Source organism: Tasmannia lanceolata, unplaced genomic scaffold (genome assembly GCF_043159265.1).
Source record: "Tasmannia lanceolata isolate RefF3 unplaced genomic scaffold, GAP_Taslan_0.1 ptg000016l, whole genome shotgun sequence".
Taxonomy (NCBI): Eukaryota; Viridiplantae; Streptophyta; class Magnoliopsida; order Canellales; family Winteraceae; genus Tasmannia; species Tasmannia lanceolata.
The window spans coordinates 17,675,263-17,800,829 of NW_027518693.1; the positions used below are offsets into that span (position 1 = coordinate 17,675,263).

Here is a 125,567-nt window from a genome sequence, read left to right on the forward strand (position 1 = left end):
TCACAACAAGGATCCGTGTCCTGATGGAATGATCAATTGGGGCATCCGTCATTAGGTATCTTGTGATATACTGATATTGGTGTGACTTAAGATCTGTCTAAACATTACGACAACTTTTCCTACTAGTCTACATGAGAAGTGTGGCAATCCATTTGCTACCGTGCATTCTCACTCATGCAAGATCTGGCTCCTATGACTTTGTTCTCTCTTTCAAGAAAAAATAAACAAAAAGCGGTGGAAATGCAGTCATTTTTAGGAAAGGACAAATAAAAGGGGGTGGAAATGAAAAAGGGGTGAAAGTATCATTTCCCTATTATATATATGTATGTATATCATTCTTTTCTGAACAAGTAAATTAAATTTGTTAAAGAAACAGGAAATATGCTCTGCTATATATATATATATGCGTATATAATTCTTTTCGTAAAAAGTAAATTAAATTTATTGAAGAAAAAGGGAACATACTCTGCTAGGTCAGCTAGCAAACAACAAAACACAGAAAAAAACACCAGCCATAATGAAGATTGGTATTCAAGTACTTTAAGGGTTATAAATGTTATGATACTAAAAAACCATCGTGAAGAACAGAGGCAACGAAAAACCATCTTACTGGTATAAGTTGATGGACATCGAGTGACATTTGGGCAACACTTTGAGATAAAGACTTGGGCATCCCAACATACATTCTAGGGATTGAGGTAACAATATCCTAGAAGAGTAGTAAACATTAGGCCTTACACATGAGAATAGTTTCTTAGGGCTAAGCCAACAAATCTTTCAATTTAACTCGGGACTCGCTTAAGTTCTAATGAGGGTGAGTTGTTGGAGGATGAGAAGGTCTAAAAAGGACCCATAGCAAGTTGATCTATCTAACAGTTACTAGATTTGATCATTTTTTTAGCAATAAGAGAAATATATTAATAATAAAAAGCATAGATAACAGAAAGTAAAGATGGGACACCTGTTCCTGCTAAACACCAGAATACATCATGATAGTAGCAGGAGGGATATTATTGCCAAAAATGAGGCTCGCTTTCTCTAGTTGTCTGCCAAGTCATTTGCTGACCTCTAAATATGTTTAAAAGATGGGCCTTTTTCTCTATACAAATACAGGGACTACTAGGATAAAACCAGCTAATATCCAAGGGACCTGTCGATCTTCTTAGAGCCCAAGATGTCACATTCCTAAATCTCCTTCCACAAAAAGGGAGCTGGTTAGCACTGACTTGAAAATGCACAATGCGGTGAGAAGACCTTACACTTTCGTTTCATTTGAATCAACAACTCCAATTTACCAACAAAATGCTTTGATCACCTATCCCAAGGAATTCCTAAACACTCGACTGATGAGGACCAAGACAATCCTTCATGAGAATCAAGGAGTTAAATAGGAAGATGGGGCCCATCATTAGTGTTAAAGGAACCTTCTATTTAGTGTTAGAGTGTTATTTGAATCCTTTTAAATCATAAAAGGGTACATCAGTCTCTTTGTTATAAAATCACTTGAAGCCACTTAAGTCTATTTATCAGAAATGTAGGGCCAGCAAATATTATGAATTTAAGTGGTAAGAGTCTTTAAGTCATTAGAGGGTCAATAGGTTTTTTCTTCGAAATTCATTTAACTCAAGTGAATTTGAATAAAAGATAGGGCCCACTTATTTTCATGATGGGTTTAGGGTTGTATTACTTTCTAATCTACTGTTCTTTTTGTGTATATACATAGCCTCGGGGCACTTTTCTCTAATGATGATGATAATAATATGATGTGAATGAAAAAAGTTTTGCTTATTGAGATATTCTCCTCTTCTCGATCTCAATGAGATGTCTTGATCGCTAGTTGGTGGGAGTCCTTCGATTATCCTTCTTCTACAGCTTCTCAAGGCAATCTTTACCATTCTCTCCTCTTTTGATCGAACTTCTAGAGCTTCCATTTGTGTTATTTTTCCAAGTTGGATTGTTAGTTTGATTTAAGGGATTTACTAGGAGCATTAATTGGAGTAATCTGATTGTGTATAATCCTGGATCGAATGGCAGGATCGCTTGATCTCAATCATCGGATATTGTGAACCCCTTCTATTTTGTTGATTTCCTATTTTAAGGATCAATCTGAGAGTTTTACTGTTGTCATTGGAAGCATCAATCTGAACCGATTTGATCTTAAATAATATGGCTAGTTGGAGTCAATCTCAGTTCTCAACCATCAGATTTATTAGTTGGGTTCATCTCAAGACCCAATAGTTGGATTGGATAAATTTCATCTTGGAATTATAATATTAATTTTGGTTAAAGATTTTGAGGCATCAGATCTTGGGTATTTTTAGAAAGTGTGCCAAAAACTAACTTAACCTCACGCTTGGATAATTTTTACAAGAATTTTAAGATCAACTTGGAGTCTTGGACTTCCTCTATGAATCCTACACCATCCTTTTGACCTTCCATCAAAGTTCACTTGATTGTATTTGGAGGTGGAGGGGTCAATTTTCGCAAAACCCTAGACCATAGATTCTTGCTAAAGTCTAATTTCCAATTTCTAAAATATCCACAATGGTCACTCCCCAACAATATATCCTTGACCGTTCCCATTTGATGATAAGTATCTTGATTTCGGTGATTACCTTCCCAGATGAGTTGGTTTCCTCCTTGAAAATCCTTCATTTTCTCGTTACCCATGCATGCCAAAGAATTGCATATGGTATGACCTTCCATAAGCACCCAACGAACCGGTGCAGCAACTTAATAAGGTGAGCTTGACCAACTTCATAAAGAACCAAGATCCAGAATTTGGATCATGCATGTGCAATGCACGTGACTAGTCAGTTAATTCAATGCCCCTTGTATTCCTTACATGGAGGTTGTGAGGATGATTTCAGTATATCTAAAGACCTCACCCAAGACAAGAAAAGCTATTTTTTTCCCTCATGGTCCATTTTCGGCTCCATCTCTTAAATCTTGGTTCTCCATTTGACAAAAGATCCACCATGGGGCATTGCACATTTTTTGGAGGTAAAGTCGCTACATGGAAAAGAAAAGAGAAAAGAAAAAGAAAAAGAACAGAAAGATCAAGAATAGAAACTGAGATTAGAGCCATGGCTCATGCTACATCGGGGCCAATATAGTTCAACACATATTGGACGTCAACTTGACATGTTATCTTTCTGTCCATAACACACTGATTGATAAAACTATCGATGATTAAAAAACTAATCATCCTTTCACCCATATTTTTTTTTTTTGAAAATTGACAAATATATTCATACCAGCAAATTTTACAATGGGGACCAGTAGTCCCACCAGATTTACATAGTATGAATTGCCCAGGAGCATTCTCCTTGGCCCAAAAGAAAACCCATTACCCCATACAATACCCAATAGCCTTAATTGTATCGAATTCAACAAAAATGCCATACTGTGGGGCCCCCCCAAGTCAAGATCGTGACCTGCCACGTCACACCGACTTCTCCACCACATCCCGAATTCGATTTTAAAAAATCTCGCTCAAAAGCGTAGAGCTATTGTGAGCCCTCATCATGCACGATAACCAACCACCGAACAAAATCGGATCTCCGACGGCCTCCACCTCGAACCACCACCAATCACCGCGGTCACCACCTCTAGTGGCACCTCCATTTCCTCCACAGAAAACATCTCCGCCAGGAGAGCCTCAGCCACCATCACCGTCATCAAGATCCAGCAACCACCATTGCCACTGGCCACCACGCCCGTCCTCAGGCCACCACCCATGATCTTGATTCCGGAGACCACAACCTCCTACAGCCAAACCCATCAACCCCATTGCTAATCTGGCAATCCACAGCCTTTGGTAATCCTCAGCCTGAAAAATAAGATAGCTCCGCCAATAGCTGGCCTTCCACGACTCCGGATCCAACAACCCACAGCCTTTCACGGCCCCCGGCAACCTCCACGGATTTCCTCAGTTCCAGATCCAGCATCACGGCCTCCACAACTCCAAATTCGGCCTCCACAACTTCAGATCAGGCCTCCACGGCACTAGATCTAGCCACCACGGGAGAGCCATACTCCATATCTGGCCTCCACAGTTCCAGATCCGACCTCCACGGCTCAACTTTTGCCAGCAATGGGGAGAAACGAGAAAGAGAGGGCGAGACTCAAAAAATACAGAGGAAGAGAGGGAGACGAGAAAGGGCCAGCCATGGGGAGAGACAAGAAAGAGAGGGCGAGGCTCAAAATTCAAGAGAGAGAGAGAGAGAGAGAGAGAGAGAGAGAGAGAGAGAGAGAGAGAGAGAGAGAGAGAGAGAGAGAGAGAGAGAGGGATCCTCCCTAGGTTTCCATCGACCTAGGGAGGGAGCGCCTCTAGAATTGCCTTTTTTTTCGCCTCGCTCTCTCTCTTTTACCACTTTGCAAAAATAGGGAAAAAAAATGGCTCGCATATGCTTTGAGAATCTACCAAAGTTGATTAGCAAACTTGTTGGGACAAATTCACGAAAGTCAAGATCCATTTGGGAACCCATTTGTTGAGATTGATTCCCAAATCTGTCAAGATCCAGTTTCTTAGAAAGGACCATGAATCATAGGAAATATGGTACATTTGGTGTTTGAGTAAGGCATCTACAATGTAAATAAATGAAAACTTTGCGCAATTAAGGATAACAAATCTCAAAAGACAATGCCAACTCATCAAGTGTAAAAAAGAATTTGTGAGCAACACCACCATTACCTTTAAAATTCTAAGCTTTTTTGCATCTCCAAACCAAATTGAGATTGGGCTTTGATTGTCATCAATGTATTGATCAAAGAGCAATGTGGCAACAAGACTTTTCAGGAGTTAACAGCTAAAGTACCCCTACCATACAACATGAGAATATCATTCCTTCACATATGAGAAACATATTGAAACGTGTAATTGATCATGTTGATAAGGAATATTCAACAGAATGGAAGGTCATTGCAAAGCTGTTCTTAATGACCTCAAGATTGATTAGATGTAACAGGCGAAGGATAGTAAGACTTGGCACATGAGAAATGGTCAAACTAGTAGGATGGATACAACTATCAAGGTTCTAGAAGCTATTTCTCATAAATGATGAGACATATGAGTGCATTCCTAATACTATTAAGAGTGAAACCTGTAGCTGCTAAGAGAGAACCAGTGTACAAGCACTCTTGAGTGATCTACTAATATAATTCTACTTTGTTTAGGTATAATGCAAGGAAGCAGGATTCGTTCTCATAGGTGGGGAATCGCGATTCCCCGATTTGCGAATCGAATTCGGGATTCGGTTCGATTCCCCAAAATAGGGGAATCCCGAATCCTTTTCATCGGAAACGCGAATCCCTATTTGGGAATCACGATTTCTTTTCCACCGGAATCGCGATTCTTCATTTAGGGATTCACGTTTCATTGATAATAAAATTCGCAGATTCACATTACCTAAAACCACGAATCCCATTTCGTGAAATCCATTTCCCCGGCGATTCCCCGGATATAAACCCCCCCCCCTCTCGAATGGTTTTTGTGTGAATGGTTAACTGCTTGAGAGGTTTCCGGGATTGAGAATGGTTTAGGGGAGTGATATTTACGCCTATTTTGATCACCCCACACCCATCGTCAGTGGCAATGGGTGAGAAAAATTCAGTGGCTTTGATTGCAAAGAGGGCTAATGTACATGATGTGAGAAAAATCAAGTGGCTTTGATTGCAAAGTACACTGGCAATGGGTGTCCCCGGCGAAACCCCGACGATTGCCCGGCGAAATTTCAAATCCCTCTCCCAACCATCCTTGGAGCCTTCGAATCCCGAATCGAATCCCGTTTTCGATTCCCGCCCTGGCAACCTTGGTATAATGTTACCAAGTAGCTACATTAGTGAGAAGCAAGTAGGAGAAGGTGCCAAATATATCCCTATGTATCCCCACCATCTCTGTCGTCAACAACTTGCATCCCCTCCAGGACGTGTTTACATGTTATGGGCCATTGTATCTAGGCCTACTCAAAGGGGTTAGCTCGATTGTTTGTAACTTTCCTAATTAGTGATTGAGGAATCACTCATTAGTAACTTTGATAGCATAGAGCTCAATACAGTAATTTCTTTGTGACTTTCTATCTATTTCCTTTTTGGTTCTTCCTTTTTCGAGCTACTGATTGTATTTTAATCATTCTCCTTGCACAACGAGAAGAGAAAGCTACTTTCAAGGAGCCACAGCAAACGATAATCAAATCCTTCGAAACACTATTCAGGTTTGGGTATGGATAATTCCATTGGATTCTTCAAAACAATGTATGGAGGATCCCATACTGATCCTTACCATATCAGATTCTCATATTTGTATCGAGGTACATAAACCACAACAACTACATTTGCAATTTAGGCTAGATGTGGGAAGCAGCTTCATAGATTTCTTCACAACTCAAGAAAAATTATTCATCTCTGATACTACAAATTGGGCCCTAGGTTGGCTTCTACGATGCAAAGAAATCAAATATATTCACCTCTAAAAACTAAATAATCTCAACAGCATTGACTTACCAACGCAAATTTATCCTATAAATGTCTTCCCCTTCCTGATATTCATTACCTCTCAACTGCTTGTCATCTGGTTTCTCCATGTAAAAAATAAGGATGATAAGCTTCATCATCCAAAGATATAGAAATATGAGTGGGGTTTTAAGAAGAGATGTATACATAATCCCCCTAATAATGAAAGCATACTATCTGTTAGGTTGAGAAATGCATAATCATATCTTGCAACAATAACATATAATCTCAGGTTGAGATATGCATAATCATATTGTGCAACAATACGATATAATTGTTAGTATTTTACCCTTCACCTGCAAAAGATGTCAGACAACATGTCCAAGAACCCCTTGCCACTTCTTCTTCATCATAGTAATAGTCAAGTGATATGTTACTTCAAACAAATGCAATTTACATAATGTGCAAGAAAATGTCTCCTGTGAATCTATGATAACTGTTTGCATATTCTTGTTTTGTAGTGTTTAAGATGCCAAATTTGACGCTATGAAAATTGCAATTCTACAAACTATAACAACCTTAGTTTGATAAAATGCTTCATTAGGTTGTTTATGCACCGTGGGGAAATATCATCTTTCTCAATAGGTTATTGCAGTTCCATAAGTAACAAACATGAAGGCTAATGAAAAAACGATTCATGCATCTCATGTACAATTTGACCCCAAAAAAATTTATAATAAATCAAGAATGTTTAACTAAGGATGACACAAAGAAATCGTACAAAAGGGTATTGGCTTAAGGTTCATAACTCATAATGTTGTAAGCGCGTAATTTTCAAAGACGAATGAAGAGGGAATTGGCTTAAGGTACTTAACTCATAATGTTTTAAGAATATAAATTTCGAATGAATCTTCTGCAGTTAGGCAATTCTACATTTGTTGTCCAACTAATGTCTTTCATTCTAACCCTATAAGGACCATTGCATGTTTTTGACTGTGATAGCTTTGTTATCTCTGAAAGTTCCAGACCATTATTTGTTAAGATAATTTGAGATCCTTTTGCATGGTTCAACCAGTTTTATTCATTCTATGCAGTTAAGCACTCTCAAGTTTTGAGTTGTGACTGGCGCTACTGAGGCGGAAGTCCAATCGGCTTTCAATGGCATAAAAAAGGTGTGTAGGGACCGTTTGAAGAATGCAATTGTTGAAGGGGATTCGTTAAATGTTATCCGGTGGCTGAGGGGTGGGGTGGATCCGCCTTGGAGGTTTTTGGATCTTTTCGACGAAATGGAAGATATATTGGCGGAACCGGATATTGAGTTGATTCATGTTAGGAGGTCTGCTAACGAGAAGGCAGATGAGTTGGCTAGAAGAGGGGTGGTATGCAACTCGATGAATTGGTCTGATCAATTCCCTCTTTGATGTCCTATCTATTTTGTAATTAGTTTTTTATTTGTTTTGTAACTTCGGGTATTCCCTTTCGGGTGTCCCTTCTGCTCCTTTTATAATATTTGCCATTTCAAAAAAAAGAGGCACTCTCAAGTTTTAGATACTAATCATACCATATGATCTTTATCTTAATATTGTTCTCTCCTCAATTGTTCCGAGAAATCATCATTCAACCACACAAAACATTCCTATTACTTTTTATATCCATCTCCCTTGATGTTAATAGGAATTTGAGGCCGTGCAGCAATTGGAACAGATTTAGGGCCATACTTCTGCTTCCTTTATCTATAAATGGGTAAAAATTAATTTGAAAAATGAGATCTCCATTTCCCCATCCAAAGTTTTTCTTTGAAATTGTTTATAAATTGTGCAACTGAATTCCATTGATTTTGGTAAGATTAAAAATAACTTATTGAAAAAATCAGATAAAAAGAAACTAAATATAGAAGGCCAATGGTTTCCCAACAAAACAATAGAAACCTAGAAACTAAAATATGTGAAGAGATAATCAAGAAATGTTTGTTGCCATATAGAAGGCCAATGGTTTCCCAATAAAACATTAGAAACCTACAAACTAAAATATGTGAAGAGATCATCAAGAAATGTTTGCTGCCTACATACAATATCTCTAACATCATCGGCAAGCTCATGGGCTTCCTTATGTGACACAAAGCAACATTGAAGCCCCTCACAATATCTCAATCTCATAAATGATGCATGCTTAACTAGAACTTATTTTCGAGAGTTATTATAACCGTTCAACAAGAAATGCCCCTTCTAATATTAAAATAAAGAGTTTTAACCAGTTTAAAAGACCATTAATCTTTTATTTGTGGTAGGCAGCTAAGCTGGCTTTTGGGAGGATCCCTACCAGATTTATTCAAAAAGAGATAAATTTACAATATGATGTATTCCACCCCATTACAATCATCAAATACTCAACTCAACTCAACTCAACTCAACTCAACTAAGCCTTTGTCCCAAACCAGTTGGGGTCGGCTAATGAATCCTTTAGAAAATTTTCATAATGAAGGTGAAAGAATCTACCCGGCTCAAAATGACTTAAGTCTAATCCTGACACTAGTTGGGTTCATCTACATGGATCATTTTCTTCCATTCTCTCCATTACAATCATCAAATATAATAAGAAAATGGCCATTGGGAATGGAGGAAAGAGGAATAAAAAGGCTGTGAATAGGAAAGAAACTTTTTGAGAGTATATCTGCATCAGGTTTGCTTCTCTCCAAGTATAAGAAAATTTCCAATATATGAATCTATCAAGGCATTTGTTCATATTAGCCACAACACCACTGGATTTCCAAGGGCAATAGAATTTCCCATTAATAACTCTCACTGCAAAAGGGAATCTGATAAACCCAAACATGATTTATGTTGAGGTTAGTGGCACATTGCATTTCCCATGAATAACTTTCACTGCAAAAGGGAATCTGATAAACCCAAACATGATTTATGTTGAGGTTAGTGGCACATAGCAGCCCAGAGTTAATCGCATTAAGCCTCTATTAAGCTTGAGGCTTTGAGCAACCCAATCTGACCATAATTATTATTTATCGAAATCCAGAAATATAATCTCCATGTTCATTTCTGATAATACCTCCAATATGCCCCTTTCCTTTTTCAAGAGATGCATCTGTGCTTATCTTGAGCATTGATGAAAGTGGCTTCAACCAAGACCATTTATTTTCGTCATGAGTGATAGGGTTGATGGTGCAGCACTTGCACTTCATTTGACTACTTAATACCTAAAAGCTCGAAAAGGAAAGAGAATCTTGCCTCGATCATCCCCAAGAACACCTAAAATCCCTAGAGAACCCAATTAACTAAAGAGCTGTTGTCAAAGTCGAGCTTGATAGAGCTGGACCAGAGATTACGTTGATATTTTTCTTCCCATATTTGTGCTACAATAGTAAGTTCAACTTTAATCTATGCCATACTATTGAAGGCCTCATCATAACCGAAGCTATTTCATTGACTTTACCAAATGAAAATAGAATGAACTGTAGATTTTAGCATTTCAATCATTTCGATCAGTGATGAATTTTTTTTCATATACGTACACACATAGAATCAACGTCTTCATCATAAGGTGGGGTGATTAAGTCCTTTTTTGTCACCACAATATTAGTTATATATATCAACATGGCCGGTCAAATTAAACTCCTAGGAATTGACGGAATATAGTCATTCACATAAGAAAATAAATGGAAAGCTAGAAGGCATAGGAACAATTTCTGGTCTATAAAAAAAATTTCATCATCACTATTAAGTGAATCTATAATATAAGCCTCATAGATTGGTTTGGATTGGATATTAAAGAGTCTAAAACTATCGGATAGCACCATATGAAACCTTTCATGAGTTGAAGTACAACCTTTTTTATTTTCATCTCACATCCATATTGCTGATAGAAACCAAAACAGTATATCCCTTTGGCCATGTAACTTGAAACCCAAGTTGTAGAAGAAGAATTCTTACCACCACATAGAGAGTAGTAAACGTCCTACTCATTGGCCAATGTTACAAAGCATATTCAGCTCAGTACCATTCACGATGGCATATCTTTATCTATTCCAAACCATGTTTCCATTGTGTTAGGAACTCATCTACATTCGAGCGCATAAGAGGAATATTGCTAGGTTTGTCCCTTTGCATTGATCTATACAAATTTATGATAGTCTGGCAACAGAAACAGTTGGAAATCTACAAGCCTTTATGTTATCTAAGTTGAACAAATTTAATTGACCACCAAAGATAACAAAAGATGTTTCTTGTTAGAGTGGTGAAGATAGTATCAGGCTACATGGCTCTGCTGGACTAAGCTGGTGAACTCATTTTATGAAAAGGTTAATGAAACTAAGGAGTGACTTAAACTAATCTGGTAACCTATATTGTGATAATTTAAGTATCATCTACATTTCAGCAAATCCTTCCATTTCTAGAAATGGTTTGGAGTTTAAAGTTTAACGACTTGCTGTAGGTATTGGGTTCAAGGATTGGTAAAACATAGTATGTTTCAAAATTCAACATTCCATAAAAGAACCAAACATGTGAAGACAATTGTTATTTTGCAAGTAAATGAAGAAACAAAACTGTATGGAGCCTACTAGTCAACATTCGAGACGGCATTTTTTTCCTGGATTGGAATGCATGTTCTGGTGTTTTGCTCATTTCAGTGTTCTGTTTTGGAAAAGACGCTCCCCTGTGTAGAATAATATGGTAGAAGAAAATTTTGAGAGGAAGCACAAGAAATGACAGAAAAGGGTGTCCTCAATGTCAGTTTAGGATTTTGAGCAAAAGAAACACTAAACATGACCAAAAGAGGGGTTTTTAATGGATTTTAGCCCTCCCATTCAGTTGGGAGTGTGAATTACCTTAAAAGCCCCTCATATTCCTTGAAAAATCTAACAAAAGTTGGAAAATCTGAAAAATGCCATTGTGAAACCCCTTTGGGAATGGAATGGAATTGACAACTAAGATAAGGAGCTTTCTAAAAATCAAAATCACCCAGAAGAAGTACTTACAGGTTACAAAATCTCTTGAGGATGAATAATTTCAAATTTTTATGCAACCTTGGAGCGGTGGATTTACATTCTACAGCATTAAGGTGGGTATCAGTTTTTGTTTTTATGTGGTAACTTAGTGATAGGATGTACATTAGTTTCTGTTGGAAATATGTATCAAATTTTGTTGTGGTGGTGGTTTCTTTTCCTTCTTTAATTTTTTTTTGTGTCTGTGTATGTGTGTGTGATATGAACAACTCTTTATTGAGAAAACGGGATAAGTATCAAAGAAAACAAATACAATTGAGTTAGACTAAGAGATTTCCCCACCCACATAATTTTCCTAAATGTACCCTCTTAAGCTAATACAGACACAATCCAATGGACTTTGTGGAAAGTGTGATCAAGAGAAAGTTCCACTTTCAACTCTAAGTCCCTGATCATATTAATGATTCAAGCAAATCCCCATGGGCTGTGCTATTGTATGCCCAATGGATAGCAATGGAGTCCCCATCCATGACAAACGTCCTACTTAATCTTGAGATAAAGAGCCATTACCCTTCACAAAAAACTCCGTTATGGAGTGTTATGTAAGTCGTATGGGTAAACCTTCTCATTTTTTTTAATTAAATGCTGTTTCATTTGACCTAGGTTTAGTTTCAAAAGTCCACTCTTTTTCTATTTACAATTTCACAGGGATTTGTTATTAGTCCTCTCTGTTTTTTTTTTTTTGAATGGCAACAAGATTTTATTAAGAAAAAGAAGGGTGACAGAGGGAGTCAACCCAAAGGATACAAAGAGAGGAAAAAACAAAACCAACAAGGAAAAGAAGAAAATACAGATATCAGTCCTCTATGTAATCCCTATAAAAGATATTACATAGGAATGAAATGGAGACCATATGGAAGTGGAAGCACTTGAAGCTAAAGATAGGATTAAAGAAAAAAGTTCCTTCTTCTATTGAATGGCCACAAAAGATAGGGCAAGCAAGCTAGACTTCCAAATAAATCTACCAAAGAGGCATCCTCTACATGGGCAACTGCTATACTATGTGTCGCAACAAAGGCCAGATTGGAAAGGGCTGGAGATTTTTTAGTTCTTTAGATAGCTACTCTATTGAAACACCATCCAAGATGCATTCATCATATGCAACCCAATAGCACTGTCTCAATATTAGTCATGCTCAGGATGCATTCATCATATTCCCTAGTTTGGTGTTCAGAAAGTGAGATTATTTCTGGATAATTTAATGTGTATAAGCCATTTAAGTGCATTGTGTAGTCCAAAAGTCAAATACAACGAAATAATAAAGCAACCATAGGTTTACCCTCCATCTACGATACCGTTAGATGGTCCATTGACAAGAATGTGGTAACTCACGATCAGCGATTGTTTTTGATATGCACAAAAGGAATCATATAAGAACATATGTATTGCTAGAGGCAATCAAGTTCAACCCTAACATTTCATATACTAGTAAATGTGGAAGCAATCAGTTACAATCAGAGTCAACTTTAAACTTATGCAGATAAATCATAAACTGTATTGTGTGGAAAGGTCTAGTTCTAGACAGCATATAAACGCTTAAGACCTCTATGGGCAATCTCATCCAACAATGATTTGATCTCAGATTTCATGATGTGCCTACCACAGCTGATAGGCAAAAGGCACAACATCCATCTTAAAATACTCAGATGAATGTCCAGAATATAATGCAAAATGAGCTCAGGCAGATGTTTAACTCACTAGATAAACCAATCATTAAGATTCCTGCAATGCTCCAACCCAATATTCAATACCATAGCTAAAATCAGTTTAATTCTTAGGTTTTTCAACAAACTCCATTTATCTCCATGTCTGGTTCAAAAATGTGTTATCTTACCAAGATTACAAAAATAACTCAAAAATAACAGAGGGCACAGGATCTCAGACGCCCTATATTTGTATACCAAGATTGCAAAAATAACTCAAAAATAACAGAGGGCACAGGATCTAAGACGCCCTATATTTGTACCCAAATACATTAACTAAACATTCTTGATGAACCCACATGAAAAAAGAGCAAGTCAACTCAATCAACTTGAACTACATTAAACCCATAAGCTAAAATTTCAGAATGAAGCAAAAAACCTAATAACCCATATATTCTATAAAGAAAAGCAAACAGAAGAAAACAACAAAAGCAAGTAAAGTGGAGTAAAAGATGAAAGATATGCCTGTAATCCTTCTAGAGAAATCATCCCACCAATCAGAAGGGTCTTGATCAGATGAAGCCGACCCACTTTCTCTCTCCACCTTGTTCTTATTCTTCTCTATCTTTCTCCTCCTCTTGAACCCTCTTATTGGACCCATTAAAACTCCAAAGCTAATAGAGTGAAAAGCTCAGAAAAACCACCAACGTTTACCCAAGAAAAAATCAAAGAGAATGCAAATTCAAAGAACAGGGAGACAAGACAAAGGCCATTCACCCATGAACTAAATTCTATGAAGAGGGGGAGAGAGAAAAATGATGTGGGTAGTTACGAGGGGAGTCGAAAGACAGCATGCAAAGGTATTTAAGGAGATTAGAGATAGAAATAGAGAGTAGAGATGGTTGGTACTTACAGCGTGTCAAACAGAACCTTTCATGAAGACGAGATTTGAAAATGTATGGGAAGTGAAAAAAGAAGAAAATCTAAAGAAAGGCATGCTTGTTAAGGACAATGTAGCACGGGAAGAGCAGAGACATAGCTAGGAATACTCTCTCTCTCTCAAGAAAAAAACTTTAGTAATTTAAGAGTTTGGTGTGTCTTTCAACACCTTCTTGTTGCTTGAAATAACCATCATTTACATAGGGCTGTTTGGATGCATGGAATTTTTTCTCCAAGAAATTTTTTCCATGGAAATTAAAACTCTCTCTCTATATCTATCCAAGGGTTTGTTTGGATACATGGATTTTAGAATCCAGGTTTCAGTTTGAAATTGGTGTAAAATTTTGGATTTTACAATCCATTATCCAAAATTTTAAGTAAGAAGATAATTTCTAAAACCTAGAAACACCGGACGATATCCTACTCTCTCGCTCGACGAAAAGAGGAAGGAGAAATTAGAAAACAATGGAGGGTCTCCTTATTCTCTCGTCTCCCATTCAGAATTTTGAGGAAATTCAGGATTTAAAAATATTGATATCCAACGGCCCCTAAGGGATGTTTGGATGCATGAATTTTTTTTCCAAGAAAAAATTTCAATGAAAATATTTTCCCAAAATCGAAAATGTTCCCTATTTTCAAAGAAAATTGAAAACCTCTCGGAACCTAAAGCTTTTTTCCAGTAGAATCCCCTCCTAGTCCTAATATGCATATTGGAGTCGTCCCCCCCCCCCCCCGCGGCCCTCGTTCAATTTCCTAGTCGACCCGGCATGATGTGGTCGAGTACTGGTCATAATTCAGGAGAGTCAAACGAGTTTTTATTGACTCTATTGGGCCAAATGCGGAATGCAGCCAAGGTAAAAAGGAGTCGACTCAGGAAGTCCACAATGACGCGAGGGGTTTCTTAAAACTATGATTATAATGCTTTTAAAAAATCCATTTACAAGGGTAATGATGGAAAAATCCTGAGACCATCTCTCTCTCTCTAGAGTATATTTGTTAAAAAGACAAAAATGGCCTCATCATCGATATTAAGCCTCAATATATGAGAAATTATATGATGAAAGGCTGTTTGAACATGTAAAGGTGGTACGATAAAGGTACCACCCTTGAGATTTGATCCAACTGTTGGATCAAATATAAAGGATGGGATGCAAAGTACGTGAACACATAACGTGTTCATAAAGTCCTTTCATCATATAAATTCTCCCAATATATTGTCTCGAAGAAGGTTTGAAATGTAGCATGTCATGTTAGTCGAACCAGGGTCAAATAGTTAATGGTTAGCTTTTCAACTATTGAGGGCAAAATGGTCTTTTAGGCACTGCAAGGTTACATTTCCTATGAGTGTAAAGAAGGCAATATAGTAATTAACTATTTATGGTCACTGAAGAAAAGGATTTTGGAGTGCGAGAACTAATAGCATGGATAAAGCAATAAATAGGTGGGGCTTCTTCCATCGTTTTCAACTGTTTGGAACTTTCTCTATTTGTTTTGGATTCTGAGAATCGTTTTTGAGTCCAAAACTGGTTCTCAGCAAAATTTGGCTTTTGGTTCACAGCTGTTGAATTGTTTTCTGACTCAATTTGATTCTACGACCCACCAAAAGATACAAATACACATTTTTTGTAGAATCAATTTAAGTCCAAAATCAATTCTACACACAAATGCAAAGGCCACTCAAAATAGATTCTCAAAGAGGGGAAATAATGGTGTTAGTTGAGTATAAGAAATGGGGGGCTATTATTATTACTGCTCCCTTCAACTATGGAAACACTTTGAATATTGATAGAATGACTAAATATCATCCTTTATTTGTTTATGAACATGCCACTCCTTTGAACTTGGGTTAGGTCGAGTTTCAGGTTGAAAAACCCAACTCAATCTCGGATCAGGTCGGGTTTAAAGGGAAAAAAAACAAGAAACCCGATCCGACTCTTATAGGCATGTTATAAAATTCTTAAATCTTTCTTGCATAACATAACACAATGTTTTCTAAAATATTGATGTAATTGTTTTCATTAAAGTGATTGAGTACGTGGAAAAGTAGTTTACTTCTTAAGTTTATGCACTTCATGACTTAAAATTAAGTCATTTAGCGATTTTGTATGTAAAGATATGTTGTGTTCTACAATCTAGAAAATTATCGTAAGTAAACATTAAAAACCCGACCCAACCTGAGAAACTATATCAACTATATCAGGTGGATCTTAGGTTTTCCCATAAAAGAACACGACCCAACCCAACCTGTGATAATTTCTCAGATAGGGCACGGTTTTGGAAAACCCGACCTGCCTGGCCCGAGTTGCAACGTACCAAAAAGAGTCTGTTTCGACAGGCTGTCATGGTCTGTGTTAGAGAGTAGATTCCTTAATTTTGCACTTTTTGGACCACATGAGTTAGTGTGGATGTGATCGGATCCGTTGAGCTGACTGATGATCACAAGTTCAACCAAATATTGTTGAGAAAAAATTATGTTGTTTTTTCTAGTCTTTTCTCTTAGATTCCCTTCTCCCCGCCCCCGCCCCCACCAACTATTACCTCTGAGCCTGTATGGGCAATGTGATCGGGTCCATTGATCTGGCTGATGAACGCAAGTTTAGCCCATTGTAGTTGGGCTCATCTTGGTTAGATGATCCTAACTCCTTGATCTATAAGGACTCGCGTTGAGGGTTCTGAGAAGAAATGGGTAGTTCCTGCTCAAACAAAACATGTAAGCTGTGGATTGAGGAAGATTCTTATCTCATTAGCAATAAGATCGAATGAGAATCAAACCATAATTAGACACTTTGATCAATCTTTTGCGCCTTTTTCTAAACAACTTAAATCACCCAAATGGCAAATGAGGTTACCAATCATCCTACTAATGTTGGCACTAAGTGTGAGATTGCTTCGATCATCTTGTGTTTATTCATCGATCTTGGACTTCATCTCTTTCCTTCGTAGCTTGAATCTCTTGCACGTGGCAGAGTCATATTGATGAGTTACACAGGAGCGCAGTAGATCGACCCAATTCAGGAGCGTTGGTGCATGTACTTGGGATGGAGTGGAGTTGGGACAGGGCTTAAGGCTGGTGTGGATTAGAGAATCCTATATGGGTGGACATGGTTTGGGCTACAATTGGTCGGTGAGGCCCACTATGAGCCTGCTTAGAGGTAGGTGAGAGTGTCCATGAGCTTCATGAAGCCCAAACTATAAGTTCTCTAGGGGCCATTCGGGCTTCTAATTTTTTCCCGATGGAAAGCCTCCTTCCTAACTTAGAGTTGCCATTGTTCTTTAATTAACTAAGTAAAAGAGTGTAAATGAACATAAAATGTAGTTGAGAATTCATAGTGACTACTCAGATAATCAGAAGAATGATTCTTGTACACAAGTTAATGATCCAATTCCAGTCAAAACTGGTCCCTAATAGATCACCACCAGGATCTAATGGTTGCTTGATGCATACACACCATTTAATTCGTGTATACACTCATTTTGAATCGTTCATTCATAAAGAAGCAATCACCACGAGGGTCTAATCGATTGTGTGCTGCCTACACACCATTTAATCAGTATATGCACTATAAGTTGAATCAATCTTCACAGACAAGGTCCACTATCCTTTTCATAAGAGTAAGTAGAGCTTTATAGTGGGGGGCAACCAATGCCTTTGAGAGAGGGTATATAGTGCAAAAGTTTGTGGGAAAGATTAGGGCATCCAACAAGGAGGTGTCACACCAATGAACAATGTTTTTAAGAAGATTAAATAAAAAATGGAGGGCTTGGGTTCGAACCTGGTTGGACCGGCCCGGTTCGATCCTGCTTCAAAACATTGTGGATTGGTGCATCCCATTCTCTTTTGATCTCGATGCAAGATGGGCCCTTCCTAAAAAATGATTCCATAGGATTATCCTAACCTTTCAATTTGTAGAGTTTTTATACTATGCCGTCAAAAAATTGGGGCCAGAAATTGAAGGGTTAGGATCATCCTATGCCCTTTTTGTCCATATCTGTTTTAACGCCCACGTATAACGTGGTTGGTGAGTGGACTGGAGCTTAGGCATTTGCCATTAAAGTATCATGAGTGGGCCCCATGAATGTTAGTTTTGCTTATATGGAAGAGAAATGATACATTAGCGCCCTTTTCTTCCCTGAGACACCCCTTCTAGTGTATAAAGAGGGGTCATGAATACACTGAAGAAGGGTGGCCTCGGGAAGAATGTATCACTTTCTGGAAATGATATTTTCACCCGTTCTTCATCTTTTCCACCTCGTTTTGGGGTTTTCCTGAAAATGATTGACATGTGGAGCTTTGGTATGATGTCCAAACGTACATGCACTTAGCAATAAGGGCCACATAATTGGATGATCCAAACCAACCATTCATTTGTTTGACCCCAACGTACAAAGGATGTGCCCAAAAAATCATCTCCACAGGATGATTACCTTCAATAAATCCTTCTCTCCAACCTTCTATGTAGCCACAAAATTACCTCAAAGTCTCTACACCGAGCACATAGAAAAATCCTCATTCGAGAAGTGGTTGAAAATCCTCTAACACAATGCTTGTGCTACAATAGACAAAATCCAATGGAAAAGTAGAATAGAAGAAGAAGAATACACCTTGATAAACAAGAGAAGGAGAACCCCCTTTTACTTCACCGGCCTTCCAAGAGCCGAAGAGAAAACCCTCTTCTTGCCAACTTTGTCTTCAACCTTGAGTAGAAGAACTTTGCTTTTGCTGCACCACAAATGCCCTCCTAGAACTTCCAAGAGAAAACCCCTCTTGTTTTGCCCTAGCTTTCTCCTCAAGAAGAACCTTGCTTTTGCTCCACTATAAAAAGCCCTCCTATAGCCAGAGAGAAAACCCCTCTCTTCTTGCCCTAGATTTCTTTCAAGAAGAATTTCGCTTTTGCCCCACCACAAAAGCCCTCCTAGGGCCCCAAGAGAGATCCCTCTTGCCTTCCCCTAGCCTTATCTCCTCTACTCCCTACATTTTTCCTCCTTCTTCAAACCATCTCTTACATATGCAAACCATATAAATATAGAGAAAACACATCCCCACTTAGAAGGGCCAAGTGGGACCACTCCAAGAATGAAATAGAATAGGTGATCTTGTATCACCAACTCAACAGATCTCGAACTGTAGAGGTTAGTATATGCATATGGTGTTGTCCTACTGATCAGAGGGTTGTGATCATCCTGTGGAGATGATTTTTGGGCCATGGCCTATTTACGTTGGGGCCCAACAGGTGAATGATTTGTATCGTCCGATAATATGTGTCCACTATTTATTTTTAAGCCGTATAAAAACTCTGGAAATGATAAGAAGAGAAGAAGATGCAAATGCAGTCATTTTAAGAAAACACAAACAAAAGGGACGGAAATAGAAATAGTGGGAAAAGTGGGTGGAAATATAATTTCCCTTGACTTTTTATGGGCAAATAAAATACTTGTCTCTTTGAAAATGTAACCTCAGTTTTAGGAAAACACATATAAAAGGGGGTGAAAATGCTACGGGGATAGAAGCTAGACAACTAATACAAAATGGAAGGTAGAGGCCATGAAATGTGAAATTAAAGGAGGCAAAGCAAGGGTCAAGGAAGCCATGAAAGAGAATGAGATGAAAAGGGAGAAGGTGTTTGTGAGAATCAAGAAAACTGCTTGTCCTCTAAGACTATGCGAGAAAGCAGTCTAAGAAAGTTTTTAGAAACTCTTTTGGTGGGAATGATGCTTCCCATTCTAGCTTACAAGGTTTCCATTAGATGAGTTTTTATACCATGTGTGGCTATAAAGCCCAGTATTTTTCAAAAGTACACCGGGCCACTTCATATGATGATCCAAACCGTTCATTTGTTCGGCCAAAATGTAAATGAGCTGTACCCCGTAAATCAAATCTATGTAATGATCCTAGCCCTCTGATCTATAGATGTTTTCATAATGTTTTGTAGTACATTTTGAGATCGGAGGGTTAGGATCATCCTATGGGAATGATGTTTCCATAATGAGTATCAGTTAAAACTCTTTGTGGGAATGCTGCTCCCCATTCTTGATGGGAATGAAAACAGGCAACCACCACTATAGGAATGAGCAGCTCGGTAGGATCGGCGTTGGTCAGGTTGGGTGGGTCAAGAAGCACGGTCAGAACGGCTTGAGGGCTCGGACCAATTGCCCATTGCGCACGCCGGCAATGGCCAATCTTTTGAGTCGTGTAAGTTTCTTTTATTTTATGAAGCTCCAAAAAAATGATATAAGCCTTGAAGAAAAAAAAATGATATAAGTCTTGTAAGTTTCTTTTCCTTTTTCTAGCTAACAAGAAAGAACAAAAAAATTTGCATATTATCACCTTTAAGTAAAGAAAGAATAAAGTAAAACGAGAGAGAAGAAATCAAAGTTCTTAGCGATTCTACTAGCGAGAAAAGATAGTTGGAAAAAAAATCTAGAAAGAAGCAGGAGACCTCATTATTTCTAGCTAATTCCACAGCACCATAAAATGAAGTCCACAACTATTGTCCCTAGTATCAACTTATTCTTCAAGATCAACATCAAAGCTAATTTTAACTCTAACCTTCTCACAATCAATGATATCAAATACAAGAAATCGAGCTCATCTGGTTTTTTGCATTGTGTTTTTGAATGAAAGCCATTCTGAATTTCTTCCCCGAATAGGAAATGCCGTAATTCAAGTTAGAATGACTCAAATCCACCTCAGACTTCCAACTTTAAAGTACTCTTATTACACGAGGATTCATGGCACTGATCGTCATCATCATGCAGGTGAGGAAGGTCCTCCGGCAGTGACAATAATGGTGGAGAATAGAGATGCCGCAGGCAATGAAGATCCGACAACCAATGAAGATCTGGCAGCCAATGGAGATCCGAATGTTAACAAAAAAAAGAAAAGAAAAATAAGAAATAAAGAGAAGAGAAAGAGAAGATGGACTATGTGAAGAGATAGAAAAGAAAAGAGACGATTTCTTTTCTTCCTTGTTTTCTTTGAATCCCAAATCCTAAGTCAACGATTAGAACATATGAGGAAAAAAAATGGAAAAACCTAAGCACTTTAATGATATTACAAAAATACGGCTCATAATAATTAAAGACAAAATAGCCGCTAGATTTAGATTTATAAATCATATTTTCAAATAAATTTCTTTAATTTAGAAATATTATTGATTTGGATTGATCTAAATCCGGTCGTCGAAAACGGGTCAAACCCACCTTCTATTGAGCCTCTATTCTCTAAGCACATCAATATCTCAAACTCATAGATTAAACTTACAGCTTGAATGCTAGTTTTTCAGTTTCCTCCAATATCTCAAGTGCATGTACAAGTCTTTAACATGTAGTACACCTTCAAACACAAACAAAATTGAATTAGAAAGTTGTATGATAAAAGATATTAATTATTTAAGAGAATTAAATTTTTATAGATATTCAAGCCACACCTCATTTCCTCTGATTATATGAGAGTAGAAGAAAATTTTAGAGTCTTACTCTGTTAAGATGGGGAATGCATATAGCATGAAAGTGAGCATAGAGAGGAAATATTCTCATGTTTGATCACACTAATAGAGTTGATTCTATCATGCTAAGCTAGAGCACAGTTATTGATGCATGCTTGAATTGTTGAGGCATATGTTATAATGGGGCCATAATGTATATAGCCAATTGAGCGTTAGTCTTCCTTAGTTCAGCTTATCATTTTCCCTGTGTCACCTTAACCTGAATCTCATTATCAGGTGCATTATACCCCGGCCATAGGGTTAAGGGTGTAACATGTGTGTTACAATTAGATGTTAGGGTCACCCAACTGACATCGGAGATTATAGCCTTAAAGATCTCACATGATGACATGTGGTTAATTGAAACCGTTGATCTTGCAGAACATCATTAGGCCGGTGACCCACACAGTTTCGGCTTCTTGCTGAAGTATATCCCATGCATAAGATGAAGGACTGCAAAAATCAATGATTAAGCTTTTTTGGGTAGAACACTAAGGCCTTATTTGTTAGGATTTTGAGAACTGACTGTGAGTCCAAAACTGATTATTTGACTCAAATTTTGTTTTGCATTTTGTGAACAGATTGTGAGTTCCAAACTGATTATTGGACTCTAATTTGCATTTTGAGTCCAATAATCAGTTTTGGAGTCACATTTGGTTCTCAAAATCCAAAACAAATATGGCCTGAATGCAAATTTGAGTACATAGTATATGGGCCCCTTTGTTTCAAAAATTTTAAATGCTAGTCAAGGAAAAAAGAGTTGAAAAAATTATTTTTGTAAATAGCTTCTTATTTTAAACAAAAAATATTTTCGTGTTACTTGTTGAATGAAATAGTGAGAAAACTATGGACCGCCCAAAGATAAATGTATTCATATGAAAGCGAACACGATAATTTAGTCATTCTATGTTTTTTAATAGGGCAGTGATAAATGAACTCCCAGATATCTTAAATCGACTCCCATGTGTCTATCTCTCTCCTCTCTCTCTCTCTCTCTCTAACTGAGAGGAGACATAAAGACACATGGTGAGTCGATTTAAGATAATTGGGAGTCGATTTATCACTTCCCTTTTATATTTAATAAAAATTGACTTCAAATGTACATCTCTGTTTTCTTATTTGTGAAAAAAATCACTACAAATTCCACTAAAATTACCACAATGTGCCATATCTTTTAGGGGTTGGCTCAAAAAAAAAAAAAAAAAAAAACCAAATCAGAGCATGTCAGGAAAGAAACTTACACTTGAGAAATAAAATTACCAGAAAAAAATCACTACAAATTCCAATAAAATTCCCATGAATGGCCTGTCCAGGGATTTCTGAACTCGAGGCAAAGAGCAACTTCAGGACTTGCAAGATTTTGAATGGATGTGGATTTTGGACTATGGATAATCATGGTGGGGCCACGGCTCTCAGCCAACCTCCCCCAAGGGTCTGTTTGATTGCACAATATCCCAAAGTTTTACGTGGTTTTTGGTTGCCAAGTCATAAAATATTCTCTGTTTGGTTGCATATAACAACAAGAGTTTCAAAGTACCGGGAGACTAATTGGGTTGTCTCCTTGTCTTCTCTTTCTTGGTTATGTGGCATACCAGCAAACTTCTAGCAGAAAAAGCAAAATACAAACATGTGGTTTTTTGCTAGTAGAATCTTGGGATCGATAAATCTTCTCCTTTTCTCTTGCTCTCACTATTCTCTATTCTCTCTACCTATATTAGTAATTGGGAATGACACCTCCTATCATTGCTCTACCGGGCAACTACAAGGTACTTGGCTTGTCTGACAATGAGGGCACAGATGGCTTTGTTCGAGCCATTGGATTGTACAATCTCCATAAAGAGATGTGAACACAACATACGTAAAATGCCAGCTCTTATGAACAACCTTTGTGATCGAAAGTCTCGATGCAGGCACCATCTAAACAAAATTCATCTTGGCAAATCACACACATGTTCCCATTAGCACCTTCTTTTCCCAATTGTATGGTGAACAACCCTTGGATCGAAAGTCTCGATGAGGGCCCCATCTCAAAACCTGATTTTCATCACTAGAGGATCTCGATGTGGGCCCATCTCAAACCATCCCCAACTCATCCCTTCTCTTTGCTCCATCTCCAACTCATCGCTTCTTTTTGCTCGTAATCCACCATAAACAAAATATCAATTTCCACAGCAATAAGCAAAATCATTGTTTGAGAAACCAGGTCTCAATGGTAGAACACCAAGGTGGCTTCTCCCATTACCCGAATTTGATATAACATATGTCACCCAGAAATCGATCAGAGGAAAGATAGTGCATACACACTCATCTCAGTCAAGTTACATGTCAGAATACGAGGCTTGCGTAGCAGGACTTGAAGCTGCTTTGGTTCTTAATATGTTGAACATTTGATTGACACACCCTCCGGTGCTGAAGTCTGGCCAATCACCACCAAACAACAGTGGTTCCCAGCATAAGTTGAACATTGATTGCAATTAGTGCAGATTGCACATGCATGAGTCACACATTGCTCAATCTTCTCCTCAATCTTCCTACTACCGTCATATTTCAAATTAAAAGCCTTCTTTGAAACACTAAACCCACCAACACTTCCATAAGCAACTGAGTCTCCATTTTTCCATACCCACCACCACTTTAGCCAGCGCAATCTCCATTTACTTCTATTTGTTGGGATTTTTTGCCCTTTTTTTTCAACTACGGAGAGTAGACCTACTCTGAAGCTCCATCATGTGCAAGCTTGTGTTTGAAGCAAACTGCCAACTTGCCCCATTTTCTCTATATTTTAAAGGTTTCTTTTAATTGTTCTTATCTTGTGTTCTTGTTCTTCTTTCATATATTGAAGTACATCTTGTGTGTGATTGTTCTTCTATTTCACTTGTGGATCTTGGGCTAGTATAAACTTTGGTCTCACTATTTGAGAAGCAAGTATTCTGGTGTTGTGAAATTCGTCTTTCTCTACACTATCCACACACTGTAGTTTCTATCTCAAAGATATATATCAAATGATCATGCAATAACCTGAGTTTAGTGTAAAATAGGCCTGGACAATTTAGCATTAAAAATGGTGTTGCGAAATTCGTCTTTCTCTACATAATCCACACACTATACTTTCTAGCACATATTTCTTAAAGATATATCAAATGATCATGCAATAACCAGAGTATAGTTAAAAATAGGCCAGGTAATAAATTTTGGACAATTCAGCATTAATAATGGTAGAGATTCAGTGATCAAGGTAGTGATCTTTTCAAATAAGAAGCATTACACTCTCCTAGTGTTACCTTTAAACAATCAAAACTTACATTCTGTTATTTAAGGGATTGTCTAGGGAATTTCGCAAAAAGTCATTTTGCAGTTGCAGCCCACTTTTGCAGGAGAGAACAGCCACCTCAGATGAATCACACGAATAAGACAGAATCTGCTAAAGGATGGATGTTGTCATGAAAAAAATGAGGGACTAAATGCCTTTTTTTGCAAAATTGCCTAGGCAATCCCACTATTTAAATGTCACTTATCTGTGAAGTGATGCAGTCGTGTGTTTTTACTTTTTATAAAAGGAGGCACTTAGTTGTCTCATTTGAAAATATTAAAAAGTTCAGAATTATGCAAAATCTCTCTTTCTCTCTCTCTCTCTCTCTCTGGGCAGGTAATGTTGACAAAATGCCTGCTGAAAGAACACTTAATTGAACTGATTCTATAGAAGAACCTTAAAAGTTAAAGAAAATATTGAACTCAGGATCCTAGCCAAATAATGTAACTGAATGAGATATAGACTTCTTACTTAGGTGCCTCCTATTGATTTTGTTATTGAGTGGAACAATCAATCAAGGATGAAATGAGACTAGTTCAATTTTCCGTTTGCAGACTCATAGATTTGTATTTACTGGATGCAAGTTGTTTCTAGAGAAGTTTAAATTAGATGGATCAGCAGAAAACTAGAGAGCTAGAGTTGCAAGGAAGATGGTTGAGAGTATGAGAACAACAATAGTTAATTTAGTATGCAAGTTGTTTCTAGAGAAGAAGTTTAATTAGATGGATTAACAGAAAACTAGAAAGCTAGACTTGCCAAGGATATGCGAGAAATCCCTTAAAACCTCATTTAAATGTGGAAGGGCAAGAAACATTGAAAGCATTCAAATGAGATTTGATACATCATATGTACTCATTCTAGCTTTACTAGCAATAGAAAAGTGCAATTGATGTGAAAATACAAAAGCATCAAAGCCTGACATGATTCATGATCATTCTATAAGGGCTAGAGAAGCTTCAACATGTGATACCCTCAGATGAGTTTTATTTTTATTTTGGGTTTGTGGAAAGGCGGTGTGTCCCAGTTGTGTATTTTCTTTTTATTAATAAAATTTAAGGTGTCAGGGCCTGGGTCCTTCTAGATAAATTTTTTTGGTCCAAAAAATATCACATTATCTAATATGAGAACCCATAATTTCGTTGTATGTTACAACGAGAATAAGAACCATAAGGGTGCCATCATAACAACACAAATGCATTGGATCCCATCAAAACTCCAAAGTTAAGCATGCTTGGGCAAGAGTAATACTAGGATGGGTGACACCTCCTGGAAAATCCCCGTGTTCACCCCTGATCTCTTTTGGGTACAATCCAGCTTACCTACCAAAGAAAGAGAATAGGAACCATAATCTCTATATTCTGTTCCAATGGTCTAAAAAGACCAAAAAAAAGTGGGTCTTGATGAGCAAGTTGCATCATCTTTGTTTTTATGGTCTTTGGTTGAAATGGCTCTAGCTGAGGAGTGTCAACAGTCTAGGGATAAGCTAGACAGGATACAGAATCACTACTGCTGGTTTGCCATGTATCCTTTGGGACCTATATCTAATTTTGATCAATTGACAGCCATGTTTGCCTTTCCTTCTAGGTGATTGTGACCTAGGTTTGAAATTTCGGGTTCGGGTTCGGTTTTAGCCTCAGAATAAAATGAAGTTTCAGTGGAAATTGTAAATCTTACAATTCTGCCAAAATTTATAAATTTCAGTTTCGGTTTTAAATTTTGGTCCCTGCTGAAATTTAAAACCATGATTGTGACACTACAGCCCATTACATGTGGCACATATGTGTGTAGTGATCAGGCGGGTCATTACCATACAGAACTCATGGGGTCCCTGGCAAATGAGCTATCCTAAACAAAATAATAAACGCTAGAGAAAAAGCCACATTAAAATGATAAATGGTTTAAATTACAAGGAACCCCCATGATATACCCAAGCACTTGACTTATAAATATACCCGCTGTTGTTGTTGAGCTGAGAAAGCCAGTAACTGCTTCGGTTTGTTTCTGAAGAACCTGTTCAGCTTCTGAAACTGCAGTGACCAAACACTACAAATAACAAAGAATTATTGACCAGTAAACCTCATATGTCTAATAGTGAAAACTGCCAATTTACAAAGTATCATAGATTGTTCAATTCATACATTGTCAACAGCCATTGTTTGAGTGGATATAAGCCCCAAGTTTTGGGTTACCTGGCAACAATGATAAGCATGAACAAAATGAATATCAAAGAATCTTAGTGAAGGTTTAATTTTGTTTAAAAACTATGATTTCTCCCATTACCACACATTTACTTGCAATGAATGAGAAGACATGCTCTTCCAGGCATCTTAGATGTTGGCGCTGTTGAGAAACCAATCCCACAACTTACTTGTGTAAGCTTTTTAAGCTCTGTTGAAGTTGGACCCAACCTTTAATTCTCTATTCCCATCTTGTTTTTATAATCTGTAGAAAGTACCACATTCTTTATCCACATTCAAATTCAAGTATAGAATTTGTATTAGTTACTCCTGAAGTTAATAAGAGAGCTCTATAAAATACCTATTTTGAAAAGAAGTGCAGTCGAATCCTCCAATGCAGTTTGTAAATTATTATGCAGCTCCTTTGCCTGTTCAAGTATAGAATCCTCTGTTTGCATGATGAAAAAATATCATACATATTGCTGGCTTCCATGCTCCAAGGGTTGATACGGTGAACCTTCCACCAAAGTATAGTGAAGAAGAAATATGAAAGCTCAAACTTGCCTATTAGAAGGCTGATTACAAAGATAAAGCACTTACCTAAGACTCAAAAGATTGCAACTGTCAAACCTAGTCCAATTCTCTCTAAGTAGTAGCAAGTTCAGGGATTAAGAGGAAATGTGAGATTTTTTAAACTAAAAATGATTTTCCAATGAGGAATATAGCTTAGACGTATTTAATGGTTATTAAAAGTGTTAGAAATGTGTGTTGAGAAAAACCGCGGGCAAATCCAATCCAATCGTGCACAAATTAACAGAAAAGTAAAATAAACACAAGCCACAAGATGAACACCAAGATTTACATGATTCGGCCAACCCAACATCCACGAGTGAGAAACACGATCTGCCACTGTGAGAAAAAACAATATACAAGAATTACAATGGATTAACCCAAAGCCCACAAACTTGCAACCCTTTCCTTGCTTCTCTCACCCAAGACTGTACAAGAGAGTAACCAGAGAAAACCCCGAAAGAAAACCTAAGAAAAACACAACAGCAAGAAAAACTGAGAAGAAAACCCACAGGAAGAAACCCTCTCTCTCTCTCCCCCCTTGAGGCAGCCGACAGACCCCAAGCCTCCCACGTCCAAAACCCTCTTGCCGTAACACTCTAATAATGTGATAGAAAGGGGTTTTTAAACTTAGGTTTTCATAAACCCAAATAAGCATAGTTTCCTATTTTGCTTACTTGGCTTCCCACCCAAGCAACCCATGTGGGTGGGAAATAAGGCAACTTTACCTACAATGTGAAAGGAACCTTTTATCTATAGTGGAGATGTGAAACAGGTGAAACTAGCCGTTATAGATGTAAAATTCTGATATTTTTTATTAATCTGATGTAATTACAATTAACAATAACTAGTGCTTAAATAAGCACTTGGAGATAACATGAGAGATAAAGATAAGGAGATCATCCTAATCTAACCAACTTCCCTAATCTACCACATCATAATATAAACCAACTTCCACCAAGATCATAAACGGTAAGATCTTATCATGATCTGATATTATTTGACAAAACTCAACACGCCCCCTCAAACGTATATTGATTGAAAATCTATATATGTTTGCATACAATGAAAATTCCCAACTTGATTACAATAAAAATCCCCAAATAATTACAATAAAAAACACCACCAACACACTCAAGCATCTTCTAGTGTAATGCTCACCAAGTTGATGAGAAGGTCCATTAATGCTGACTGATGCTTCCTGCCGATGTCCATAGATTCCAGTTGTCGAAATGAAGTCGCTTGCAAGACAAGCAACGATGATAGACTCAAGGCCTTGATGGGCGAGCCTACATGAAATTGGTCACCATGGACCAATGCGAAAATTGGCGAGAATGAGCCTAATGGGTAAGAAAACTCTCTCAGGCACGCACTCCAAGGTTCCGAGGCATACACCTCAATGGACTGAAGCACCTCAATTGAGTAGAGTAGCTACTATTCAGGCACGCACCCCAAAGGTCCGAGGCATATACTTCAACGGACTGAAGCACCTCAACTGAAATAGTTTGGAAAAAGATATATGGAAGAAAAAGATATATGGAAGAAAAAGAAGATAAAGAAGAACGACAACTAGCGGCTTAAGGACAACAATTAGTGGCAAATATCAAGGAACTTACGAAACCTTGAGAAATTAGATAGTGTGCAAAATATAGGGTGTAAGTATCAATAATCAATGGCAACTAGAAAGGACAAAGAAGGGTTTAAGAATATCTCCTTGGTTTGCACCGGCAAAAGTAAAGAAAAGTGTTAGGCATAAAATAACGAGGAATGTATTATGGGGATACAGAGGAAGGGGAAATGCTAATGTCTACTCCACTTTTAGTCTTTCAACAGTCTCCACACATTCCCATGCCATGCCTAGTTGAGGTGGCACCCTTCCATCATTGCATCAGTCTTTCCATCACGCCTAATAGCTTTGCAAGAGAAAGAACTCATCCAGAGAAAGAACTCATCCATGAATGAAGAGATAAAGGATGATATGCATGTCAATCAAGATCGTGGAAGGAGGTGCCGCTCCGCTCCACAAGGCAGAAGCAAAGCTGTTGATATTGGTTGATCTCACATGAAAAGGCAAATTGAGCTACACTATGAATGATCCTTTACAATGGAATAGTAAAAATCTTGGATGATGATCAGATTGTAGGATGGAAGCAAAGGGTAATGAAGAGAAGAACACAGAAAATGAAAGAAATTGGTATGCTAAAAAATGCTATAGGGTTACCATCATTGGTTGGGCGGACAACTGATTATATCGGCCATCCTCTGGAGAACAACAACATGCGTGCGTTGTGATAAGCACTGCGAGGTCCGATCGACCCGCTCTGATATCATGTAAAATTCTGACAGTTTCTATTAATCTGATGTAATTGCAATTAACAATAACTATCGCTTAAATAAGCACTTGGAGATAAACATGAGAGATAAAGATAAGAAGATCATCCAAATCTAACCAACTTCTCTAATCTACCACATCCTAATCTAAACCAACTTTCACAAAGATCATAAACGGTCAGATCTTATCATGATCTGATATTATTTGACAAATCTCAACAGGTCTCATCGACCATCTCGGTTGATCTTCAGTCGACCAAGAGGATAGCTGTCGGGCTATTATAAAAATCTGGAAGTTGAAGTCCGATCGACCGAACCACCTTCGTCCACCAAAGCAATATTTCTGGATTTTAGTTTTTGTTTTTAACCCTCCAAACTTGGTTATTTCAATATAAAACATTGCTTGGTCTCCCACTTTGGGTCCACTTGATTTTTGAAGAATATTTAGATAAGGGATTTTTGCCACCGCAAAAGACATTTCCCAGATGGTCTGCAGATGGTCTGTTGCATGAAAGAACCAAAATTAATTTCAAGAAAGATTGAAAGCAAGGATCAATGAGGCGTTAAATTCCTTTCTAGCTCTTTCAACGGCTATGAAATTTGAAATCTTGTAGTCGTTGGGCCCGTTAGATTCCCTACGTTTCAGAAAAAGGGAAAGAATTCGTCTGCTGATGTACCAACGAGCTACGTTGTAGGAGCGCCTGAAGATGTACAGCTCCAATCAAATGGCGGAATGATAATTACACTTCCTTTTTTTTTATAATGACACTCCTCTCTTTACTTTACACTTGTTAGCACTTTATTATAGGTTGGCACTTGGCAGAAGTGCACTTATTTAATGATCCAAAGTTCCAAACCATTTAAATTCTAGACTTTGCAATGGGCAGCCATTTCTCAAAAATCTCTCTCCTCAAATTATCTTGACCCATTGAGAGAAAGAAGATGAAGAAGACTAAGAACATAAATTAACAAACAAAAAAGCTAAAAACAAGTAGACAAAGGTGAAGAAAATAGAAAAAAAAATGAAGAAAATGCTAAACAAAAGAAAATGAAGCAGAAGAAGGAGTCGGATAACTAAGATTATTTGACCAGTGCGATTTTGTTACATCACCCACTACAATAAATCCATCATACTAAGTAATGGTCTATATCATTCGGTCGTTCAACTATAGTTCTTGAATCTAGATTCTTCCGGTCGTCACCTCCTCCACATGTTGCAACTCGGTTCTCACACATCCCATCATGTGGGTTAAGTCATGAGGTGACTCATTGTGACTACAATCATTAGATTACCATGCTCTGGTAGTGACAACCACTTAATTAGTGTCCTTGGAGCAGGCTTTTGTAAAAAAAAAGAAAAAAAAAAGAAAGAAATAAAAAGAGACAATATGTCTGTTACAAATAAGGTTTGAAATTTCGTTCGAAATCTAATGGAATCTATTTAACTGTAAATTTTTCTCCTTATTTATTTCGGTTTTCGGCTGAAATTTCCGAAATTTTGGCCAAAAAATCGGCTGAAATTTCAGTAATTTCGGCTGAAATTTCGGGATAATATTAGATAATTATCAAAAGTCCAGATTTTTTAGTGAACTCCCTAAAATTTCGGGATAAGCAAAATTTCGACTGAAAAAAAACTACCATTTCGTGTATGGTTGATTTCGATTTTGCTATGGACCGAAACCTGAAATTTAAAACCTTGGTACTTACAACGGGGTGAAAGCCTTTTTTTTTTGGGGTAAGTAACCTGGGATCAGACCTGCAACCTCATGGTTGAGACACAAAGCATCAACCATTGAGCTACATGCCAAACCCCGTGAAAGCCTTGGTGAATAGGTGGAAATTAAACTCATCAGTACTCTAGGGGTGCAACTTGGGTCGATTTTTGGCAATTCAGATTGATCTTTTACCATAAAATCGGTCTGTTTCAGTTGATTCCAATTTACTATTTAGCAAAAGCTCAACTAATATGCCTGTCGGCTTTAGTCTCCCTAAAGCATTAGGTACATCATCTCGTTGGTGTTTATCCAGATACTTTTTTGAAAAACACTTTTAAAACGGGATTCCCTTTGGAAAAAAAAAAACAAGACTGAAATGACCGTTAATTTGACCCTTTTAAATGTGTATTTATTGCTTTTTTAAATGTGTATTTATTGTTTTTATGGGAATTTGAGCTCCCTCCATTTGTCTTTTAGTGGATGTGGCTCAAATGGTTGAAGCCTGTTATTTTTGCCAAAACAGAATCCCGTTTTCCTAGCAGTGCGGAAAACACTTTGAAAACAGGATTCTGTGTGGAAAATAAAAATGAGAGTGATGTCACCGTTGATTTGATCCTTTTACAAGGGTATTTATTGCTTTTATGGGGATTTGAGCTCCTTAACTTTGTCTTTTAGTGGATGTGGCTCATTAGTATCCCATTTTCTTAGCAGTGCTCTTCAAGATTATTATTATTATGACAGCGTGCACAATACATGGTTCCATGCTTTGATCAAACAAATCAAGGTGATCAACTATTTATTCGCGACCTTGTTACCAAAAGGCCTTCTTGTCTTAAGATTTTATTTATTTGTGAAATGGCCTTCTATGTCTATAGTTTGTCCCGTATCAACTTGATTACATATTCACCAAGGGCCTACCATAGGTCATGCCTTCCGTTTTTTTTTTTTTTTTTGAAGCAACTCAATTTGATGGACAGTATATTAGAGCCTATGCTTCTGAAATTTTTTCCCTTGAATTTAATGGTAAATATTTATTAACACGGGCGACTATGACCAAAACAGTCATGGAGTCAAAGATGACAGAACAAAGAAGATGGAAAATGCAAGCACCAAATCCCTCTTCAGGGGGGGATGAAATCGAAGATCTCTAACTCGATCTGCACTAAATATGCTTCTCAATCAAGCGAGATGCGTCCGCCTCTCCACTAGTTGACCTACTAACGTGATGAAAGCAAGTCAAATGTCCCTCCACACGGTCTATGCCCTCATTAATGAACTCTGAAAATCTCCTTGGTTGAGGAGATTGACCATTCAGCCATCTTATACATTAAGGGAATCTCCCTACACTATGAGATTATCCAACTCTATATCATCACCAGTCTTATGTCCTAGAGGATCGCCCGTTCTTCCACCTGAATTGACTCTTTGAACTGTAAAAGTTCGGGGGCCCGGGGTTCCCCAAACTAGAACTGTAAAAGTTTAACTTCAACCATTCCGGGTGAGGAGGCTCCATCTAGGGGCAACGATCTCCTCACGGTCCCTTAATGTTCGTGTTTGAATAAAAGGTGAACGGAAGGACTTTAACCCATGATATGACTAAAGTTATGATTCTAGAGAAAGAAGAGAAGACACTTTTAACTACATTCTTAGAGGTGTGAGCATTGCTTTCTTTTCATGGAACCCAATAGGGCAGGAAACACCCAAGAAATCCTGAACAAGTCCAATATTTTACTCCAAGCCTCTTGAGCATACATGCAATGAATAAGCATGTGGTTCACTGACTCACCTGCTCCCACACAAAGAGCACAATGGTCAACAGGAAGCATGTCACATTGACGGAAATGATACATGCACAATGAGTGTTCTTAGTTTTTATGCCATTAACCCTCTTCATATATTCATTTCCAGAGTTTTTATATGGTGGCAGACCGACAAACAACAAAGGCAGAGAGTGAAAAAACCATCCCCTTGATTTTTGATCCATGTCAAACTCCATTTTTTTTACTGTTACCTTTATAAAAAATCAACGCGGTTGATTTTCTCTCTCTCCGCCCTTTATATGTAAAGGGTGGCCACCATATAATTTCTCTAATTTCCCATAGCTGTACAAAATCTCTTCGATATTAATGTGCAACCCTTCTCGGTATCTTGCTGTTAATAAAATAATATTCTTCAACTTTGTATTTACCTTTATATATATATTTTTTAGAAATGATCAAGGTTTTAAATTTAGACCAAAATCCAAAATTTTGGATTTCGGTCAACACCAAAACCGAAACGTTCCGAAACCAAAATTCCTGAAACGTACCAAATTTTGATCAATTTCAATCGAAATTTTGGTGAAATTTAAGATGAAATATTAATATTTTATTCCTTTATAGAATTTCAGCTGAAATTACAGAAATTTTGGCCCAAAAAACGATATTTCAAGCACCAGTTACCCAATTTCGGCCAAAATTTTGGAATTTCGGCTAAAATTTTAGTGACGGATAAGACCGAAATTACCTCTGAAACCGAAATTTAAAACCTTGGAAATGATATAGGCACAACCATATTGTGATAAGAGGTGTGAACTCACCCTGTCCTATATGCTTAACGCTGCAATTCCCAAAAAAGCTGTCAGCGACCTTTGACAGCTGGTTAAAGCATATGAGACAAGTGGAGTTCTGTGTCTATATCATTTGCCTTTTTTTCCTTTAATTTCTTTTTTTCTTTCTTAGAAGGCAAGGAGGTTGCAACACAAAGCACCATCCTATTGGACCAGACACTCGACGCAGCCGACACATGTTCTCCCTATCAGATTGCGTCATTTCCTAGTTCAACCACATCAAATTTCAACCATTCAATCCATTTTGCCTATGATTCTTCTTGTCTATCTCCATCCTATTCAATTTCTCTACATCTCCATCCCATTCAATTTCTCTACTACATAAACATGGGTGTCTAAGCAAATACAGGGAGGAGTTGACAAAAACAAGCAAACAACAAAATTTTCATGTTGCAGGGAGGCTTTGGGATGATTTCCCTCTCCACCCACAGATGGAATCTCATGTTATCTGCCAAAAAGCCTTCTTTTAGCCCTCCACCCAAGCTCATGGGCAGACACTCTTCAAACAACCATCTATCACACCATTTTATTCTCCCAATGCATTCATTATAAAAAAACAAAAACTATACTATTCAAGGAAGATAATTGATATCCACACTCCCTCTTTTGATACTAGCACTCCACATTTTATTACTTGATTGACTACTCACATCCATCTTACTAGTTCGCTCAACGCCACCTCATATTGCAAACTAGTTCACGAACCGGTTTGTAATCCGGTTCACTGTATTACACCAAAATTACCAAATTATGAACGGGCATGAAAGAAACATTTCATGCTTAATTTTAGGCTACTGATATTGGCAACACCTTGTTTTAGTAATTGCACAAACTCAGCTTGTCTTCTCTTGGCATATGAGTACTTTTTGGGGAGAAATTATATGGTGGCTGACTGTCAAGTCCCGCGAAGGTGGTACGATGGAAGTACCATCCTTGATGTTCAGCAGCCTCTTAAAAAGTACACTGCTAAATATAAGGGTGGTACGGCTATGACGGTACTTGACGGTTAGGCACCATATAAGAACTCCTTTTTGGGAACTGTAATAACCTTTGACAGCTGTTTAAATAATAAAAGACACGGAAATATAGCACAAATATCAAAACATGGTAACCTTTGACAGCTGTTTAAATATTAAAAGACAAGCTGTGTTCGCCTTACTAATTCGGCCCTTGACAAGATAAACCAGGAATCACTTTCCTTGTTGATCCGAAGAGGGATACGAACCCAGTTCATTTTAGTTCCATTTTGTGCTCTATTTTACTTTTTAAAAATGAGTCTTACCAAATCGCAACAGCATGTTTAACATTGCAATTAAATCTAATTGATCAATTTTGTTATGCATCAAAAACCTTAGGTCCGCTAATGTTTATACGAACCGAACGAAGCAAACCGACGAACAAGGTAACACATATCAAGAGTATCATGGGGAATTATAGATTTATAGTAGTCTTTAAAAGAAATTTAGAAAAAAGTATAAACTAGAGATTAGAGTATCATTATTGGAACAAATGGAGTGAGAATATCAATTTGCTTAGAAGAAATATAGTAGTAGAAAGAAGAAAAGAATAAACAAAGAAGAAGATAAAAAGTAGTGGAAAGTGGGGTGACCACAAATTGGTGGCTTCCAGGTCACCATGTCACACGATCTTCTCCTTTCCTTTTCATGTTTTGTTTTATTCTTCTTCTTCTTCTTCTTCATTTGGGCTGTAGTACAATGCCGAGAGGCAGGCTAACATCACCACATAATTATTGTTTTTTGTGGAGGTTTGCATGACTTCATTTCCCACTTTTCCATCATTTTTCATTCTTTTTAATGTTACTGTTCTTATACGCCCCTCTTGTTATCAACATTAAAATCTGATACGCGAACCGATCAATAATAATTATTAATGCAAGTTTGTATATGAAGATCACATTTTAATATATTGCTTCCTAAGGGCATGTTTGGCAAGCACAAAAAATAAAAATAAAAAAAAATCACAGAATATTTGTTTACCTAGGCCGTGTTTGGCAACCATGAAATATTTTTCAAAGAATATCTAGATTGTCTGATATGGCGGGCCGTCTATAGGGCGGCCCTCCGATGCAGAAATTTTATCCCTCAAATGATCCAAGAATATTGAACCATAAAATCGTGTATATAGCTTTGATGTGGAATGGACCCATGTCATTTCATTGTAAACCAGCTCCAATTTAAATTGTTGTATAATGCTATAGAGAAATGTCTTCCATACATATACAACAAAAGTTGGTGTATGTACATGTTCACATCCATTAATCCAATTTACCTAACAGAATAGTGATCATGCTTGTTTGATTAATTGAACGGCCTGGATTGGCCGGTATCAATCCGATAAGAGATGCTTTGCACACTAAATTAGTTTATATCATTGTAACAATGTCTTTATTGTGATATTACTCAGGGAAATTTCTCCAAATAAATATTTAATCTGATCTTCTTCTTTTTTAAATTTAATGCATTTTACTTACCATTCCCTTTAGATTTCTGCCCTTCTTCCTCTTTAGTTTTTAAAAGCTAAATGTTATTCTTCTTTTAAGCAAAATATTTTTTTCTTCAGTTTCTTTTTAAGTTTCTTAATCTCTTTAGAAACATATTTTCTTAAAGTTTTCTTAATGATTAATTACATATTTTTAGTTTTTAATTAGTTTAAGTGTCATGTGAAATGAATTTTTTGTTTTACATTTAAAATTGATTAGATATCTTCCAAATTTATTTATAGTTTTTAAATTCCAATTAAATCATAGAACTTTCTTAATTTTAATTAACTTAGAATTATACTTTTTTGAAGATTAGAATTGTATTTTTTTGGTAGTTAATTAATTTGAAATCTGATCTTAATGTCATTTTAGGGGCAAACTTTCAAGACTACTTTGTTTAAGTGTCTTTATTGCTTAATGGTAAGCATATAAAAATTGATTCTTATTTGCATATATAATTATTTTAATTTAATATTATTTATATGGGACATTAAAAACTCTTCGGAATCCATTAACTATATTATTTCTAAAATTATTTATAATCATTTTTTGGTAGGTAAGTTAGGATTAACGTACAACCACAAAGTTGAGGTACGGCGCCGGCCAATTGTTATATAATCATTAGGGGTGCAACTTTGGTCAGGTTGGGTTGAGCTTTTGCTTAAAAATGAATTGGAATCAACCTGAATCAGACATGATTTTAGAGTAAAAACTCAACAAGAATTCCCAAAAGTCGACCCGAGTTGCACTCAACTCATGATAATTCGAGTTGAGCTTTTGCTAAAAAAATGAATTGTAGTCAACCAGTACCCTGCCGATTTTATAGTACAAGCTCAACCCAAATCCCCAAAATTTGACCCGAACCCTACTCTACGGAAAAGTGTTGCTACTCGGTCTTGTAGCTAAGCTTATCTACTCGGTCGGGTTAAATCTTAAATACAGTGGAGGCCCACATTGTTTGGGTGATCAAAACCATTCATTTGAAAGTCCCTTACCTAGATAGGGTGTCCACAAAAAATCAGACTCATAGGATGATCCTAACCCATCCAACAGTGGAGGGGAAAATGGGCAGATTTGTGGACAAACTGTGTCTGTCCATTTTTCCCATTTCCCTCTACTGTTGGATGGGTTAGGATCATCCTATGGGTCTGATTTTTTGTGGACACCCTATCTAGGTAAGAGACTTTCAAATGAATGGTTTGGATCACCAAACAATGTGGGCCCCAACTGTATTTAACCCGACCGAGTAGATAAGCTTAGCTACAAGACCGAGTAACAACACTTTTCCGACTAACAGAAAATTGATATTTACAAATAATCATATTTAACTTCAAAACTATTTGCATATAAGGCTATATGCAAATTAATAATTTCTAGTGGGATCCAAAGAGGTCCTTAAGATAATGGATTAAAGGGTATCTCCAATTTTCATGATATTTAGAATTTATCACAAAAAAAAGAAAACTGATCTAATTATTTAGTTTATTGTAATAAATTCAATAAAGTGACAATAATAGGGAAATGATAAGTTCATCCCCGTTTCAAGCATTTCTACTCCCTTCGGTTGTAAATGAATTTATTTTCAGGAAAAGTTCACAAAATGGGGTGGAAATACAATCATTTTCATGGAAAGGCAAAAAAAAAAGAAAAAATTGTGCCAGAAGGGCTAGGAAACGGGGTGTAAATATCAATTTAACCCACCGAGGCATTGGCTCTTTGGCATAAAGTCATGGGTTTGCTCCTTGTTGACGAGTGTTCGAATCCCGCCCGTGTAGTGGGTCGTTAAGTGTATCCGTAGGGACTAGTCCTACTCCCGAAAGGGGGTGGGGACATCCTACGTCATAAAAAATAATAATATAGAATTTAATTCACGGTGCTCAATGGTTTGAACACTTTTCCTTAGAATGACATTTTAAATGTATTTTGATTATTCTATTACCATCACTATGCCATCACAAAAGGATAATTATTAATAATTTAACAAGATAATGACATTTCAAGTTGTTCATAAATAGGAAAAAATATTACAATTTTATCGTGTTTTGACACCTGTCCAAAAAAATAACATTTTTAAAATTTAACAGCATCAAAGGGTCATTTTCAAAATTTATCAAAGACAAGCTTAACCGACACCATTTACTATTTTGGACCATAGCTAGCAAAACTTCGTTTTAAACGGCACCCTTTTCTTCCCTGGGACACCCCTCTAATATATTTATGACCATAGTTAGCAAAACTTCATTTTAAACGGAGTCTCGTACGTTCTTTTTTAATACTTCGTTTAAAAACTTTTAAGCTAATAAAAACTCCGCTTTTTTAGGAAAATATTTAAAACGCATTTTAAACATATTAAACACATTTTATGACTAATTTTCCACTTTACCCCTGCTATGTTTTGTAAATGACAAAATTTTAAATGTATTAAACGTGTGTTTTTGTGTTTTCAATTATTTGAGAGGAATGCTAAACTCATAGGAGCCGTTGGAGAAACCGGACACAAGGGCTTCTCCATTGGATCCACTCGTTTTTCTAACTATGTTACTACTCTTTTTATAATTTATACTACAAGGGTTAGACAGAGAAGAAGATGTGCGAATCGGGTAGGATAATTCGATTGAGTAACTCAGTTCGGAATGATGGAATAATTCAAAGGCACTCGAATGAGTGTCCCGTGCTCCAAACTTGAAGATGTTGTGGCCATGTCCTTTGAGAGGGAGGATCAAACTTAGCTTAGAAACAATCAAGGGATCAGATCATTCGATCATGATGAAATTGAAAGCCGAAGGTGGGGCCCCATAATTGGAAATGCTTTTGACATAGCATTTATCCATATTAGTTAGGATAGGGATAGCTAGATATGATACGTGATCCACCATTGATTAGTCCAACCATGATTTGATGATCATGGTTACCATGGCAAAACACCGTTTTAAACTACATTTTTTTCAAAAAAAAAGAAAAAAAGAACATGATTTATTGGCTCCGTTTAAAACTTTTCCGGTGAATAAAACTCAATTTTTTTTTATTTTTATTTTTGCAAAAAATGTTTAAAACGCCCGCGTTTTAGACATTTTTTGGCCAACTTTCTGGCTTTACCCCCACCCCCCCACATATTTTATAACTGACAAATTCTCAAATGCATTTTTTTGTGTTTCTGTTTTTTTTACTACGTTTTTTAAACCAATACCATATTAAACTTGAATTTTTCCCATCCCATTTTTTTTTGCCGAATCACATTTTGCTAACTATGATCGTTACCTTATCCTGGCCATTTTTTAGGTTTTTATTGAGAAGATTTTGGCCATTGAGGTCACATTTGGCAATCATTCTTTGTTAGATTGGTGATATAAAATCACCACATTTCCTAAGTTTGGGATTAACTTCTCTTGGAATGTGTTTTATAAGTTTACTAGAGAGGGCTTTAGATCCAAGGTTATTATTGTGTTTCTTTTACACTGTTCCATGTTGTGAAGACATTGTAAATAGGGAGTTGGATTTTTGCTTGGGTTGCAAGAAGAAGGTATTGGTGGTTTTTTTTTATTTTTTTTCCATTGTTGGAAATGTAAGCGTTTTCACCCTGTTGTAATTTTCCAACATTGTTAGTGAATTTCTCTTGTTGTATTGCCATTAATGTAGGCCAAATGCCGAACTACGCAAATCTCTTGTCTCTTGATTTCTTAGCCTTTCTTTATTTGACTACACACGTAAATCTTGATTTTTTAGCCTTTCTTTATTTGACTACACACGTTAAGTCTTTCCATGGGTTTCCGACGGCTATTTTTTGTTATTTGCTTTGAGTAGTTTTTGATAACCGGATTTCTAGGAGCAGGTTCTCCCTGCTACGCGGTTCGCTTTGCTTGCTTTTCTGAATCTGCAATTGCGAAGCGTGATTTTTGGCAAATTTTGTGAAGCGGCAAGGAGTTGATTCTCCTTGCTTGCTCATCTACAACCATTTCCATGATGATTGCAAAACACTTTTTTTTTTTTTTTTTTGTAAATAATATAATAAATTATGAGAAAAGAGTGTTTTCTTGGTCCCATAGTACCATACTAATGACTGTATGAGAGGGTCTTATAGTTTTGACAGGAATAGTAGGACCCCATTTTCCAAAAAGGGAAATGATATATTCCCCCTATTTTCTTCTTGGTCCAGCCCCTTTTAGCGTACAAAGAGCATAGTTAGCAAAATGTGATTCGGCAAAAAAACAGGAAAGGAAAAATTCTGATTCAAAAAAAAAAAAAAAAACATAGTAATAAAAATAGAAACAAAAAAATTAGGGGTGGCCAGAACCGAAGAACCGAACCGGAACCGAACTGTAAGAAAATATTTTTGGTCCGGTTCGGTTCCACTGATGAAGAACCGAACTTATTCGGTTCGGTTCCGAGTCTAATGTTCTCGGTTCGGTTCCGGAACCGAAGAACCGAACTTTGAATATATATATATATATATATATATATATATATATATATATATATATATATATATATATATATATATATTTTTATATTTCTATTATACATATACTTAATAATATAAATTACTTATAATATTAATAAGTAATAGTTAATACTATTCTTATAATAAGAAAATAACTTATACTATAATTTTAATTAAAAGTTTTTATAAATTATAATTAATAATTAATAATTAGCCATTAGAACCGAAGAACCGGACCGGACCGAACCGATTATGTTCGGTCCGGTTTGGTTCGGTCCTACTGTGTACTACGGTTCGGTTCGGTTCTTACGGTTCATGGAACCGAGAACCGAACCGGTTGGCCACTTACGTTTAAAATTTTGTCATTTACTTGAAAAGTTGGGCAAAAAATGCATTTACTATGTTTAAAATGAATTTTAAACTTGTTTAAAACTTTGTCCTAAAATATGGAGTTTTCTTTTCACTGTAACAATTTTAAACAGTGTATTGGCAGACCGATAAAACACGCTCTTTTGCTAGCTGTGAGCAATAGTAGTTATAATTTATAAACACACCCAAGGGGGTGGCACAGGGAAGAAAAGAGGGTGAAGTAGACCTTACAAGGTGAAGTACATATAGTACATCCATGTAATCTTCTAGTTTGGGAATTTTTGTTTTGTTTATGAAAATTCAAGGGCATAGTGAAAGTCATAAAATGCCCAAATCGTCGTTGACTTATTAAAAGAATGAAAACTCCCCTTAATAGTATGGTTTTTGTCTCTTCTCCCTTTTTTTACTTTCTCCATTTCTATTTTCACCCTCAACATCACCTCCAACCTTTTAGAAAAGTTTAAGACACTGTCACACCAGTACACGACTCTCCTCCTTGGCTATCATACATAACCCAGCTGATATCCTTTGCTAATAGCACTACTCACTTTCTCTACACTTTTATGAATGGACAGTATCTTCAGTATTGTAAGAGCCGTTAAAAGCTAATTAAAATAGTGTAAAACAGAGTGAGTTGTGCCATTATCAGAATATGGTAGTATAGACTATAGAGATCAGATGCCTTGTATAAATATAATATGTTAAAATAATAATCTCTCCTCCCATTTTAGTCCACCCCATTTGTTTGTCTAAAGTAACAAAAAGAGGTGAACATGTGATAAAAGGGGTGGAGATATTATATATAATTACATGGATACTTGATGCATTGTATTATCATGCTTCCTCGTCTATATCTAGATATGAGGCTGTCTGTGACTGATATAAGCTATTCATGTACTTAGTAGACCTTAACTTGGGGGGTTTAATGGCCAAAAACAATTATGATTGGATGATTATAAGTGTTGATCCGATCAAGATCCATAGAAATATAATAGAAAATATGAATATATGACAGTTCGGATTTAGGGATCAATAAAAACATTTAAGCCATTGCTAAAATAGTTGATTTGTGGGCTATAACCAGTAAGAAAAGTTCATCTCAATCAAGTTGTGCCCCATGTGCATTATAGGCCTATTTGGCTAAATCTTGTGTGTACATCTTGTGGTTTATGTATTTTTACTATTTCGTTTCTTTACGTGTGATTCGATTGGGTTTTGCCTGGTGGTTTTCTCAACAATTTATCCCAAAACCAAATTGAGTAATTTTCAGTTCTTAATGTTCTGTTCACCATGTGGATGGAAATCATTAAATAAGCTGTTCTTGGGATTGGCTTTTCTACTTTGGATGAGTTTATCTGGAAATTATCTTGCTCCGTGTTCACTTATTTTGTTTAATTTGGCAATATTTTATTCAAGAACAAAGGCCAATATAAACAAAAGATAGCAGATCCATCCAAGTATAAAATAAACCCTGGCTTTATATCCCATTGGGAACAGCTTTTGTTCAATGAAATAGCAAGCCGGGTTTTATTTTATCCTTGAATAGGCTTGCTATCATCTGTTCACGTCGAGAGTAGCTAATCCCATGGGTTTATTCAATATAAAGTTATCCAAGCAGAGTACCCAAGATCTCGAACAGACTATCCAAGGATTTCTATCCCTGTGGAGAACAGCCCCAAAAATAGCAAATGTCCTTTAATCAAATTCATTAAAAAAGATAGTCCCAACAGGATATGTAGTTACAAATGGGGATAGCAGTCCCGGGTTTATGTTTATCATTATCATTGGATAGGCTTGCTATCCTCCACAATGTTGCCACAAACAAGTGCATTTCTGAAGTATGATGCAACTCTTTCAAATGTCTTTACTATTTTAATATCCATTTACTTAAGATTTACATGTAAATAGAGGAATGCCCCTATTTAGATTTATTAAAAATAGTTTCATGATCCAATTTTAAAGGATAAAAAGTCAACTTTTCAGTTCTATTTCAAAATCTGACCTTTTCGATCATTTCAGGTCGTGTCAAAATCTTAACTTCCAATCAATTGGGTATTTTGCCAATTTTAAAAATTCATAAATTCTATCATGTCCAAACATTATTAAATCACAAAAGTCTAGTAAAAAAATCTCATAAATTGGTCTCTAAAACTTTTCACCTAGTCAAGCACTCAAGCATCAGTCCACACAGGCATTTGAGCTGACATTGATTTTCCTGTAAGTAAATGTTGGATCTTTACAACCTTGATGTTATGATGGATTGGGTTGCAGACGATGACCTTGTTGTTTTCACAACAAATGATACAGGTCAGCAAAATGTTGAAGACCCTTCGTGATTCCCTGTCGCTTCCCTTCGTGCTTACCGGACCCTTCACGCTTCACACTTCCCGCTTCCCACCTTTCCTGAGAGCCTTAGCTTCTCGCACTGCACCTATGATCATCGGTTCACGTCAAGAATAGCCCCGATGGATAGGGTATACTATACAAGCAGGTAGCAATCCCAGTAGTATATTCATGATAAAATTATCCAAGCAAGTTAGCAATCCTGGTTGTTTATTCATGATAAAATTATCCAAGTAGCGTAGCCAATCCCAGGAACAGCTTATCCAACGATTTCTATCCCCGTGCTAAACAGACCCAGTAGTTCAAATGCCCATACCCAAGTTCACTTAAAAGGACATTCCCAATTGAGCAAATGTCCCCTAACCCAATTCATAAAAAAAGATGAAATTCTCAAACATGACATCATCTAAAAATGGAATTCGTGTATATATATAGTACAAGAGCAGTTGAGCCATAAGCCTCACAGTAATAGCTTAAGTTTGAGCTTGGCAAAACCCAACAAAGAGAGAAAGAAAGAGATGGTGCAAGAAGAGACTCGTAAGGGTCCATGGACAGAGCAAGAAGACCTCCAACTGGTTTGTTTTGTTGGATTGTTAGGAGAACGAAGATGGGATTTCATAGCCAAAGTTTCAGGTTCGAGGGGGGTGAAGGAAGAACACACACAAAAAAAAAAAAAAAATGTACTAGGTGGGGGTAGTTACCCTTTAATCCACTGGTTTTGTTGTAGGTTTGAACAGAACAGGTAAGAGTTGCAGGTTACGTTGGGTGAATTACTTGCACCCTGGTCTTAAACGAGGTAGGATGACTCCCCAAGAAGAACGCCTTGTGCTCGAATTGCACGCCCGATGGGGAAATAGGTTTGATTTTCTTAATTCTGCGCTGAGTAATCGATCAAGCAACATAATTACTCTGATAAACACAATACAAACAGTCATGGGTCATATACACCATGAAGTACAACAAGTGTCTAAGCTATTAGACACTTAAAATGAATGTTCTTAATGCAAATGGGACATTAAAGCCTCTTTGGAAGCTTATAGTCATTATTTGCAAATAATTTTGGAGAATTTTTAGAGATACCCAAAGAGGTACTTTATCATCTTCTAGTGTTGTTCTCTTATATTTTTAAGGCCTCTTTGGAAGCCATCGACTATTATATTCATTATTTGCAAATAATTTTGGAGAATTTTTAGAGATACCCAAAGAGGTTCTTTACCATCTTCCAGTGTTCTCCTTTTTTTTTTTTTTTTTTCTATTCTCTTGTAATTTTGGATGCTTGTTAATTTTTTTCCTATTCTCTTTTAATTTTGGATGCTTTTCTCTCTCTTTTTCTACTTATGACTTACAAGGATTGGTTATAGATGGTCTAGGATCGCGCGAAAATTGCCAGGCAGGACGGACAATGAGATCAAGAACTACTGGAGAACCCACATGAGGAAAAAAGCCCAAGAAAGGAAGAGAACTATTTCATCTTCATCCTCGTCATCGTCTCATCGTTACTCTCCATCGCCAAATAATCCTCAGGTGGATTCAATACCGCAAGTAAATGTCGAAAAGCTAAAGCCAAGTGATGTAGGAGATTCTAGTACTTTGGTCATGGAAGAAGAGGAGAATGAGGAACTAGGTGGAAAAGGGTACTCTATGGAGCAAATTTGGAAGGAAATTGATCCTTCGGAGATTATAAAGGGAGTGGCGGGCGAAGGTTATGAGGAAGACGGATACAATTTCTCTTCAATTGCTTCCCCCGTTTGGGATTTTGGTTATGACTCTCTCTGGAAAATTGATGATGAAGAGCTCAAGATTTTGTTTCCTGTGGATGATGATCCGCATGGAAAGTTGTCTTGATGGCCAAACCAGTTTCCTTTTCTATTTTTGCACATAGCCATGTGACCTTTTAGTTATGTAAGATCTCTATAGCATGAGGTTCTTCTTATGTCTTTGTAACTCACAAAGTCTTATATGTTTCCATGCATAAATGCTAGGGTTAGTTTGTTTATGTGCATAAGATGGTGTACTGAAACTCCGCTGGATGAAAAAACCATGTTAGAGGATGTATGTACATAGGTGTATGCTCTTCAAGGTTGTGTTATTGATCCTAAATATATGCTTCAAGAGGTTCAAAAGATCATCATTTGTCATTTGATTGCTATACTTGGATCAATGTACTGTTTGATGTCACATATTGCCCTTTGTTTCACCTATGTTTATCTTTGCAATTGCAATGGAGAACATGCAACACGAGCCTTGAGAGAGAGAGAGAGAGAGAGAGAGAGAGATGATGGGGCAGCCCTTCTCTACAGAATATTTATGGGGAATGATAGTCCCACCCCATTTTGTTTGTCTTTTCCTGAAAATGAGATAGAAATGGGGTGGAAATATCATTTCCAAATGCTTACATGTTGAGAGAAAAGACAAACAAAAGGGGGTGGAAAAACCATTTTCCAATATTTTTATATTGAGAGGAGTTATTTAAAGCAAGGCTAGCCATTTTAACGGAATGAAAATAGGTTTCTAGACAGGACCAAATGATTTGCCTTAAAACACTGAAGACCCAATATGTCTTGAAAAAGGAAACATGTATTTGCATGTATTAAGGAAATGTATAACATAATTTAAGTGCCATGAATGACACAAATCCATGGTTTCAAATGAAAAAGGTTCTCATTTTTAGATTACTGCAAAGAACATTGTATATAATCTTTGTATCTCTTACATCAAACATAAATGAAGGCTCACATACATCAACTTACTGTGTATATTCCCTCCTTTTACTGAATGCATTTCCTTGTAAAAGAAAAAGTAGTCTTGAAGATTCAGTTGTGGCTGTGTGAGCCCTCCCAATTTTTCCTTTTTGAGAAGGCTCAAGTGTAGGGGGTGTGGTGTGATTAGAAAGTAGTGATAAGCATATGTTCTGCTCATATTAAGTAGTCAGCTTTTCTTATAGAGTAGTGGTCCCTATCATTCTCACATTACCTTCCTAATTAAAAATATGTGGTTGGTGTTTAGCCTCCTAAATCCATAAACCAATATTCTTCGACCCTTTTTGGTATTTACACCTGTAATCAAACTTGTTTCTTAATCAATTTTCATTAAATTATATTATCATCAGCTTATTATTATAGCTAGTGGCAGGCACGTGAAATGCACCAAGGGAAAGATAGGGTAAGAATTTTTCGCTTTAATAAAATAACAAGTGAAGGTGGGATCGACGGCATTTTTGTAATTACACTCCTAATTCAATTTTATTTTATTTTTTGGGACTGTTGCTACTTCTGGATTTGGTCCCTTCCACCATTGTTTTAAGCGATTTGCAAGGGTAGGCATTTCCCAGGCTCAGATTTTGTCATATTCATTTAATTCATCTGAGGTGGCTGCTCTCACATGCAACAGCCCAGCCGCGAAATGCCTTCTTTTAAATATCATATTAGGAAATTAAAACACTTTCAAAACTGAAACCCGTCCTGAAAATAAAGACAAAAGTGAAAATGACCGACTCTTCAGTCATGTTCAGTGTATTTTTTGTAATATATATCATTATCACCCCATGTATCTGTAAATATTGGCATTAGAGGCATGGTGTAATTCTGGGCCAGGTTGGATTAGGGTTGTCCCTCGTGAACCGAGGCTCGGGTTAGGGTTAAGGGAATGCTATCTTGGGGTGGGCAGTAGGCCCAAGGAAAAACCAAATAAATTACAAAAAAACCATATCCCTATGATTTTTAAAATGACGTTGAAAGTAGAGGACCAGATTCGGTTTAGGTAGAGTCATGTTGCCAAAAGCCTAAACCCTAACCCAATTCAAAATTAAATCGGGTTGGTTTTTCCCAACCCTAATCCAACTTCAACCCAGGGAATGCCAACCCAAGCCGAGCCGAAGTTGCATTGAACCCGTCAGGTTTGGGTTGAGCCCGGCCTAAGATGCACACCTAAATGGAGGGTGTAATATTTTGGGATAAAAAAAGTGAGTAAAAGTAACTTCCTTTTCAACATTCATCATTCATCAACAATAGTTGTAAATTCGATCAGAACCAATATTATAGGTAGATGCAATGTTCCTTGTGAATTAAATTTAATGGTTCTCACTTCAAAAAGGAGGTAGTAAGGGGGCTCGGGGTTCGAATGGTTTAGGCTTGACGTCCGTGCTTACGAGTTTGGTAAAGATCCTAATTCTTTACTAATCTAGAGAAAGATAAGATAAAAAAAATGGAAAAGTGAGACTTTCCGTCATTTGTCTTTGGAGGCCACCAAAGAAGTTACTTCTAGGAACTTTCTCGGAACGTTCTCAAACACATATTTTCGTAATGAGATCATTCAAATATCTAGGTCCGATGTATTTTATGATATTGGGAACTTTCTCGGAACGTTCTCGGAACACATCTTTTCGTAATGAGATCATTCAAATATCTAGGTCCGATGTATTCTATAATATGGGTACGATGTTTTCTATTTGTCTCTTTCTTCGATGGAAGGGAAAAAGAAATTCCATTACGGAGCCGTATGCAATGCATAAAAAATGCCTATAGAAATGGATAAAAATAAATATTGTGATTTTGGAATGATCAGAATGGAAGCTATAAAAGAAGTTGGAGGCTATCTAAGAAGTTAGTTCACGGCACGAAAAGTATTTATTCTATTTGTCTGATGTATTCCATTTGTCTCTATCTTCCATGGAAGGGAAATGAAAATTTACATAAAAATGCCAGTAGAAATGAATAAAAATAAATATAGTGACCTTGGACTGATCAGAATGGTTTATCAATATGTATCTTCTTCGAGCTTGGGTACCCTTTCATCTATATGATTTTTACTATAATTTTCTATACAATGGGCTTTTTCCTCGCATCATCGTCCGGATCGGATGCTTCACGACCGTTGGATTCTTCATTTCATTGACTTGACAAGTGTTGCATTACAATAATTTTTTCCTGCGTTTGATCTTGATAGACTGTTTGGATACGGGGAATTTTTTTAATTGAAAAAAAAATCCATGAAAAATAAATTTGTAGGGTCTCGTTAGTTTACTTTCCATTAAAACAGGGCATACCAGTCCCACATAGTGGAGGACAAAGTTGTTAACAGGACTCCCAAATCTTTAAATTGCACCCCCATAACCAAAAACTTAACACAAGTTGATTACAGTGACAGAAAGATGGATTCTGAAATTCAAGTATTTCTTTTTCTTGTTTTTTTGTAGTGAGAGATGATATTCACACCCCGTTGTTTTGACAACAGCAGTCTCCTCTAGCTTTTCCCAGATATCTATACCCGTCCAATTTAACCTCCACAAAACGAAGGGTTAGGATGATTATGGAGATAATTTTTTGGGCACACGCTATCAATGTTAGGGCCCATCAGATGAATGCTTTTAATCATCCAAACAATGTGGGCCCACTGTGTTTTTGGCCGACGGACTAGATATTGTTATCTAGTCGGCCGACTAGAAACACTTTTCCCTTTTACAATAGCACGCCTCTATCTTAATTTTGTGAGTCAAGGGGATTGGATACTGGATAGGTCTGGTTTTAGAAAGCCCAATTTTTTTTCCGCTGTACAAAAGGCCAACAGCATAGTGGGAGGGTTTTTGATGTGGGTCCCATTCATTGTTCAAAATCGAAACGTAACGAGAGAACTCGCTGCGCTTAAACGAGAAGTTTCCGGAATAAAATACAGGAATGATATACTCATATACTCGACCCTTTTATTAATTGGGACAGCCCACTTTATTGTAAAAGAGGAGTCATAATTGCACCAGAGGGGGCTGTCCCAAATAAATCAGTACTTTCCATTTTTTATTCAAGGAAAATTATATTTCTAGTTTGGAAAATGTTATCAACACAACCACATTTTGATATTTGCACAAACCCAGCTCTATTTTCTTCTTTAATAGGCTTTTGAGAGCTTTTTGGGGAATGTAATGACCTTCTGACGAGAAATTATATGATGGGTGGCCATAGAAACTCATATTTTTTCAAACGTACAGTACGGCGCACTCCATAGGATGATCCAAACCGTCCATGTGTTGGGTCAAAACGTAAATTGGTTGTGCCCAAAAAAATTATTTCCATAGGATGATCCTAACCCTTCAATCTATAAGGAGACTGCACATTATGGAAACTTCGATTGGCGGGTTAGGATCATCCTATGGAAATGGTTTTTTGAGGCACAACATATTTATGTTGTGGCCCAACAATTGGACGGTTTGGATCATCCTATGGAGTGGGCCGTACTGTACATTTTGAAAAATAAGAGTTTGTACGGCCACCCAGCATATAATTTTTTAATTGAAATGTTTGTACAGCCACCCATCATATAATTTTAAAATTGAAACTAATTTGAATAGAAATTTGTGCAAATTTAATTTTTTTAATTTATAATAATTTATTAATTGATGTATAACAACTATTTTTTGCCCCCTCTGGTGCACATTCCCGGCTCCGCCTCACACAACATTGTAGAAGAAAATCAAATATCTCCTATTTATTGTTAAAGCAGTCTTGGCTAATAGAACTATTTACAGCTAATTAGGAAAGTATAATTTAAAGAAAGGAGTGTCATTATCAAATACGGAATTGCGGATGTCATTTGTTTATATATATATATATATATAGAGGAAAGTGAAGCTACACCACCGGTGTAGCTAACTTAGCTACACCGCCGGCTTAAAATACAATGAGCACACATTGTTTTGGTGATCCAAAACATTCATTTGATTGGCCCTCACATAGATTGGGTGTCCACCAAAAATCAGCTCCATTGGATCATCCCAACCCTTCAAACTGTGGAGGCAAAAATGGACAAATTTGTGAAGGTTTTTACACGTTCATTTTTGCCTCCACAAATCGTAGGGTTGGGATGATCCTATGGAGCTGATTTTTGGTGGACACCGTATCTATGTGAGGGCCAATCAAATGAATTCTTTGGATCACCAAAATAATGTGTGCTCATTGTATTTTAAGCCGGCGGTGTAGCTAAGTTAGCTACACCGGTGGTGTAGCTTCACTTTCCTCATATATATATATATATATATATATATATATATATAGAGGAAAAGTATTGTACACTCGAGTACCCCAATCACATGGGTCCCACATTTTTTGTGGTGATCCAAAGCATTCATTTGCAAGGCCCTATCATAGATAGGGTGTGTACCAAAAATCAACTCCATTGAATCATCCTAACCCCTCCAAAAGTGGAGGGAAAAAATGGGCAGATTTGTGGTCTATCCATTTTGCCCTCCACAAATGGATGGGTTAGGATGATTCTATGAAGCTGATTTTTGGTACATACCCTATCTAAGATAGAGCCTTTCAAATGAATGTTTTGGATCATCCTAACAAAGTGGGCCCATATGCGATTGGGCACTCGAGCGTACCATAAGCTTGGTACGCTCGAGCATACAATCCTTTTCCTCACACATATATATATATATATATATATATATATATATATATATATATATATATGAGGAATAAGATTGTACGCTCGACCGTACCTAAAGTTAGGTACGGTAGAGTGCCAAATCACATGGGTCCCACATTTTTGGTGAGCATCTAAACCATTCATTTGCAAGGCCCTATCATAGATAGGGTGCATACCAAAAATCAGCTCTATAGGATCATCCTAACCCATCCATTTGTGGAGGCCAAAATGGACAGACAGTGTTTGTCCACAAATCTGCCCATTTTGGCCTCCAGTTTTGGAGGGGTTAGGATGATTCAATGGTGCTGATTTTTAGTATGCACCCTATCTATGATGGGGCCTTGCAAATGAATGGTTTAGATGCCCACCAAAAATGGGGGACCCATGTGATTTGGCACTCTACCGTACCTAACTTTAGGTACGGTCGAGCGTACAATCATTTTCCTCTCTATATATATATATATATATATATATATATATTGAGATAATTGTATAAAAGAGGGTGGCGGGGCGGCGGGATGTACATCAGGATGAGGATAATGCATTTAAAAGCAAGTTGTAGAAAATACTAATGTTTGACAGGGATATTGTATTTGTCGTTTGCTTGAAGAATCTGGTAATACACAGTTGGAAAGGAACATGTTCAATTTACATATAAGTGGAATAACATTAGTTTCCATAAATACCAGAATTTCTACATTTCAGAGACACTAATCCGGAAAAGAGCTACATATAACACTGCAAAATTCTATTGAAATGGGAGTCTTAATCTTATGTTAAATAAAAATGGGAGTTTTGAAAGGGGAAAGTGATTGTGAGCGGCTCCTCACATAAGCTTATATGAGGTGACCGCTAAAAATATGGTTGGCCCACATTTTTGGAGTGATCCGAACCGGTCATTTGATAGGCCTTGACATAGATAGGGGTTGCCCAAAAAATCAGCTCCATAAGATCATCCCAACCCTTAGAAGTTAGAACTATGGAGGTGAAAGAGGGGAAAATGGGCAGGTATCAATTTGTCCACTTACCCGTCCAATTTCCCCTCTTTCACCTCTGCAACACGAAGGGTTTATTACAGTGAACAGAAAGATGGATTCTGAAATTCAAGTATTTCTTTTTCTTGTTTTTTTTGTCGTGAGGATTATATTCACACTCCATTGTTTTGATAACAGCAGTCTCCTCTAGCGTCCAATTTAACCTCCAAAAAACGAAGGGTTAGGATGATTATGGAGATAATTTTTTGGGGACACGCTATCAATGTCAGTGCCCATCATATGAATGGGATCATCCAAACAACGTGGGCCCACTGTGTTTCTGGCTGATGGACTAGATATTGTTAACTAGTAGGCCAACTAGAAACACTTTTCCCTTTTACAATAGCACGCCTCAATCTTAATAATGATGCCTACATTTGGCACGGGGCTTAGACCCACTAGATTGCCCTATGAAGGCTAATCAAATCAACGGTCCAGATCACCAAGCACATGCCACATGTGCACTGAGTCATGCTTATTTTTGCTCATCAATATAAGAACCATCTCGACCGTACATGTGTCAAACATATGGTGATGTAGCCATTCATTTTGTAGGCCACCATGTTGATATAATAATTCCTTGATATTGTAATTTTATATGGTAAGATGTAGGGCTGCAACTCGGGTCGGGCGGGTCGGGTTTTGGAGAACCCAACCCTACCCGAGAAATATCTCGGGTTGGGTCGGGTCGGGTTTTTTTTCGAAAAACCCACGATTACCAAACCCGGCCCTACCCATGATAAATCTCGGGTCGGTTCGGGTCGGGTCGGGTTTTTTCACGTTGACGCAAATTTTTAAGGAAAATTCTTGTTTGGCAAGGCAACTCAACTCATAGAAGCAGAAATTACACTCACATTACACTTGAATCAAACAATGATGTAATTACACTCACATCACACTTGAATCAAACAATGCTATAATCAAACAATATTGTAATTACAATCAAACAATGCTAAATCAAACACTTGAATCAACTCAACTCATAGAAGCAGAAATTACACTCACATACAGTAACAATGGGTGCGTGGATTTTCACTTTTAACTTTGGGATAATTACATTTACACCCCCTCTAGTTTCTGACACATCCACTTCCACCCCTATAGTTTAAAACGTGACAAATACACCCCTGTAGTTTCAATTTGTTTAATGTTTGCCCCCTCAGCTGAAGGTTCGTCGATAGATTGAAGGGTTAGGATGATCCGATGGAGCTGATTTTTTGGGCACACCATATCTATGTCAGGACCCATCAAATGAACGCTTTGGATCATCCAAATAATGTGGGCCCCTACCCGAATCCAAATACTACCAAAAAATCATCCAAATAATGTGGGTCCACATTGTTTGGATGATCCAAAGCGTTCATTTGATGGTCCTGACATAGTTAGGGTGTGCCAAAAAAATCAGCTCCATCGGATCATCCTAACCCTTCAATCTATGGACGAACCTTCAGCTGAGGGGGCCTACCTTAAACAAATTGAAACTACAAGGGTGTATTTGTCACGTTTTAAACTATAGGGGTGGAAGTGGATGTGTCAGAAACTAGAGGGGGTGTAAATGTAATTATCCCTTTAACTTTTAACTATCAATAGAAAAAAATGTACATACTATAACTTATGTAACTCGGGTCGGGTCGGGCCCCTTCAAACCCGGCTCGACCCGAGATTCATGCGGGCTTTTGAATGTTGAACCCGGCTCGACCCGAAACCCATGAAACCTGAACCCGACCCAGGCTATTTTCGGGTCGGGTCGATGCGGGTCGGGTTTTACCCGGCTCAAGTTGCAGCCCTAGTAAGATGCAGCCCATTCTTGTCGTCCGTGGTCCTCCAGTACTCGATATAAAACAGGGAATTGATATTGCAACCCCGTACTTGATAATGACACTCCGCACTTTATTACACTTTTATGGATGGCATGTTAGTAGCTCTTTGGGAACTATAGCAATCTTTAACAGCTAAATACAGGAGCATGAATTGAATTAAAAAGTTGGGGGAATGATAACAGTCTATAACAGCTATTTTTTTTTCGAAATGGTAAAATCAAGAGGACCAGATGCACAAAGAAAGAGCGATAGAAATAGACACAACACTGTAGAATAAAATCAAATGTCTCATATTTATTGTTAAAGCAGTCTTGGCGAATATAACTATTCACAGCTAATTAGGAAAGTATAATTTGAAGAATGGAGTGTCATTATCAAATATGGGATTGCGGTGCGTGCGAGAGATAATTGTATAAAAAACGGCGGGATGTACATCAGGATGAGGATAATGCAGATAAAAGGAAGTAGCAGAATATTCTAAGGTTTGAAAGGGGTATTGTATTTGTTGTTTGCTTGAGAAGCTTGAAGAATGTGGTAATACACAGTTGGAAAGGAACAGTTCAAATAACATAGAAGTGGAATAACATTTAGTGTACATAAAATACCAGAATTTCTACATTCAACCAACTAATCCACAAAAGAGCTTACATATAACACTGCAAAATTCTGTTTAAATGGGAGTCTTAATTGTTACATAAAAATGTAATATATACACATCATATACACACAAGAGATATGTACAATCCGAGGACGAGAAGACAGATTATAGTTTCAACAATGGCAAGGGAAATACCACCAACCAAATCAAGAGAATCTAGATAGGATGAATTAGACCAGGAATACCCACTGAAAATGGGTCCTAATGTAGACAATCAACTCAACAACTATTCGTGGTTTGGTAGATTAGAGGGGGACAGATCCATAGAACACTACCTCGGCAGGTCCTGTCATGTAGACATGATTGTCTTCTTCTCTCCACTCTATCTCCAATGGCCCCCCAGGCAAATCAACCTTGCATTTCTATTTCACAGGCAAATATGCAGTAGTATTAATACCAATAGATAGGGGAGATAATGCAGAAACATATACGCCATGTTTGGCAACCATGAAATTTTTTCATGGAATATTAGTTTACCAAGTGATGAGAGAGCGGTAAGGACAGTCGGGGAGGGAGAGATTAGAGAGGACAGATGTGACGAGAGGGGGAGAAGTGGCTGAAAATAGGAAAAAATAAAGTCTATTTTGAATAGATTTTCTTTTCCCTGTTTTTCAGCCACTTCTCACTCACCAGTCACTACCTCTCAATTCTCTCCGTCTCACCACCGGATAAACTAGTATTCCATGAAAAAAATTTCCTTGTTGCCAAACATGGTCATAGAGAAGGAAATTTTCCTTGAATCACTCTAACCAATTTCATCTCAAGCTTACCCTTTCGGAACGACCCTCGAGAACTGCAGCAACCACCACTGCACAAGCCCCGGTCCCACAAGCTAGTGTCCCTCCTACATTTCAAAATCACATTTTCATGTCACTTTTTTATTCTGTACTTTCTGGGGATCATAATGAGAACCGAAAAATAGAAATGGTGACAGTAGCTAAAGTATTCTTCTGAACAATAGAGGTGCATATGCAGTGCAATAAAATGATCACGGATGGACTGTGAAGTGCAAACTAAGTTACAAGGATAGTAGTCCATCAAACTACCAATACAAGTGATACACCTATCTCCTATAGGTGGAAATGCTGTGAGGCTACATGTGAAAAATGGCATTTATCCTGTAGGACATCAGTAAGTTTGGCGCAACGGTAAGGCTGCTCCATTGTGACCTGGTGGTCACGGGTTGCGAATACGTTTATTTTTCAAGTGATTCATATCGTCAAGGGTGCCCATTCCAAATTTCATTCCGATCAAATGATCCACAGCAGCCAATACATCTCGTGGTAGCTGCCCTTAAAGAAAATATATTCATCTATGTAGAATCTTGGCATACTCCAGCTACTGAAAGGCTATGTTATCGCTCGGGAAGTCCCTCAGTCACTTCGTGCTTAGCCCCCCTACTGTGAAAAAACAACTCTGCACCCACATCAGTAAATGCTATCGCTGAAACAACCCTTTATGAAGCATATCACCATGCCCTGGTACAGACCCAATCTTCACTTTTCGACATCCGTAACGGATTAAGAATCGATACGATCTCTATAAGGTTCCTCCTCCGAGTGAAATTCAATGGGGTGGATAGAGACCATGTCTTCATCCATAGGATCCCAAGTACCCGGATCAATCGAAAGTTCAGAAGATCGGACAGGTGAATGAATAGGGAAGAAAGGAATAGCTTCGAAAAAAGATAAGACTCAAACTCAAACTCTCCTTTTTTTCTTTTTCTTTTTTTGAGAAAATCGTTTCTTTGCTTGAAAGACTCGAGGAAGAAGTTGAAAAAAAAAAATGGAGCTATGGATTCTTCCGCAACTTAACTCAATTATACCTCTATTGAATAAACTCGAGATTTTTTTCCTACTTTTTTTTCTTATTTATTCCCCCATCCACACTTCATTTCTGATCTGTGTAGTGTCAATCCAACACCTATCCATCCATATCTATATCAAAATATATATAATATAGATATCAAAATATCTATCAAAATCAAAAAATATATATAAATAGATATTTATATATATAATTTATATATATATAAAAGTATGGAATGTGTATTCTCCATATAGGAGATCTTCCAATTGAGAAGATCCATCGACCTAAGACGAAGAGAAAGGTCTATCTATTTTATTTAGTGATTCAGTTAAACCAATGATTCGTTATTGGAGCAGACAGCAAGAACCATTTCATCGGACATGCGTCTTTTTTATTTTCCAATGAATTTACAACTCGATGAATTTAGTAGATCCTTTTAGGAGGCCTCAATGACCATAGATCGAACCTATCCAATTTTTTCAATGCGCTGGTTGGCCGTTCACGGACTGGTTGTACCTCTGTTATAGCCATTTCTGTGCATTCAATGTACTCTACGGATAGAGGTACATAGAGTTGAACATAGTAAAATAAGAAAATGAAAGATTTTGTTGAAATTGTTCGTTTGGAATTTCTATATCTCCCGAGAACCTCCTCTCCATTCCCTCCTTCACTTCAGCTTCAGGTCGACAAAGGAGGATTTCATTGCTTGATCATTCAAATCATGCGCTACCTGCTCTTTTCTCTGGTTCAACCAAATAGAGTAGGTTTCCTTTTTTTCGAAGACGGCATATTAAATTGATGGGAATGTACGAAATCTAATGCAATCACAGAAACAGCCTCTCTGCAAAGCAGGGGTAAGGCTCCATACATCTAGCCCTCCCCAGACCATTGCGGGAGCCTCGTGCACTAGGCCGCCCTTCTTTTATCATGTAGGACATCAGTCCAACTGAACAAGGTGGGCCCCATCTTCACAAAACCAGATCCCCATCCAGATTCGACCTTTTTTGTTTGTTTTAACTAGTAGCACAAACTTCCAATCTACTACCTCAGAGCAACAAAATCTAATTGAACCAAGCTTCAACACAAAATCATTTCACATGTGGCATAAAGAGCACGAAATACCTGCACCACGCTCCCAGACACGCATTTTCAGGTGCGAAGGAGAGAAGACTTCCACAAATTCTGCCATAAACAACATAATAAACTCATTTTACTTCCCCAAATGAGGTATATATGATGAAGGTACGGATGTGGGCTTTCCACAGCATAAGCAAACAAACCTTTAATACTTTGAATGAAAAGAACAATAAAAGCAAAAGGTATAGAAACAGTGAAACATTCAATGGAACATACATCCACATCAAAGCTTTGACACATCACAGATTAAAGTCAATATGGAAATAGAATCACATGTATGACATAATGTGGAGCAGCTGGGGAGATATATACAAATGCTAAATTTAATCTAGAAAGTCGAGAAGCATGCCAAGATTACCCCCACATTCATGTGTCCCGCATCACATATGCTCTTAGCCAAGCCAACCCCGCTTTGGCATAATCTAGTCAATCAAAAACTCAAAAAACATCAGGAAAAAAAATCTGCCAAACAAATGACAAGCTCGGACTGGTCCATGAAAAACTTGTTCAACTCGGGCAAGTCACTTAGAAGTTAGAAGGACCATTGGCACGTCCAAGTTACAAATATTGGTCCAAGATGTCCTTACAATTGAAGATATGAATCACCCATTTTCAGTAATTATTGGAACCATTCACAAGTGCAGTATTGTGCTCATGCATTACAAAGCCCACTTAATAGAATTTCAACCATCTGACAGGCAAGATGCAAAACTCTGCCCATTATAAAATAGCATTACATTTATTATATTTGACAGACATGGTCTTCTAACAGCAAGAGCCATAGTGAGAACCTTAGTCGGGTTACACACCGTAAAAAATGTCTGATGCATAGAAATTTTCCAGGATCCTAAAAGCAGTTCATGGCCACTGAAAGATTACTGGTTCAAACCCGTATGGGTGTGACTCTTTGGCTTAAAGTCATGGGTAGGGTGCCCAGTGACACGAGTTCGAATCCCCCTGGGCTTGCCCGATGGGTGTAGGTTACTGGTGATTGCACACATCCATAGGGAATAGTCCTGCCCTAAAAATTGAGATGGGGATTCCCTATGTCATAAAAAAAAGATTACCGGTTATCTTTACCAAGGATTAAGGTTTCAGTTTCTTTATGCATTTCAATGGTGATGGAAATGGACACATGCAGGTTTCATGTAAAAATTTCCATGAAAATTCTGTAAAATTATGGAAACGAAAGGAAACATAAGGAAACGATTAAGGTTTCGGTTCCTTCATGCATTTCAATGGTGATGAAAACGGACACATGCCGGTTTCATGTAGAAATTTCGATGAAAATTCTGTAAAATTATGGAAAAGTAAGGAGACGATGGAAATTTCAAATGGAACTTTAGGAAGTACAATACACACAGTAAAAACCATCAAATAATATAGCAAAAAAAAACATCCATAATGGTTTAACAACTAACAAACTAGTAACAAGGTTGTTGCGCACGTCGGGTAATTTAGTACATATCACATTTCACATGTAATTCATACAAATATTTATACATAATACATACAACACATTTCACATGCAATTCATATAAATATCAGGGAAAACTGTCTTTGAGACGTGGTTTTAAATTTCCACCGAAACGAAACGACCAAAATTTATCGTTTCCATCCACACCGAAACCGAAACCGAAATGTATAAATCAAAATCGTAAATGTAATAGATGTATCTTGTATCAGTATGTATCACATAATTATATTTATATAAATTGCATACGAAATGTAGTGCATGTATTATATATAAATATTGATATCAATTACATATGAAAATTGGTATTTACTAAATTATTAGACACGTGCGACAATGCATATCAGTAGGTGTTAGATGTTCTTAAACCATTATGGATGGTTGTCTTGCTTATGTGATTGTTTCTAAGTGTGTGTTTGAGTTTATTCTAGCATTTCCTAAAATGTCATCATTTGCATATGTTTCCATGATTTTACAGGATTTCCATCGAAATTTCCACCGAAACCGAAACATTTCCATTTCCATGGAGGCCGAAACCGAAATTTAAAACCTTGCTTTGAGCTCGAGCTCAGATAAGTTTATCTGAGCTCAAGCTCCAAAACAGTGTGGGCCCACATTTTTGGGGTGATCCAAAGCATTCATTTGAAAGGCCCTTACATAGAGAGGGTGTCCACAAAAAAATTCAAGTGGTTAGGATCATCCTACCCCTTCCATTTGTCGAGGGGGAATGGGCAGATTTGTGAAGAAATAGTATATGTCCATTTTGCCCTCCACTTTTGGATGGGTTAGGATGATCTTATGGACCTGATATTTGGTACACACCCTATCTATGTAAGGGCCTTTCAAATGAATGCTTTGGATCACCCCAAAAATGTGGCCCACATGAGTTTTTGACGCTCGAGCTCAGATAAGCTACCTGAGCTCAAGCTCAGAAACAGTTTTCCCTAAATATTAGTATGTAATATATAATCATATAGTATACTACTAATGCAGTTACTGCTTTGGGTTTACTATGCGAATCAGTTTTGGCATGTCTTTCGGCATGAATTAAAACAGAAATATTTCGGTCATTTTGTGTGTTTCGGTTTTGGCATGTCTTTTGGTATGGATTAAAACAGAAATATTTCGGTCATTTTGTGTTGTTTCGACAGAAATTTAAAACTATGCCCTTCACAATCATTCATGGACCTAACTCTTGATAAAAGAAGTACAACTCATACTGTGCACCTCATCATCACCCGCAAGCATACACACACGCGCGCGGAAAAAAAAAACATAATTCTAATGATAAAACCTCTCCAACTATCCCTGTCAAGCATACACTATTGAATTTGCTTGCTTATGGATATAACAAGCATGAATAAATATCTATGATGTCAAATATCTCTGAAAGTCTCATCAATCTCATGAATTCAAAGAAGTGTCTCAAATACTTCATTTTGTTGTTAAACAATAACCAAATGAAAATACAAAGCAGTGAAAAAAAATGGTGGTGCGCTTGGGGATTACAAAGGCCCACGCTAAAAAGCTAATAATAAACCCATCTCCAGATACCAATCCTCTCCGTTGCCGCGGTGGTTTTGAATGTTTATTAACCTCAAAGGTTGAGTTTTCGACGACTGGTGCAGCAAACCCAAAAACTCCATCTCCAGATTGTCGCAGAGATCTGAAATGGAATTTAAATCCCATTGATAGTCAGGGACCTTGAATACTTGCATGAAGATGATTTTGAATTTCATTGGGAACTAACTAATTTCACCATGAAGTTGCTGCTTAATCTAATGGACAAGATGAGAAAATTCCTAGGCAGTGTTTGGTTGCACAAACGCTCGGCATCCATTGGAATTTTGAAAGAACAGTAAAGGCAATTCCTCATTTAGTTGCCAATATTGCATCAAACTTCCAAGAGACTCCCTAACATGTTTCTGACATAAGTAATGCTTGTCTGCCCATGTGGCATTCATGTCTCCTCTTCACTTTCAAACCATATTCTACAAAAAAGGGAGAATTTCAGTTGAAAATCTTGGAAATGGTCTCTCTCTCTCTCTCTCTCTCTATATATATATATATATATATATATATAGAGAGAGAGAGAGAGAGAGAGAGAGAGGAAAGTGTTGGTGAGCTTAAGCGCCCAATCACATTGGGGCCTACTTTGTTAGGATGATCCAAAGCATTCATTTGAAAGGCCCTTACATAGATGGGGTGTGTACCAAAAAGCAGCTCCATAGGATCATCCTAACCCATCCATTTGTGGAGGTCAAAATGGACAGACATTATTTGTCCACAAATCTGCCCATTTTTGTCCTCCACAAATGGAGGGGTTAGGATGATCTTATGGAGCTGATTTTTGGTACACACCCTATCTATGATAGGGCCTTGCAAATGAATGGTTTGGATCACCACAGAAAATGTGGGACCCATGTGATTGGGGCGCTTAAGCTCACCATAAGTTTGGTGAGCTTAAGCTCACCAACACTTTCCTCATATATATATATATATATATATATATATATATATATATATATATATATATCGGTAATGACACCCCTACTTTTTCCCCTACTCTCCGAGTCTATGCCGCGCAACCAAACACTACTGTAATCTATTCCACTCTTCTCCGAGAGGTAATTCTAGACAAATCCACTGCTTGTCTCCTTCCTTTTGACTTCTCATTCCACTACTCTCCGAGCCTATGCCGCGCATCCAAACATACCCTAAATGCATAGCTGGTATACTTGTATATTGTCAAGTATCTGAAGCCTTGCCCCAGAGTTGCTTTTATTAAGTTACCATCATGCAACCCAAGCAGCCCAATACTGAAATTGTCACATACCACTCCCCAGACAGATTGTCATATACCACTCGCATCAATTGAGCTCCATCTTAGGACCTTTGAGGAGCCTCATAGACATGCAACCATTTTGAGAATAAACTTCACATTCATAAACAACTCCATATATGACTCTCCACATAGTTCAAGATGATTGACGCCTGGCGGAGACTTCCTCAGAAACAAAATAAATTATATCTTTCATATTTTCAATCTCATTGGCAGCACCGCAGCACAAACAATTCACAACACAATGCTTGTCAAGGCATGGTACACTAGAATTGGCTGGCAAAAGCCATAGACCCATTATATATAGGGGACTGATATCCACACTACCAAGTTTTTATAATGGCACTTATCACTTTGATTTACATTTTTCTGATTAGCTGCTGAGAGCTTTTTGGGAATTGTAATAGCTTTCAAAAGCTGGTTAAAACGTGTAAAACATGATGATTAGTGCCGTTACTGAAACAGGGTAGTGCGAATATCATTCCCCTATATATTAACATATTAAGATCCACCAACATTCTGTTACAACGTTCTGAAGTTTCTTATAGATACAGGAAATCCAATTAAAGACCATCAAAAGTGTTAAGAAGGTTCAAGTGAAAACTAGAATTTCAAACTGAATTGTTTCAAATATTCTTTATTTTCCATGGAGTTAAATAAGAAAAAGGCAGCTAACATCTAAGTGTTTATAGGTTGTACTGGGAACATCAACAGAGATTTGTATCTGATGATACAAGTTGACTTGAAAAAACAATCCAAGACTCAGATTTATGAATTCACTGTAAGGTACAACCAACCGCACTTTCAAAAGAGCCTATGAGGAAAGACATAAGCTGACCTGTGTTGGTTCGAGAAGGGAACATTTCATGGTGCTCAAATTTTGGACCTATTTCTGCCAACTTTAAGTCATCGACCTGCAAACCCTGCACAATGCCAGCATGAGAAAATGAAAATCATACAAGGTAAACAATGGGAAAATATCATCCCAACAAATGGCTAATGTGCATATGTAGTTGAAGACATGTCATTTCTAACACACAAAAAATCACATTAAAAAAATGTTATTTTTTGACATTGTCATCTTTCAACAATAAATCTAACTACTATATATAAAGGCAAAATGATGGGTTAATGTGGTCCACCCTTTGCTGTTATTTCTGCTTGTGTCCCACTGCCAAAATTCCAATTGTATCCCACATGTAAGGGCATTTGTGTCATTTGCCGTTATTTCCCTTGTGTCCCACCTTTTTTATCCACACGTCAGCATTACTCTTTTACCATTAACCCCTTTGCTGATATCTAACATCTGTCTCTGTGAGAAATTATTTGAGGGTAAAATCGTAATCTACATACGAAAGTACCGACACGGGTACCTATCTATGACAATTACGGCAAAAAACTACCAAGAAGAGGTAAAGACATATGACAATGACGAAAGAACTACTTTATATTACTCATGCAGGACACCTACAAAATATTGATGGATTCCGGGCACCTGAAGAGGAACAACAATTATGGAAACCCCTATCGATTGGAGGGCTAGGATTAGCCTATATCGATTGGAGGGCTAGGATCAACCTATGGAAATGGTTTTACGGGCAGAACCGATTAATGTTGTGTTCCATCACATGAACGGTTTAGATCAACCGATAACTCTCTATAGATCGGAGGGTTCGGATCAACCTATGAAAATTATTTTTGGGGCACAACCTATGTAGGAAGTGGCCCATCCAAAAGAAATTTCTTTTCTTTTGATCTGGGATTTACACGTCAGCATTACTCTTTTACCATTAACCCCTTTGCTGATATCTAACATCTATCTCTATGAGAAATTATTTTAGGGTAAAATATACGAAAAGTACCGATACAGGGTACGGAGCATACCGTACATTTTAATAGAGTGAGGAGTGCGATCATCAAAATACGGTGAGTAGTGCCATTATAAAATATGGTAGTGAGGACATTAGCACTATATATAATTTCAAACCGTCGTTGTTACTTGGATGTTCCCACACAGGTCGGGTTCAACTCGAATTTGGGTTGGGTCGGGTTAAGCTTTTTCGCAAATTGGGTTGGGTTGGGAAAAATCAACCCCAATTGGAAATCAGGTTGGGTCGGGTTGGGCTGTCGGCCAACCCGACCCGACCCGAAACCCGAATTTCGATTCCATCTGAAGTTCTATATATTTGTGTCTTTCTTTTTCAACATTGAAATAGTCTCCACAATCCACAATGGACGGTTTGGATCATCAATTGGTGACTCACTATTGGTTCTCAAAATCCAAAACAACCCGACTTCAGTTGAGGTGGTCAACAATTGGTACCATATCAAATCGGGTCAGCCCAACCCAACCCAACCCGAATTGGGTCGGGTTGCCACCCAAGTTGCACTCCTAACGATGACGAAAAAACTACTTTTCCTTATTCACTATGTTCTGGTCAAATTACAGAAATGTTGATATTACGAATGCAAGACACAAGTAAAAATATTGACGAATTCTGGGCACCTTAAGAGGAACAACAATCATGGAAACCTCTATAGATCGGAGGGCTAGGATCAGCCTATGGAAATGATTTTACGGGCACAACCTATTGATGTTGTGTTCCATCCATGGTTTAAAATACCGGTTTCGGTCCCTGGGAAAACCGAAATTTCGAAGTTCGCTCGAAATTTGGTAAGAAATTAAAAAGAGTATTTAATAAATTCCGAAATTTCAGACCGAAATTCCGAAATTTCGGCCAAAATTTTGTAACAATTTTTTTTTTTGGGAAAATTATGAAAAAAATGCAAAGTTTACGTTATATTGTGAATCAAGGGTGGGGTTTTCAAATTCATGAGAAAAGGGCTGGCAGGTACGGTAGGGAATGGAAAATGACTAAAATACCCTCCCATCACTTTAACCACTCGTTTTACCCTTTCTCCCCCCCTTTTACCTTTTTTCACTCGTTTTCTCTCTTTTTTCACTTGTTTTTTCACTCGTTTTCCCCCTTTTACCTCGCCGGCGGTGACTATTCTTGCCGGAAAGCTTCGGTCCTCGCCGGAAAGTGTAGCTCCTCTTGCGACAACCACTACTTCAACTCTCCCAAGGTATTTTTTAAACCATTTAATCTAGGGTTCATTTTTTGGGTTTTCTTGTTGGGGGGTTGGAAATGAAATAGTTAGAACCATTATTGAAATTGTATAAAGCTATAATTAGTTCCTGTGTTAGGGTTTCAAAAGGTTTCAGTTGATTTCTAGGTTATCAATGATTTCAAATGGTTTGGAACGGGTTTCATTTTGTTGATTTTCGTTTTTTTAGGGTTTGGATGGAATGAAAGAAATATATTTTAGAAACCAAATATTTTCTTAGTTTCCATGTATTTGACTATGGTTTCGAAGGATTTAATTTAGGGTTTCTATGTTTTCAAGGGTTTCATTTAGGGTTCCAAAGGGTTCCATTTGTTATGAAAGGTCTAATTGTGGTTTGTTAGGATTTCATTCGGAATTTTTAGGTTTTTAAGGTTTTATTTTGGTGGCCAAGGGTTTTATTTTTGTTTTCAAATTGTGTCATTTGATTTTGTTGGCAGAAGGGCCGTTATCGATTTTGTTTTGCACTCTTTTGACAGAAGGGAAAGAGGCAGAACCATTATTTTTCGGATTTTTGAGACTTTAGAACCCTTGAAATGGTTCCAAGGATCCTTGTAACCACTGATTATGATTCCAACTGTCTAATACTGTGTTTCAAGTGGTTCGAAATCTGAAAATAGTGGTTCCTATTGTTCATTCTGTGGAAATAATTATCCTAATTGTCAATTTTGGTTCAATTGTGGTTCCAACTCTCTACCTTGTGGTTCCAACCCTTATATTTGTGGTTCCAAGGATCCTCTATTTCGGCATTTTTCAATGGGTTCATCTTTGGTTTCTTTTTTGTATATAGTTGGAACCATTTTTGTTTCTGAAGGGTTTCAATAGTTTAATTTTTGGGTTCAAAAGGTTTCAATGTTTTAGGATCAGTAGAGAATGAAAGATTACTAAAATACCCTTCCTTCCTCTTTAACCACTCGTTTTACCCTTCTCCCCCATTTACCTTTTTACACTCGATTTCTCTCTTCCATTCCTCGCCGACGGAGATTGTTCTTGCCGGAAAGTTTCGCTCGTCGTCGAACATCTATTCCAATGTTGCCGGGATTCATAATCCTCTTTACAAAACCACTACTTGAACTCTCCGAAGGTATTTTTTAAATCAGGGTTTCTTTTTTTGGGTTTTGTTCTTCAAGGGTTGGATCTTAAATACTTGGAACCATTATTGAAATTGTATGAAGCTATAATTAGTTCATGTGTTATGGTTTGAAAAGGTTTCACTTGATTTCTAGTTTATCAATGGTATCAAATGGTTTGCAAAGGGTTTCGTTTTGTTGCTTTTCGTTTCTTTTGGGTTTCGATGGGTTGAAACAAATATATTTTTGAAACCAAATATTTTCTTAGTTTCCAAGTATTTCGCTATGGTTTCCAAGGATTTAATTTAGGGTTTCTATGTTTTGAAGGGTTTCATTTAGGGTTCGAAAGGGTTCCATTTGTTTTCAAAGGTCTAACTGTGGTTTCGAAGGATTTCATTCAGGATTTGTAGGTTTAAAGGGTTTAATTGTGGTGGCCAAGGGTTTTATTTTTGTTTTGAAAGGGTTTCATTTGATTTTGTTGGCAGAAGGACCGTTATCGATTTTGTTTTTCACTCTTTTGACAGAAGGGAAAGAGGTAGAACGATTATTTATGGGATTTTTGAGACTTTAGATAGAATACTTTATTAACTGGTATATCTAGGACAGTGTGTAATGTATTGATAGATTACTGTATGAAAGAGGTAGTGAGATGGTTTGGGGAATTGTTGTTGTAATAACTTTGAGGGATGACTTGTACCCATTGTTTGTATGTATTATGGGTGCTGTTTTGTAAATAAAATATACTTGTACCCATTGTCTCTATTGAAAGCTTAAACAGTTACCTGTAAACCCCCTTGTGGTTTGAATTTGTATAAGGTTGCCCCCTCTTTGAAACACAGGCAATGCTAATGAAGACCCCATACGCCCATCCAAACCCCATTCCCGAATCCATTCTACTGGTTTCCATTTGGAAGTCCGAATGGTTGTTCGGAAATCCGACCAAAGTTCGGACTTCCGAATGGAGTCCAGTGATATGGCCATTCTACTGGACTTCATTTGGAAGTCCGAAAATAGTTTCAGAATTCCGACTCGGACTTCCGAACGAAATTTCGATATAAGAGCCATGTCACTGGACTCCGGTCGGAAGTCCGATACTTGTGTCGGACTTCCGAGGCGGACTTCCGAATGAAGTCCAGTGCAATGCCCATATCAGTGGATTTTTGTCGGAAGTCCGAATCTTGGTTCGGACTTCCGAGTAGGGCTAAGTAGTCATTGTTGGTTCACAGATGGAAGGGTTATGATGATATGATGATCCAAACAATGTGTGCCCAGTGAGTTTTCGGTCGTGTTTAGATTCGGGTATGGGGTTCGAAGGGGTGTATGGGGTCTTCATTAGCATTGATTGTGTTTCAAAGAGGGGGCCTACCTTATACAAATTCAACCTACAATAATTTAGACTCTTCGAACCCCAATGATATTTCCAACAGCAATGATACATTACCCATCACTTTTACAACCAATAATATACTATTAAAATGTATGAAACAGTAGTTGGACTCTTGGAACCATAATTTACAGTCTTGGAACAGGTATTTTTAGTGGTTCCGAGGCCTACGTAATGGTTCCAACATGTTTAAAACACCTTTACAATAGTCATGATCAGTTGTACAACCAATGTAATACTATTAGAATGTCCCGAACACAACTTGCACTCTTCGAACCAATTTAATACTATTAGAGAGAGAGATATATATATAGAGAGAGAGAGAGGTAAACATAAAATCAATGTACAGTTCCAGCCAAATAGTGGCTACAATAACGTTTAATTTCTACCAATTCCGTGTGAGTAAGTATCATGTACAAAAAAACCAACAACTTCATCCCTAAGCAAAGAAAGGAGGTGCGAATGACACATCGGACCTACAAGAGAAACTTGCAACAATCAATAAAATGATGGGTATAATATAGAAATCATATCGAGTGAGTAATAATGGAACATACCTATTTTCTGTAGGTGCGGATGGACCGATGGGAGTCATATTTAACTGACGATTTACGAGGGGGAGATTTTTGCACGTTCTTTTGTTGTGTCCAGGTTCCCCACATGATTTGCAGTTGTGATGTTGTCCAAATTGCAGCCCTCTTTCCATTCGTACTTTTTTGGGTCGTCCAGGCTGTCTTCTTTCTCGTGGTGGCAACACTACTTCTATAACATGGGATGGCTCCGGCCATTGTGTTCGATCTAAAGTAGGGTGAATCACCTCCTCATATGTAGTCCGATAAGTTGAAGCCAAAAACCAATCATGGCAGTACCTATATTTGTCCAGCTTGTTTACTCCCATGGCTGTTATGGCATGCCCACACGACAATCCCATCATTTGGAAAAGACCACACGTACACGTTCTCTTCTCTAAGTCCACACGGTCCATATTAGTTGATGATATCACTTCATATTCATTCCAACTACACGACCGGGGTGTAAACTTACTGCCATACAGACATAATCTGTCTAACTATTTTTCTGCATTATGGGTCAAATGCGTTTTCCATTCAGAAGCAGCCTTGCGGTGAAGGTGGAAGTAGTCTTGTACTTTCCATCTAGTGTGATCGACTAGAGCCGCGATCGGTAACTCCCGTGCGCCATTTAATACGTTGTTGAAGGACTCCGCTGCATTAGTTGTCAACATATTCCACCTAGACCCTTTAAAGTATACATTAGCCCAGTTTTCTTTAGGAATCTCAGATAACCATTTCTCTGCTTTTGCATTCTTCGCTTTAATACATTCCATCGTCTCCTTATAGTCTCTCTCCCTTAAAGCATATGCAGCTCTCGAAAATAGTTTGCAAAGTATTTGACTCTTAAAGGTCTTCAGGAAATTGGCATTGAGGTGACGAGTACAGTAGCTATGGTATGATCCCGGCAATGCTTCGTCAATAGCTCTAGGCAAACCCTTCATCCGATCAGAGGAAATCGTGAATTTGTTGTTGTTTTTTTCTGCTGGTATCACCAGCTGGCGGAGTAAACGAAGAAACCATAGCCAGCTCTCATACATCTCATTCTCAATCACTGCATATGCTAACGGAAATAATCCACCGTCACCATCTACTGCAGTCGCAGCCAATAAAATTCCTTTATATTTGACTCGCAAATGTGTCCCATCAATTAGTATCAGTGGTCTAATTGTTCGACTGAAGGCGCGTATGCTAGGGCCGAATGACCAAAATAAACGACCAAATGTATGATCTCCACCCCTCCATAGCTCCCGACTTCGATATACACGCATAATGGTGCCAGGATTGCATCTCCCCATCTCTTGAGCATATGCAGGAAGGATGCGGTAAGACGCCTCCGCATTTCCACACATTATTTCGTGTATAATGGACCTTGGCATTGAAAGCCTTCGCATAGCTTATAGTTATACCCCACTTATCCTTGATGTATGCTCTTATCAAAGTAGGCCTCACGTCTCCTGGGCGGGGAAATAACCCAAGGCAGGTGTATGCTGCCCAAGCTGCTGTGACAAGGGGATGATCATTACCCCTCAAAGTACGTGAACATGTATGCTCTGGCACAAACCTTTTTACCCTAACATGATCTAAATAATTTCTCCCACTGATTCTAAAGGGGCAACTTTTGTCCTTGCATCTAACGGCATACTTTGTAGCCTTTGAGTCTACGGGGACGTATACAAACTTCCGTTCAATTGCATACTCTTTGACTTGGTTCTTAAATACTTTCAAATTCGGGAAGATTCCCCCCACCTTGATCTCCTTAAGTTCTATACGTCCCTCATTTAATTCATCTACAACCATCTCATCTACTTCCAACGGTTCCCTTGTATACGTATTACAGAACGGGTCGCCCACAACGTTCTGTAGACCAATCAGGGGGCATACACCTTCGCATTCATCTTCCTTACCAAAGTCACCTTCGCACTCACTGTCATCAACAAAGTCATCATCACGAAATGTATCATCACCCTCTATATTGTTACCATCCTCGCATTCAATGACATCACTAACATGCATATCACTATGGAAATCCCTGTTGAACTCTGCATCGTGCCTGCATAGTAAGGAGTACCTTAGAATGAATGTTGTATGAGACAAACATAGAACTGGCCAAGTAAATGTAATTAGTAATTAAAAGATTATATGGCAAAGCTCATATGTTGAGTTATATTTTCCTCTGTCTCATTAAAAATAGGGTCCTCATAGTCTTGGTTCAAGTCCACTGAATATCTTTTCCGATTCCGAGCAATATTGGTATCTTTTCGGATTATGCCCAATATTGGTATGTTCTTGGGACCAGCAATGTCATTTTGATTAGGTGTTGCTGAGGCTGCACGGATGGAATTATTTCTGGGGTTCAATGCCGGTTCAAGAGGACGAGAGGAAGGTTCACAAATATTTCCATATAAAATATGATCTTCATAGTGTAATGGAATGAGAGTTCAAAGAATGAAAATTTCCACCTGAGTGAATATTTTACCTCCGGCTGAGGATCGGTGCAGAACTAATTCCTCCTACTTTGTACTCTTTGGTTATATACAGACTCATAGAATTGAAGAGGCTATTCTCAAAAAGCATCATCACCATACTTAGGTCATCATCATTTCGAATGTCGTACAACAAGATTTGATATGGATCCACGACATATCGACATTTTATAGATAGCGAGATACCGGTTGCTGTGGTCTCAATTTTTTGGTAAACTAGAGACTCAAATTTTGAAAATTTTATATGCCGATTCACAATTAAAGGTATCTTCGTCCCGCCAATATACTGAAATGATACTTCATCCTTCAAGTACCCATCAACGTGTAAGATAAAAGAAGCCCTTATTTCCACCATTTTCGCACACCCTATTAGGATAAGAACCATTATTTCAAACTATGAACAACCATTTACAATGATACAACCACTTTAGAATGTTAGAACCACAATTGGAACAATAAGTTAGACTCTTGGAACCACATTTTATACCTCGAAACCACATTTTATACCTCAGAACAACTAGGGAACCTCATTCTATACCCCGGAACCACTAGGAAACCACATTTTATACCCCGGAAGTAGTTGGGAACAACATTTGATACCCAGGAACCACTAGGGAAACACATTTTATACCTCGGAACGACTACAGAACCATATTTTCTACCCTGAAACCACTTAGGAGCCACATTTTATACACCGGAACCACTAGGGAACCACATTTCATACCTCGGAACCACTAAGGAACCATATTTTCTACCCTGCAACCACTAGGGAATGACATTTTCTACCCCGGAACCACTAGAGAACCACATTTTATAAGCCGGAACCACTAGGGAACGACATTTTATACCCCGGAACAACAACAGAACCACATCTTATACCCTGGAACAACTTGGGAGCCATATTTTATACGTCGGAACCACTAAGGAACCACATTTCATACCCCGAAACAACTACCGAACCACATTTTATACCCCACAACCACTACGGAACCACATTTTATACCTCGGAACCATTAGGGAACCACATTCTCTACCCCGGAACCAGTAGGGAACCACATTTTATACCCCGGAACCACTACGGAACCACATTTTATACCTCGGAACCACTAGGGAACCACATTTTCTACTTCGGGACCACTCGGGAACCACATTTTATACCCCAGAACCACTAGGGAAACACATTTTATACCTCGGAACCACTAGGGAACCATATTTTCTACCTTGGAACCACTAGGGAACCACATTTTATACACCGGAACCAATAGGGAACCACATCTTATACCCCGGAACCACATTTTGTACCCCGGAACCACATTTTATACCCTGGAACCACTAGGGAACCACATTTTATACCCCCTGAACCACTACGGAACCACATTTTATACCTCGGAACCACTAAGGAACCACATTTTATATGCCGGAACCACTAGGGAACCACATTTTATACCCCGGAACCACTACGGAACCACATCTTATACCCTGGAACCACTTGGGAGCCATATTTTATACGCCGAAACCACTAGGGAACTACATTTTATACCTCGGAACCACTACTGAACCACATTTTATACCTCGGAACCACTAGGGAACCACATTTTCTACCCCGGGACCACTCGGGAACCACATTTTATACCCCAGAACCACTAGGGAAACACATTTTATACCTCGGAACCACTACTGAACCACATTTTATACCTCGGAACCACTAGGGAACCACATTTTCTACCCCGGGACCACTCGGGAACCACATTTTATACCCCAGAACCACTAGGGAAACACATTTTATACCTCGGAACCACTAGGGAACCATATTTTCTACCCTGGAACCACTAAGGAACCACATTTTATACACCGGAACCACTAGGGAACCACATCTTATACCCCGGAACTACTTAGGAACCACATTTTATACGTCGGAACCACTAGGGAACCACATTTTCTACCTCGGAACCACTAGGGAAACACATTTTATACCTCGGAACCACTAGGGAACCATATTTTCTACCCTGGAACCACTAAGGAACCACATTTTATACACCGGAACCACTAGGGAACCACATCTTATACCCCGGAACCACTTAGGAACCACATTTTATACGTCGGAACCACTATGGAACCACATTTTATACCACGGAACCACTACGGAACCACATTTTATACCTCGGAACCACTAGGGAACCACATTTTCTACCCCGGAACCACAGGGAACCACATTTTCTACCCCGGAACCACAGGGAACCACATTTTATACCCCGGAACCACTACGGAACCACATTTTATACCTCGGAACCACTAGGGAACCACATTTTCTACCCCGAGACTACTCGGGAACCACATTTTATACCCCGGAACCACTAGGGAAACACATTTTATACCTTGGAACCACTAGGGAACCATATTTTCTAACCTGAAACCACTAGGTAACCACATTTTATACAACGGAACCAATAGGGAAACACATCTTATACCCCGGAACCACTTGGGAACCACATTTTATACCCCTGAACCACTATGGAACCACATTCTATACCTCGGAACCACTAGGGAACCACATTTTATACCCCAGAACCACTAGGGAACCACATTTTATATGCCGAAACCACTATGGAACGACATTTTATACCCCGGAACCCCTACGGAACCACATCTTATACCCTGGAACCACTTAGGAGGCATATTTTATACACCGGAACCACTAGGGAACCACATTTAATACCCCAGAACCACTAGGGAACTACATTTTATACCCCGGAACCACTACGGAACCACATTTCATACCTCGGAACCACTAGAGAACCACATTTTATACCCCGGGACCACTAGGGAACCATATTTTCAAACCACATTTTCTACCTCGGGACCACTCGGGAACCACGTTTTCTACCCCGGAACCACTAGGGATCCACATTTTATATGCCGGAACTACTAGGGAACGACATTTTACACCTCGGAGCCACTAGGGAACCACATCTTATACCCTAGAACCACTTGGGAGCCACATTTTATACGCAGGAACCACTAGGGAACCACATTTTATACCTCGGAACCACGTTTTATACCTCAGAACCGCTTGGGAACCACATTTTCTACCCAGAAACTACTAGGGAACCACATTTTATACCCCGGAACCACTACGGAACCACATTTTATACCTCGGAACCCCTAGGGAACCACATTTTCTACCCCGGACCATTCGGGAACTACATTTTCTACCCCGGAACCACTAGGGAACCATATTTTATACCGTGGAACAACTAGGGAACGACATTTTCTACCCCGGAACAACATGGGAACCATATTTTATACGCCGGAACCAGTACAGAACGACATTTTATACCCCGGAACCACTAGGGAACCACATCGTATACCCTGTAACCACTTGGGAGCCACATTTTTTACCCCGGGACCACTTGGGAACCACATTTCATACCTCGGGACCACTCGGGAACCACATTTCATACCCCGGGACCACTAGGGAACCACCTTTTATACCCCGCAACGACTACGGAACCACATTTTATACCTCAGAACCATTAGGGAACCACATTTTCTACCCCGGAACCACTAAGGAACCACATTTTTTACCCCGAGACCACTCGGGAACCACATTTTATACCTCGGAACCACTAGGGAAACACATTTTATACCTGGAAACCGCTAGGGAACCACATTTTATACCCCGCAGCCACTACAGAACCACATTTATACCTCGGAACCACTAGGGAACCACATTTTCTACCCCGAAACCACTAGGGAACCACATTTTCTACCCCGGGACCACTCGGGAATCACATTTCATACCCTGGAACCACTAGGGAACCACATTTTATACCCCGCAACCACTACGAAACCACATTTTATACCTCGAAACCACTAGGGAACCACATTTTCTACCCTGGAACCACTAGGGAACCACATTTTTTACCCCGGGACCACTCGGGAACCACATTTTATACCCCGGAACCACTAGGAAAACTCATTTTATTCCTCGGAACCACTATGGAACCAAATTTTCTACCCTAGAACCACTAAGTAGCACATTTTATACACCGGAACCTCTAGGGAACCACTCTTATACCCTGGAACCACTTGGGAACCACATTTTATACGCCGGATCCACTAGGGAACCACATTTCATACCCTAAAACCACTAGGGAACCATATTTTATACCCCTGAACCACCACGGAACCACATTTTATACCTCGGAAGCACTTGGGAACCACATTTTATACCCCGGAACCACTGCGGAACCTCGCAACCACTACGGAACCACATTTTATACCTCGTAACCACTAAGGAACCACATTTTATACCTCGTAACCACTAAGGAACCACATTTTATACCCTGGAATCACTAGGGAACCACATTTTCTACCCCGGAACCACTTGGGAACCATATTTTATACGCCGGAACCACTAGGGAATCATATTTCATACCCCAGAACCACTAGGGAACCACATTTTATACCCCGAACCTAGTACGGAACCACATTTTATACCCCGGAACCACTTGGAAACCACATTTCATACGCCGGAACCACTAGGGAACCACATTTCATACCCTGGAACCACTAGGGAACCATATTTTATACCCCTGAACCACTACGGAACCACATTTTATACTTTGGAACCACTAGGGAACCACATTTTATACCCCGGAACCAGTAGGGAACCACATTTTATACCCCGCAACTACTACGGAACCACATTTTATACCTCATAACCACTAGGAACCACATTTTATACTCCGCAACTACTAGGGAACCACATTTTATACCTCGTAACCACTAGGGAACCACATTTTATACCCCGTAACCACTAGAGAACCACATTTTCAACCCCGGAACCCCTTGGGAACCACATTTTTTACGCCAAAACCACTACGGAACCACATTTCGTACCCCAGAACCACATTTATACCCCTGAACCTAGTAGGAAACCACATTTTATACCTCGGAACCACTAGAGAACCACATTTTATACCCCGGAACCAGTACAGAACAACATTTTCTACCCCGGAACCACTACGAACCAAATTGGAGCTATGTTTATCACCCAAGTTCAAATTTGTGACAAGTAATGGTGTTTTTTTTTTACAAAATACAATGGGATTGGAGCTTCCAAAGGATGGTAATGGTTGCAAAGGGTGTTTTTCACATTGGATGGGTGGGGAAGAAGAAAGAAAAACGTGAAGTGGGTTGGTGAAAAAAGCTTAGGGATTAGAGCATAAAAAATGGTGGGAAAAACCAAGTGGGGGTATATTTGTCCTAAAACTCATACTCTCTCACCTAACATCCCTTATTTTATAATTTTCAAATCACTACCCTTTATTAACAATTTAGATAAAACTTTGCATTTTTTTAATAATTTTTCCTTTTTTTAAAAAAAAAAGTCCAAAAAATGGAAATTTGGTATTTAGCGAAAAATTGGATTTCAGGAAATTTCAGTTTCGGTTCCCTCGGTCGAAATTTAAAACCATGGTTCCATCACATGGATAGTTTAGATCAACCTATGATGTGGTCTGAACAATTATAAATGGATAATTTAAAGGGATAGCACGTGCAACGCACGTGCATTTTTACTAGTATTATAGATAAATCACAATCATGTGGTATCATAGGTCAGGAACTGGCATTCAGGGAATTCTCCAACATTCTGTTGAAGATTTTGGAAATTAGCAAGGGTAGGCTTTGGATAGATGCTTCGCTGAATACAGTGCCCCTGGTAGATGTAGCATAGTTTCGAAATCTATTCTAATTGTTTGACCCACTATATGCTGTTAAATGACCAAAACCTATTGCTTGAGTGAGTGAAGTTGTTATATGCTCAAAATATCCAGAGGGAATTTGACTAATATAGAAGAGAGAAACACAATGGATGACTAATCTGCCCCTCCCCCAATACATGATCGCAGTATATATAACCTGAGAAATCAGAATACCAAAAAGCTTGTCAGTGACTTGATCACATTCTAGTTTGAATTCTGCAAATACATTTGCTGACACCACTTTGAACCCAACCTTGATTTATTTGGTTCTTTGTACAATATCACATTATTTCCAAGCACCCAGAGTCCAGAGAGGAATAGGGTAGATCTCCATCGCTTATACCTAAAAGGCTGATATGCATATCTCTAGAAAAATAAAGGGAAATGTTATCTGCACTACTGTATTTTGATGAAGGCACTCCTCACTTTATTAAAAGTACGGTATGGCCCTCACCATAGGATGATCCAAACCGTCCATTAGATGGGCCACAACCTAAATAGGTTGTGCCTCAAAAATTATTTCCATAGGATGATCCTAACCCCCAGATACATAGAGGGTTAGGATCAACCCTCTAACATTCAGATCAGAGGGTTAGGATCAACATATGGAAATGATTTTTGGGGCACAACCTATTTAGGCTGTGGCCCATCTAATGACGGTTTGGATCATCTTATGGTGTGGGCGATACCGTACTTTTAATGAAGTGAGGAGTGCCCTCATCAAAATACAGTAGTGCTGATAACATTTCCCAAAATAAAACACAGCAAGCACTTTTCTGACAGACTAATCCATCAGTACACGTCCTTTCAAGTAGACAGTTTTGAAATGAGAAATTCTGGCTTATTGCATGAACAGGAAAACATGATTTACAGTATGAGCAAGATTTTAAATGTTGGTTTCAATCGGTTTCGGCCCCCACCGAAATTGAAATATTTCAGTTTCGGTGGAAATTTGGGCTGAAATCATGTAAAATTTTGACAAAAATTTAGGTTTTTTTTTTTTTTTTTTTAAATTTCCACTGAAATGTATAATATTTCAAGAGAAAACGGTTCCTACACATATGTGTAGAGAGTTCTCTACACACTAGCTTTAAATACAGTGGGGGCCCACATTGTTTGGGTGATCTCAGCCATCCATTTTAAAGGCCCTCACATAGATAGGGTGTTTTCAAAAAATCAGATCCATAGGATCATCCCAACCCTACGATTTGTGGAGGTAAAATGGATTTTTTTTAAACCTTCACAAATTAGTCCATTTTTTGCCTCCACAGTTCGAATGGTTAGGATGATCCTATGGATCTGATTTTTTGTGGACACCCTATCTATGTGAGGGCCTTAAAAATGAATGGTTTGGATCACCCAAATAATGTGGCCCCCACTGTATTTTAAGCTAGTGTGTAGATAACTTATCTACACATATGTGTAGGAACCATTTTCTCATATTTCAATGGAAATTTAGGTAATTTCAGTGGAATTTTCAGTGGAGATCTTTAAATTTCGGTAGAAATCTTAACATTTCGGTACAAATTTTGTAAATAAGGGTGAAAAATGATTTTTCGGTTGAAATTCCAAAATTTCGGCCGCAAAGAAATTTCAGGGAAATCATGTAAAAACCAGATTCAATGTACTATCGGTTTCAGTCCAAACCGAAACCAAAATATTTCGGTCAAAATTTAAAACTATGAGTACAAGTCATCTCTAGGTTAAGTAAGAAAGCAACCATTATTGATGGAAGGAATTGCTTACCTGAAGCTTGTAGACGTGTGATAGGTTCTAGAAGACTAATATGCCGAGAGCATCTCAATTCTACAGCACAGACCATCATTTTCGAAGAAATTTTCATATTGTGCAATTTCAGTGGAAAAATTGAAGGGTGCCAAGCTTGATTGTTTTCTTCTAATAATAACATCAGTAGCATCATTTACAGGGGCAATGTAGAGGTCTAGGACTCTTACATGACATCAACTACAATTGTCTCTTATACAATGGGCAAGAGATGGTGGCCCATCATTCATACATGCAACTTCATATGGAAACTTCCCTCATATCCCATTTCGATTTAGGTGTCGGTTTTGGTCACAACAAAAATGGAAACATTTCAGTTTTAGTTAGAAATTTCGGTGGGAATCCTGTAAAATCACGAGAATGTATATAAACATATGAAAATGACAGAATTTTAAGATGAAACTTCAGGAAATACTAGAATAATCATAAATAGTCATAGAAACCATCTCTGAGCAAGACAACCATCCATAATGGTTAAACAACATCGAACACCTGGTGACATGAGCTGTTGAGCATGACAATAATTTTAAACATACTACATTCACCCGCAATTCATATAAATATTTATATATAATACATACACAACATTTCACATGCAATTCATATAAATATAATTATGTAACAAATATTGATAGTATAGCACTAATACACTTACGATTTTGGTTTTGGTATGTGTTTCGAACCTTTCGGCTTCGGTATGTATTTCGGTGGAGATGGAAACAAAAACATTTCGGAAGTTTTGCGTCGATTTCGGTAGATATTTAAAATCTCGGTAGATATTTAAAATCATGCTTGTATGCCACTATATGAAGGATGAGGGAGCCAATATTAGCTAAAATCTAAAGACAGATCAAAGGTGTCAGGGTAAATGCAGCAGCGATATTTTATCCCTGTAAGCTTCAACTTCCATGCCAAGAGTAATGTGCGCCTTCATTCTTGTTCACAAGAAAAGGTGAGAAACAAAATATCCCAAAATGCCATCAACATTATTATCAATAAAAATTTCCACCAACAAAAGATTTCACATGGAAAAGGGAATATGAAACTGATGCATTTTGAAATGCATTTTGCTACAGATATAGAACTGGAACACCGAGAAGCACTACACAGTCCAAGCATAAATGAAAAACTAAAAGAAAGGTCAGCACCCATGAGGAAAAGGAAGAGACAAAGATAGAACAGTAAACATCAGGTTATGGTTGCCCTCTTCCGGAAATCCTACCGCGTGTTTTTTTGTACCAAAAGTAACACAATGAGGATTTCCCATGCTAACACAGGTCACATTCCATGTTATGTTGTCAACTACTAATTTTGCTTTCACGACACCTCCATCCTTATTTGCTGGTAGTTTGGTAGGTATATCTGATGCCGTGAGTACAGGCTGACCCATGTCAACTCTGACCTGTAAATGAAATGATAAATAAACAGTATTAGAGAGAATCAAGGAGGCAGGATTCTTCCCTAGGAGCCTTCGATTCCCGCTTTCGATTCCCACTCTGGCAACCTTGAGCAGGATTCTTCACCAGGAGCCTTCGATTCCCTCTTTCGATTCCTGCTCTGGCAACCTTGGATGAGATCCACTTAGTAGATCAAGAGATGACACTGCAAATCAAGTTTGTTTACTGAAAATTGATGAGACTTGCAATGCCCAATCTTCAACGAATAACAAGAGGAAATTTCAAAAACCGAAATTTCCACAACACCGAAGTCACAAATGGACACTGCAAATTCTTAAACTTCCACCAATGAGTTTTATTTATAAGACATGATTACAAATTTGAATATCAATTCACTTCGGAGAATTTTGAAATTCATAAAAGATTATTGATCGATAAAAGAGACATATTCAGCTGACTTCTTCAATTTGCAAAAAAATCGCGGCAACTGGAATCGAGATTGTACAGTTGTAACACACTTCGAAAGTATGTGAAAGGTGCTCACACTAGAGGGTTTGTGCAAATTACACAGTGTGTGTGTGGGAGAAGAAGAGGGGGAGGGGGGGATCAAAAAACAATTTCACACTCAGAAGTTAGAACCTAGGTTGCCAGAGCGGGAATCGAAGGCTCCCAGGGAAGAATCCTGCTTCCTTGGTTAGAACACATGTCAGTTTTCAGCACCTTGATTGGGTGTATAGGAATCTATGGAGACAACTAGGAGTAAAGCTGAAAATTGCAAGTTCCAAATTTTTATTAGGGTTGCAATGGGTGTTGGACTTGAGCTTCTACATCAAATTAAAATCAATGAATTCACGATACATGAGAACTTCAGGCTTGAATTTCAAACTGCTCGAGTCAAGTATATTATGCTTATTATGGTTGACACATAATGATATATTTCACTTTATTGGTGTTGGCTGGCTACTCCTTAAATTTTTTTTTAGAAGATCTTAACTATTCTGATGCAGCCTAGGGTCACATCCACAGCACGACAGACTCCAAAATTCTTTGAATGGAGTCTCCAAAATTTCCTGTGGGACATCATAGAGAGATCATCATGCTCATCTGGGTGAGAGTCTAACACGTATTCCAGGGCAAAAGAGAAATCTCTTCAATGGAGTCTAGACTGAAATATTTTCAATAGCTTTCTATCATTTAAATATTACAAAGACCATAGTGTTACCGATTGTCGGACTTTGCGCACGCATTCCTAAACCTTAATATTCACCCTACCTAGTTACAACAAATTATTTGAATTTCAAGTGAGATAATCACAAAGGCAAAATGAGAAAGCCCTTGACATCATCCAGGACCGAATGAACAATCAGTTCATAGATCAAAGATTGCCCTCATCGTGGCAGGAAAAAATGACTTGAGAAAAGCACTTTCGTTTTTACTTCAAAGAAAAAAAAAACATCACTAGGGCAAAGGGTTAGAGATATCTGTTGTTCAAAGCTATCTCTCTAAGGCCCTGTTTGGATTGCAAGAATTTTGTGGAAAAGTTTGGAAGGGAACAATTTTTTCTAAAATTTCCTCTTTTTTTACACATGAAAGAAAGATTACTTGAACCAATCCTATTCAATTTTCACTTAGAGGGAATTTCAAGTTTTGATAATATCCCTCTAAATTAACCATAATCATACCAATTTCTTCTAAATTGTGGAAAGAAAAATATTTCCCAAGAAAAAAATTTCTGTCAGAAATATTTTTATTGCAATCCAAACAAGGCCTAAAGGAAATCCACCAGTTAATCCATTTTGATGGCTTTGCACATATTAGTGGCAATGAATGAACCATCAGCAACTTCGGACAATTATAACAAGACTGAATATCCTCTATAACTATTGTACCCAGTGATTAAAAAAAAATCTGCTATTTCAAAAAATAAAAAAAATCTCTACAATCAACAAGGAACTGATTATATGGTATCATGGTGTGGTAAGATGACTTTGGAAGGAAGTATGACCTCACACACAACTTTTATCGCGAAAGATTGGAAGGAAGTATAATCTCACGCACAACTTAAGACATTTATCACGAAAGACTGAATATCCCCTAGAACTATTCTACCCAATGATAAATCAGGAATAACTTCAACATGTCGGCCATACTCTAGATCTCCATACTCAACAAGGAACTGATTTTATGATATCGTGACACTAAGACTAGTTTGGAAGAAAGTATACCCTTGTACACAAGTTTGAAGCATGGAAGGACAACCATATGTTATGGGAATTGATCTTTTTATATACATGCGAAAAAATCTGAACCCATAATGGTACTAATACATCAAACTCCTGTTTCAAAAGCACTTAATTTTATACTAAGTCAAGAGTGAAAAAATACCTTCCCATCATCTTGGATTTTGGGAACAATTAGACCAGCTCCAGTGTGAATAGTAAAACTGTAAGGCAAAAAACCAGAATCATCAACACACATCAACTATTGTAGAATAGCTCCATTTCAGTTCTCAAACTATAAAGCTTGAACCATGTGTATTATCCAATACATACCATTCCTCCCAAAAAACGTATGCACCATGTGTACACCTCACAGCCATGGTTCGTTGTGTGTGTGTGTGTGTGTGTGTGTGTGTGTGTGTGTGTTGAGAAAGAGAGAGAGAGAGAGAGAGAGAAAGAGAGAGAGAGAGAGAGAATTGAGGTTTTGGGGGAAGTTTACATAGAAACATCCATTTTATTCATTACTCCCCAACCGTTCAATTAAGTTGAAATCCATTACTTCTAGGGAATTTCTCTCATCAAGAGAAACCTGTTTGATGTGAAGTTTTGATGTGAAGTTTGTAGTGAGTGAGCATCTAACCACCACGAGTAATGATTAATCTGTTTGAAGACCCATTCAATGTTGCTTTTCCAGCTTATTATCCTGGGGCCCCTAAACGAATAAACTGTTTAGATCGACCTTTACTCCTAATGCTTATCGAGGCATACTCAAAAAGGCAAAAAGTAGTGAGTCATACACCTTTTGACAAGTGGCAAATTGAGCAATATGTCTAAGGTCAAAGGGGTATGCCTCATAGGCATAGTTCGCTGTGTATGTGTTTGTATAAAGCTTTTGTGTTTAGAATTTGTGATGTGGACTTCTTAGATGTATTTTGTCAGCTATTTTCAAACTCATGGAAACTAAGCCATCAACAGAGAGAACAGACTCCCTAAGATTGTAATATCATTTTGAATGTTTTTGGGGTTCATACTTGCTTTTCTTAGTTGAATGATGATTTGTGCTTGGAAATGAAGCACATTTTTCCATATTTTCAAATTTATATTATTTTTGACATTTTTCTTAATGTTTTACTATTTTCTCTTTATTTTTCTAATATTATTTAAAACCCAAAAAATCATGAGGCATATCACAAGAGGGTTCAATGCATACCCTCACGCTTCCGCCTTTAAAACATTGACTGCATCCTACATGAGGATAAAAGGGTATGACATCAACCAAGCCTGATCTAAATTGCATGAAAAAGGAAAGCAAATTAGGACACAGATCAAGAGTATCGAAGGTGTACTCCTAACCACGGTTTTAAATTTCGACCGAAATCCGAAATTTCGGATTTCGGTGGAGACCGACACCGAAACCACCAAAAACCGAAACGGTCATTTATTTCGGCCGAAATTTCGGTTTTTCCGAAATTTGACCCAAAAAATCTGTTTTTTTTTTAATTAATTTAATATTTCACTTAATATTGAATAAAATATTGGTTTTGAATTTTGTACCAGATTTCGACCTAAATTTCGAAATTTCGACCAAAATTTCGAAATTTCAGGGTCCGAAACCCGTACCGAAACCGAAATTTTAAACCTTGCTCCTAACCATATCCAAGTATTCTTATCCGATACTCAGATGCACTGGATCTTTTGAAGGACCAAAGTATGCAACTATAAAAACCCACCCCACATGTTACACAAATTTCATAATTAATTGACAACATATAAATTATAATATTTAAAATAAAAGTAAGATAGATATCCACAGCACTAAACCAATCATTCTTCAAAACAAAATATTGATATTTGATCTCTCTTGTGGATGACAAACTATCATGCGCACCTCAACATGCAAAATGTCATCAGAGGGTATGATAAAATTTGCAACACCAAAAGCTTATGATGAATAATAGGATAGCATGGAAACCTTTGAGAAGAACTAGAATTTCTTCATCTATTGTGATTTATATAATGAGGCTAAACTGCAATTTAATCAATATTCATAAGCAATTAGAAAGTTCCCATAAGAAATTAGTGAAATCTCAATTGAGAGAATGGATGAGAGAGTGGAAAACAATCGAGAAAACACCGTCATCGAAATTCCTTCTCCAATATTGGGGTATATGACCGAAAAAAAAATCAAAATGCAAATAGAAAAGTGATCCAAAATATAACAACCATGTAAGAATAAAAGCATTAACACAAGGAAAATGGAAAAAACATATATGTGACAAGACACAAGACCTAATGATAAATGTACATACAAGCACAAAATATAAGCAAGAAAGCATCATGATCCAATACAGTAAAACTATATGAATAACAGATCGAACAAGGAGACTCCAAATATGAAAACCACTCGCAATAACACCTTTGGGTCCCATGAAAATTTTCCAGCTCAGCAATGAATCGGGCAAAGCAACGTACTCCATTACCGCACATCTGGGAAGAAATATCATATGAATTGGCATAATGAACAATCAACATGAATATTGTGAGTTAGTATTTTTCTTTTAAAGAATGGAAATAGAGCATATATCAAATACAATAGCATAATGAATAATCAAGTCAAAAAACACACAAATCTTTCATTTGCCTCTATCAATCAAAATAATAGGTCCTGGTGATTGTATTTGTAGGCCAATTTTCTTAGGGTGTCAAGGTCAAGAAAAAAAAAACATGATGCACCAAAAGACTTTTCCGAATGTGTTGGGCTTTCAGGAGACAATTTAATGAGAATCGGTTTCGAAGATTTCAAAAGGAATAAATCAACCTAATATGATTCTACGTGATATACTGTTAGGATAAAAAATGGTGGACCGGAGTAAGAATTTCCATATTCCCTACTTGTTTCAAAGACTTATCTATGTAAGTTGGACCATAAGAAAGAAGTGACAGCAATAGTAGTAGGAGCATATGGATGCTAGAAGAAAAAATGGTGGATGAGAGTAAGATCATCGCTATTACCTACTTGCTTCAACACTTTATCCATGTACGTTGGACCGAGTACTAGACCTTACTCTTGCCATTCCAAGGAACTAATTAGGCATCAAAATGAGGCAGAAACCTTTCATTCACTACCCAATTGGATAGATAGTCCATTGTGTCAGTAGCTAGTAGCCACTAGGGAAGAGATTTTATCCATTACTCCAATGATCGTGAGATAAAGCCATATTACCTAAATCAATTCTGACACCCTGTGCCCAATGAAGTCACATTCTACATGGCATGTAACTTAGAAATGTGAGCTGAACCTATAGCATCCCTAACATCCTTCTTGGAAAACAAACAACCCGCCCAAAACAATTCAGCAAAAACCACAACAAACGCAGTAACCTCTACTTAAAAGACCAACCAAACCTAAGTTTACCTTCACACATGGCAGAAACGAATGCAATGATCCTGTTACTCCATCTATTAACATTTAGGGAATCTTGTCCCCTCTGCTCCAGCTATTAACATTTAGGGAATCACCTTCAATGAAAGATTCATCACTGAGTAATGAGATAAGCAATCATACACCTTGTCTTAAAGTTAATGCTTCCACTTCCTTTGGAATCCTTTTCTCCCAATGGGCTACCAAAGGTGAGTCTAACCTCACCATTACCATTCTATAAATACCAATGCACTAACATTTCTGAAGTTAGTGAAAAAAAGTCTCTCCCATGAATGGCTATCTTCTTCTATTCTTTCTCTACTTCACATCATCTTTCGGATCTGTTTCACATTGTATCATAGCAAGGTTTGAATCAAGAGTGAAGCGCCAAGGGCAGAGATTCTGCCTATCGAAAAGAGGTATTGGTTCTGGTGTCTCCATCATTTGTCTTCTCTTCATTCTTTCCTTCTTCACTTCTCTTTATACTTTGAAAAAACCCTTTCATCTCTTCTTTCTTATCTTGAAGTTCAGATTTATCCCTCTGCATCTCTAAAACCCTATTTCTATCGTTTCCCTAATTGTTCTAGCCTCCCAAAACTCATTTTTGAATCCCCAACCCACCCCAAGGTTTCATCGAATTATTGTCGCAGCTTCTTCTTTTTGTTGTTGTTGGTGGTGGTCGGGGGGGGGTGGGGGGGGGGGGGGGGTAAGCTGGGATTGAATCTCTGACCTCGAGGTTGAAGAACAACGCCTCACAATGATAGGAAGAGCCAACATCGAAGGATCAAAAAGCAATGTCGCTACGAACGCTTGGCTTCCACAAGCCAGTTATCCCTGTGGTAACTTTTTTGACACCTCTAGCTTCAAATTCCGATGGTCTAAAGCATCTACAGGCGACACTTTCACAATTACCCCCTCGTTCCACACGAGATTTTTTCTCTCGTTGAGCTCATCTTAGGACACATGTGCTATCTTTTAACAGATGCACCTGCACCTTTTGCAACTATCTTTTGTATTGCTAAGATGCACTCGCAGCCTTTGCAACTATCTTTTGTCTTGCTAACCTATACCCCACATAAGTTAGGTAAAAGATAGCGTCCCACTTAAGTGAAGGTCTTTTAAAATAAAAGTATATACACCTCCCACTTAAGTTACGCGCAAATTAGCACCTAAATTAAGAAAAAGATGCAAGTAAGCACCATTTCCATGAATTTTTCGGAAAAAAAAAATCCATGATTGTTCAACTTCTTCTACCTTTCCAAAAAATCAACCTCCTTTCCTTTTCCAAACCCTAACGCTTCTCCCCAGCTTAAAATCGCCCAATAGATCTCCTTGCTCTTCTTCCAATCCTATACACTATTTATAATGCTACCCCACTTGGTTACAATGAACTCACCAATGGCAACTACCTCCCTATAAAAATTACAAATACTTCTGGTCACCCGTGCATAGGGCATATCTAAGATCATCTTGGTCTTTTGATAAAACATAGCAAATATGTGAGGAGGAGAAAGCACTCTTGAAGAGATGAAGACCTATTTTCTTTAAGGGTCAGTAGGAAAATAAATAAAAAATGTACTGGGTCAAGAGCAAATTTCCAGCACATTTGACGTTCTTCAATTATGTCAACCTCCGCGCTCTTCCACTATTTCTCAATGGAGATGAGTATACCAATAGTTTTTTTTTTTTTTCTATTTCCTTTAAGGGTCATTAGGAAACTAAAATTTCAAAATCATATATGTACTGGGTCAAGAATTGAATAGGTAAGCACCAATCCATTGTGGCTATAATGATCTCCAAGCATGGAATATTTGAGAAACACTAGAAAGAAAATAGTAAACTCACTACATATTGTTTCCCCATTTTTCTTCCCAAAATCTCTTAACCTTCTTTAACATATAAAAGCTACATCCTTCCAAATTATCTTCTTTACTTAAATTCGCAAGCTATTTCAGTTTAATTCTCAATTCAATCAGCAAAAAGAAAACATTTTTTTAATTAATACAATCCTTTACCTCGGCTTCACTTCCATCCGAGTTGAAAATCCGCATAGAGTAATCAGTCCCATTAACTCCTGGCATTGCAAAGATAACTCCATCAGCTCCAACACCAAAATTCCGGTCGCATAATTTCACCGCCTGCTCTGGTGTAACCCTAGGCTCTATAGAATCCCGATTATCAACCTAAAAAAGTAAAAAATTAAGCAGACTATACAGAAATTGAAGGGAAAAAAAAAGATGAGGGATTCAAATACCAAGATGAAATCGTTTCCGAGGCCGTGGTATTTGACGAAGTGGAGGAATCCGCTCTCCTTGCGATCTAAGAATGGAGCTTGGGAGATTTTCTCTGGGGGTTCGATGCTCCTTGAAACAGAAATACGAAAGCTAGGGTTTCGGAGAAAGGGCTGAATCTGGAAATATTAGGGTTGAGAAGATATCAGAATGGTTTGTAAGAAGAGGAGAGGGGGAGGGAGTGAGATAGAGGCGGCCATCGGGAAACAGAAGACATAAGCTGTATTTTTAAATATTCTACCAGAAAACACCGTTAGAAGAGAGAGAGAGAGAGAGAGAGAGAGAGGGAGGGAAAGAGAGAGAGAATGGGAGGAAGGTATGAGCATGGTTTTAAATTTCGACCGAAATCCGAAATTTCGGATACCGGTGGGGACCGAAACCGAAATTTTCCGAAATTCAATTTTTCGCCTTTTCGATTTAATGACATTATTTATTAAAAAAAAAAAGTGATACAAAATTTGAATTTTTCGAAATTTGGGTCCGGAATTTAGAACCAAATTACCAAATTTCGGACCGAGATTTCGGTTTTGGTGGGGTCCGAAACGGTTACCGAAACCGAAATTTTAAACCCTGGGTATGAGCATGGTTTTAAATTTCGACCGAAATCCGAAATTTCGGATACCGGTGGGAACGAAACCAAAATTTCCCGAAATTTTCCGAAATTCAATTTTTCACCTTTTACCAAATTTCGTCGATTTAATGACATTATTTATTTTTAAAAAAAAGTGTTACAAAATTTCGGAATTTCGGTCCGGAATTTGGAACCAAATTACCAAATTTCGGTTTTTGGTGCCGAAACGGTTACCGAAACCAAAATTTTAAACCCTGGGTATGAGTGAGAGTTTGTGTGAGAATTTGTATTTACAGAAATAACTAGTTGCAGTCCCGTACATCACACAGGGCGGCCCACAAAAGAATGCTTTATAACTAAAAAAGAAAGCTTTATAACTTATATGTTTTTTTTTTCCAGAAAATTTCTGCAATACAAATATGAAAAAAATGCTGATACCTCTAGTAAAAAGAGGGTTTGGACTTGCTCTTCTTTTCCATTTCATGCAATCATGCCACATATTGACATTGGCGGAGAGATGCAACATATAGATAGATATCATATGCATTTTGAAAATGCAGAGGTAGAGAGATCTTTAGAAATATTTCTATTTTTCAGTATTTCTATTAAGAGAGAAAGGGTGAGGTGGCTTTTGGATATCCAATTCGTATACGGAAACTTTTAGAAAATCTATATATTTGTGATGTTTGTGACATGTTTTGGATTTGTGATATGTTTGTGACGTTTGAACTCGGAAACCGAATAAAACGGTTATTAGAAACTTGGTTGAATGCGTCAAAAAATAAAAATAAAAGGGCTGAATACGGTTGCAAATGAATAGATGCGTAAAAAAAAATGGCTGAATGCGGTTTGCAGAGGGGGTGCCACGTGGCACACCCTCAGCGTACCACATCCAGCTTTATATATATATATATATATATATATATATATATATATATATATATATATATACTAGTAAAAAAACCCGTGTATATCCGCCCCTTTTGATCACCAGGAACACCTCCTGCAGTGTATCAATGACTAAAGAGGGGCTGTAGCACTTTTGTCAGAAGAATTCAATGCCCCTGATTGCCACAAACACTGACAGGGGGTGTTCCTGGTGATCAAAAGGGGCGGATATATCACTTCCCTTAATAAAAATATCAGGTAAAATTATTCAAAAGGAAATATTAAATAAGAGATATCAATGTTTCGTGTCTAAAAGAGGAAGAACATAGAAAGCATTGGACTTTCCAAAATAATTTGTCCACTACCAATTCGATTCTGAATCAGCCCAAAATATTGTTATGAATTACAATTTGAAACAACAAATGCAAAAAGAACCCATGAAACAGAAACTTGGATTAAGAAACTATGAAAAGCACTCAAAAGAGACATACAGACATGTAGATGTGAGATAATTTTGTAAAAAGTTTGCAAGAAAGTAAGGAATTGCATAAAACATAAAAAACAAACCCCTAAGAAATTGAATGATAAAAAGATGCATAGAAAAAAAAATTCACAAAAGAAAGTTCAAGGATATAGGAAGGTAAAAAAACTGTGAGAAAGGAAAGAGAAGTATGTGTTTCGTCAAGCGATACAAATCAGAATCAAATAAGCAAATTGTATGATATACTAATGCCTCGAGCTTGGAACCTGTGTGTTAAAGCTCCATATATCCATCTTCTAATGATCTCCCACTCTCAAGAAATGTGAATGCGCATGCATTTTAGATTCGATAAATCCCCATGAAGAACAAAAGTTCAATAACCTAAAGATGAAAACCACTTGCATATTGAATGTTCCTTGCAGCAATAATATCGCGTGCTCAACAAAGTGCCAATACTCTCATTGTCTCTGCACCAATTTCACTTTCCCCTCCTGGAAAGAAAAAAAAATCATTTGAAAGTGTTTGGACTACAGGTGCAACTTGGGTCGGGTTGGATTGGGTTGAGCTTTTCCTAAAATGGATTTGAATTAAATAGAATCATTACTTGGTAAAAGCTCAATCTGAATTCCTAAAAATTGGGACTTGCACCCGTAGTTTGGATGCATCTAAAAGTGGAAAGTAGATAGACAACCTCTAAACTTAGATGCCATGCAATAATCAATATATTATGATACTTACCATTGTTTCCTTCTATTCAATACAACACTGACATAAACATACAGTACATCGAGGAGGAGGAGGAGAAAAACGAATACAACGATGATGAGTACAACATGCTGATGTGAAATAGACAGTAAATTGCAACCTAAAGGGAAAAACCATTTTAAGAAGAAAAAGAGAATGAAGTTAGTTTATGTGAACCCACTGAGCAAGCAAGGCCAATATGTGTTTGACATGACACTTTTTAGAAAATAAAGTCTGTATTATAGATCCCAAAACTTAAAGTTAGATTTGTAAGCAACAAAAATTTGTTCATCGAAAGTTCTTGCCAGTACACATTCTATTAATTATTTAGAAATATGCAAATTCATATTGTCTGAACCATAACTAAAAATATGCCATCCAATGCAAATCTCAAACCATCTCCAAATAGGAAGAATTACTTAAAAATGGGCCACCTCAAGAAATTAATTGCTCTCAGCTAATTGGAGCTATGAAACAAACCAAGAAAAAGAGGAAATGGATGAAGAGCAAGAATTCCAAAAAGAGAAAAAAATATGCGCTCCATACCTTTGTGGCAGATATGACAGACCCCGTAATAAACGACGACTCCAAGATGCAGTAGAGAGGAACTCGAGGTCTTAGAAGGTGGGTTTGTGAAGAGAAACTCTTATTCTGCAACAGTAGTGGCAGAAGCATTGAAGCTTTGAGAAAATGACGAAGAGCAAAGAGAGCAATGATCTTCCCGTTGTAGCGGAACGGAGAGATGGTGGTGGAGGTGGCTTGTGTGAAAGAGAGAAGGATGGGTGAGACTCACCAGCTGACCAAATTAGAAGAAATAAAAAAGAAAGCTAGAAACATTTAATATCAGCTTTAGAATGTTTGTAAGTACACCCAAATTGTGTGAACTGCAATTGAAATGGTGTCACAACAAATTCTAATATAGCACTAAATATATTAAGCGCACCTCTATTTTTCATATAAACTGCAACTCTGGATGCAAAAGTAAACCATGGTCCTTTCATGGATTGGCTGGATCAAAATTTGCAGCCAAACCATTCAATTCAACCAATGAAGCAAGACTTGCCAATTTCAAAACAAAGAAGCAAGACTATCATGTACCCAAATACCAACAGAATTTCTGAAGTGGAAATAACAACATAATGGCCTAAAATCATAAAAAGCTTCAGACAATATGGGAAAGATTTTGATTCTATTAACATAAGAGTAAAAGAATTCAGGGTTGATACTTCAATTGCCAATACTAAAATAGAAAACCCAACATTTGTTTCACAGCCCATCAATGACCAGCGACATGGAGCAATCGTATAACATAAGCAATTTTGGATTCTAAAGCACCGAAGAATTAAATGACAAAGAACTATGATTAGGAACTGTTACTGTTCATTGAGGTTTCCTCTAACTATCGAATTCCATACTTAAAAAGGTTTTTTTCAAAGCAGGTTTTCATTGCAGGATATCATTAAACAAATTCCATACTGAAAGAATCAGTCAACAACATTAAGAAAATAGAAGAGAAATCGGTTTGGAATTAAAGCCCCAATTCCCAAATCAACTATCCCCAAATTTCATGTAACATCATTAAGAAAACAGAAGATGGTTCGATTTGAAATGAAAGATCGAATTCCCAAATCGATTATCCCCAAATTCGAACTGTGAAGAGAACCCTAATTTCCACAACTTTAAGAAAATAGAAGAGAAGTTGATTTGAAATGAAAGGCCCAACTCCAAATAACAAATTCCAGAAAAAATAATTACTTCCTATCAACAAATTACAGAAAAAATAATTATAGTGACCAGAAATAAGAAAATTAATAAATAACCCAAAAAATCTTCATAAAAAACAAAGAAGAAGATGAAATACCATAGGTAGCTCCCAGAGTCTGGAAGTGCACCAGATCGACCAACTTTTGCCCGTAGCTGTGGGTCGAAGGACCAAACTTGGTTCATGGCGGAAATTAACCTCAGAATCGAAGCTCAATCTTCAAATTTTGGCCTACCAATTGCTCCAAATAAAGAAATAAAGAAATCGAGTATGGACGGATGACGGTGGAGGATGTGGGAATCATGATCGAGCTCGAGGTTGGAAGCCGAGTCTGCTCGGATAACGGTGTGATCTGCGTCCGGCGGTGGATGGGTAGAAACAGCTGTGTTTTTCTGAATTGAAAAAGGAAAAGGAAAAGCATGGAGGAAAAGAGAGAGAATTGGAGAAGAGGGATAGAGAGACTACTTAGACGCGTGGGAATTGTAGAACATAGAAGGTAGTTTTATATAACTTCGTGGGATTTTGAGGGCATAAGAGGTATTTTCCTATTTTTGGTGACGTGTTAAATTCACAGCGTTTACAAATAAATGGAAAAAATTCATCATTTTCTCTTCTGCTATATATAGTACTAGTAAAACCCGGCCGCGCGATGCACGGCAAAACAAAAACAGTAAATGATTCATAAAAAACATAGAGATATAGAAAACGCAATGGAAAAAATATCAAAGTTACAACCTAAGGGGTGGAAGAGTTTTTAAAAAAATGAAAATAAAATCAAACTCTAAATCGAAATGTATATCTGATGTTTGGTAGCAAAGAAAGAATATGTATAGAACAATGAATGAGCAGTTATTCTGCTCATATTTGAAGCAAAGAAAATTATCAAGCACCAATTCTCTGTTCCATATGAGTAATTGTTCTTGTAACCGATTTAGAAAGCGTTCAAGTATTTTGCACCAAAGCACCATATATTGGCAGAATTGAACGGAAAAAGAGATGAACGTGCTATTTTCAAATCGATTGATAGATGAATAGAAAAGTCAGATTGAGAAAATGAATCCCATTGAGAAAACATTAGTAATAGTTGATTGCCTTTCTACTATGATTTGGCCAACACTTCGAATTTATTGCTTACACACGTGTCGTGTCGTGTCCGACACGACACCCGTGTCCACCTGTGTCGACACTCTTTTAGACACTTTAAGTGTACTACTAGAAGTGTCAATAACTTTATATGTGTGTACGTGTATGATTGTGCCACTATTTCTAGATATTTAGGGGTTTCCATGTCAGATACCTTGTATTCGTGTCGAAACTTAGCACACGAATCTGTGTCCACGAATCATGGCTACATGTACTTTCTATTTTAGTCGTGTCCCCGTTTCTAAATTTTGAAAGTTTGCCGTGTCCGTGTTGACACACGACACTCGTGTCCGTGTCCACAGATCATAGCCTTTCTATTGAGGATGATAGAGATATAATGATTAACACCACCAATAAGATAGAGATTGAAATAAAAAGCTTCAATAGAAATTTAGATTCCGATTGGGATCATTGAAGGTTTTCTTTGGGGATGATAGAGAAATTTAAAAAAATTCGTCTAAATCATGGGATGAAAAAATTTGAAAAGTTTGGAAAGGAAAAATATTTCTAAAATAAACTGAACCAATCCTATTCAAATTTAACTCATTATATATCCCTCTAAACTAACCAAAATCATGCAATTTCTCTCTAAATGGAAAGAGAAAAAAACTTCCAACAAATGTTTTCCAGCAGAAATATTTTTCTTGTAATCCCAATTAAGCCCTGCTTGGATTGTAAGAATTACTTTGGAAAGGAAATTTATTTTTGTGGCTAACTTTTGCAGTAGAGAACCGCAATCTCAGTTGAAAGAAATGAATAAGACAAAATATGTCAATGATTCAGTTGCCTATGTAACAAAACATGCTCAATAATTAAGCAGTGCAGTATAGAGAAGTACCTTCAATGATTCAGTTAAACGGGTGGTGAAAATTATATGGAGAGAGGCAGTTGTAAGAATAAGTAAAAACACCATATGAAGACACTTATCAGAATAAGAAAAAAACCAGAATCCAATTTATCAATTTGGGTAATTTTAGTTCAACCAACATTGAAGCATCTAATGGTGAAGCAAATGGGTATTTGAACTTGAGTTTCAAAGGAATAAACCTTGCTTACATCTAATGGTGAAGGAAATGAGTATTTGAACTTACTTGGGTTTCAGTGGAATAAATCTTGCTGAACTAAATGAAGAGAGGAAGAATTGCAACATGCCAAATTAGTAAATAAACATGGATTTAAAGAAATCACTACCAATATAGGGTAAGTAATCTGTGGCTTAATAACTGAGATTGTATAGCCAGTATTAAAGTTTGTCATTATTTTAGAAAAAAGTAAAGGAAATCAGATAAGACAAATCATATGGCTGGCAACTTTCAAATGTTAAGCGGTATTACTATTTCTTTAATAATTATTATGGAAAGATAACAATACTAATTAGAAATTGGAGATTACATAGTTTCATAATCTATGAAAGTATAGTAAAATAGGACTTGGCCCCATTTTGAAAACATTATTTTCATTTTTAATTTGAAAATAGGTGGAATCAGGGAGTCAGAGGAGATGAATCTGTTGTTTACGCCTGTTTGCATTTTGATTTTGAGAATCGATTTGGAGTGCAAAACTGATAAGTTTTGGACTCAAAATCCAAAACAAACAGGGCTAAACAGTCATCCAACTTTTCCCATTATTAAGATAGATAAAGAAATTTAGATGCATATAGTATTCAACAGCTATATAGAACTCTAACATTAATAACAATAAAGAATTGAATTCTTATATATGGTACCTAATGGTAAAAGGAAAGTTGGCATTTATAAGGTTTTAAATGAGCTAGGGACCCGACCAAGTTTCCCATTATATTTGAGGTAACAGGAGCTAATTGAAGATGATTTGTAGAGTTCAATCATGATTCCAAATGTAAAATTATGTGATGCTCATCATTTCACATCCATAATATATCAATGGCAAGCATCTTGAAAGAGAGAGGACAACCTTTAAAATCTGCCCAAGTTTAGGTGAAGGAGACCCAACTCAATGGAAAAACCAAAGATCATGCCTTTTCAGATAAATCTAAAAAATTCAAAGTAAAAGGAGGATAACAAAATGGGGAAAACGATAGAACATGGGGAGAAAGTACCTTAATATCAGCCATGTCTTCGACTTGGAGAGGGCGAGGTTGATGAGGCTTTGGACGGAGATTTCAACACCGCCGCTAATTTCTTCTTGGAGGTTGCGGGATTGGAAGGGAAGAAGAATGACGGGGCCATTAAGATCGAGAGAGAGAGAGAGAGAGAGGGGGGGGGGGGGGGGGGGGGGGGGGTTGGACCGAAGCAGACGGAAAGGGGTGAGAAGGAAAAGAGAGAGTTCGTGGGAAGGAGGTGGAAGAAAATGAGGGGGGTTTTGCTCTCCTCCCTGTCTCCCAAAGAGCTGATAAACATTGAAAGCGGACAAATCACTAAAACCATCCAATGAGATGAGGGAGACGCGTGGGTCCCGAGACGCAGCTGGAGAGACAGAGACAGAGAGTATCTTCTGCTTTATAGGATACAGCAGGAAACCGTCGAATGGAAGAGGAAAAATCCCAATTTTCCAGCAACGTGTAGATAGGATATGTATGTCTTCTGCTTTATAGTATATAGACCTGGCAAACGGGTGGGTCGGGCCGGGTCAACCCGCGGGTGATGCGGGTGCCGGTCCACGGGTCGGGTGAGAAAATGACCCGCATTTTGGCGGGTCAAAATTTACGTGACCCGCGCGGCCCGCGGATGGGTCGGGTCAACCCGCGGGTCACCCGCAAATATGCCGCAAATATGGGATTGTAATAATTATTTTGATTTGACAGGCTCTATTTTTCCCGTAATTGTCATAACCTCGGATATATGATTTGGTATTTTTTTCGTAATTGTAAAATTTTATTACCCTTTCTAGGTAATTTTTCATTCAAAACTTTATAACTTAGCTAATTTACTTTTTGTGGTGTAATGATTACTTTTTTACAAGGAACATTTTAGCAACATTTGGATGCGCGCATCTTTGCATACACAAAGGCCACTTGCCGAGAAATTGCCAAAGGAGAAGCTTGATAGCAAATTCTAATAAAATAAAAACCACATTTAAATGTTATCAACACTACTGGGCACTCTCACTTTATGTATGGCCCACACCATAGGATGATCCAAACCGTCCATTAGTTGGGCCATAGCCTAAATAGGTTATGCTCCAAAATTCATTTCCATAGGATGATCCTATCCCTCCAATCTGAATGTTAGAGGATTGATCCTAACCCTCTATAGATCAGAGGGTTAGAATCAACCGATGGAAATAATTTTGGGGCATAACCTATTTAGGGTATGGCCCATCTAATGGACGGTTTGGAACTTTGGATAATCCTACGGTGCAGGACATACCGTACTTTTTATAAAGTGAGGAGTTACTCGTAAAAAACAAACAGCAGTGATGATAACATTCTCAAAAAGATTAAAAAATACTGTAAAAATGCGGGTGCCCGCGAGTGCCCGCGGGTTGACCCGACCCGACCCGTGTTTTTGCGGGTTGGGTCACCCGCGGGTTGGTTTTTGACGAGTCACGGAAACTTAGACCCGTGCCCGCAAATTTGCGGGTGGGCCGGGTCGACCCGCGGGCACGGGTCACTTTTGCCAGGTCTAATAGTATACAAAAATATCTCCATGCCAAAAAAAACGGGAAGTGATATTTACGCCCCTTTTCATCACCAGGGACACCTGGTGCCAGTATACCAACGACTAAAGGGGGCCTAATGTACTTTATGTCAGAAGAATCTAGTGGCCTTGATTGCCACATACACTAGCGCTAGGTGTCCCTGGTGATGAAAAGGGGAGTAAATATCACTTCCCCTTTTTTTGGGAAGTGATATTTACTCGTGTTAAAGAAGAAAATTAGAATTTGTTGGAGGGTTCAACCGAAAAGAAGTACAAAAAAAGCAGCTGGGAGAGTAAGGGACTACAACACGTGGCGAGGAACATTAAAAAACCCTTCCGGCTTATTATAGTAGATGTTAAAGAAGGAAATTAGAATTTGTTGGAGGGTTCAACCGGAAAGAAGTACAAAAGAAAGCAGTTGGGAGAGTAAGGGACGACGACATGTGGCGAGGAACAGTAAAAAACCCTTCCGGCTTATTATAGTAGATAGTACTAGTAAAAAACCCCGTGCGATGCACGGTCCGACAAAGAACTATATAGACCACATCATAGGTTGATCCAAAGTGTCCATGTGATGGAACACAACAGACATAGGTTGTGCCCGTAAAATCATTTCCATACGCTGATCTTAGCCCTCTAATCTATAGAGATTTCCTTCCTATGTTGTTAAAAAAAGTCAAAAAAAGTGATGTGTAATTCTATTAGAATTTTGGGAGAAATTCACGGGGTGACAAAAATCCACGGGGGACGAAAAAAAAAGTTTCATAAAAGGGTGTGTGTTGAAACTGTTTGAATCAAATCTAATAAAAAAATTGGATTTAGAAAAGTAACAGATCTGTAAAAGTATTCACTTAGGAAATGCAAAATGCAGCAAGTGGGTAAGAACATTGAAAAATATAGAAAAGAGAACAATAACAGTCACATAATTTTTAGAGGTATCCCAAGTGACCCTAAGTAATGTTGGTTAAAAATGAGGAGGTAAATAGTGGCAACTATAGTTGTCAATTCTTTTACAACACAGTCAAGAATGAAATAAAACCAAGTAAACAGCATGTAAAAGTGCACCCAGCAATTATGAAATATGTCAAGTGACCAAAGTCTCCTATAGTTTGAAGAGGTAAGAGACATGCCAACAAAAAAACAAAAATTCAGAGAGAGAGATCCCTTTGCAAATCTTGGACCAGTTTGTCAACATGTAATGGATGAGTAGGTTTATTAACTTGTATTACTAAAGACAACAATTTACACCTTAAATTTTCCATGGTAATTAAAGGGAAATGTTATAAGCACTACCGTATTTTGGTGAGGGCTCTCCTCCCTTATTAAAGGTACGGTATGGCCCACACCATAGGATGATCAAAACCGTCTATTAGATGGGCCACGGTCTAAATAGGTTGTGCCCCAAAAATTATTTCCATAGGTTGATCCTAACTCTCTGATCTATAGAGGGCTTGGATCGACCCTATATCATTCAGATCGGAGGGTTGGGATCAACCTATGGAAATGATTTTTGAGGCAGAACCTATTTAGGCCGTGGCCATCTAATGGACGGTTTGGATCATCCTATGGTGTGGGCCATACCGTACCTTTAATAAAGGGAGGAGCGCCCTTATCAAAATACAGTAGTGGTGATAACATTTCCCAAATTAAATTTTATAAACGTTTTGAACCGCCATCTTAAAACGTGATGAATTTTGACTATTCAAACTGTATTTTGATGATCCTCACTCCATTAAAATGTACGGTATGGCCCCATACCATAGGATGATCCAAACCGTCCATTAGATGGGCCACTGCCTACAGAGGTTGCGCCCCAAAAATAATTTTCATAGGTTGATCTGAATCCTCCGATCTATAGAGGGTTATAGGTTGATCCAAACCGTCCATGTGATTGAACACAAACATCAATCGGTTTGTGCCCGTAAAATGATTTCAATAGGTTGATCGTAGCCCTCCAATCAATAGAGGTCTCCATAATTGTTGTTCCTCTTCAGGTGCCCGGAATCCGTCAATATTTTGCAAGTGTTCTGCATGAGTAATATAAAGTAGCTTTGTCGTCATTGTCATATGTCGTTACCTGTTCTTGGTAGTTTTTTCCGTAATTGTCATAGACAGACACCCTTTGTCGATACTTTTCGTATGTAGATTATGATTTTACCCCCTCATAGAGATAGATATCAACGAAGGGGTTAATGGTAAAAGAGTAATGGTGACGTGTAAATCCAAGATAAAAAAGAAAAATTCCTTTTCCTCATGCTGCCACCTAAGCCGCAACAGTAAACACCCCTCCCTCCTTATTATATATATATAGAGAGAGAGAGTAGCTTGCCCAATCACATGGGTCCCACATTTTGGGGAGTGATCCAAACCATTCATTTGCAAGGCCTTATCATAGATAGGGGGTGTACCAAAAATCAGCTCCATAGGATCATCCTAACCCCTCCATTTGTGGAGGACAAAAATGGGGCAGATTTGTGTCTGTCCATTTTTGTCCTCCACAAATGGAGGAGTTAGGATGATCCTATGGAGCTGATTTTTGGTACACCCCCCATCTATGGAAGGAACTTTCAAATGAATGCTTTGGATCATCCTAACAAAGTGGGCCCCCATGTGATTGGGCAAGCTAGCTCACCATAAGTTTGGTGAGCTTAAGCTCACCAACAGTTTCTTCATATATATATATATATATATATATATATATATATATATATATATATGAGGAATAGTATTGTACGCTCGAGCGTACCAAGCCCCAATCACATGGGTCCCACATTTTTTGTGGTGATTGAAAGCATTCATTTGCAAGGCTCTATCATAGATAGGGTGTGTACCAAAAATCAGCTCCATTGAATCATCCTAACCCCTCCAAAAGTGAAGGGCAAAAATGAGCAGATTTGTGGTCTGTCCATTTGGCCTCCACAAATGGATGGGTTAGGATGGTCCTATGGAGCTGATTTTTAGTACACACTCCATCTATGTAAGGGCCTTTGAAATGAATACTTTGGATCATCCTAACAAAGTGGGCCCACATGTGATTGGGCACTCGAGTGTACCATAAGCTTGGTAAGCTCGAGCGTACAATCCTTTTCATATATATATATATATATATATAAAGAGAAAGAGAGAGAGAGAGAGAGAGACAACTCAGCCCGTAAAAATAAAGGGAGATGATATTTTCACCCCTCTGCAGTACGCATTCACCCCCTTTTAATGTGATCTGTTGTCAAAAAGCGTTAAAGTTGCCCACTATTCACACTATCAGGGCGAATGCGTACTGCTGCAGAGGGGTGAAAATATCATCGCCCAAAATAAATAGGCAACCTTTACGGGGTGAATATAGCCCCCTCTGATTAAGCAGAACATAGAAGTTAACAATCTTATCCATTTAGTAGCACCCAGGGGCGGAGGGACATAAAGCATGGGGGTGGCCACGGCCCCCCCAGTACTTGCACAATACTATATGTGCAAAAATTATTACAAAAAGTTAGTAAAGCCCGCAATGACCAATGCTGGCTCCGCCCCTGGCAACACGTTGAGAAGTGTGCCTTCACGATAGTTGATGTGATAATAGTGCCTATGATTGGGCAGAAGGGAATTGTCGTTTCTAATGATTTTATACAAAGATCGATTCTCAGTTCATTTTTTCCATTTGCCATCTTCTTGACCAGCAAAACTGGTGAAGAAAAAGGAGCCACGCATAAATAAATAGTGTCATCCTGACATTTCTAGATACAAATGCTCTTTCTCTTTTCTTTTTCTGTATCGGCGGACAATAACAATGTCCACGCACGTAATTATTGCTCCTCAAATTATAAAATAAAGGGATAATTACATTTACACCCCCTCTAGTTTCCGACACATCCACTTCAACCCCTATAGTTTAAGAAGTGACAAAGACATCCTCATTAGTTTCGTTTTGTTTAAGGTTTGCCCCCTCAGCTGAAGGTTCGTCCATAGATTGAAGGGTTAGGATGATCCGATGGAGCTGATATTTTGGGCACACCCTATCTATGTCAGGACCCATCAAATGAACGCTTTGGATCATCCAAATAATATGGGCCCATACCCGAATCCAAATCAATCTCCCAAGGGCCCTACGATTTGTTTGATTTCTTTTTTTTGGTAGCATGTAATTATTGCTAATCAAATTATAACATAAATCCATCTCCCAAGGGCCCTACGATTTGTTTACTTTCTTTTTTTTGGTAGCATGTAATTATTGCTAATCAAATTATAACATAAATCCATCTCCCAAGGGCCCTACGATTTGTTTACTTTCTTTTTTTTGGTAGCATGTAATTATTGCTAATCAAATTATAACAAAAACCCATCTCCCAAGGGCCCTACGATTTGTTTACTTTCTCTTTTTTGGTAGCATGTAATTATTGTTCCTCAAATTATAACATAAATCCATCTCCCAAGGGTCCTACGATTTCTTTACTTTCTTTTTTTGGTAGCATGTAATTATTGCTAATCAAATTATAACATAAATCCATCTCCCAAGGGCCCTACGATTTGTTTACTTTCTTTTTTTTGGTAGCATGTAATTATTGCTAATCAAATTATAACATAAATCCATCTCCCAAGGGCCCTACGATTTGTTTACTTTCTTTTTTTTGGTAGCATGTAATTATTGCTCCTCAAATTATAACATAAATCCATCTCCCAAGGGCCCTACGATTTGTTTACTTCTTTTTTTTTTGGGTTTTGCTTAGGGGCGCACTCGTTAAGGAGCATTAAAAGCTCTCTTTTTTACTCGTTTTTAGATGGCAGCCCCTCTTTTCCCACGTTTCATTAAATGTCCGTCACTTTTGTCAACATCAAGAAAAGATTGAAGCTTTAGAGGGGTGTTTATATCAAAAACAACTTTCTATTATTAGCATAGTTAAATAGTAAGAATAGTTGCTTTGATATCGACACTCCTCAAAAGCCTCTCTTTTCTGACCCCTACCTATTAAAGAGAGGAGTGCCCATATCAAAACAAAAGGAAAATGAAAGTGGAAAAAGGACAACTTTCTAATATGAACATCAAGAATCTCTCTCTCTCTCTCCCTCTCTCTCTCTCTCTCTCTCCCCTGTTACCAGAATTGTGAAGAAAGGGACGTCTTTCCCTTTCATCAAGCTTGAGGGGATTCTCTAGCTTCCTTTGAGACAAAGGAACCTTCAGACAATTGTTTGAGGTAGTTATTCATTTGATTTCAATGGTTTTTTCCACTTTACAAGAGAAGATAACAAAAACACTTGCTTAGTTCCTCTACCCTATTTGCTAAAATCTTTTTTTTTGTTACCTGAATTTCATTGATATTTCATTTTTTATTGAATTTGTTGGTGGATTGTTCTATGTGATATTTAAACCAAGTAACAAAATTTATGTTTTGTTGCAAGATACTTACATTGGGTCTAATCTGATAGTTTCTTTGTTTTTACATTCCAGTTTCTTCCGTCCAGCCTTGGTTAGGCCTTTCTTGGACTCCTTGGAGGCATCCAATAAATGAAGTATGTAATTATGTATTCACTTATTGTGTTTAGACCTGGCAAACGCGACATGTGCCCGCGGGTAGACCCAACCCACCCGCAAATTTGCTAGCACGGGTCGGGGTTTTACCGACCCGCCAAAACCGATCCGCGGGTGACCCAACCCGCAAAAACAAGGGTCAGGTCGGGTCAACCCACGGGCACCCGTGATTTTTTGGATTTTTTTAACATTTTTTATTTTAAAATAGAAAATGAGATCAAGGGCTAAGAGCATCTCACTTTTTGAGCTGGAATAGTGCACTTGTGTTTGAAAATCAGTCCTTCTAACAGCATCTCACTTTTTGAGGACTCCCAACTTCCTGCAGCTCATGAGCATTACTAATTTACTATGCATGAATACACTCCCTATTTTTCAAAATGGATGATTGGAAGGTACAGCCCACACCATAGGATGATCCAAACCGTGCATTTGATGGGCCATAATATAAATAGGTTGTGCCCAAAAAATCATTAGCATAGGATGATTCTAACCCTCCGATCTAAAGAGGGACTGAAAATATGGAAACTTCTATAGATTGAACGGTTGAGATCGTCCTATGGCAATATCTTTGGGGCACGATCTATTTACGTTGTGGCCCATCAATGGACGGTTTGGATCATCCTATGGTGTAGGCTGTACCGTCCATTTTGAAAATTAGGGGGTGAATTCATACATAGAAGGGGGTGAATTTATCACCGCCCAATAAAAACTCTGTTTTGGAAAAACATGCGGGTAACCCGCGGGTCGACCCAACCCACCCGCACTGGGTATGGGTCACCTGGTTGCTGACCCGTAGGAATGCGGGTCATTTTGACCCGCAACCCGCATGACCCGACCCGACCCACCTGTTTGCCAGGTCTATTGGGACCAAAAGCCCTCCCACTAAGCTGCTAACTTTTCATTTAGGAAAAAGGGAACAAAAATCCGGCTTCCTAAATTGGACCTATTCAAACCCTAAATGCAGAAAAAATTTCGGCAAAAATCGAGGGGGGGGGGGGGGGGGGCACTTGCCCTCTCCTCGACCCCCATTGGCTTCGTCCCTGGGCTCATCTTTAACTCCGGTAGAAAACTCCCGTAGAATATGATCTAGCTATATATATGGGAGACCCACTTTTGTTTTGATATGGGCACTCATCTTTTTAATAGTTAGGGGTAAGAAAAGAGAGGCTTTTGAGGAGTGTCGATATCAAAGCAACTATTCTTACTATTTAACTATGCCAATAATAGAAAGCTGTTTTTGATATAGACACCCCTCTAAAGCTTCAATCTTTTCTTGATGTTGACAAAAGTGACGGGCATTTAATGAAACGTGGGACAAGAGGGGCTGCCATCTAAAAACGAGTAAAAAAGAGAGCTTTTAATGCTCCTTAACAGAGCAAAACCCTTCTTTTTTTTGGTAGCAGGTAATTATTGCTCCTCAAATTATAACATAAATCCATCTCCCAAGGGCCCTACCATTTGTTTACTTTCTTTTTTTTGGTAGCATGTAATTATTGCTCCTCATATATATATATATATATATATATATATATATATATATATATATATATATATATATATAGAGGAAAGTGTTTCTAGTCCGGCCGACTAGAGATCATTCTCTAGTCCGCCACCCAAAAACACATGGGTCCCACATATTTTGGTGATGCAAAGCATTCATTTGATGGGCCCTGACATAGAGACGGTGTCCACAAGAAATTAGCTTCATAGGATCATCCAAACCCTATAATTTGTGGAGCTTAAAATGGACGGCTATAAACCGCCACAAATCTGTCAATTTTTTAACTCCACAAATCAAAGGGTTAAGAAGATCCTATGAAGCTGAATTTTTGTGGACATCCTATCTATGATGAGGCCTATCAAATGAATGCTTTAGATCACCACAAAATATGTAGGACCCATGTGTTTTTGGGTGGCGGACTAGAGAATGATCTCTAGTCGGCCGGACTAGAAACACTTTCCTCATATATATATATATATATATATATATATATATATATATATATATATATATAGAGAGAGAGAGAGAGAGAGAGAGAGAGAGAGAGAGAACATTTCCTACACACTTGTGTAGGTAAGTTACCTACACACTACCTTAAAATACAGTGGGGGCCCTCATTGTTTGGGTGATCTAAACAATTCATTTGAATGGTCCTCACATAGATAGGGTGTCCACAAAAAATCAGATTCATAGGATCATCCCAACCCTACGATTTGTGGAGGTAAAATGGACGTGTATAAACCTTCACAAATTAGTCCATTTTTTGCCTCCATAGTTTGAATGGTTAGGATGATCCTATGGATCTGATTTTTTGTGGACACTCTATCTATGTGAAGACCATTCAAATGAATGGTTTGGATCACCCAAACAATGTGGGCCCCCACTGTATTTTAAGGTAGTGTGTAGGTAACTTACCTACACAAGTGTGTAGGAAATGTTCTCTCATATATATATATATATATATATATATATATATATATATATATATATGAGAAAAGTGAAGCTACACCGCCGGCTTAAAATACAATGGGCCCACATTGTTTTGGTGATCCAAAGAATTCATTTGATTGGCCCTCACATAGATAGGGTGTCCACCAAAAATCAGCTCCATAGGATCATCCCAACCCTACGATTTGTGGAGACAAATTTGTGAAGGTTTTTACATGTTCATTTTTGCCTCCACAAATCGTAGGGTTGGGATGATCCTATGGAGCTGATTTTTGGTGGACACCCTATCTATGTGAGGGCCAATCAAATGAATTCTTTGGATCACCAAAATAATTTGGGCCCATTGTATTTTAAGCCGGCGGTGTAGCTTCACTTTCCCCTCTCTCTCTCTCTATATATATATATATATATGAGGAAAATAATTGTGAGCTTGAAGCTCAGATAAGGCGTGTCGTGTTTTGTTCTAAACTTTTTATTCAATTGGTTCAGATTTTCTTCGACTGTGGTGACCTACCCCCCCTATCTTCTCTCCACGCTTTCGACTTCACGAAAACCATCTTTCCATTAAGAATGTGACACATGGCTTGATATCCTTTTCAGTTTAATGAAGATTAGGTGTAGATATCTTTAAAAAAAAAAAGAAAAAGAAGAAGAAGATTAGGTGTAGATTTTTTTTTTTTTTTTGCTCGGTCATTAGATGTAGATGTTCACTGTTCACCTAATATCTACATTTTATCTGTATATTTTACATAGCTGGGAAAGTCAATGAGGTCAATTGAGGAGAGGGAAGTGACATTTCCACCCGTTTCTTCCAACATTTCCGCCCCACCTTGTCTGTCTTTTCCTAGAAATGAATTGACTTTTCATGAAAATGAAGATATTTTTAGTAAGGGTGCAACATGGATTGGGCTCAAACCAAACCCGACGGGTTCAACCCTATTTTGATTTGGGTTGGGCTCGCATTTTCTCAGGTTGGGTTGGGAAAAGAGAACCTGATTTAATTTTGGGTTGGGTTAGGGTTGAGGCATTCGGCGATCCAACCTGACCTGAATTGAACATCGTCCTCTAATTTTTTTCCCGATTTTCAAAATCTTAGGGGCCGTTTGGATACGCGGATTTCTTCATAATTGTAGCTAGGAGACAAGAGAAGAAGCGGACCAGCCGTCGTTTTTTATTTCTCTCCCTTCTTTCAGTCAGCAAGAGAGTAGCGGATCCTCCCATATTTCTAGGTTTTAGAAATCTCAAGATGTAGGAGAGATTTTTAAAACCTGAATTTCTCACTTAAAATCCAAGAAACTTTGGCAGGACAACATACATCATACATCAGCCTGATCACAAACCCTCTTTTACACTGTTTTCGAACTAAAAACCTGGATTCTAAAATCGCATATCCAAACGGCCCCTTACCCGGATTTTAGAATCCAGGTTTTTAGTTTGAAAACAGTGTAAATTCGTTGTCCTGGCAGTGTTTCTTGAATTTTAAGTGAGAAATTCAAGTTTTAAAAATGTCTCCTGCATCGTAAGATTTCTAAAACTTGGAAATATGGGAGGATCTGCTACTCTCTTGCTGACGGAAAGAAAGGCGAGAAGTAAAAAACGACGGTTGGTCCACTTCTTCTCTGGTCTCTTAGCTACAATTTTGAAGAAATCCCGGATTCTCAAATCCGCGTATCCAAACGGCCCCTTAGTGTTATGTTTTTTAAGTTATTTCCCCTCCGTTGCTACTACCTAAACATGCTTATAAATGACATTACTATCTACTATTCAAAAACAAAAAAATGACACAATCTCAGCCCTCGACAAAAGTGTGAAAGGCTGATTTTAGGGCGAGGTGAAACTATCCCTATGGTTTTTTATTATATTTTTATGTTTTTTTCACGGCCTAGGGCAAACCGAACCCATCTCAATTTGGGAAAAAAGAAGAGTTAGATGAATCGGGTTAGGCTTGAGAGATTTAGAAGCAGGTTGGGTTCCTTAACTCGAGGTCTGGGTTGGATTGGGGTAATGCTACCTTGGGTTGGACTAGGTTTAGGACTAAGGAAAAGAAAAACAAATTGGGGTGGAGATAACAATTCTAACATCGGTTCCTTCTCTCTCTGGGTGTTAGTTATTTGGGGGTTGCCAGACACAAAGGAGAAGCCTATGCTCTGTTTGGTTGCCCATTTTGGGGGCAGTGTAGGAGTTCCAAATGCTTGAGATCTTCCAAAGATCTCCCAAAAGCATGTTTGGCTGCCATTTCTTCTACTCTACTACCTAGCTTACCTACATACTCTCTCTCTCTCTCTCTCTCTCTCTCTCACACACACACACACACACACACACACACACACACACACATATGGTTTCTGTTCTAAGAATATGAATGAACAAATATAGAGGAATGCTTCACTAGGAGGGTCCTCCTAATTAGGGCTGCAACTCGGGTCGGGCGGGTCGGGTTTTGGAGAACCCAACCCTACCCGAGAAATATCTCGGGTCGGGTTTTTCACGTTGACACAATTTTTTAAGGAAAACTCTTGTTTGGCAAGGCAACTCAACTCATAGAAGCAGAAATTACACTCACATTACACTTGAATCAAACAATGCTGTAATTACAATCAAACAATGCTTAATCAAACACCTGAATCAACTCAACTCATAGAAGCAGAAATCACACTCACATACTATAACAATGCGTGCGTGAGTTTTCACTTTTAACTTTTAACTAACAATAGAAAAGAAAATACATACTATAACTTATGTAACTCGGGTCGGGTCGGGTTGGGCCTCTTCAAACCCGGCTCGACTCGAGATTCATGCGGGCTTTTGGATGCTTAACCCGGCTCAACCCGAAACCCGAGAAACCTGAACCCAACCCAGGCTATTTTCGGGTCGGGTCGGGTAAAACCCTGCTCGAGTTGCAGCCCTACTCCTAATATTACAATGAGCCACATCCACTACATCATTAAGACAAGCTCCTACCTTATATATGGTTGATCCAAACGTCTATTATCTTGAAATTACGGAATTCAATAACTTGCATTTTTTTTGTCGTTGAATCTGAGCCATACTATGTATAGTTTTTTGAAAGTTTGAACATATCAAAACAAGGCCTAGCTATCAAGTGAACATGAATGGTCAAGATCAGCCAATCGGGGGACCCACTATGCTGTAGTGGGTGCAGCTCATTGTATTCCAGTAAGGTCACGCCCTACTAAAGCAATTCCTCACAAGTGAAATATTGTTAATACAAAATAGATATCATAGAATGGATATTAGATCCGAGAAATTATATGATGCCTGACCGTCAAGTCAGTACCACCCTTGATATTTGATCCAACAACAGCCTCTTAAAAAGTGGGCTGCTGTTGGATCAAATATCAAGGGTGGTACAGTTTTGACGGTACTTGACAGTCGGACACCGTAAAAAAAACTCCATTAGATCCTATGCATCCGAACGTACGGAATCCTCCTTTTCTTGTCTCACCGTTGATTTGTATGAATGGTTTAGATCATGATGATTACACATTTTGTGGCCCAATGGCAAGTGGGTCCTCAAGTGGGTATGACATAGGATCAATTCCTTTCGAAATATTAAAGGAAAGAAGGACGATAACATGAGGAATACTAAATTTTGGTGCTCCCCTGGCCCTGTTTGGCGTGTAGGAATTTAATTTCTGGATAGAAAAGTTTGGGAAGAATAGACTTCTCCAGAATTTCCTACTTTTCCATCATTTGATAAGACAGGAAAGAAGTCGCAGGAACAAAAATAAACTCAGGAACCCAAAATAAGCTTGAGAAGAATTTTTTTCTACCCAACAGTTCAAGCAACCAAACAAAGGTTTTTTTTTTCCCACCATAATCCGGTCAACCAAACATGGGGTTTTTATTTTACTTCTAGGACTTTTTTTTCCCACCTATCTCCCAGGGTATTTTTTTCTCCCACATAACTCCCAGGAACAAAAAAAACCCGGCAACCAAACAGAGCATAAAGGTCCCTTTAGTTATCTTCCAGAGACTCCCTAAAGGGAGCCCTAAAGGGAGAAGACCCTTCTCCTTTAGGAGAAGGATGATAAAGATGAAGGCTCCAAAAAAGAAAGACGGAGGAAAATCCCTTTAGAGAATCTTTCTCTAAAAATCCCTTTAAGATTTCTTCCAGAGACTCCCTAAAGGGAGAAGACCCTTCTCCTTCAGGAGAAGGATGATAGAGATGAAGGCTCCAAAAAAGAAAGACGGAGAAAAATCCCTTTAGAGAATCTTTCTCTAATGGTCCCTTTAGGATCTCTTCCCAGAGACTCCCTAGAAGGAGAAGACCTTTCTCCTCCAGGAGGAAGATGACAAAGACAACATTTCTCAAAATTAATTATAAAGGATCTCTTCACAAAAATCAGATCTTCAAAAATCCTTCTTTGTTCAGGACAATTAACAAAAGTTGTATTTTGATAGGGAACCTCTTGATGGATAATCAGAGGTATTTTCTTCTTCAAGAATGTAATTAACGGCCAATAGAGCCAGAAGTGTACGATCCCTACCAAAATTAATAAAACCTCTTCTCGCAAGAGAGAAATTTGATCCCAATTTATTTTGTGTGTGATTTCCCTTTTCATGCATGTGAAATTTTTTGCGAACAAATTTTTGGCACTTCCGGTGGGACTCACTTCTCTCATCTTAAAGCCTAAGAGGTTCCTTAACTCAAAAGAAAAAGAATGTTCCTTTGCTTGACTAAAGTTTGGTTGAAAAAAGACGCAGGAAAAGTAAACAATGGCCCTTGCAAGCACTCCGTTTGCATCACTAAGGCAAACTGTGTGACCCGCATATTGTACAAAAAGAATGCTTCAAAATACCTGGAAGGGAGGAGCAAACTTCAATTATGGGTAAATGATGGAGCAAACTTCACGTTGCTGCACATGGAGTAAACTTCACAACTTTGTAAATGGCGGAGTAAACTTCAGAACTTCGTAAATAGTGGAACAAACCTTGCATCGCCGGCAGAGGATGGAGGAAACTTCACAGCGCCGCAAATGACAGTGTAAACTTCACACCTTTGCAACAAATCGTAGAGAAAACTTCACGTCACATATTGAAAAAAAAAAAAAAATCTTCAAAATGCCGGCTATGGTGAAAAAAAAAACTTCACAATTTTGTATATGGCGGGGGCAAACTTCAAAATGCCGTGAAATGTGGAGCAAACTTCACAAAGCCACAAATGGTGGAGCAAAGTTTATCTGACACGTGGTGGGGTCAAACTTCATAATGCAGCATATGGCGGAGAAAATTCCACAACAGTGTGTGGTAAAAAAAAAAAAACTTCACAACACTGCATGTGGTGGAGAACTTCACACTGCCGCATATTATAGGATAACTCCAAAACGTTGCATGGAAAGAACTTCACACAATGTATTGTGTAAAACAACTTCATAAAGCCTCATACGGCGAGGAAAACTTAGTTTTGTCAAATATGATGGGGCCGTCAACTCATGAAAAATTAACGCATGGTGATTTCATCAACCATTTTGCGATGGAATTCCCATCCTATAAAATCTGTCAAATAGATATGGAGATTTTAAGGAATAGCCAGTACATGTGCTCACTTACTTGTAACATGGCTAAGAAGGTTCTTCTTCTAAATGACTCACTGAAAGATGATTTTGTTAAGAAGGTTCGTAATGTTAGATCTTCCATTTCACAAAATCCGGTGAAAAATCTTATTTGGAGACCAGAAAATATTTTGTCATGGAGGACAATTTTCCAAAGCCAATAGGAGCCATAATTCCTTAAAATTCCAACTCTGGTGAGATCAAAGGTGTTCCTAAGAATTAGAAATTGCAGAATTGTAATTCGAAGCCAAAATTTAGTCTCGAGAATTGGGGCATGTTAAAAAATGGTGTATCACCATACTCCACCATCATTGATCTGTGTTAGAATACAGAGACACTATAATTGGATTGAAAATGGTGAGCGACATGAAAATCGCCTCTCTACTAGCATTTAAAAAGAACAAAGTGGATCGAAAACCAACTTTTGAATGTGTGTAAGGAAACACAAATTAACCCATTCAAAAATCATGTAAATGACACAATACCCTGGGAAAAAATGGTCGAGCCGATTTCTTTGCCAAACTAGGTGCAAGAACCAATTCCTTCTCATTATGATTTTCTTGAAAATGGAAACGCCCCAATTGATACAAGTTACCACCAATTGGAAATGGAACATCATATGGAAATTCTTCCTGCTACTATGCTCTTTTCTTTTATCATCGCTCGATTCGACAATCACTCCTAGTCTTCAAGTCAACATTGAGTTTCACACAATTTCAGGACTCGGTTTGGTTGAACATAAGAGCCTATTTCCTCCACGGGAAACATAAATGTAAGCACCACATACGAATCATACATTCTTGATGGAGTTAAGAAAACATGAAATTTCAAAGACAAGCTTGATTCTTGTTGGACAGAAGAACATGGTTGTTTGATCAGCAAGATATGTGAAGGAGGAAACACCCCGCTCTAGAAAGATGTCCTCTACAGAGAGAAACAAGAGCAAGGTACTTGTCAAAATTCCTTCCTAAAAAAAGAGAGCCCGGTAGGGGTTGAAAACCCAAAAGGGCGGTTTAAGTAAAAATTAGAGCCATTGTCAGTTAGGTTGAAAACCTAAATGGGCGGCCATGTTAAAAAGTTAGGGCCATTGTCCGCTAAGTTGAAAACCTGAAAGGGCCTCTAAGTTGAAAACCTGACTTAGACAAAAATAAGCACAAAAAAATAATAATAAGGAAAAAAAGGAAGAGCCCGCTAGGTTAAAAAAACCCGAAAGGGCGGCCTTGGCAAAAATTAGAGCCATTGTCCGCTAAAAAATATAGAAAAGGATCCAAGAAGCATTTTGGGTGTACGTCCCCAACAAGAGTTAAAAGAATCAAGTGAACGATGCCTGAAAGCACATCAATGGTTGTAGGTGTAAAAAAAGAAAAAAAGAAGGAATGTGCTCATCAGTTAAATTCTGGGGGCATCTCATGAAATTGTGCTATGCCTAAAGGAGCTCCTATCTTTGGAAAAGCTTTCCGTGAGCATTGCCATCTCCTGGTGTTCTGGGCCTCTGTAAAAAATATCAACTGAATGACTTCTTTGGGTTTTTGAATCTTGAAGCGTGCATTTTAAGAGCCAAAGTGGAAGGTCTTGAATGAGGTAGGAGTATACCCTCTCTCCGAATCGCCATTTGACTTTAAAGGCTGTTTAAACCATCCTACAAAATAAGGGTGGCATAGAAGACAAAATGAGTACAATGCCTTCTAAAATGCCTTAGAGAAGTTGGAAGATGTCAAAAATAAGAGAGACAATATCAAATACTAGGAGCTCAGAAGGTTCTAAAGCCAAAACGTGCATAATCCTCGATCAGAACCACTTTATTCTTCTATGGACAGAAATAGTACCTGCAATCCTCTTGAAATTCCTGCAACCTTGATTGAAATTGCAAAGTTCCATAATATGTAAACACTGCCTGAGGAGCCAATTAAAAATACAGCGATCTTCGATCAACATTAGGAAACGTTGAGAAAGAGATTAAAACCTGCGCCTCTCCAAAGCTGTACATTAACATCGGCTAGGTTCAACAAAGAGATAGATTCCGAGTTTGGGGTGATGAGAGATCTCATAGACCAGATGGTGATGAACATTTGCGACGGCCCGAATGGGTAAAAGCACCAACCAAAAAAAAAAAAAAGTTTGATGATCTTGTGGATACCAATGAGAAATCTGCAAAGAAGGTTTTGATGAATCACTCGGAGACAGTTCCAATGTCTTTCAATGGTGATAATAGCTTCCCTCCCTTCGGCAGTTAAGGTAGCGGTTAGTTCATCACCTTTAAAAAAATATAGTGCACTCAATGTACAGGAGGCGTTCCACGGATTAGGAAAGATACAAAATATCATGTGAGAAGTATTTTCGTTAATGTTGAGGCTGCTCTGTCTCCTTCTAGATGCCTTCATCGTGCTCTGGAAGCAATATGTCTGCCAACGCATCCAAAGCTGGTAGCCCCATACAAGCACAAAATATGCACTCCTTTGATAATAATAAGTCTGTAATAGTACATCTGGATTCTGCTGTTCAACACCAACTCCTGAGGTACTGACAGAAACTAATTCAGAAGTAAAAGGGTGGCCCGAACCTTGATGACTGCGAAGAACACCTATTAGATGCTGCAACTTATGTGGTTTTAATTCTCAAACTGCTAAAACTGAGATCCAGGTGATGTGATCCCTCTGCCTTAGCCTCTCAACTCCAGCTGAAACCCTTCAAGTCGAAATGTTTGCAACTCATAGGTCATAGCAGCATTATATTCATCATGGGCATTTAGATCCAGTTGTGCAGTTAGATCTTTGTACCATAGAAGTTTGGTTTCCTCGGGTTGGGAGCCCTCTCCAGTTCTTTTGGGTACAGAACCATGTCAATATTATGCATTTCTTGGTCCTTTTGGGATCCCTCACACGTAATCAAGCAACCGATCCATTGAATAAACTACAATCTGGGATGTCTGTGTCTGAGCGATGCAGAAAAAAGTGGCATTACGGCATTCAGTAGATACATTGGAGAACCCAAATTATGCTTTCAGAGTGTCTGTAGGGTTTTCTCTAGCTTCGTGATCAAGCAAGCCTTTGCATGCAACATATGCAATTTTAGCAAGCTTTGATCATGCAACAAACTAATGGTCTCAAGCAGGCAGCTAGTCCAGCTGCCATAATGAAGCCTGTAACGAAGATGGAAGTTGAAAATGATGGGATGGGAGATGAAGAGAAGTGAACCCAAAGTCCAGGTCATCGTCTGCCACTGTCAGAAATCGAAATCCAGGTAAAAATAATCTTCTACTTTCTCGCTCTTTTTCACCACTGATATCTCGTCTTCACATGAATCATGAATGAATCCTCGAATGAGAAAATCATCTCACACAAACCAGTGTAAAAGAGAAAGCACGAGTCTAGACAAATGAAATCATCTAGGGATGGTTCAAAGTTTTAAGGCATCACTCAAAAAATGGATCATCTCCCAGGCATACATATGACATCACCAAAAAGGTACAATATGTGTGGAAATTGATGATATGGATGTGAGTTTTGTCAAATGGATTGACTCTCAAGTGGTACTAGAGCATAGACCCAGACGCTGAAATTGGCCATAAAGCACTTGCGGGCGCAAATGAAGCTGATTCTGCAGAGATATTTTGGGTTGGCTCTATCCGTGATGATTCTGCTTCTGCGAGGTCTTGGGGCCTTGATGACGCAAGTGTCACCAAAGGAAGTTATATATAAAATCGTAAAGTCCACAATGCACTAAAAAAGCATGCGTCAGTGGCCTACTGCATTCCAAATGAATTGGCATCCTAAAGCACATATTTTGTCCATTCTTCTGAAGTTAGAAAACTAATACAGTCCAAAGAATGTTGTAAAGGGTCTTACAGTTCTTGCGCTTGGATGATGCTTTGCACAATGTAGACAATTTTCCCTTGTGGAGTCTTAAAAAAAAATAAAATTGCCAAGGATGGATGGCAAAGCTCAAGTAAATCTTGAGATCTTCAGTAATAATTTTGATCGCGATCTGTATGTACACTACATAAAGTTCTCGATAGATGTGCTGGATCCTCCATTGGAGAAATCGACGACGAGCTCAATGTAGTTAAGGGACTAATGAAGCATCCTGAAACATCATTACTGGTAGCATAATTGTTAACTTACCAACTTCTCCAAAAGCTTAAGCTTTTGGAGAAAGGAGTTATTTATCTTTTATACTTTAACACTCCCCCGCACGTGTGGTCCACTTGGCAAACACGTGGCACATGTGGTCCCACTTTGGGTCAACCATCGCATGTGGATTTTTGCTATCCGGGAGGTTTGAACTCGAGACCTTTGGCTCTGATACCATGTTAACTAACCAACTTCTCCAAAAGCTTAAGCTTTTGGAGAAAGGCGTTATTTATCTTTTATACTTTAACAATAATATCTTCAAGAGACTTCCTGATCTCAAAAGATGGGAAAGCTTGGTGCCACCAAAGGCGGGATTAAAGTCAAGAATGCCTCCGCATATCCATTGCGAAGCAAGCCGGTTTTCGTGGTAACGTCACCCCGGTATATACACCTCCAGGATCGTCTATTGATCTTAGATTTTCTCTGATCATCCTGAAAAAAAAGAAGCAAGAGAAACTAAAATAAAATCAAAATGATAACCCAACATACTAAATTAAATCCAAATGGCACAATCGCGTAAAAAGGGGGGCGCCCCAAAGGGTTCTCCTGAGGAATAAAGCATAAAAAATCTGTTCAATTCCCCCCATAAGGCACCCCTGCCGAAAAGTGGATCATGCCCAAAAATCAGTGTAGTTCCTCCAGTAGGGCTCCCCTGCTGATAAGTGGTACATGACTGAAAATCAGTGCAGTTCCCCCCGTAAGGCTCCTCGCCAATAAGTGGATCATGCCCACAAATCAGCGTAGTGCCCCCCGTAGGGCTCCCCTGCCGATAAGTGGTGCATGACTGAAAATCAGCACAGTTCACCCCGTAGGGCTCCTCTGCCGATAAGTGGATCATGCCCAAAAATCAGCGCAGTTCCCCCCGTAGGGCTCCCCTGCCGATAAGTGGTGCATGACTAAAAATCAGCGCAGTCCCCCCCGTAGGGCTCCCCTACCAATAAATGGATCATGCCCAAAAATCAGCGCAGTTCCCCCCGTAAGGCTCCCTTGCCGATAAGTGGTGCATGACTGAAAATCAGCACAGTTCCCCCTGTAGGGCTCCCCCGCCAATAAGTGGATCATGTCAAAAAATCAGCGTAGTCCCCCCTGTAGGGTTCCCCTGCTGATAAGTGGTGCATGACTGAAAATCAGCGCAGTTCCCCCCGTAGGGCTCCCCTGCCGATAAGTGGATCATGCCAAAAAATTAGCGCAGTTCCCTCAATAGGGCTCCCCTGCCGATAAGTGGTGCATGACTGAACATCAGCGCAGTTTCCCTCGTAGGGCTCCCTTGCCGATGCGGTATGACACCCATAGAAATGCCTCACAAAATTGTTCAGCATCTGTGATTAAAATTCACTTGCGAAATTGCTTGTTCAAAGGCCTGAAACCTCCGTTCCTTCAGATGTGGTCAGAATCGCTATCGCCCTACACACCAGAGAAAGAATAATCAAATGATACAATATATTATATTCACAAGGATACGAATGATATAATAAATTACAAGAACTGTATGCTGCTCAAAATATTCCTATTTGGGAAGTAAAAAAAGTTCATATAATTTCATTAAGATGGATCTGATTTTGGTGCCAAATATCATAATCAAGTCAAGCCATTTGAGAACAAGTGGACCCTTTTCTCCCCTGTTGCTGGTGGTAGCTCCGTGCCATCGCGACAGACTGATTCTCAGCCACAGCTGGCTGATCACAAGTGTACAAATCTTGAGTTATGCAAGTGCCAAATTGTCGAAGATTTTGAACATGAGAGACCACTTTGGAAGCTTACATGCTATGGCCATTGGAAAAATCACCCTTGTAACATTTCTGGTGATATAAGCTACGAAGAATTGCCGGCAGCAGCATTTAAAACGTAACTAAAAAAGAGGGAGAGATTATAGTAGATTTAATTGGTTGCTAAGGAGAGAAATAAGGAAGTTGTAGAAATCTTTTTCAAAGTAGACGGTGGAAAGAGGGGTTGCTTTCTCTTTAAAAGTAACTAATAAAGAGGGAGAGAGATTATAAGAGATTTAAGTGGTTGATACGGAGAAAAATAAAGAAGTTGTAGAATTCCTTCTCAAACGTAAACTGATGAAATTTCGGTGCTATACACAGAAGTTGCGTGTACAATATCCTTTCTCTTAAAGGGCTATACATAGAATTCACTACTTACTAAAAACATCCTAACATGGCCACATTAAATATCCCCCTCCCCCTCCCCCTCCCCCAACCCGCCCACCCACACTTTCCCTCTCAAATCCAACAAAGATGGGAACATGAACAACAACAATAGATGGAAGAAAGAGAACACATTAAGAAAAAGCACTAAGCGAAGCTCAAAATAGACATCGAATAGACTATATTCTTCCACCCACAAACATAAACAAAATGAACCACTTCCAATCTCAGTAAAATAGGGCGAAAGAACACACTACAAGCAGAAGGAAAACGAAAAAACAAAGAAGACTCTGTTCCTCAATTTCATGCTCAAACCAAGAAAAGTTAAAATACCCAGTTCCAAACTTGAAAGAAAGAACAATTTAAGAAATCATTATTGCTAGCAAAGATCAAAACAAAATCTTTAAAGTAATACACCGCACTTCAGTGTATAGAAAAATAGTTTTTTTTTTTTTTTGCACCTTCCTTATTTCTCTCTTCTCTATCCCACGTTATTTTATGCTATTTATTTGCTCCTATCTCCAACGATTCACGATTAGAAGCACCTAGAAACGTGTGAAAGAGGAATCCCCAATCACTTTCGATTTCAATGTATTTGAAGATTTGAAAAAGTAGGAAAAAATCCCTACAAAAAAGCGGTTAATGCTAAATTTCGGTGCTATACACAGAAGTTGCGTATAAAATATCCATTCAGCTTTACTTATATATAATTAGATATGAGATGTAATTTGTGGCCCCACCTTATATGTGAAACAGTGAACTCTAATACAAATGGTGTAAGCTGTGGCCGTCCCCATCATATTCCTGGATTTAGGGATATAGTGGGCCCCACTACTTCACACCATGTGTGTAAAATAGAGGGCCCCACTAAAACACAGCATAGAAAGTATGTAAAATAGCAAAATAGTGGGCCCAACTACAAACACAGCATGTGTACAAAATAGCAGGCTCCACTACAACACATCATGTGTGTAAAATAGTGGCCCCACTATATCAAAGCATGGTCCCACCTCATAGACAGGTATAAGATACCCGACCCCACGCATCAAAACGTGGGATTCAAAATGGTGGACCCTGCCCATGCATAGGTCGTAAAGAAGAAAGTTACTCTCCTTCACTTTCTTGAACCATGCAAGTTCAAAATTCATAGGCTTCATCTTGGTCTCAAGATTGACATTGCCGACTATCTCTTGTGCCACCACATTCTCACAACGCCTCTTATCAATGATAAGATTGCACAACTCTTCATTTGACATATATCTTTTATGAAAACATTATGTGACAACCCGTGAGGATTTTCTTCTACTTTGGCCCTATTCATAGCATGCCGAATAACTAATGCCTCACCACGATCGTTCCAAATGATCTCATCACTCTCCTCATCATTGTAGTCATCAAAATGTGGTTGTTCATTTAGAACATTCAATACAACAGAAGTAAGGCATTCACTAAAGATATTCGATCGTATCTTTCCTTCAAACTCGGAAACCTCCATCTTAAAGTTGGTGAAGCGTTGACGTAAAGGGGGATGTCTCGAAGAAGAACCGTCACTCTCCTCTTGGCGTTGGTGTGGCTGAGCGAAAGGGTTGACGTCCGACTTCGATCCATTGTTTTCCTCCACCTCATCTTGAGGCTCTTGAAGAGCTAACCTCTCGGTGAGGGTTTGGACTTGATGCATCAATTCCTCAATCTCGATATCACGAAGATCCCTGTCTCGATTAGGAGCCTCTCGTTCAATCGGACCTCGGCGACGTCGATTGGCCATTGAGAAACTTGAACTAGCGCAAATTTCTCGTTGGTAAGCACTAGCGTAGGATCGCTTCATGATCACAGTCGTAAGGTTACACCTAGATACTCTGAAACCACTTTGATACCATTCGGATCGACGATCGCAATCCTTAGGGTTGTGGAAAAAACACAAGAAATAGAACTCTTGCTAAATGCTAAATGGTATTGTCATGAAAATTGTCCTAGAAGTTATTATAGGGTATTGAGAATAGGTATAAAAGTTATCCCCTCTTTGCTAACCAAAAACTATTATCCCCTCTTTGCTCATTCTCATTGATATATTTGAAGATACAAGAAGTAAATGAGATACATGGAAAATGACTTACCAATAACTTCTATACCTATTCTCAATACCCTATATTAACTTTTAGGACAATTTTCATGACAATACCATTTCTTAAGTAGTCAAAGTACAAACCCAATAAGTCTTAACAAAGTCCCCATAAATCATTAAAGAAAGATTTAACTAACACATACTAAAAACTAGACATAGTAATTGCTTATGTAAATTCCCATGCAAAACCCAAGACCAAGTCAGACCACATAAATGTGCCACATGGATGTGTAGACACCCCATTTTGACCGGACCCAAGTTCTCGTCGCTTGGGCAAAACCTCGTCAAATCAGTGAGTTGTGATCATAAATTGAACCCTGACGTAGCTTAGGGTCCTGCCGAGGTCCCCGTAAAGTTTTGGCAAAATCTGCCGAGAAATGGCAAATAGGACGAGCCGGGAAAGAGGTGTAGTATAAGTGTATAGGGAGGTGAGTTATCCACTGAGGGGGGCTGTCCAAGTGAGAAGGAGGGCAAATTTATTCAAATAGAACGTGATTTGCGCAACCATCAATAATCGCACAACCGCGTGCTCATCACTTAGGGGAGTGCCGATATCATAGTTAATTTTTGGGTATAAAAGGTGATGATCGAATGAGAAAGGGAGAGGATTGTTCATTTTTGTCGAAGAAAGAGAGAGAGAAACCCAAATCCCCGTTTCTTTTCTTCTTCTCCGGCATACTCCAGCCGGATTCCACCTATCCTCCGGCCATGCCATAAAATTCGTAAATCCTTCTACTCCGGCTACATCTCCGACAACCCTCGGCTATCTTCCATTTCTGCCATCAATCCTATCAATCGCTTCCGGTAGAAAATACAGAGGAAGACAGATTGAGAGAATCAGAGAAATAGAGCAACAGATCTGAAGATAAGGAGAGATCTGGTATGAGAATCATTTAGATCTGAGAAAAGAATAAGAAGAGAAGAAGAGAGAGTAGATCTAGATCTAGAACTCTTTGTTCGAAACCCTAACCCTCTGATCTGCTTCTTTCCCCTATCTTTCCGGCAAGATCTGCCATCTCCGGTCATTATCCCCGATCAAGCTTCGACCACTCTATATCTCTCTACAGCTACAGATCTGTTGTTATAACCCCTTTCCAGCTTTTCCCTCATCTTCTCCGGCTGGATTCTTGTCGGAATTTGGCTGGACTTTTCTCCTCTTCCATTTGCTGCCCTAATATTCTTCCCTTTGCTCACAAATCTTATTTTTCTTGATCGAACCTTAGCTCAAAGCCTTCAAACCCTTTAAATCCATTACCTAGAACCTGAAACCCTAGATTTGTATCTACAAGTCTCAGATTTGTGTTGTGGAACCTCGAATTTGAGAAGAAAAAAATTCGGATCCAGTTCTTTTGGTTTAAAGCTGGACATTGCTAGCTTGATTCATCATTAGTACGAATTTTGTTTGCTGATCCAATTAAAATCCGTTGGAAGAAGTAGAAGCGTGTGAAGAAAAAGAGAAAAGGGAGCTTTGATCTCGAACTGAGATCCCTCGTCTTGGTGGATCTGATCGTTTGCCTCTCTAAGACACAATCAAATAAATGTTTACTCAGGTGAACTTTGCAGACAAGTGAGGTAAGAGCTACTGAACTTTGTTGCCCTAATTTCTTGCATTTTCGTGGCTACAGAGTTTTGTTGCTTCAGTTCCTTATATTCTTTTCCATGTCTTGGTTGCTCAATTTCAATCATATTTGAATAACTTGTATGCTCTGATTTTATAACTTTATCTCTAATTTCCAGCAAGACTCCAAGGATTTTATATAATGGATTTGTAATTGGATGTCTACACTCATCTCTCTCTACAGTAGTGGTAGTTTCCATAAGTGTAATTATAAGATTTTGTGTTTGTATGTGGTTTTGCCATCATTGTCAAAGAAAATTGTAAGGTACTTCATCAGTTGGTGCGAATTTTTTTTAATTTTGATTTTGTTTAAAAAAAAAAAGAATTCCTGTTTTGCATTGCTATATCTCCTTTGTACTTGAGTTGATTACCTTGGTAGTTCCCTGTCTCAATGAGTGCAAACTGTTTGATAAATGTTTCCAAAGAGTGGTGCATGGGCTAAATAATTGACAAAGCACAACATGCTCATCTTGTTTTCATAGCTCGGGATTTTGCTTATCTTGTAATTGATTTTATCGTTTCCTTGACATGGAACCCCATATGTAGTGTTGAAATTTCAGAAACTCTTGGATCAGCCCCAGTTTCTTGAATGAATTGATAAGGTTTTTGGTAGCCCTTGTTATTACCCCATAACAGCCCCTGTTTTACCCCATAACAGCCCTTGCTAGTACCCCATAACAGGCATGTTGTTACCACATAGTCAGCTCCTATTTTGCACTAAATTTTGTCCACAAATCTGTCACAGTTTAGTACTAAAATCTGTTTTAGTTTTGCACACAATTCTGTCCACAAGTTAGCCCCATTTTAAGCACATTTTAACCCTCATTTTAGTCCCTGTTTATGCACAAGTTCATTCACGATTCAGCCCCTCTTTTGCATGCCATCAAATCTATTGTGCCATAATGTCCATGCACTGTGCTTTGAGAAAGCATTAATTGTTTTAATGCCATGTCACAGACTTGTGGTCCTTTATGTTGTTTATTTCCCATTGTCATTGGTCCGTTACTTTCAATATTTGGAAAACAAGATGAAGTTTTGAGTAGACTGATGTATCTCGCATGAGATAGGGCTGTTGGTACTAAATTGCAAACTTGATCTGCTCTTTGTGTGATCTATAGTTTTGATGTGAGGGTCTATAGATCTCAGAATATAATAGGGCATGCGAAAAAGATCTTTGATTTTGTGTTGAATCCGCATTTAATTGACTTTTAAATTCGAATTGTATTGAGCATAGCATATTGTAGTGTTAATAAAAGGAAAAATAAGATGGTGTGATTGGGAGCGGTTTGCTCCGATAATATGTGGTATTTGGTTCACATTAGTATGTGTCTACGCGTATATATGTGTGCGCTCTCCTAGGTATGGTGATCCTTACACTGTCTAGTTCTGAATTTCCCCTTTTTCGACCTCAAATGCTTAAAACTTTCAAAATCAAATCTCTCAATCTTGTAGATCTCGTCGAGCCGGTCAATTCGACATATGGCGGCCCAAATTTGGCCAAAAGACGAGAAAGTTATGCCCGTTTAAAGTTATCGTGTCGAGTAACTTTTGGGCTGCTACTGCTCTGAATTGTTCGAAACTGTCGACTGGAAAAGTGTTCGCTATAATATTTCCTAAAACTGTCTTATTGAGCAAATGTTTCCATAAAGGCTTTTTAATATGTCAAACAATACTTACAAGCTTCGGTTTTTCTGAAAAAACTGTCATTTCTGCAAGAGCAGCTTTTTAGCCATTTTTAGGCTATTTCAGGTCTGTTTCGTCCAAAGCCGTAAAAGGAAAAAATGTTCTCCACAAGATTTTCTATTACTTTGTCCTTGAGCGAATTTTTCCAGAAGCGATGTTCTGAGTGTCAAAACTGAGCCCGAACTTTCAGTTAAAACACTAATATGTCTTTTAATGGCGATAGATCGGAAGAGGCTATTTTCCGGCCACTTCTGGCCAGATCCAAACAAAGTGGTCAACTGAGAGAATGTTTCTTATGCTGAGATCTACAATTTTTATTAGTAGAGTTTTTGATGGTTTTGATGTTTGAGGGGTCCAAAAGTCAATGCAAAGTTGCATTTTTTACACTATATGTCATAATTGCGCCATTTCTTGAAAATCATGGACAACTTGAGCTCTATTCAATTTTAATGATTATTTTGGATGTTTTGAGCTTGGTAGCAAGTTTTAAATCATATATTGAATAATATCAATGAATTGTTTGGCAGTTTTCTACCCTCTTTGGTGAAAATTACATGTTGAGTGGAAATTTCATCTTTCTTTTTTTTTTAGATTGTTTTGAGCCTATATTGATTCTAATGCTTGTATTGAGACATGATGAGCATGCTAGCAAGTCACAAATCATATATCGATCAATATTCATGATTTACTTTATATTTTAGAGCCTTATTTGCGAAAATTGCCTATTGTGTAGAGTGCTTTCAATGTTTTTTTTTTTATGCTAAATGAGTGGAACTCGTGCTATATGTCAACCTAGACATCTAAACTTCTAGGATCACTTCCAAATTCCATGAGTCTCATTTTAAGGGACACACTTTGTCTCATTAGAATGTTTTCCTTTTTTGGAGACAAGTCTTGTCTCATTTAGAGAGTTTTCCTTTTAGAAGGCTTACCTAGCCTCATGTTAGAGCCCTCCTTTTTAGAGCGAGTTTTTGACTCATTTGCCCTCCCTTATAAAGCAATAGAGAGTCTTGGACTCATTAGCTTCCCATTTAGGGTTGGTTATCCTATATGTTAGGAGTTTGCCCCGTAGCCTTTTTGGTTCGTCTGTTAGATATGAGTTTATCCTTTAAGATGCTTTTACCTGCTAGGGATCTTAGATCATTTTCATTGTTCTTGGGACACTAGTTACTTGTTGTGGATCATCTCTTTGAGGCGTTAGTTGCTTGTTCGGGGTTTTCCCTTTGGATTTAGGGCTTTGCCCTAGTTTGTGGTTGTGCTTGCGTGTTCCCTTTAAGATTGAAAGCATTTAAAGGTCCAGAGCATTGGAAAAGCTTTAAAATCCAAAAAAATTAGAAATTTGAAACTCAAAAACATTTGAAAACTTTAAAAATATAAAAAACATTTGAAAAACATTAAAAAACCTTAAATCAACTAAAATGTTGAATTTTATAGCGTATTAGGAGAGTTTGTTTCGAACTACGTTGGCTTGATCCTCTTCCACGAGGTACGTAGTGCAGCTTGGGATCCATATCCCAATTCCAGCCAAATTTGTAAAATAAATCATTCAAACCTTTTAAAAATACAAAAATCTTTTATACAACATGTTTTCGAAAAGCTCTTCCTCTAGAGTTAGGAGTTTCTCCTAGATAGAGAGTTTTAGAGTTAGGAGTTTCTTTTGATAGGTTGTTTGGTTGTTTGTTTGTTGTGTGTTTGTTTTAGAGTTAGGGGTCTGTCCTAGAGTTATAGGAGCGCCTCCGTCCGGTCAGCTGGCGATCCACATCGCCGATTGATGACTAGAATAGGATACGCTAGTCCACCCTTTGTTTTTCTTAGGAAACACAGCCTAGTTACACATAGGTTGTAGGAACCACCTGCATTAGCTTAGGGCTAACATGCATTTATTTAGGGCATATAGGGTGTCCTAAAATCTACAATTCATTTAAATCTAAATGATCGTTCAAGAAGCTTTAAGAATTAGTCTGGTCTTTTAGGTCGAGTATATGATAGAGGTTTAGGTGTCTTAGGCATCATAATTTAGAATATGTGCGAAGAACTACGTTGCCTTGATTCTCGTGGAGGCGGGGATACGTAGGCTTCTTTGGATGAATATCAGATCATCTAAAGACTCGGGCTGAAGCATTAGAGTCTTAGGTTTTGTTGATAGTACTTTAGGGCTTGTGTTTGTATTTTGTTGATGATTTTCGCGTAAGATCATGGCAGCGTGTGTGCATTTCCTTGCTTACTTACGTACTTAGCTGTAACATTTACCTGCTTATGTGTTTTACCTAGTTCCTTAGCTGTAGTTCTTACCTGCTTAGCTGTAGTTCTCGCATGTTTAACTGTAATTCTCTATCTCTATCTCTATCTGTCATTTACTGCTTTCTAGATGAGATGTGTTAGGAGTTTATATTAGGCGCTATGTATTCGCCCCATTGTAGATAGGCGCTATGTGCACGCCATAGGTTTTTATTTCATTATTCTGTTATTTGCCTGGCATTTTATTTATTTCTTATTTCATTTACTATTCATGATTAATTATTAATTTTAGATTTCTTTTCTTGTACTGATACTATACCTTTAGCTGTAGCCTGCATGTATATGTCTACCAGAACTTAGACACCCATTAGGCATGTCACTCATAACCTAGCTTTGCTTAGGTGACACTTCTTTCATTTCATTTTGTGTATGCTTATTTCTTTATCCTCAGGAAATGCATGCTTAGGTAGACGACTCCTGAGGATTGTTCCTATTTCATATGATTTTTGCCCGAAACTCTTCGAGGTTAATAATAAATGGCATAAGAGACCAAGTGCTTGCACTCGGACGAATTGGGGGTGCTCTTCAGACCTTCTCCATTCGTAATCAGGCACGAACTCATATATATTTCTGGTTATCCATGGTATACAGAGCTTATTTTATTTAAGGATCCATGGCCGTATACCATGGATGGTGACTCTGAGTTTGTTTAGGTACGTTTCGAATCCAGACTTGTTCCCGAATCGAGAGGTATCTCTTTTATATCGCCACTCGTGCTATGCTATGAGGGTGGCACCGTTTCGAGAGTTCCTTGGTAGAGCTCTCTTTCACGTGGATGATCCTAGAGGCCGATGGGGGCTCGTCCCCCACCTCTCTCCCAGATCGGGGTCCACAAGATGACAAATGGCATTATCCTACGGTGCCACTTGGATATGCCACTGCATCATTCTCCCCCGGTTGAACGTCAACTCGTCCCTGAGTTGACCGGACCACTTTCATGATATGGAATAAGATTAAAAATATTGAGAGTAGCTGAAATGCCATAATCTTTGGGTGATTGAACTCAAAACGAACCATCCGCACGATCTTGAAGTTCGCAAAACTTCCCTTGTTCAAGAAGACTCGTCCTCGAGTTTTGATGTGTCGAAGAATCTTAAACTCTTGATCAACATATCCTATTACATAATTCCAAAGATGAACATAGAATATGTCTCCATCTTGAATATGCTTGAATTCATGAAAAAATACTATAGGCTTCGATGTCAGATCGAATA

General features: G+C 38.1%; 3 protein-coding genes across 9 annotated transcripts; 1 reads left to right on the plus strand and 2 right to left on the minus strand.

Annotated features, from left to right (window-relative positions):
- Nucleotides 1-44,225: 44,225 nt before the first annotated feature.
- On the plus strand, nt 44,226-46,023 carry LOC143848811 (transcription factor MYB59-like). Of its 2 annotated transcripts, none has more exons than XM_077357876.1 (3): nt 44,226-44,530; nt 44,625-44,754; nt 45,259-46,023. In XM_077357876.1, the coding sequence occupies exons 1-3, from the start codon at nt 44,416-44,418 to the stop codon at nt 45,740-45,742; spliced, it is 729 nt and encodes a 242-aa protein (XP_077213991.1). In that variant the 5' UTR covers nt 44,226-44,415; the 3' UTR covers nt 45,743-46,023. The 2 variants fall into 2 exon arrangements, with proteins under 2 accessions (XP_077213991.1, XP_077213992.1); XM_077357877.1 differs by having other exon boundaries at nt 44,505-44,556; nt 44,616-44,754.
- Nucleotides 46,024-54,746: 8,723 nt separating this feature from the next.
- Nucleotides 54,747-95,429, minus strand: LOC143849136 (diaminopimelate epimerase family protein). Of its 6 annotated transcripts, XM_077358187.1 has the most exons (12): nt 95,273-95,429; nt 91,234-91,298; nt 90,837-91,048; nt 87,570-87,725; nt 87,331-87,498; nt 84,311-84,381; nt 82,061-82,118; nt 79,501-79,680; nt 62,929-63,013; nt 57,760-57,819; nt 55,599-55,672; nt 54,747-55,190 (listed from the first exon to the last, which is right to left on the minus strand). In XM_077358187.1, the coding sequence occupies exons 2-12, from the start codon at nt 91,289-91,291 to the stop codon at nt 55,074-55,076; spliced, it is 1,239 nt and encodes a 412-aa protein (XP_077214302.1). In that variant the 5' UTR covers nt 91,292-91,298; nt 95,273-95,429; the 3' UTR covers nt 54,747-55,073. The 6 variants fall into 6 exon arrangements, with proteins under 6 accessions (XP_077214302.1, XP_077214303.1, XP_077214304.1 ...); XM_077358188.1 differs by lacking the exon at nt 91,234-91,298 and having other exon boundaries at nt 90,837-91,086; XM_077358189.1 differs by lacking the exon at nt 79,501-79,680.
- Nucleotides 65,511-76,305, minus strand: LOC143849138 (uncharacterized). Its single transcript, XM_077358193.1, has 2 exons — nt 68,228-76,305; nt 65,511-68,146 (listed from the first exon to the last, which is right to left on the minus strand). Exon 1 carries the CDS (start codon nt 69,631-69,633, stop codon nt 68,740-68,742), a length of 894 nt encoding a protein of 297 aa, XP_077214308.1. The 5' UTR covers nt 69,634-76,305; the 3' UTR covers nt 65,511-68,146; nt 68,228-68,739.
- Nucleotides 95,430-125,567: the final 30,138 nt, after the last annotated feature.

What these genes read in the sequence shown, in the direction of transcription:
- LOC143849138 (XM_077358193.1), bottom strand. Translation starts at nt 69,633, where the DNA reads ATGCGAAGGCTTTCAATGCCAAGGTCCATTATACACGAAATAATGTGT.
- LOC143849136 (XM_077358187.1), bottom strand. Translation starts at nt 91,291, where the DNA reads ATGAAAGGACCATGGTTTACTTTTGCATCCAGAGTTGCAGTTTATATG. An exon ending in AGTTTATATGAAAAATAGAG is followed by an intron (nt 91,049 to 91,233) that starts GTGCGCTTAATA and finishes CTTTCACACAAG; the next exon opens with CCACCTCCACCACCATCTCT. An exon ending in TCGGAAACGATTTCATCTTG is followed by an intron (nt 87,499 to 87,569) that starts GTATTTGAATCC and finishes TTACTTTTTTAG; the next exon opens with GTTGATAATCGGGATTCTAT.
- LOC143848811 (XM_077357876.1), top strand. Translation starts at nt 44,416, where the DNA reads ATGGTGCAAGAAGAGACTCGTAAGGGTCCATGGACAGAGCAAGAAGAC. An exon ending in TTTCATAGCCAAAGTTTCAG is followed by an intron (nt 44,531 to 44,624) that starts GTTCGAGGGGGG and finishes GTTTTGTTGTAG; the next exon opens with GTTTGAACAGAACAGGTAAG. An exon ending in CACGCCCGATGGGGAAATAG is followed by an intron (nt 44,755 to 45,258) that starts GTTTGATTTTCT and finishes GATTGGTTATAG; the next exon opens with ATGGTCTAGGATCGCGCGAA.